The sequence below is a fragment of the Argopecten irradians genome, chromosome 4 (genome assembly GCF_041381155.1).
Source record: "Argopecten irradians isolate NY chromosome 4, Ai_NY, whole genome shotgun sequence".
In the NCBI taxonomy this organism is placed as follows: Eukaryota; Metazoa; Mollusca; class Bivalvia; order Pectinida; family Pectinidae; genus Argopecten; species Argopecten irradians.
In genome coordinates this window covers 14197772-14341150 of record NC_091137.1, presented here as the reverse complement: position 1 = coordinate 14341150, position 143379 = coordinate 14197772, and the positions used below count along the sequence as shown (strand labels likewise).

Sequence of the window (143379 nt, the reverse complement as noted above, 5' to 3'; positions counted from 1 at the left end):
TTCATGTAGAATATAATTATAGTGAAGATCTGTATTTTTATCAGATTGAATTTGCTTATATAACTGTATTATACTATGATTACAATATAATTCCATTAGTGTTTCTTTTAGCTCTGCCACTTGAAGTACATTATACAAAAACTTCAAGAAGAAAAGGGCTTCAGTAACAAAATGGCCACCATCTTTAAAGGTCCAGGTTGGTCTCCAGGGAAACCATGGACTGGGTTACGGGAGGATATCCCAGAGGTCTGTAGGCTTCATTAGCGTGAAGTACAATATTTGTTCATATTCATTTGTTACACAATTAAAACGATCATTTTATGATAGAATTTTTCTAAAAACAAAACAAAGCTTAAGATAATGTTAATTAATAACTGGATTGCTAAACTTTTCCTTACCAGGTATATATTGATAGCTGAGAATCTATCATTCTACCATTAATTCTATACTACAATAGCTGAGTAGTCCATCATTCTACCATCAGTTTTTACCACGAAAGCTGAGTTGTCCATCATTCTACCATCAGTTCTATACTTCAATAACTGATAGTCCATCATTCTACCATTAGTTCTGTACAACGATAGCTGACTAGTCCATCATTCTACCATTAGTTCTATAACACGATAGCTGAGTAGTCCATTCATTCTACCATTAGTTCTGTACCACGATAACTGAGTAGTCCATTCATTCTACCATTAGTTCTGTACCACGATAGCTGACTAGTCCATCATTATTCCATTAGTTTTGTACCACGATAGCTGAGTAGTTCATCATTCTACCATTAGTTCTGTACCACGATAGCTGAGTAGTCCATCCTTCTACCATTAGTTCTATACCACGATAACTGAGTAGTCATTCATTCTACCATTAGTTCTATACCACGATAGCTGAGTAGTCCATCCTTCTACCATTAGTTCTATAACACGATAGCTGAGTAGTCCATCATTCTACCATTAGTTCTGTACCACGATAACTGACTAGTCCATCATTCTACCATTAGTTCTGTACCACGATAGCTGAGCAGTCCATCATTCTACCATTAGTTCTATAACAAAATAGCCGAGTTGACCATCATTCTACCATTAGTTCTATACCACGATAGCTGAGTAGTCATTCATTCTACCATTAGTTCTGTACCACAATAACTGAGTAGTCCATCCTTCTACCATTAGTTCTGTACCACGATAGCTGAGATGTCCATCCTTCTACCATTAGTTCTGTACCACGATAGCTGAGATGTCCATCCTTCTACCATTAGTTCTATACCACGATAGCTGAGTAGTCCATCATTATTCCATTAGTTCTATACCACGATAGCTGAGTTGTCTTTCATTCTACCATTAGTTCTGTTCCACGATAGCTGAGTAGTCATTCATTCTACCATTAGTTCTGTACCACGATAGCTGAGTAGTCCATCATTCTACCATTAGTTCTATACCACAATAGCTGAGTAGTCCATCATTCTACCGTTAGTTCTATACCACGATAGCTGATCATGAGTAGTCATTCATTCTACCATTAGTTCTGTACCACAATAACTGACTAGTCCATCATTCTACCATTAGTTCTATACCACGATAGCTGAGTAGTCCATCCTTCTACCATTAGTTCTATACCACGATAGCTGAATAGTCCATCATTCTACCATTAGTTCTATACCACGATAGCTGATCATGAGTAGTCATTCATTCTACCATTAGTTCTGTACCACGATAGCTGAGTAATCCATCATTCTACCATTAGTTCTGTACCACAATAACTGACTAGTCCATCATTCTACCATTAGTTTTGTACCACGATAGCTGAGTAGTCATTCATTCTACCATTAGTTCTGTACCACGATAACTGACTAGTCCATCATTCTACCATTAGTTCTATACCACGATAGCTGAGTAGTCCATCATTCTACCATTAGTTCTGTACCACGATAGCTGAGCAGTCCATTATTCTACCATTAGTTCTATACCACGATAACTGAGTAGTCATTCATTCTACCATTAGTTCTATACCACGATAGCTGAGTAGTCCATCCTTCTACCATTAGTTCAATAACACGATAGCTGAGTAGTCCATCATTCTACCATTAGTTCTGTACCACGATAACTGACTAGTCCATCATTCTACCATTAGTTCTGTACCACGATAGCTGAGCAGTCCATCATTCTACCATTAGTTCTATAACACAATAGCCGAGTTGACCATCATTCTACCATTAGTTCTATACCACAATAACTGAGTAGTCCATCCTTCTACCATTAGTTCTGTACCACGATAGCTGAGATGTCCATCCTTCTACCATTAGTTCTATACCACGATAGCTGAGTAGTCCATCATTCTACCATTAGTTCTATACCACGATAGCTGAGTTGTCCATCCTTCTACCATTAGTTCTATACCACGATAGCTGAGTTGTCCATCCTTCTACCATTAGTTCTATACCACGATAGCTGAGTTGTCCATCCTTCTACCATTAGTTCTATACCACGATAGCTGAGTTGTCCATCATTCTACCATTAGTTCTATACCACGATAGCTGAATAATCCATCATTCTACCATTAGTTCTGTACCACGATAGCTGAGTTGTCCATCCTTCTACCATTAGTTCTATACCACGATAGCTGAGTTGACCATCATTCTACCATTAGTTCTGTACCATGATAGCTGACTAGTCCATCATTATTCCATTAGTTTTGTACCACGATTGCTGAGTAGTCCATCATTCTACCATTAGTTCTGTACCACGATAGCAGAGCAGTCCATCATTATTCCATTAGTTCTGTACCACGATAGCTGAGAAGTCATTCATTCTACCATTAGTTCTGTACCACGATAGCTGACTAGTCCATCATTCTACCATTAGTTCTATAACACGATAGCTGAGTAGTCCATCATTCTACCATTAGTTCTATACCACGATAGCTGAGTAGTCCATCATTCTACCATTAGTTCTATACCACGATAGCTGATCATGAGTAGTCATTCATTCTACCATTAGTTCTGTACCACAATAACTGACTAGTCCATCATTCTACCATTAGTTCTATACCACGATAGCTGAGTAGTCCACCCTTCTACCATTAGTTCTATACCACGATAGCTGAGTAGTCCATCATTCTACCATTAGTTCTATACCACGATAGCTGATCATGAGTAGTCATTCATTCTACAATTAGTTCTGTACCACGATAGCTGAGTTGTCCATCATTCTACCATAAGTTCTATACCACGATAGCTGAGTAGCCCATCATTCTACCATTAGTTCTATACCACGATAGCTGAGTAGTCCATCCTTCTACCATTAGTTCTGTACCACGATAGCTGAGTTGTCCATCCTTCTACCATTAGTTCTATACCACGATAGCTGAGTAATCCATCATTCTACCATTAGTTCTGTACCACAATAACTGACTAGTCCATCATTCTACCATTAGTTCTGTACCACGCTAACTGACTAGTCCATCATTCTACCATTAGTTCTGTACCACGATAGCTGAGTAGTCCATCATTCTACCATTAGTTCTGTACCACGATAGCTGAGTAGTCCATCATTCCACCATTAGTTCTATAACACGATAGCCAAGTTGACCATCATTCTACCATTAGTTCTATACCACGATAGCTGAGTAGTCATTCATTCTACCATTAGTTCTGTACCACGATAGCTGAGAAGTCCATCCTTCTACCATTAGTTCTATACCACGATAACTGAGTAGTCATTCATTCTACCATTAGTTCTATACCACGATAGCTGAGTAGTCCATCATTCTACCATTAGTTCTATACCACGATAACTGAGTAGTCCATCATTCTACCATTAGTTCTATACCACGATAGCTGAGTAGTCCATCCTTCTACCATTAGTTCTATAACACGATAGCTGAGTAGTCCATCATTCTACCATTAGTTCTGTACCACGATAACTGACTAGTCCATCATTCTACCATTAGTTCTGTACCACGATAGCTGAGCAGTCCATCATTCTACCATTATTTCTATAACACAATAGCCGAGTTGACCATCATTCTACCATTAGTTCTATACCATGATAGCTGAGTAGTCATTCATTCTACAATTAGTTCTGTACCAGGATAGTTGAGTAGTCCATCCTTCTACCATTAGTTCTGTACCACGATAGCTGAGTAGTCATTCATTCTACCCTTAGTTCTGTACCACGATAGCTGACTAGTCCATCATTCTACCATTAGTTCTATACCACGATAGCTGAGTAGTCATTCATTCTACAATTAGTTCTGTACCACAATAACTGACTAGTCCATCATTCTACCATTAGTTCTGCACCACGATAGCTGAGTTGTCCATCCTTCTACCATTAGTTCTATACCACGATAACTGAGTAGTCCATTGTTCTACCGTTAGTTCTATACCTTATTGCTGGCTGAATGGTAGTTATGTTTGGAATCTGCTGTAGGTAAAGGAGCCAGTCTACAAGTATGACAAAGATGTACCTCTGTGGAAGAATCTCTACATATTTCTTCACTTCTTCATTCTGGTCATTGCTTCAGGAGGTGTGGCCAAATTCAAAGAGGTGAGATATGTGCTCTTTACTTTCATTTAGAATGGCCGTTATTCTAAATAGGAATTAATCGCTACCTGTCATAGAGTTCTGCATGGATTGTAACCAAATTTGGCCACAAACATCCTTGGGGAAAGGGGAACAGAACTTGTATAAATCTTGGCTCTGACCCCCCTGGGGCAGGAGGGGTGGGGCCCAATAGGGGAATTTGAGGTAAATCCTATAAATCGCTACTTGTCCTAGAGTTCTTCATGGATTGTAACCAAATTTGGTCACAAACATCCTTGGGGAAAGGGGAACAGAACTTGTATAAATTTTGGCTCTGACCCCCCGGGGCAGCAGGAGTTGGGCCCAAGAGAGGAAATAGAGGTAAATCCTATAAATCGCTACTTGTCCTAGAGTTCTACATGGATTGTAACCAAATTTGGCCACAAACATCCTTGGGGTTAGGGGAACAGAACTTGTGAAAATTTTGGCTCTGACCCCACTGGGCAGGAGGGGCGTGGCCCAATAGGGAAAATAGAGGTAAATCCTATAAATCGCTACTTGTCTTAGAGTTCTGCATGGATTGTAACCAAATTTGGCCACAAACATCTTCGGGAGAAGGGGAAAAGAATTTTGGATCTGACCCCCCGGGGGTAGGAGGGGCGGGGCCCAATAGGGGTAATAGAGGTAAATCCTATAAATCACTACTTGTCCTAGAGTTCTACATGGATTGTAACCAAATTTGGCCACAAACATCCATTGGGGAAGGGGAACAGAACTTGTATAAACTTTGGCTCTGACCCCCCTGGGGCAGGAGGAGCGTGGCCCATAGGGGAAATAGAGGTAAATTCTATAAATCACTACTTGTCCTAGAGTTCTACATGGATTGTAATCAAATTTGGCCACAAACATCCTGGGGGAAGGGGAACAGAACTTTTATAAATTTTGGCTCTGACTCCCCGGGGGCAGGAGGGGTGGGGCCCAATAGGGGAAATAGAGGTAAATCCTATAAATCACTACTTGTCCTAGAGTTCTGCATGGATTGTAACCAAATTTGGCCACAAACATCCTTGGGGGAAGGGGAACAGAACTTGTATAAATTTTGGCTCTGACCCCCCGGGGGCAGGAGGGGCGGAGCCCAATAGGGGAAAAAGAGGTAAACCCTAAATCGCTACTTGTCCTAGAGTTCTGCATGGATTGTAACCAAATTTGGCCACAAACATCCTTGGGGGAAGGGGAACAGAATTTGTATAAATTTTGGCTCTGACCCCTCAGGGGCAGGAGTGGCGGAGCCCAATAGGGGAAATAGAGGTAAATCCTATAAATCGCTACTTGTCCTAGAGTTCTGCATGGATTGTAACCAAATTTGGCCACAAATATCCTTGGGGGAAGGGGAACAGAACTTTTATAAATTTTGGCTCTGACCCCCTGGGGGCAGGAGGGGCGGGGCCTAATAGGGAAATAAGAGGTAAATATTCAAATTCCTTCAGAAAAGAAACAATGAACCTGTCTTCAGAACATGACTTGACATTACAAACCAGGTGAGCAATACAGGCCCTCTGGGCCTCTTGTTCATTTAACGATTACACAGTCGGAAAATACTTCTTCATTTTGTGCACTTTGCTCATGAGATCAATTTTTCATTGGTAATCTTAGTAATAAAAGTAATAAATAAATTAATGGATGCAGGCAAGCATATGCCTCTGTATCCATATCTAATTTTGAAAGTTTTTTTAGGTCACCTGAGACGAAGCCTCAAGTGACCTATTCTAATCACCTTTTGTCCGTCATTGTACGTCGTGCGTTGTCCGTCGTGTGTCCGTAAACAATTTACATTTTCAACTTCTTCTCCAAAACCGCTGAAGCAATTGCAATGAAATTTTGCACAAACCTTTTAAGGCCTAAGGCCAATCAAAATTGTGAATATATGACCCCCCACCCCCAGGGGGCTGTGGGAGGGGCCAAAAGAGGTAAAATTGGCTAAAATTTCAAAAATCTTCTTCTCCACTCACAGATGTGGTAGAATCAAATACTCTTCAGAGATTGGAAGGTCTTAAGGCACTCTACAAAAACTGTGAATTATATGACCCTGGGGTCTCAGGTTTCCCCCTGGGGAGGTGGTTAGGTTTACTATGGTTTATGTAGGGAAAACATATTTTTGAGCATTATTTGGTCATTTATAATAGGAAATTAGTCAAATGTTGTCAGAATTATCCCTATGAAATGGCCATTGAATCCTATTAACAAATTTTCCATGACTGACTCCCATGGGCCTTAGGGGCGGGGTCAAAATGGGTCAAAAATTTCAAAAATCTTCTTCTTTAAGGCCCTCTACAAAAACTGTGAATTATATGACCCTGGGGTCTCAGGTTTCCGCCTGGGGAGGTGAAGTTTACAATGGTTTATGACCATTGTGAATTTCATGTCCTTGTGATCTCAGATTTTCCCCCTCGGGAGGGGGTCAAATTTGCTATAGTTTATATAGGAAAAACACATTTATGAACATTATTTGCTTAGTTTTCATGGGAAATTAGTCAATCTGGGTTAAAATTATTAGCCTGAGATAGCATTTTAATGTCATATCCATATTGGTCCTGGCCAACCCCCAGTAGCCAGAGGGCCGAGGCCAAAAGGGGTCAAAATCAATAACATTTCAAAAATCTTTCTTCTGAATTCACAGATTTGATGGAACCAAATACTCTTCATAGATGAAAAAGTCAGACTGACTTCAAGGGCCTGATGAGCCAATATATAGTGGTTACATGTCTTTGTTTCATTCTGTATATGTATTCAGGTGACCTTTAAGGGTCATGGGCCTCTTGTTTTAATTAGACTATTCTGATATTGTGTCCGAAAACAACATATGAAAAGTTCCTTATTCTTCACTAAGTTACTATTCTAGGATATTGTATGATTTCCTTGTTCCATGGCAGCCCCCGAACGTGATAGATAGTGTTATGTATGACACTAAATACATGTAGTTATGAGATAAGGGAGATAACTCCTATAGCTTTTTTTATCAATACATCCTATGAAGGTCATATCATTGATTTAGGTTATAGAACTTTCTAGAATATAATCATGTATAAACAAATATGTTTGTAAACATGTTGATTTTAAGTAGAGATCTAGAATGATCTATTTCCAGAAAGTGATGTGTGTGTTTACTTGTTTACTGTTTTTAGTTAGATATTTCTAGAAGTAGAAGGTTCTCCAATATTCTTGAATTACGGTTTAGCTATATATACTCCAGCTGTCCAAGGCTAATCAGAACTGTAATGAGACCTGTAATGAGACATATCAAGAATTGTACAGTGCCATATTAGATTCTATTGGGAGAGCTATTGTGACTTTATCTGTGGATTATTACAACACTGTGTGTGGATTTATTCATATTGCCTGGAACTTTACAAATCATCTGTGGACATTCAATTTCCTTGTGGATTTTTGATTATTGTTAATTTGAAACCTGGAAGGATCAAGGATTATACCAGGACATTCGCATACAGATAAGTAACACTTTAAATCATCGTACTACTCTTGTACCACCACCAATTACTTTAGACATTGTAAACCATCTCTGTATAGTATTGTATATATAATTAAATTGTGTTTTGAATTTAGCTGCTGGTTTCTCCTTTCTGTCATTCGTTAATGTAACAGAATTGGGGGCTCGTCCGAGGTCGATATTTTATTTGTGAAATCTAACTTTGAAAAATTAATTAAGAAATTGTCAAAATTTGTGTTTAAACTTGGAGTTTACATTTGAAACCAACAGCTAGATAAATATGACTACTATGCAGGTAGAACAGTTTGTTAAAGCGCCATCCCTGGATGTTCTTTTGCAAGTTAGTAAGAAGGATTTATTGTTATTGAGTAAACATTTAGGCCTAGCTATCAAAACTAATTTGAGGAAAGCTGAAATTAGGAATGTAATTATAAGATATTTTGTTGACAATGGCAAATTTGACTCTAGTGCATTAGATAGTATAGAGGAAACAGTCACTTCAGAAATTCAAATTAGACAAATGGAACTTGAACATGAAATGAAAATGAAGACAAATGAGAAAGAAATGAGAGAAAGAAAATGAAAAGGAGTTAAGAGAAAAAGAAATAGACAAAGAAAGAGAGTTAAGAGAAAAAGAAATAGACAAAGAAAGAGAGTTAAAGAAAAAGAAAAACAAGAGAGAGTTAAGAGAAAAAGAAATGAGATCAGATTAAAAGAAAAAGAGAGATCAGATGTTAGAGCTAGAGAAGCAAAAAATTCAAGCTGAAACAGAACTTAGAATTAAAGAATTAGAGCTAGCTTCTCAAGACAGTTCAAGTAATCTAACTTTTAGGGGTTTACAAGGAAAAAGAGGTTTTGATGTCAGTAGAAACATTAGGTTAGTTCATCCTTTTCAAGAGAAAGAAGTTGACAAGTATTTTCTGCATTTTGAGAAAATAGCTGATAGTATGAAATGGCCTGAAGATAAGCTTACAATGCTTCTTCAGAGTGTCTTGATTGGTAAAGCTAGAGACATTTATTCTTCTTTGTCTGTAGATGACATTTCAAATTACCAAGTAGTCAAGAAAGCTATTTTGAAAGCTTATGAGTTAGTTCCTGAGGCTTACCGCCAGAAATTTCGAAACTCGATAAAAGAGAGATGAACAAACTCATGTAGAATTTGCCAGAGAAAAAGAACAATTATTTAATAGGTGGTGTGATTCTAAAGAAATTGATGACGATTTCGGTAAATTGAGGCAATTATTGTTGATAGAGGAGTTTAAACGTTGTGTCCACACAAACATAAAAACTCATTTAGATGAGAGAAAAGTTGAAACACTTAGTGAAGCAGCTACAATGGCTGATGATTACGCTCTTACCCACAAAGGCTCATTTGTTAAAAACAGTTCTCAAGACAAAAACAGTACCACAGGTACTAGTAAATTTGGTCAGCCTAGGAACCCAACCTTTAGTGGCCCTTCCAACGACAAACCTAAATTAGGTGATAAAACTAAGTCTGCTTCTAAAACAGATGATAGGGTAGGTGTGGGGTCTCCTTCTGGTCCTGTTTGTAATTACTGCAAGAAAGTAGGGCACATTATGTCTGAATGTTATTCTCTCCAGCGTAAGGAGCAAAGGCGTAAACAGTCAGTTCCTTCTGTGTTAGCTATGTCAAAGCCTAGTCAGAAACTTAGTGATATTGTGGAAGATTCTAAAGTGTCTGTTGAGATTAAGAGCTCAGAGTCTGATAGTGTCTTGGAGAAGTACTCTCCCTTCATTTCTGAAGGTTTTGTTTCACTTACTAGTGATATTACCAACTTGAAACCTGTGAAGATTTTGCGAGATACTGGGGCTTCTCATTCTTTGATATTAGATGGCGTAGTGCCTTTGTCTGAGGAGACCTCATGTGGTAGTAGTGTTTTGCTTCAAGGTGTAGAGTTAGGTTTTGTTAATGTGCCTCTCCATTGTGTTTATTTAAAGTCAGACTTGGTTACTGGGCCGGTCACCATTGGTGTTAGACCGGAACTTCCCATAGAGGGCGTGTCGCTCATTTTAGGCAATGACTTGGCTGGAGAGAAAAGTTAGGGTAGATCCCTTAGTGTCCAGTATCCCTGATAAAACAGGTGATGCTGAGACTATTCAACAGGAATTTCCTGATATTTTCCCTTCTTGTGCTGTAACTCGTTCAATGAGTAAGAAGGTTTCTGATGTTGCAGTAGTTGAGGATCATTATAGTCCAGGGTTAGGTAACACTTTCTTGGCTCATGATATAGAGGATGTCGGGAGCAAGTGTGATCTTTTGAGCAATCATGTAGACTTTGATAGTGATAGAGTTGTTCCTAACAAGGGTACTTCTTTGTCTGACATGATGAGTAAATCGTCTTTGTCTAGAGAGGAGCTTATAGTAGAACAGGAGAAAAATCCTGAAATCTCCTTATTGTGTAATCGGGCTTTGAGTGAGGAAGAGGCTGAGAAAGTCCCGGTTTGTTACTTCCGTCAGTCAGGTGTGTTGATGCGCAAGTGGCGCCCCCCTGATGTGTCTCCCGAGGAAGACTGGAAGGTTGTCAATCAAATAGTTGTCCCACCGAGGTATAGGCAAGATATTCTAAGTTTGTCTCATGACGTACCTATGGCAGGGCATCTAGGTGTGACCAAGACTTATAACAGGATCTTAGATCACTTCTTTTGGCCCAAGTTGAAACAGGATGTGGCTGATTTTTGTAGGTCTTGTCATACTTATCAGGTGGTAGGGAAACCTAATCAGAAAATCCCTGTTGCACCTTTGCACCCCATTCCAGCATTGAAGAACCATTTAGTAGAGTCATTATAGACTGTGTAGGTCCTCTACCCAAAACTAAGTCTGGGAATGAGTATCTTTTAACTATTATGTGTGCTTCCACACGCTTTCCTGAAGCAATTCCACTAAGGAATATTAAGGCCCCTTCCACTCAGGAATATTAAGGCCCCTAACATTGTCAAGGCTTTGGTTAAATTCTTTACATTGGTTGGTCTTCCAAAAGCTGTCCAATCGGACCAAGGTTCGAATTTCATGTCTGGTATTTTTCAACAAGTCATGTACCAGCTCCAGATCAAGCAGTATAAGTCTAGTGCTTATCATCCAGAGTCTCAGGGTGCTTTAGAACGTTTTCATCAGACATTAAAGAATATGATGAGATCTTATTGTTTTGAAAACAAAAGAGATTGGGACGAAGGTATACACATGTTGTTGTTTGGCGTTAGAGAATCTGTACAAGAATCTCTAGGCTTCAGTCCTTTTGAACTTGTGTTTGGACAAACTGTACGTGGTCCTTTGAAAATTTTGAAAGACAAAATTTTGGACGAAGATTCTAAAGTGAATCTCTTAGAGTATGTGTCTAACTTTAAGCAAAGGTTGACAAGGGCATGTGAATTGGCATAAGAAAATTTGGCCGTTACTCAAACTAAAATGAAAACATGGTATGATAAAGATGCCCGTGCAAGAAGTTTTGATCCAGGTGACAAAATTTTGGCTCTATTACCAATACCGGGTCAGCCTTTGCAAGCTAGATATTTTGGACTTTATGTTGTTGAGAAAAAGGTCGATGATGTTAACTACATTGTACAAACTCCAGGGAGACGCAAGAAAACTCAATTATGTCATGTTAATATGCTTAAAAAATATGTAGATAGAGAAGAGACCAAGACCTCTCAACCTATTGCTACTTTGGCCTCTGTACCATCACAAAGTGAAAGTACAGCTGATATTTGTAAATTAGACTTAGATGGTGGTGTACAAGATGTAGGTTTAGACTGTGGTGTTAAGTTACGGAATTCAGATGTGCTCGCGAACTTGGACAAGAAACTGTGTCATCTATCAGAAAAGGAACGCAATGAACTGAAAGATTTGATACTTGAGTTTAAACATTTGTTTCCGGATACACCAGGTAAAACAGATGCTATCTATCATGACGTGGATGTAGGTGATGCGCCACCTGTCAAGCAACATCCTTACCGTGTCAACCCATTGAAAGAAGAACACTTAAAGAAATTCAATACATGTTGGACAATGATATTATTGAACCAAATAAAAGTGAATGGAGCTCTCCATGTGTTCTGGTGCCAAAGCCAGATAAGACATACCGGTTCTGTACTGACTTCAGAAAAGTTAACTCTGTCAGTAAAACAGACTCTTATCCAATTCCAAGGATTGATTCTTGCATTGACAAAGTTGGCAAAGCCAAGTATGTTAGCAAGTTTGACCTGTTGAAAGGATATTGGCAGGTGCCATTAACAGAAAGAGCTGTAGAAGTGTCGGCATTTGTAACCTCGCAAGGTTTGTGCCAGTACAAAATTATGCCATTTGGTATGAAGAATGCCCCGGCAACATTTCAACGTCTTCTTAACAGCGTGATATCAGACCTGGAAGGCTGCGATGGATACATTGATGACGTCATCAACTACCATGACACGGTGGAAGACCACCTACGCGTGATTCGCGAATTCGTTCGAGAGACTCACTACCATGAAATTGACCGTAAACTTATTGAAATGTGAATTTTGTCATGCAACTGTTGAATTTTTAGGCCATGTTGTAGGACAGGGGCAGGTTAAACCTGTTCAGGCCAAAGTAGAATCAACCACACCAGCTGTATAGCAGGAATCAACCACACCAGCTGTATAGCAGGAATCAACCACACCAGCTGTATAGCAGGAATCAACCACACCAGCTGTATAGCAGGAATCAACCACACCAGCTGTATAGCACCAGGTATTGCAGGAACAACCACCTCAGCGGATGAGCAGGTTCAACCACACCAGCTGGTATAGCATAAATCAACCACCCCATCTGTAAAGCAGGAAATCAACCACCCCAGCTGTATAGCAGGAATCAATCACCGAGCTGTATAGCAGAAATCAACCACCCCAGCTGTATAGCAGGAATCAACCACCCCAGCTGTATAGCATGAATCAACTGTATACACCACACCAGCTGTATAGCAGGAATCAACCACATTGGCCAGGCTGTATAGCAGGAATCAATCACCCCAGCTGTATAGCAGGAATCAACCACACCAGCTGGTATAGCAGGAATCCAGACCACCACCAGCTGTATAGCAGGAATCAACCACACCAGCTGTATAGCAGGAATCAACACCCCAGCAGTATAGCAGGTATCAACCACACCTGCTGTATAGCATGAATCAATCCACCCCAGCTGTATAGCAGGTATCAACAACCACCAGCTGTATAGCAGGAATCAACCACCCCAGCTGTATAGCAGGAATCAATCCACCCCAGCGTGTATAGCAGGAATCAATCACCCCAGCTGTATAGCAGGAATCAACCACCCCAGCTGTATAGCAGGAATCAACCACCACCGAGCTGTATAAGCAGGAATCAACCACACCAGCTGTATAGCAGGAATCAACCACCCCAGCTGTATAGCAGGAATCAACCACCCCAGCTGTATAGCAGGAATCAACCACCCAGCTGTATAGCAGGAATCAACCACACCAGCTGTATAGCAGGAATCAACCACACCCCTAGCTGTATAGCAGGAATCAACCACCCCAGCTGTATAGCAAATCGTATCAACCCACCCCAGCTGTATAGCAGGAAATACAACCACCTCCAGCTGTATAGCAGGAATCAACCACCCCAGCTGTATAGCAGGAAACAACCACCCCAGCTGTATAGCAGGAATCAACCACCCCAGCTGTATAGCAGGAATCAACCACCCCAGCTGTATAGCAGGAATCAACCACCCCAGCTGTATAGCAGGAATCAACCACCCCAGCTGTATAGCAGGAATCAACCACCCCAGCTGTATAGCAGGAATCAACCACCCCAGCTGTATAGCAGGTATCAACCACCCCAGCTGTATAGCAGGAATCAACCACACCAGCTGTATAGCAGGAATCAACCACCCCAGCTGTATAGCAGGAATCAACCACCCCAGCTGTATAGCAGGAATCAACCACCCCAGCTGTATAGCAGGAATCAACCACCCCAGCTGTATAGCAGGAATCAACCACCCCAGCTGTATAGCAGGAATACAACCACACCAGCTGTATAGCAGGTATCAACCACACCAGCTGTATAGCAGGAATCAACCAAGACCCAACCAGCTGTATAGCAGGATCAACCACCACCAGCTGTATAGCAAGGAATTCAACCACACCAGCTGTATAGCAGGAATCAACCACACCAGCTGTATAGCAGGAATCAACCACCCCAGCTGTATAGCAGGAATCAACCACCCCAGCTGTATAGCAGGAATCAACCACACCAGCTGTATAGCAGGAATCAACCACACCAGCTGTATAGCAGGAATCAACCACACCAGCTGTATAGCAGGAATCAACCACACCAGCTGTATAGCAGGAATCAACCACCCCAGCTGTATAGCAGGAATCAACCACACCAGCTGTATAGCAGGAATCAACCACCCCAGCTGTATAGCAGGAATCAACCACCCCAGCTGTATAGCAGGAATCAACCACCCCAGCTGTATAGCAGGAACCAACTACCCCAGCTGTATAGCAGGAATCAACCACCCCAGCTGTATAGCAGAGTTCAATCCAACCATCAAGCTGTATAGCAGGAATCAACCCCAGCTGCTGTATAGCAGGAATCAACCACCCAGCTGTATAGCAGGAATCAACCACCCCAGCTGTATAGCAGGAATCAACCATCAGCCACCAGCTGTATAGCAGGAATCAACCACCCCAGCTGTATAGCAGGAATCAATCCACCCAGCTGTATAGCAGGAATCAACCACACCAGCTGTATAGCAGGAATCAACAACACCCAGCTGTATAGCAGGTATCAATCAACCACCCCAGCTTACTTATAGCAGGAATCAACCACCCCAGCTGTATAGCAGGAACACCCACACCAGCTTGTATAGCAGGAATCAACCACCCCAGCTGTATAGCAGGTATCATCACACCCCAGCTGTATAGCAGGTATCAATCACCAGCTGTATAGCAGGAATCAACACCCCAGCTGTATAGCAGGAATCAACCAGGGATCCAGCCTGTATAGCTGTTTTATCAACCACCCCAGCTGTATAAATCAACCACACCAGCTGTATAGCAGGAATCAAATACCCCAGCTAAACCACAAGCAGGAATCAGTAATCAACCACCCCAGCTGTATAGCAGGAAAATATAGAACAACCAACCCAGCTGTATATGCAGGTATCAATCATATATATATCAGCAATGTCTAAGCAGGAACATAGCAGGAATCAACCCTCAGCTGTCGGCTGATTTTATAGTCAATCAAATTTGACTCAATTGAAAATATCACAAGTTATACCGGTGTTCATACCAGGGATAAACCACACCAGCTGGTATTGTATATAAATGAATACTATGCTTTAGCATTTAAACATGTAACTGATAACAACCCGTGATCGGCTCAACCCTTTAGCAAATTTAACCTCAACCATATAAAAAGAGCAGTGTACATACAAATAAAAAATATGGCTTTTTATTTAAAAACACATGCAACGCTCCCCTTGGCAAACCTAAAAGATTGCATTCTGGTAAGGAGTTTCAGCATCGAATTATACAGTATAAGAACTCAGTGAATCACAAAAATGGTTAGATAAACACATATATCACGCCCTGGTTGAATGGACAAAGTTTAATTATTGCCTACGCGTCTACTATAAGGAATATTATCCTATTATCATATGTAAAAATTAAATGTATAGTATAGAGTAAATGCTTATACAAACCCAGATTTTAGATAACTTGGCTGATTCCACATCAATTGTACATCAAAAGACCCATATCTGCCTGTCGTGTCGTGCGCAACACTAAGTGTTCAGTTTATATGACCATATCCAAGAGTTTTGATAGTTACCAACAGTAGATAGTAGCCCTTGGAGTGGTCGAGAATGTACGATATGATAACAGTTAAAAACTTGACACCGTGCTTTCCCCACTTCCTTTAATCTGACAGGAGCGGTTTGCCACAAAATATTGTCGTATTTAAAATGCGGAAAATTATGGGTTTTTTTTTTATAAAGTAAGAAATTGTAATGTTCATAATGAAGGAATTAAAAAGGATATGTGGAAAGTCCTTAACATGTTAAATGGCCCTCTACGGTACCGAAACGGCCTTTAAATTTTTAAAATTGGAATGTAAAACAATATCGGAAAATTTTGTATAGTCCTTAAGAATATATTAACTTACCGTGTAATACTGACTATTTATCATCACCTATTCAGAACGATTTGATTAAACTAAATAAAATTGTTTTAATTACATGAACGCGGGTCTTATTTATGTTTCCCTGCCGTCGTCCTAAATACCGGGCTGTAGTTGACTAACACAGCGCCAGACGGGCAAAACAAGCGAATTGGACTCTCCATTGTTTTCAACATAATAACGCAGGAAATCATGCATATGTGTTGGTGTTCGTAACCTTATTTTTAGGTCATCGGTAAGCATTTTCTGATGTTAATTAATTGGTTCTTTTAAAGAACACCTTTATATTTTGCACCGGAAAGGGTAATGGGCCTTTAAGGAATTTTAACAGGGCGGAACGATTTTTTTCATTAAAAATTAAGTCATTATTTCCTTATCTTTTAGAACCAGAGGAAGACAAATCAACCAGGTTGAACAAATACTTTTTATGTGATACCTGTAGCCAGGGTTTCCTAGAATTATGTATACTTAACAAAATAACCAAAATCCAGAATAAAAACTAAAAGGTACGGTTCAACCTCAATCCACATACAATCCCCCAACTCTAAATGTTTCGCATTACAAATCAGCCTTTCAGTATTTAATTCACAAGGAAATAATCCGACCCTCAATATAGTCTGTTATGAGAAAACTAATGTGGCATAAAATTGACAGGAAATAATAATGTGAGATGTATATATGCCAATTGACAGGAATAATAAGTGTTGATGTATTATATGCACATTGACAGGAATTATAGGTGAGAGTGTAAATATACATATTGACAGAAATACTAAATGTGAATGTCTATATACTCATTGACATGTAATAATACGGTGTCAGATAGTAAAATATTCCTTAATGATAGGGAATAATAAGAGTTGAGGTTATATATACTCATTGACAGGAATAGAATAATTGTGATGTTATATATACTCATTATGACAGGAAATCATAAGTGTGATGTAATACATACTAATTTGACAGAAATACTAAGAGATGTAATATATTCATATTTGACAGGAAATAATACTTGTTATGTTTAATGATACTCATTGACATGATAGAAAGTGTGATACATACAATCCTTATTGACATAGAATAGATAAGGTGAGATGTATATGTAAATTCATTTGACAGGAATAATAAATGTGATGTATATAGTCATTCTGATAAGTGTGAGGTATACATACTCGTGAATGGCACAATAGGAGTGGATTTAAATATACTCTATTGACAGGAATATATACGTGTGATGTATATATAATCATTGACAGAATAATAAGTGAGATTATACATTCTCTTTGAACAGGTAGATAATAAGTGTGAAGTAATATACACTCGATTAACAAGGAAAAATAAGTGTTGATGTATTATATAGCTCATTGTAAGGAAATAGATAAGTGTGTATGGTATAACATTACTCATTGACAGGAATAATAAGTGTGTATTGTATATATAGCTCATTGACAGAATAATAAGTGGTGATTGTTATTAATACTCATTAACAGGATATAAATAAGAATGGTTGATGTATACATATCTCATGGAACAGGAATAAATAAGTGTTGAAAGTATATATACTCCATTTGTAAAGGAATAATTAAGTGTGATGTATACATACTCATTTTGACAGGAATAATAAGTGTGATGTCTATATACTCATATGAAAAGAGTAATAATATAGTGGGGTATGATATGATAAACTCAATTGACAGGAATAATCAATGTTATGCATATAGTCATTGATAAGTGTTGAGTCTGTATACATACTCATTGACAGGAATAATAAGTTTGTGATTTTATACTTAACTCCATTGACAGGACATAATAACTGTGATGTATACATACACAATTGACAGGAATAATAAATTGTGAATGTATATATACCTCCATTTGACAGGAATAATAAGTGTGGAAGAATATCATACTCATTAACAGGAATAATAAGTGTGATGTATATATACTAGCATTGAACAGGAAAAATAAGTGTAGATGTATACATACTTAATTGAAAGGAATAATAAGGTGGTGATGTATACATACTCATTGACGAGGAATAATAAGTGTGGATGTATATATACTCATTTGACAGTGAATAATAAGTGTGATGTATATATACTCAATTGACAGGTATAATAAATGGTTTAATGCTATTTATCAATGATAATTGTGATGTATACATACTCAATTGACAGGAATAATAAGTGTGATGAATATATAACTCATTGTGACATTAATAATACTTGTGATGTATACAATACTCATTGACAGGAATAATAATTGTAATGTATACAGTACTCATAGACATTAATAATAAGTAAGAATGAAACCATACTTATGGGAAAGGACTAAAAAGTGTGATGTATACATACTCATTGACAGGAATAAATAAGTATGAAGACTACATACTCATAGACAGAAATAAATGAAGTATGATGTATAATACTCATAGACATGAATAATAATTGAGAATATACAAACTCAAATTGACAGGAATAATATAGTTGATTTAAATATACTCCTTGACAGGAATAATACTGTGATGTTATATATACTCATTGACGAGGAAATAATAAGTGTGATGTATACAAAAATCTTCTTCTCCACTCACAGATGTGGTAGAATCAAATACTCTTCATAGATTGGAAGGTCTTAAGGCACTCTACAAAATCTGTGAATTATATGACCCTGGGGTCTCAGGTTTCCCCCTGAGGAGTGGGTTAAGTTTACTATGGTTTACATAGGGAAAACACATTTTGAGCATTATTTGGTCATTTATAACAGGAAATAAGTCAAATGTTGTCAGAATTATCCCTATGAAATGGCCATTGAATCCTATTAACAAATTTTCCATGACTGACTCCCATGGGCGTTAGGGGCGGGGTCAAACAGGTTAAAATTTCAAAAATCTTCTTCTGAAATTCTGGAACTGGTAGAATCAAATACTCTTCAGAGATTGGAAGGTGTTAAGGCCCTTTACAAACATTGTGAATTTCATGGCCTTGGGATCTCATATTTTCCCCCTCGGGAGGGGGTCAAATTTGCTATAGTTTATTTAGGAAAAACACATATATGAACATTATTTGCTTAGTTTTCATGGGAAATTAGTCAATCTGGGTTAAAATTATTAGCCTGAGATAGCATTTTAATGTCATATCCATATTGGTCCTGGCCAACCCCCAGTAGCCAGAGGGCCGGGGGGTCAAAATTGATAACATTTCAAAAATCTTTCTTCTGAATTCACAGATTTGATGGAACCAAATACTCTTCATAGATGAAAAAGTCAGACTGACTTCAAGGGCCTGATGAGCCAATATTTAGTGGTTACATGTCTTTGTTTCATTCTGTATATGTATTCAGGTGACCGTTTAAGGGTCATGGGCCTCTTGTTTTAATTAGACTATTCTGATATTGTGTCCGAAAACAACATATTAAAAGTTCCTTATTCTTCACTTAGTTACTATTCTAGGATATTGTATGATTTTCATGTTCCATGGCAGCCCCCGAACGTGATAGATATATTCTTCTGTTTCCATCTTGAAGTGGAAATGATCACATTAATATTTGTGAATCTCCTGGCAAATTCACATAAAAAAGAAAGGATTTAAGTGATTCACAGTAAGGCCAAACAAAAATATGTTTGTTTAGGGTTACATTGGGAAATAAAATAGGGTTGGTCGATCGGGAGGATTTTTAAATTTTTTTTTTTTTTTTTTAGTGCTTTTCACTCTAAAATGATGGCTGGAACCGGAGTCTGAGATCAAAATCCCAACTATTCAATATTTTTTCGTAGAAAAGTGGAAAAAAATTATGGTCGAGGGTAAAAAATTAGGGTCGGTTGGGTAACCCTAAACGTCACCTTTTGAGTATAGAAGAGATTATCTTCATTTTATCTTTATTTATTTGCACTCTCATAATAAACCGCTTTCGCGGTTTATTTAGAGTACACTCAGATTGTTGTGTTATATCTCCATAACTATTCAAGTTAATTCTTAAATATAAATCGTTAAAGTAGTAATTAAAGTAAAATTTATAAATCAGAATATATACCAAAATTATCTAGTCCTTCTTTATTTGTTTCTTGTTTTTCATTCTGTTAATATCATAAAGCAAAGTTTTATCATAAGTTTCTGCAAAATTTTAAAAAGTATTTTTTTAAATGTGTCAAGCTAGGAGTAGATGTCTTTGTTGCTGTATTTTTGAATTTGATTTTTCATATTGTATACCTCAGTTTATTACCGTATAGCCACATGTATTTGCAGATCAAAACTTTTGTTTTATTGACTAAAAACATGGAAATAAATGTTTTAGGAAATCATAAGTTGCAAGTAACATTGTCTATCCTTTTGTATTTCACAGATAGAATTTTCGCCAAAACACAACAATGCTTCATGAAATCACTGGCTATAACACTTTATTTATGATGTTTTAATAGACACAGACAATGCAGAAAAAATTATATTACATGTATGTACATATGCTGGTTCAAGCTATTTATTGTTTGTATGCTTTTTTTAATGAAAAATGTTGTGGTTTTTTTCTGAAATGTTCTGTTTGCGAGAGACTACCATGTCTGTGGACGAAATATGATAAGGATATCAACAGTATTTCGTATCGCAAGGGAATTTGAAATGAACAAAAGATTGAAAAGACATATTATTAAAATTATTTGTATGTATAACGTATTTGACTTAATCATTGCTTTATCATTGTTAATCATAATGATTTATTATTTATAAATTGTATAAGGTGCTATTTTATTTACCTGTGATATTTTATTTATTTCGTTAATTCAGTTTGAAATAGTAAACCAATTACTTACTTAAAAACTTCTTATGTGTGTTATTTATGACAAGGACGTATATGAGCCTCACTTATAAATCCTTGTTTATGAGCAAGAAAGACCAAGTATTATTTTATGCAAGGATTTGTAAGTGAGAAGGATTTGTCACGGTCTCTTTACACTACTAAACACAATGTGAGACGCCTATGAACGGGGAATAAAAACCATTTTCCTCAACAAATGTTTGTCTTATCAAGTCAAAAGTAACACCACTGTAAAGCTTCATAAATTTCACGATATTTTATCCTTTCTTTATTAAAGTTTAAGGATGGAAGATTTAGAGGAAATGTCGTAAATTTTCATTTAAAAAAATACGACATCTCTTGAAATGACGACCGCTTCAGCGAGTAAGATGGAAACCCTCGCATCCGCAAGCTACGCTAGAGGTTGTGCTGGTGGATATCAAAGGAAAATCTGTGGTCGCCCAATGTCAAGGTCACTGCGCAAACATAAAAGCGCTCGTGACATAGTATGTATTCGTCGATGAACCGCACCAGTAGAACTTGAAGAGAAGTTTAAATTAAATTTTCAAGATGGCGGCTGTGTTGGCCATCTTGGATTTCGAAAAATAACGATATTTTGTCAGGACCATGCATGTCAGGATCATTTCAGCCATGTTTCAACCAAATCACACAAGTAGAACTTGAGAAGAAGTTCAAAATGTGTTTCCAGGATGGAGGCAGTGATGGCCATCTTGGATTTCAGATCGCAAAAAAATAATAATATCAAACTTGGTCGGGATTATGTCAAGATCATTTTATGCAAGTTTCAGCTAAATCGTAACGGTAGAACTTGACAAGAATTTCAAATTGTGTTTCCAAGATGGCGGTTGTGGCGGCCGTCTTGGATTTCGGATCAACCCAAAAAAATAATGCACTTTGTCAGTACCATATCAGGATCATTTCATGCAAGTTTCAGCTAAATCACATTGGTAGAACTTGATAAGAAGTTCAAAATGTTAAAAGTTTACGCAAGGCGCTCGACGACGGACGAAACATGATGGCTAAAGGTAGGCGGGTTAGAAATTTTGAGCTGTGAAGTTTCCACCCTTCTCGTATATACAGAAACATATATACATATATATACAGAAAAAAAAATAATAATCTTCACATCTTGGATTTCAGATATATATATGTATATATGTTTCTGGTATATAGTACCATGTAGAGTATGATTTTTATCGTTTTTAATCTAGACCTCTAAAACGTCTCACAATGGTCTTAGGGCACTCTGGTGGGTCCATGAATTATCAGATCCCTGTGATTCGTACAGTTCAATCCTCACTCTACAATAAATTATGGGCACAACTTTTGAGGGATTATCTCAGCGAGAATGCAGAGATCATCAAGGAGCTTGCGCTATGTTGTATGGATGTTTGTGTCACTTTTTTTTGTGATGCGTTCAATATACACAGCAAGTCTGGTGTCATATTGAAGTACTAGGACCTTGTAGGCCTACTGTGCACTAGGTATGTCGACATTATAGTTGATTTATGAATTATTCAGTATTCTGCAGGTTTCGTTTACAGTATATTTGCAGGTTTCGAAAAGAAATACATGAATAAATATGTAGGCCTTCGTCAATTATTTCAAAAGCTAGAACTTGCCTATTTAGACAAGTCTCGCGAAACCACCATATATATATTGTTAAGCATTGTTGTTACACAGCCAATGTTGTTGGGTCTGTAGTCTCCCGTGATGAATATTGCTGCACGGGGCTGTATACGCTCTATGATGTTGATGTCATTTTGGTAATATGGGTCCCATACTATTGTTCCGTACTCTGGTCTTGGTCTAACTAGTCCAGTATATGCACTAAGCCTACTGGATTGTGGACAGCTACGTAGGTTCCTTCTTAAAGAGCCAAGGGTGGATTTTGATTTTTTTGGATATGTCGATTATGTGTTGATGCCATTTCATGTCCTCAGAGATGGTAATACCTAAGTATGGATTTGATTGCACCTGTTGGAGGATGGTATTGTCCAAGTTGTAGAAGTGAGTGGTCTTCTGTCTAATATTTAGGATGTAATTTTTCGTCGTGTTAAACTTTATAACCCATGTGTAAGCACAGGTTTCCAGGTGTTTATGGCAAGCCGTTTTGATATTTAATACATAATAGCTTAAGTTAAAAAGTTATTTAGCTTAAGTCAAAAAGATTTTAGCTTAAGCTAAAAAGATTTCAACTTAAGTTAAAAGTTTTTTTGCATTACCACTTTTTTCACATAAGTAAAAAAAATCTTTTTGACTTAAGCTGAAAAAAGTGATAATACAAGTAAACCTTATTCAACTTAAGCTAAAAAAATCCAGTTGTAGATAAGTTAATCGTATTTCCAATATTCCACCTGCCATCCCCTTATATTTATAATGGGTTAGGCTAGTCCATTGTACGGGTTCCCGTCAAGCTTGAACAGCCATATTGCATAAAACAAAATGGCCTATGACGTGCTATCAGCAATTCGCATAAATATTTGAACGGTATCAAATGAACTACTTCAAGTTAACCCCAACAAGAAATGTTTTCTGCCTAGAAGACATTGTAAATATGATGCCTTCCATTATTTTTCAAGAAAGGCACCATGCTAGTAAGAAAATAAAGGTGCTGGATTTGAATAATGCCTTAGAAATAATTTTTTGTTAAAAAAACCTGGTATATATTAAATAATCTTTTCAGCTTAAGTAAAAAAAAAAACAATTTTTCATTTTAAGTTTAAAAACTTTTCTGCTTCAGTTTAAAAATCTTTTCAGCTTAAGTTAAAAAAAATTTTCTACTCAAGTTAAAAAAACTTTTCAGCTTAAGTTAAAAAAACCTTTTCAGTTTAAGTTAAAAAACTTTTCTACTTAAGTTAAAAAAACTTTTCAGCTTAATTAAAAAAAAACTTTTCTACTTAAGTTAAAAAAAACTTTTCAGCTTCAGTTCAAAAACTTTTCAGCTTGGTTGTGATTAATTGTAGCTAGTCTAATTTGACTTTGTAACAAATGCAATTTTTTAGATGAGCAACAGCAGAATGTGCTAAATGAACATTTGACATAACAATTAACAGAAAAATGCAACGTGCAATGGGAACTCGGCATATAAATATTGGGGACCGCCATCTTGTTTTGCAGTTGTCAACGCACACAAAGCGGTTTCGAAACGACGACTGTGATTGGCTGTTATGTATGGAGTGTTTTCATTGAATGAGAATATTGGACTAGTCCAAAGGCGATTTCACGGTTGAATTCATTATTTTTGCATGATCACAATTTCGACGGAAGTGCGATCGATATATTTTTAGTTAAAATAAGTGTTAATGCAAAAATGAAAAATCTAACTTAAGACAAATTCTTTTTGCATTATCATAGTGCAACTATCTTTTCAACTTAAGTTAGAAAAGAGTATTTTGCATTATTACGTTATTTAACATGGTCGTTGTGCGGTCTATTCTTCCTATAAAGGAGGCAGTCGTCTGCAAACAGGCGGGTTTGTGATTGGACACCATTAGGGAGGTCATTGATATGACATAGGAACAAGATCGGTCCTAGTACCGTACCCTGGGGGACCCCTGAGTCCACTGACACCGAGTTGGTTTTGAATCCTTTAAGGACTACTTGCATGGATCTTGCGGTTAGGAAGTGGGGTAGCCATGAGTGGATAGGCCCATCTATTCAGTAAGATGTTAATTTATGAAGCAGTTTCCTGTGTGGCACGGTTTGAACGCTTTGGAAAAATCAAGGATTTACTATCGTGCCAATAGATCTGCCATGGTGATTGTGAGTTATGATTCACATATGAGTACCCGCTCCTGCAGCCGTGATTGAGGTTGGTAAGTTTTTTGTTGTTTTCTAGGTGGTACATGCTGTGTTCAAGTATTTTGCATGCGACGCAGGATAAGGGATATAGGTGTGTAATTTTCAGCAAGGTAATTGGCCGGAGTCTACAGATAGCTTGAAAATTGCGCAGAGCCAGAGGGATTGGTTCTCTCAACAGGTTTTGAGTACTCTATTTAATAGGGAGTCAGGTCCACAGACTTTAGAAACGTTGATGTATGCAAGTAGTTTGCTGACTCCATCTGTGTCAATGGTGTGGTGATGTTAGTAAGTGAATGTTCGAGTGTTCGATGTTTCTTTCATCTGTTGTAGGTAGTGGCTCATCCTTATTTTCTTTGTTGAAGACAGATTGGAACTGGTTTAGTAGGATGGTGGCTTTGTGCAGGCTGTCGCTGGTAAGGATTCCCTTTTCTTTCATACCTACGGTTGTAATACCGGCTGGTCTACGGCAATACACTCATGCCGCCTGAGGCTGTATTGCATGACTACCCATGCAATAAAGCCTCGTGAAGTCACAGCGACAACAAAATTTCTATTTCTTCGGTAAAATTTTAACATTTTTTTTCTTCTCACAAACTTGATTAGTTTTATTATAATTGACTTTCGGCAGTGGATTTCTTCAAAATGGCGGGATATTATAGTTGTAAAATTGCAATAAAACGTCGAGGTATGAAAGAAAAATACTCTTTCATAAGTGGATATGAAGGATAGGGATATTCTATCCCGGGTTTTACTACATTTTGTGACGCTTGGGTAGAAAAGCCCTATCCTTCATATTCACATATGAAACAGTGGTGATACTCCAATGTTGTCCTGTTTTCTTGATTTTATGAAGCGCCAGAAGGGTATGGTGTTGTTAGATTTTAGGCCTTCTTCAATGATGTTGTTTATGCAGTTGTGCTATGCTTTCCTGAGTTGACACTTAACTTCACGCTGACGGGTCTTATAGTTTGTCCAGAAGTTGGTTTCTTTGCCAGTTTATACAGTCGTTGTTTGAGTCGGAGAAGTTTCTTGATGCTCGGTTCATCCATGGGAGTGAAGTGCGAGTACTGGACAGCTTAGTTGGTATGTTCTTAATCATACTGTTGGTGATACTCGTCTTGAGGTGTTCCCATGCTTCAGCTACTTTTACCTGGTCGTCTATCAGTAATTTGGTGATTTGGGAGATCATGTTGCAGTCAGATTTGAGGTGTTCCCAGTTGGCATATCTGTACTTGAAGATCTTCCTTCTCTGTCCGGTGTAATATGTTGGCCGTATATCCATGTCTGTAACAATGGGAGGTTGTATATCGATCTAGTCTGGGATGATGAGTGATAAGGTATTCGGAGTTTACTTTGCCTGGAGTTGAATAACATGGGACTCCTTGGACTACATGTTTTAAGTGGACGTGCACATATGCCATATGGATATATATGTTTCAATGTGGTACGGGGGCCGGGGTTCATCTGTATGTCGCCGCTCATCAGCAGGGTTATGGATAGTAATGTCATAGAGAAATTTGGGATGTTCTTTGTTGTTATATAATTGTATAGTTTACTTATAGATGTGTTGACAAGTTTAAAATCTACCCTAAGACATTGTGGTCTTATTTTTGTGGAGTGACCACCAATTACATATAGTATTCACATGTCAAAGTGTTTATAACCTTCCTTGAGGCAATGGTGTCATTGATAAGCTAAGTAGATATATTTCATATCAAACTGTCGATATATTGTCAAGTCGTTTAATTGTGATAATATCTTTATGCTATTAATCTTGATTACATCCGGGTTTACCTATTGGACAATGGTCATTTTATTATAATAACCCATGCCTGATTTATGAACATCAGTTGGAACCCCAACCTTCAAGGCGGTCACTACGGATATTTCTTGGATTACCAGATAGTGAACTGTGTGTGTGAACATTATTCAAATTCTGAACTTTTATAAGGTGGATCGCCATCTACGGACAACTAATTCAGTGTCTACGTTGGATTACCAATACGAGTGAACTTTCATTTTATTTCTATGTAATGTGCCACATATGTTTGATATATGAGAAAGAAATACAATACAAGAGAAAAGCAATTTCCACTTGAATTCTTCGTTTTGTGTCCTGCAATTTATACTCATTACCAACGAACCGAACCCTCAATAACACAAACATTTTCTTTATTAAAGTAACATGGTGTTTTTCGGTGGCAGGAAGTACGCATTTCGGTGGAAACGTGCGTTGCGTATCGTAATTTCGAGAACATAAAATTCACACATAATTGTTGGTAGTTCGGTACTTCGTATTGGTAGTACCTACATAGTAGCACTAGTGTGAATATGGCAGTCACCACTATAGATATTGACAAGTTCGATCTTAATGTTGAGTCAATGTGATGATTGTTTACAATGGTTCAAGATGGCGGCAATGGTAGTCTACACAGGGCCGGGTTGGACAGTACCAGCTATTAACGAGGGACTTATAACATGATGTATTTCGTATAAAAGCACAGATGTAAATACAGAAGCGTGGTATACAGTTACTTGGTGTTGGGGGTTTAAACTGTTCCTTGTTCTTTTTTTCAATTGGCTGTGGGGCTCCGTGAAAGACGTCCTTCTTAGAGCGAATGTGTTCTCTTCTCCAGTAAGTTAGTAGTCTTTCAGAAGATCGTTTTTCACAGTCTACGAACAATTTTCGTGCATGCATAATATTTAAATTACACAATAAACTTATTGTTAGATATTTTATCAATTTTGACGATTTTACTAGTATTTTCTCGATAACGACACAGCCGAAAACCGTAACAAAAATGGGCTGCGATTGTAAGCAACCACACTTTATTACGCCGATTTTCTGTTAATTAGGCATAATTCATTTTACGATTGAACATGCATCTGGTACGTAGTTATTTTGATTGCATTTCCAAAACATATTACAATGTATTTCTTTTAAACACTTTTGCACTGATTTATCTGATGTATAACTTTGCTAAACCGTCGAATAAAACGAAATTAAAATTTAGATTTTCACATGATGATAGGTAGATGTCTGGTTTAGGGCCAGAGCGTACTGCTATATCAAAAGGTGGAACCCATCGACATCGTTTGCTATCGGGCCAGGTCATTTCCTATTCAGACTGCTTACAAAATATTACCACTGAGAATCATCACTTACATAGTCCCACCAGCTTATTCATTCATTATCTAATAATACGTGTAAGGTTATTTTTGCGATTAAATGACATTTGCGTAAATCATAAAAACCTGTTAGTGTTGCCATCCATGAATCCTGTTTGAAGGATGATCTATAGTCATCATTTTTCGTCGGTCATCACCCGCCATTGTTTTTTTTTTAATATTTTGAACTTCATCTCCAGCTCTAACAGTGCACTTGATTAAGCTGCAACTTGCTTTAAATGATCATGCCATAGTCCTGACTAAGTGTTGTTATTTTTCGGGTCTATCACAAATCCAAGATGGCCGTCATAGCCACCATCTTGAAAACACATTTTGATGAACTTTTCCTCAAGTTCTAAATTTGCGATTTGCCAGAAATTATCCTGACATGGTCCTAACAAAGTATTTTTATTTTTCGAGTCGATCCACAATCTTAAGTTCGACCAGTGCGATTTGGCTGGAACTTGCCTAAATGAATTGTTATATTTCAGGTTGCTCCCAAATCAAAGATGGCCACCATGGTACCATATCCTATTAACTTTTTATTCAACTGTTGCCAAAGTACTCAGATGACCGTATACTACCACTAGACTTAAGTGCCCCGCCTTTGTGGCTTAGCGGTTAAGATGTCTGACATTCAACGACTAGTAGTCTAACTCATTTCTAGTCAATCTTCACAAGCTCGTTATAAGAATGTGTTGTTAACTAACTAATGATAAGGTCAAGTTTTTCTTATGAATTTTAAAAAATGTAAGTATTTAATGCCAATGTGTTATTGAGCATGAACACAAATTATCTGTATTAATTAAGATGTGATATCCTTTTTCTTGTAGCCCTCAGATATCCTATCAGGATTCAACCCTAGTCCAACCTGACCCCGCCCTACTCTGTACTCCGCCCATGAATGGGAACGCCATCAAAAGTTAGATTGTGATACATGTAGGTTAGTACTGTACGCTGTCCTTATCGCAAGTTATACCCAAAGTTTTGAAAAATAGTAATTTTTAAGCAATCCTTTAGTTTGGTGAACACTAGATTATGTTTTTTTTTACTTCTCATAGCAAGTCTTACAATCAGTATTTTCCCAGATTTCTTGTATTATCACAATGGTTATGAATAAATAAATATTGTATTTTTTAAAAATGTGTGAATTAACTACATGTATTTTAATACCCATCTAACCAAATTGCAAGATTTATTTTTCATGCTTTTTAGGCCATGGGCTAGGAGGATCCAACATGCAACCCCCCCCCCCCCCAAATCTCCGAACCAATAATTTTCTGAACCCTTATGACCCACTGATCACAAGTCAAAATGTTAAAGCGAATAGTCGGGCAAAGAAGGGCTAAAATCGGTAAAATGGTGTTAATATATCCAGTATAATTTCTTATGAAATAGAAAAATAAAATCTCCCATCAAAATCGCTCTGTATGCGAAGAATTTATATTTAATATGGAAATCCTAATGCGTCCTCCCGACCGGCTATCTGTGCAGTTCAATCTTAACGCATGCGCAACATCCACCACTCTCTGTAGTAAACAAAACATGGCTACCGTAGTTCTGAACCAAAAGGTTTCCGCCAAAACAACCAACTGACTCACCTAAAATGCGAAAGGAAAGGCAATGGAGCAGCGACAATCCCAACAAATGACTCGGTTAACATTACGACGCATGGAGAGTGTTAATACAACTTGTTATTGTTTCTTTACAACGGTACACATGACGTACGCCGCGATGTGCCATTCTGCAACAAACTACAATAAGTTTTGGATTCTGTAATCTACATTATTGACCTTCTAAAAAAGGCAGAAATTGGCATGTGTTTCGAATCATATGTGGAAGTGATGTATTGAAGTCTATCTGCTCACGTACATCATTTAACGGTACATATACCTGTATAGTGTGTACCCTGAATGACGCCGTATACGTAAGCGTGAGTTGATTTCACCAACAGTGTGTACGTGTAACAGCTATAGACTGATAGTGGACTGCAGCTATTCCGGTATCAGTGATAAGCAAGTCTGGACAGTTGGATATATTTTCTAATGAATTCTTCAAGGATCAACAAGTATCTTTTAAGAAATGTTATCAAAGATGACTTAACAAACCACTCAAGGAAACTTATATTCGTGTCTGACAGCAAAGGTGTTAGATTACGTGACAATGCAGACAATATCCTAAAGCGTGAGATCAAATGGTCATGTATCGGAGGAAGAAAAACATTGCAGGCAATCAACTACATATTGGAAAATGTGGAATTCTTTGTCAGGCAATATACTGATATTCTGCTTGTAATTTGGACAGGAACATGTGACCTTACAAGAAAACGCAGAAAAATTATAGAGATTAGCAACACAACACCAGAAAAACGTGCGTGATCAATATGAAAGACTAAACGTACTTGAGAGTAGGTACAAAGAACATATGAAGATTGTGATATTGGAGTGTCCATTCTATTCAATTGTCTAGTGGAACTCTGTCAAAGGGCACAACAATTCGGAAGTGTTTGAAAACGAACAAAGAGTACTCTTATCAAGGATAAAACATCTCAATGAGCTGATCTGTCAAATCAACGAAAGATGCTCAGTGAGTTCACCTAAATTCTGTATGGACCTGATAAAACACAGAACAAAGAAAGATAATGAGAATCCGGATGAAAGAATATGCCTAGGATATCTCGATGACGGTGTACATCCTGGAAAATACTTACATCATGGCGTCCAGAAAAAGGTCCAGAATGGGGACAGTGACGGAACAGCCATCTGTCCTGTTTGTGACATAAAACTCAAGAGAAATGATAAAGCAATCGAATGTGATGTTTGTAATTTGTTGTACTGTTTACCATGTAGTAAAGTTTCAACTCCACTGTACAACGCAATGATGGAAGACAATTCAGACATCATGTGGGTCTGCAAAGTATGTAAACAAAACTTCCCCAAACTGTCAGCAATCGAACAAGCTGTCAAAAAGATAGAATCCTGCACAGAGGAAAGATTGTCGAAGGTGGAAAACAAACTCGAACAATTGGAAATTGATATTCCAGAAAAAGTGAAAACAACTGTAGAGGGATTGAAAGGAGAAGTGATTGACAACCTAAGAAAAGATATTGGAGCAATAGTCAATGAACGGTTAAAAGAAGCAAATGATCAAAAGCGAAGAGAGCTCAATTTAATGGTGTTTATTTGCCGGAATCAAAAGCTTCAACCGGGGAAGCAAGACGGAAAGAGGACCTACATCTCCTTTGTTGTATAGCTAGAGAACTAGAGATAACGGAATTTAACGTTAAACAAATTATTAGGATAGGAACGTACACCAAGGAAAAAGCAAGACCAGTTAAACTTGTGTTTGAAAACAGCAGAATCAGGAAAGTTATACTTGACAAAATCATGAATATAAAAAACATCCGCAACGAATGTCTACGTAGGGTTGTTATCACTCGAGACCTAACACCTGAGCAACGAAATAACAACAGGAAATTACGTGACGAACTGAAACAACGTAGAGATGCGGGAGAGAATGTGAAGATTCGCGCTGGTCAGATTGTAAAAGTCATGGGTGACGGCAGGAAATTGGTAAAGGTGAAACAGGCTGATAAAACATCTCAAATCGGTCGCCAAACACGAACAGGAGTGAACGAGGAGAAAGTGACACCACTACTTACCCCTGACCCTTTTGCGAAGCGAGGAGATTGCTCCAGCTTAGCACTTGGGCCTGGGGCAGTGGGAAATCTTGCTCCTGCCACAAACACACAAAACAACATAAGCACCATTCACCGCCCAGGTTCGCAGCCTTTATTGAACACAACATCGCTGTCACACGGACGTTACAACAACTACGATGAGTCGACATTAGTGGATAGCATCAATTTTTCTGTTATTCACCCATTAACAGACGACATTGAGGTTGATGATTCTAGTGACGAAGAAATGTCCATCATCTATTCTAAATAGGGAACCAGTTTTAACGAGCACAGTGTCTATACGACAGTTAGGACGAACACGAACAGCGACATTAAAGTAATATATAGTAATGTTATGATAAACCTCATAGCCTCATGAATAAAAGGAACGAGCTTCAACTGATAATTCAACAGGAAGCACCGTCAATCATAGCCCTAACCGAAATTTTGCCAAAAAACAACGCTAGAGATATTGATAAAATTGAGCTTGAAATTCCTGGATATGATTTGTTTACAAACGATTTGGAGAAAGGACGAGGTGTGGTCTTGTACATCGACCAACAACTTAAAGCCGAAGTGAACGAAGAAATTATGGAATTGGATTTTTCGGAAATGATCTGGTGCAATATAAATTTGAAAGGCAATGACACCCTAGTTGTCGGTTGTATTTATAGGAGTCCAAATAGCCCCAGGGAAAACTCGGACAAACTCATCCTTCTTATCAATTCTCTTATGGACTATTCCAGCCATTTACTTATTCTTGGGGATTTTAATATCAAAAATATCAACTGGAAACTGGAAAGTACAACCGAAACAATTGGTTCTTTAGCTTATGATTTTTTAGAGTGCATTAAAGAAAACTTTTTATTAGACATGGACAGAATCCATCTACTCTAGATTTGGTATTTACAAATGAAGAACATATGATACAAGATCTCAATGTTGGAACTCCTCTAGGTAAAAGTGATCACGCTGTGATAGTATTTAGACTAAATGTTTATACAGTAACGTCAACACCGCAAACCGATTTAATAAGATATTGCTACTATAGAGGAAACTACGATACCATGAACGAAGAACTAAGTTCAATTCGATGGGAGCATGAACTTCAAGGTTTGAACACATGCAATGCTTGGGATTACTTTGTCGATAAACTCTTCAAGGCAATTGATCAACATATACCAGTGTGCAAAGTAAGACCGTCGGTTCGGAGGGTGAGGAAACCTTGGATGAAAGAGACCACCATCAATGCTTTAAAAATCAAACGAAAGACTTGGTATCAATATAAACACAATCAAACACTAGAAAACTACGAAACATATAGAATTGCCAGAAACGAAGCATCAAAACAGCAAAGAAGCTCAGTCGAGGAATATGAAAATAAAATAGTAACCGAATTTAAGGAAAATCCTAAAAGTTTCTGGAAATACATCCAAAGTAAAACAAAAACCAAATCAGTGATTCCAAATCTAGAAGATGAAAACGGCGATATTGTGACAACAGACGAAGAGAAAACAACAGTACTTAATCAGTTCTTTAGCAGTGTATTTACAATAGAGGACAACAACAATATACCGGAGTTCGAAGCAAGAACCAACATGGAACTCGGTAACCTGGAGATAACAATAGACCAGGTCGAAAAGAAACTCGGAGAATTAAATGTCGCTAAATCCCCTGGACCTGACAAGCTTCATCCTAAGATACTTTATGAGCTACGATCTGTAATCAGTGAACCACTGGCAATTATATTTGATAAATCTCTCAGAGAAAGCGTATTACCAAAGGTATGGAAAGAAGCAAACGTAACACCAATCTTCAAAAAAGGAAACAAACAGAAAGCCCAAAATTACAGACCCGTGAGTTTAACCAGTATTGTCGTAAAAATTTTGGAATAAATTTGCCGAAATCATATTATGGACTTTTTGGAAAATAATAAACTTCTATGTGAAGAACAGTTCGGTTTTCGATAAAAAAAATCTACATCATTGCAACTACTTGAAGTTCTAGATGACATCACAAGGGAACTAGATGAAGGCAACAATGTGGACATTGTATATTTAGACTTTCAAAAAGCATTTGACACTGTTCCACACAAACGTCTGCTGTCAAAAATTAAAGCTCTGGGGATTAATGGTAAAATGACCGCGTGAATAAAGGCGTTTCTATCAGATAGAAAACAACGGGTTGTTTTAAACGGAACAACATCATCCTGGATCCCGGTTATAAGCGGAGTACCCCAAGGTAGTGTGCTCGGACCTGTTTTATTTTTGATGTTTATTAATGACCTTCCAGAAACAACACATTCCATAACAAAACTTTTCGCGGATGATACCAAAGTGTATGGGACAGCCAATAACATCGACGATTCGGAAAAAATACAAAGAGACCTCAATAAATTGGACGACTGGTCACAGAAATGGCAATTGAAATTTAATGCTGACAAATGTAAAGTTATGCATTTTGGAAATAACAACATAGAAACCGAGTACAGTATGTTGGGGAACAACGGACAAAGTATATTAAGTATTACACGCGAAGAAAAGGATTTAGGTGTGATATTTGATCCAACTCTCAAATTCAGCATACACGTATCAACTTGTGTCAAGAAAGCAAATCGACTTCTGGGGATGATTAGGAGAACGTTTGGTCCACTCGAAAAAGACATGTTTCTGCCATTATATAAATCTCTCATTCGGCCACAGTTAGAATATGCTACTACAGTTTGGAGTCCACTGCTACTTAAGGATATTCAGCAACTAGAAAATGTGCAACGTCGGGCCACCAAACTAGTAAAAGGACTTTCCGACTTAACCTATTCAAACCGATTACGTCAACTTGGATTACCATCTCTAGAGTACAGACGTAAAAGAGCTGATGTTCTACAAGTATTCAGAATTATTAATGAAATTGACAAAACCAGTGATAGAGGCCGAAGCATGCTGACCAAACAAGACCATTACAGAACAAGGGGACACAACAAAAGATTACTGAAACCTCATACGAGACTTAACATTCGGAAACATTCATTTGCAATAAGAGTGATCAACGACTGGAACTCCCTACCTTCGGAAATTGTGAATGCCGAGTCGGTGAACAGATTCAAGACCCTCATAAACACGTATTGGAAGAACTGTGACATTAAGTTTTACCCTAGCTGTTATTGAAGACATTACTATAAGCAGGCTAAAACAATGGACATATAGTGTATATATTGTATATAAGGTATAGAACTGGATGTGCTCAATATTTCATTAGTTCAAGTTTTTGAGTTTTGCGCAAATATAATTATGATTATGTACAGACTATAGATTTAGGTGGTCAAGAAGCTTTGCTTAAAATAGACAGAAATCTGGTATATATAGTGAAGAGAACAGTTCAAACGAGCACGCGGCTCCGGACCGCTACTGTACGTACCTAGGCCTACTACCTGGTACTCCCTGCTCAGCTGATAGTGAGTGAGTCTTCGTATTTTGATCATTATGTAAATAGTCCCTAGCAGTATTTTTTCATGAATGAGTGGTCACACATGGTCACCTGTTTCTTACCTGTTCCCCAATCGCGTAAAACGTAACCCTGGGGTAAATAGCGGTTCTTTCGTGGGGCCTCTTTAGGGGTAATGCCCTGTATATTTATAAAATGTACCGTTGTGATGCATGTACAGTTTTAATGTAACCGCTAGTGCATTATCAAGCTAAGATTTGTTTCAATTAATCTATAATATTAAGCTACCGGTCAATTCATACAGTTCTGATGTATATATTTATAGATTTTTAATTTGAATTAACGATTTTTACATGTGAAACCGTTGTTTTATGCCTTGGACAGTTGTTTACGTCTGTAATCAATTCTAGGTTGTAAAACTACCTCATGCAAGTGATCTTAACAGCCACGCACAAGCGAGCTTAAGCAAAGGTCATTCAACCTAGTGATTTTTCAAGGGATTCTTTTTCAATACGCAACGCCAATGTCTCTATTGTGTCGTCACGATAACGTCGGGGTTTTGCGCCATTCTCCGATTTTTTAGCTCACCTGGCCCGAAGGGCCAGTGAGCTTATGTCATGGCGCGGCGTCCGTCGTCCGTCGAGCCGTCCGTCCCTCCGTCAACATTTCCTTTAAATCGCTACTAGTCATAGAGTTCTTCATGGATTGTAACCAAATTTGGCTACAAACATCCTTGGGGAAAGGGGAACAGAACTTGTATAAATTTTGGCTCTGACCCCCCGGGGGCAGCAGGAGTGGGGCCCAAGAGGGGAATTAGAGGTAAATCCTATAAATCGCTACTTGTCCTAGAGTTCTGCATGGGTTGTAACCAAATTTGGCCACAAACATCCTTGGGGAAGGGGAACAGCACTTGTACAAATTTTGGCTCTGACCCCCCGGGGGCAGGAGGGGCGGGGCCTTATAGGGGAAATAGAGGTTAATCCTATTAATCGCTACTTGTCCTAGAGTTCTTCATGGATTGTAACCAAATTTGGCTGCAAACATCCTTTGGAAAAGGGGAACAGAACTTGTATAAATTTTGGCTCTGACCCCCCGGGGCAGGAGGGGCGGGGCCCAATAGGGGAAATCGAGGTAAATCCTATAAATCGCTACTTGTCCTAGAGTTCTGCATGGGTTGTAACCAAATTTGGCCACAAACATCCTTGGGGGAAGGGGAACAGCACTTGTACAAATTTTGGCTCTGACCCCCCGGAGGCAGCAAGGGCAGGGCTCAAGAGGGGAATTAGAAGTAAATCTTATAAATCGCTACTTGTCCTAGAGTTCTGTATGGATTGTCACAAAATTTGACCACAAACATCCTTGGGGGAAGGGGAACAGAACTTGTATAAATTTTGGCTCTTCCCCCCTGGGGGCAGGATGGATGGGGCCCAATAGGAGAATTAGAGGTATATTTTCAAATTTCTTTAGAAAAGAAACAAAGAAGCTGTTTCCAGAACATTACTTGGCATTATAAACTAGGTGAGCGATACAGGCCCTCTGTGCCTCTTGTTTCATAGAGGTATGCAAAATAATATTGGCCTATCAGTAAGCCAGATTTAGAATGAAAACAAAGAATATTAATTATATGTATTTATGTTTTTTTTCTGGTAAAAATAAATTTATAGGTCTATGGCAAAAGTTAAGGAAGAGTTATTATAACTGATAAGATATTTAATGTGTTATATGGTATAAATATTGTGCTCAAAATGGCAATAAAAATCAGAGATGATCAAATCCAATATCGGTTTAAAATAAGGAGGAAAGTTTATGTCCTTTATGAAACTAGGAAAACAGAATTCAAACGGCTGAAGTGCGTTAAAGAAATTCTGGATAGTTCTTGTGTAAGTTGTTTACCTTATATTAAGTACCTAAAATCGATAATCACTTGGAAATTATGGTTTATCCAGGTTACCAGTTGTGTTTCCAAGATCTTAAAAACTCTAGCAGATGTTCTTCTTATTATATATTTAAAACCCACTTTGGATTGGAAAATTGCTTAGTGCGATTAAAAGAAAGAGACAAAAATATAACGTGCTAAATTAGAACCTCACATGTTAAACTTCCGGTTGAAACCCAAATATGGATAGCAGATCAAAAACAGATAGAACATGTATGCGTTACCAGTATTGGTGATGAATTTCGTTATTTGTTTCTATGTTATAATAAAATCCAGATATGTAGAGATTACATTTCTAATTATACAAGACATCAAAATTATATTAAAATTAAATGAATCTTCTTAATTTTTCATCAAATATTTATGCAAATTTATGTTTAAATTATGTGATTTTTTAAAGTATTAACTACAGTTCAAGATTGTATCAATTCTTGTTTTATGGCAAACATATCAAAATGTGTTATTATATATACACATAAAATGTATAGCCTCCAGTCCGTAGTCTCATGTTTAATATGTCAAAAATGAATCAATTACATGTAGTTGGACAGTGTTAACTGATATACACTATTTTGTAGCATGTCATTGTACAAATAATGTATTTAATTTTGCTTGTCATGCATTAAAATTAAATTATATATGTATGTCATCTTGTTATACACAATGTGTATCTGAGAGAAATAAAACAATTGTAAAATTCTTGATGACACCATTTCATCAATTGTGTCTTACCAGTTGAGTTGAAACTCGAGGGGTCCACTATGGCATGGAAATGATCTCTGATGATTTTTGTCTTATTCTTTACTTGAATAACTGCATTCTTCACTGAATATTGGGTTGAGTTGCCAGTTCTCCAGTTAAAGTAAGCTTTAAGAGCATCGAATGGGTTCCTTATCAGTATTATGGCCTTCTGAAATCGTGTGAGCTTGGCCTTTAACTTATGGTGACTTTTATACACTATACAGCCTTCCGATTGTTAGTTTGGTAGGATACATTCTCCTGGGAATCCGTTTCTGCTTAAAAACTTATCACAATAAACTGTCCCAGTACAGAAACCTGAATAATAGATAATATAAGGCACATTGTAGATCCCTATTTTTACCCATTTTATAGATAGTGTTGAGAAATGTATTTTAAGTTTATCAAACGGGTTCAGAAATCAAAACCATATATATGTTTCGTATTTTTTTTCAGGGATTTTCGTTATACACATCATTATAAATACGCCTGGTATATACTCCCGAGGAGTCTTATTGAGGCAAGATATGTGTCATCATCTTTGCAAATAAAACTTAAATTGACGTTTCATTTACTATATGTTAAAATTATTAAAAAAAAACCGCTTACATGTTTCAATGGATTACCCATCCATTTTTAGTGATTTTATTGTGTTAACGAGACAATGATAACGCTTAATAACAGAAACGTTCATAAGTTATTTTCAAATGAAGCGCCAATTAACCCTTAAAATGATGATATCGGTTTTGAACATGCTTCGTACCTGTCAGTTGTTGTATCATATGACGTGTCCAGGTATTTCCCGACCCAGGGTAGCTTAGAAGTCCCACATGTATGAATTTTGCGTTCTTTTTCATGATAGATACATTCCGCAATGGACAATACGTTTTTGGCAGAAACTCTGGAGTTTTGGTCATTTTTCCCGACTATACGAGTTACTAAATCCAATATGATGGAGGTAAAATTGGTCATTAGCATTTCGGATGAACAGAAATCCTAATCCAGATATGCATAGAATCACTCCAAAACAATAATATGGTTTGGTATTCATTACAGATACTCTACCAAGCTTTCCCATTTTATTAATGCACTGTTAGCGTATATATGAGTATCTATAATATATCACGTGATCACAATGACGTACCAGTGTGCCCGGTTTTTTTTTTAACACTGAACACAAGATTTGATTAACAGCTACTGAAAATGTTGGTCTAGGTGGGTAGCTATGAACAACACACACATAATCAGAAATGTTTCCACGTGAAATATTTTGTTCTTCTGAAAGCTATCAAAATATCGTTTTGATATCATACGACATCCCGAGCAGGACGTAATGGAAATCACACTCTATAGAAGATCTGGCCTAAAGCGACCAAATGGGCGATAGCAAAAGTGAATCAATATTACGCCAAGGATAAAATCTGTGTGAATACATAAATGTATTGAAGTGATGACTTTCTGTGTTGCTTTGACAAGAATACATGTCCAGAAGATGACGTCTTATTCGCCAATAATGAAGACCTTCAGTAAGATGGTGTTATAGTTTTCTTCACTTCCAAGTGTATGTTATATTTTAGGATCAATAAAATTTCAACAATGTTTGATTAGTTAACATCTAGAACTACTAGATGTAACTTACGTTGGTGGGTTCACAATTTTAAGGTCATCGTGTTGCGTCCGCTGTTCATAAACAATTCATTTAAACAACTTCTTATTAATAACCGATAGGCCAATGCTACTGATATTAGGTCTGTAGCTTTCTGGCTATCAAATCTGCTCAAATATATAGCCTTTACTGACATTCAAGGTCACAGGGGTCAAAATGCAAAAATATTTAAACGACATATTGTCAATGACTACGAGGCCTAGAGCTATGATATTAGGCATGTAGGCTGGAATGAAAGTCTAACAGGTTTGGTCAAAGGAATGGTTTTCGTTTGTGTGTGTTTGTTTGTTTGTTTGATTAATTAACGTCCTATTAACAGCTATGGTCATGTAAGGACGGCCCCCCATGTATGCGGTGTGTTGCGTGTGTGTTGTGCGAGGTGCTTGTTTTGGGAGACTGCGGTATATTCATGTTGTGTCTTCTTGTATAGTGGAAATATTGCCCTTTTTATAGTGCTATATCACTGAAGCATGCCGTCGAAGACACCAAGCAACACACCACACCCGGTCACATTATACTGACAACGGGCGAACCAGTCGTCCCACTCCCCGTTTGCTGAGCGCTAAGCAGGAGCAGAAACTACCACTTTTATAGACTTTGGTGTGTCTCGGCCAGGGGACAGAACCCAGAGCTTTCCTCACAGGGGCGAACGCTCAACCCAAGGCCAAAAGTGAGGCGGTGCCAAGGGAGGCATTAGGAAAGATAAAGTCAGTTAGGAAGAAAAGAAAAGATAAGATCCTAAATTTAGTCGCCTTTTACGATCATGCAATAGGGGCAGCAGGTACAATTCTAACGCAATGACCTCAGCCACCATTCAAGGTCACAGATGCCATTTAGGCTTAAATTCTTGTGAATAACTAAGAGGCCTAGACATGCAGCTTGCTAGAATAAAGGACTAATTAGCTTCTTAAAGACCTTGACTGTCATTTAGAGTATTATTTATGAAATGTTAGAACGGTCTCTGACAAACGTTTATGATAAATGTTGTTCATGACACAAGTATTTTTTCGGAAAGCCGGAGCGCAAGTTATTATTTATTAAGCCTATCGTTTAAAATAAAGGCAATTCTAAAGCTTAAGATAATTTCCAGACAAATACACTCGTTTTATGCCTCGATTTTTACCTGAATCCTAGGTTGTATAAATTATCGGATGAAATTGATATCATCAGTCGTCACGCCCAAGCGGGCTTCAGAAAAGTCATTCAACCGTGTATAAATTTTTTTTATTTAAAGTAATTATTTATTTGTATCTATCTTCAGGGAAAAACTTTACTATGCCTTTATGGATTTTAAAAAGTCTTTTGACTCGCTCTGGCGTATAGGTCTATGGCAAACTCTTATTAACTTGGTGAACACTAGTAAAACAAAAGTGATGATTTTTTTTCGAAAATAAAAACATAAGCAGTAAATAACTTTTTTCATTTTTGAAAATAGATCAGGTATCATAGATACTTTCTCATACATTTAAATAATAGGAGTAAATTTCAATTATAATGGTAGTTTTAACATTGCTAAAAACATTTATGTGACAAAGGTAAAAAGACAATTTTCACCTTGTTTCGCAGATAAAGGAATTTGAGCCTACTCATAGATATGTAATTATAAATTTTTTGACTCATTGTAATACTCATTTTAGTGTACGGGAGTGAAATATGGGGTTTCGAGAACACTAGTATATTGCAAAATTCAAATCCAATACTGCAAACAATGTTTTGGTGTGAAGCTTTATACCAGGCAAAATACCAGAAATTTCATGATATACGGAGAAACTGCCAGATTCCCTATTTCAGTCGATATTAAGTTACGTTTCATTATGTTTTGCTTTTCTGTTAAACCAAATGAAAAGAATGGTCTCGCTACATGTATAAATTTATGTATGCCGTTCATGTAAACAATGAAAACTAAATTCAAATGGCTGAAGTGCGTTAGGGAAATTCTGGATAGTTCTGGTTTAAGTTATGTCGGGATATATAAAACAAGTTGTTTACCTGATAAAAAGTACATAAGATCCATTATTACTCGGAAATTAAAAGCCCACTACCACCACCCACTATTATTAAGGTGGAACTGACTATAATTGATTTTCTATTATTCTCTTTCTTAATCTAACGTTTTTCTTTGTTATCTAAAATCGTATCAGAAAATGTAAAAAAAAAAAAAGAAAAAAAAAATCAAGTAAACATCAACCTATGAACAAAATGACAGTTTCAATATTTCCGAAACTTTGGCAGTAAATGCATAATAACATGGTTACTTAATGAAACAAATATAAAGAATATTGTATTACGGAAATGTTTGGAGTATGTGAGTCATTTGTTCGCTGTCGAATCTTACGGAAGTGTTAGGCGAAATCATATCGCACGATAAAGGTATTTCCCCATTTTTCACGTTTTTAGTAGTTTCGGCTTAGAATTATCAACTGTAATCATTAAATGTGATGGAATACCTTAAGTTTGAATACTCACAATCTCTTTTTGATAGCACTATTAGCTGATGTGTGGTAATTAATTTATAATGGGATTCAAAACATAAGTAAAAAGGATTTAGATTTGATCACAGATTTAGCTCATACCAGTTAGGTGTGCAGCACGGAACATTCTGATAGGATTATATATATATATACTGCACTCAAAAGTTCTGTTACACATGCGATTTTTCAATATACATTAGGAACAGAAAGATGTAAACCTTTTTAATACAGACAACAGAATATATTATTTAGCAACTTATTTTATCTTCTCTAACTCATTAATTGGCTTTTCGAGAGTTTTCTCAAATATAAATTGCCAGCAAAATTTAACATATTTAACAGAACTTTTGGAGGGCAGTGTATATATATACATCACAATTATTATTCCTGTCAATGAGTATGTATACATCACACTTATTATTCCTGTCAATGAGTATATATACATCACACTTATTATTCCTGTCAATGAGTATGTATACATCACACTTATTATTCCTGTCAATGAGTATGTATACATCACACTTATTATTCCTGTCAATGAGTATGTATACATCACACTTATTATTCCTTTCCATAAGTATGTATACATCATACTTATTATTCCTGTCAATGAGTATGTATGCATCACAATTATTATTCCTGTCAATGAGTATGTATACATCACACTTATTATTCCTTTCCATAAGTATGTATACATCACACTTATTATTCCTTTCCATAAGTATGTATACATCACACTTATTATTCCTGTCAATGAGTATGTATACATCACACTTATTATTCCTGTCAATGAGTATATATACATCACACTTATTATTCCTTTCCATAAGTATGTATACATCATACTTATTATTCCTGTCAATGAGTATGTATACATCACACTTATTATTCCTTTCCATAAGTATGTATACATCATACTTATTATTCCTGTCAATGAGTATATATACATCACACTTATTATTCCTTTCCATAAGTATATATACATCACACTTATTATTCCTGTCAATGAGTATGTATACATCATACTTATTATTCCTGTCAATGAGTATATATACATCACACTTATTATTCCTTTCCATAAGTATGTATACATCATACTTATTATTCCTGTCAATGAGTATGTATACATCACACTTATTATTCCTGTCAATGAGTATGTATACATCATACTTATTATTCCTGTCAATGAGTATGTATACATCACACTTATTATTCCTTTCCATAAGTATGTATACATCATACTTATTATTCCTGTCAATGAGTATATATACATCACACTTATTATTCCTGTCAATGAGTATGTATACATCACAATTATTATTCCTGTCAATGAGTATGTATACATCACACTTATTATTCCTGTCAATGAGTATATATACATCACACTTATTATTCCTGTCAATGAGTATGTATACATCACAATTATTATTCCTGTCAATGAGTATGTATACATCACACTTATTATTCCTGTCAATGAGTATGTATACATCACACTTATTATTCCTTTCCATAAGTATGTATACATCATACTTATTATTCCTGTCAATGAGTATATATACATCACACTTATTATTCCTGTCAATGAGTATGTATACATCACACTTATTATTCCTGTCAATGAGTATGTATACATCACACTTATTATTCCTGTCAATGAGTATGTATACATCACACTTATTATTCCTTTCCATAAGTATGTATACATCATACTTATTATTCCTGTCAATGAGTATATATACATCACACTTATTATTCCTGTCAATGAGTATGTATACATCACACTTATTATTCCTGTCAATGAGTATGTATACATCACACTTATTATTCCTTTCAATGAGTATATATACATCACACTTATTATTCCTGTCAATGAGTATGTATACATCACAATTATTATTCCTGTCAATGAGTATGTATACATCACACTTATTATTCCTTTCAATGAGTATGTATACATCACACTTATCAATGACTATATACATAACATTTATTATTCCTGTCAATGAGTATATATTTACACTTGCTAGGCTTGGTCACTATACGCTAATACTAGCCGATTTTGTTTACCATAACTGCATGGTTACATTGAACTTTGAACTTGCGTAAGGAAATGTTCTGTGCAACGTAAAAGGACTACTTTTTTTAAAAAAGAAACACATGGCTTTGTTTACATTTTGACACAACATTACGTGTATATTGTTGTTTTTCATATAAGGATTGGATTTCGTTTTTATGTTAACAATGCTTGTATGGAGCAATTCCTCTAAGAATATATTCTATGGAATTGCTCCATACAAGCATGGTTAACATAAAAACGAAATCCAATCCCTATATAAACGACTTCTTCTCTAAAACTATGCATTGCATAGCACCCACAATGCAATGGTAGCATCATTATAGGATGGGAATTCAAAATTGTACAAATGATGGTGCTGAACCCCCCGGGGGCCTGAGGGTTGGGTCAAAGGGGGTCAAATTGGCAATTTTCTAATAAACGACTTCTCTGAAACTATGCATTGGACAGCACTCATAATGCAAATTCAATGGTAGCATTCTTATAGGGCAGTAGGAATTCAAAATTGTACAAATGATATGGGGCTGACCCTCGTGCCCTGTTTGGCGGGCCCAAAAGGGGTCAAATTGGCTATTTCATAAAAACGACTTCTTCTCTGAAACTAAGCATTGCCGGACAGCACTCATAATGCAAATTCAGTGGTAGCATCCTTATAGGGTAGGGATTCAAAACTGTACAAATGATGTGGCTGACCCCCAGGGGCCTGTGGGGTGGGGCCATTAGGGGTCAAATTGGCTATTTCCTTTAAACGGCTTCTTCTCTGAAACTAAGCATTGGATAGCCCTCACAACGTTGTAGGGAAACTTACCATCTATATATATTTACACTTGCTAGGCTTGGTCACTATACGCTAATACTAGCCGATTTTGTTTACCATAACTGCATGGTAACATTGAACTTTGAACTTGCGTAAGGAAATGTTCTGTGCAACGTAAAAGGACTACTCTTTTTTTTTAAAGAAACACATGGCTTTGTTTACATTTTGACGCAACATTACGTGTATATTGTTGTTTTTCATAGAATTTTGGAAAAATGTAAACAATATATACATGTTTTATATTTATATATGATTCAAACAATTTTTAAATTAACAATTGTATAAAGAAACGGAAAAATATCCCGACCGGGGCGACGTGCTTTCATTTTTGTTAAAAATGATGGGTGTCAAATGTAAACATTACCTCTGTGCCTATGTTCGTCCTACGATCGAGCCTTTGGGGTGGACGGGTGTGAGACCCTCTGATAGAGGTCAGTTATAAACATATCCTCTTGTCTTTGTTCTTTGAGTATTTAATCATGTGTATTATAAAACATGCACCGCTAATAATCCACGTGTTGACAGTTCCGCGTCACCACAAATACATTGTATCCATCGAACACAAGTGAATTTGTTTCATCTATCGATGGCGATATGGATCTAAGCGTAGATTATATAATCACATGGCTCCCAAGGATGTAATACCGTCAAGTCAGACGACATCTCAAACACATTGAGCTACTTGAAAATCGGTGTTTTGCCAACTTCGGCAAACTAAAGTGTGTAAGCGTGCGTCAGCTTCGCCTCGCTGCACAATAACGGTCACCGAGTTCACACATGTGGCCGTGTACAAATTCTTTATGTTATTACGCTATATATTAACTTTTAGCAAAATTGAATATATATTTAAAGTTCTGATCTGATTAAATAAAATTATCTCTGAAATTTACTTTGTTTGTCATGTTTATTTTACACTAAAATATTGAACTTTTTTGTCGTCGCGGATGAATAATTCTACCTTAACGTGAAGCGTCATCATTCGCTGTTCAATTGAGTAAGCTCCTCCCACTTTTGACCGACTTTTATTGAATAATTACGTCACTTTCAAATGACGATTTTATTGCATAAAATATAAATAAAAAGTCGTGTGAGTGTAAATATAGGGATTGGATTTTGTTTTTATGTTAACCATGCTTGTATGGAGCAATTCCTCTAAGAATATATTCAATATGGGGCGCTAACGCGCCCCATAGAATATATTCTTAGAGGAATTGCTCCATACAAGCATGGTTAACATAAAAACGAAATCCAATCCCTATATATACATCACACTTATTATTCCTGTCAATGAGTATATATACATCACACTTATTATTCCTGTCAATGAGTATGTATACATCACACTTATTATTCCTTTCAATGAGTATATATACATCACACTTATTATTCCTGTCAATGAGTATGTATACATCACACTTATTATTCATGTCAATAAGAATATATGCATCACACTTTCTATTCCTGTCAATGAGTATATAAACATAACACGTATTATTCCTGTCAATGAGTATATATACATCACACTTATTATTCCTGTCAATGAGTATATAAACATCACACGTATTATTCCTGTCAATGAGTATATAAACATCACACGTATTATTCCTGTCAATGAGTATATAAACATCACACGTATTATTCCTGTCAATGAGTATATAAACATCACACGTATTATTCCTGTCAATGAGTATATAAACATAACACGTATTATTCCTGTCAATGAGTATATATACATCACATTTATTATTTCTGTCAATAAGTATATATACATCACACCTATTATTCCTGTCAATGAGCATATATACATCACACTTATTATTCCTGTCAATTTATGCCACATTAATTTCCATAACAGACTAAATGAGGTCGGATTAATTCCTTGTAAATTAAAACTGAAAGGTGATGTACCTGGAACATTTTGATTTGGGATTGTATTTGGATTGAGGTTGACCGTCCCTTTTAGTTTTATCTGTATTTTGTTTAATTTTGTAATATCATAATTCTAGGAAACCCTGGCTACAGAAATCACATAAAAAGTATATGTCACCAGGTTGATTTGTCTTCCACTGTTTCTAAAAGATAAGGACTAATGACTTAATTTTTAATGAAAAAAATAGTTCCGCCCTGTAAATTCCCTTAAAGGCCCATTACCTTTCCGGAGCAAAATATAAAGGTTTCTTAAAAAACCATTAATAACATCAGAAAATGCGTACCGATGACCTAAAATAAGGTTACGACACCAAACATATGCAAGATTTCCTGCGTAATATGTGAAAACAATGGAGAGTCAATTCGCTGTTTTGCCGTCTGGCGCAGTGATAGTCAACTACCGCCCGGTATTTAGGACGACGGCGGGAAACATAATACGACCCGCGTTATGAAAATAAACATTTTATTTATTTTAATCAAATCGTTCAGAAGGTGATGATAAATATAGTATTAACGGTAAGTTAATAATTCTTAAGACTCTACAAAATTATCGATCTTGTTTTACATTCCCATTTTAAAAATTTAAAGCCGTTTCGGTACGGTAGTGGGCCTTTAACATGTAAAGACATTCCCATATCATTTTCATACCTTCCTTATGAACAATACAATTCATAACTTTATAAAAAAAACCCATAATTTTCCGCATTTAAAACGAAATATTTTGTGCAACGTCCTGTCAGATTAAGGAAGTGGGGAAAGCCGGTGTCAGTTTTTAACTGTTATCATATCGTACATTCTCGACACTCCAAGGGCTACTATCACTGTTGTAATATCAAACACTTGGATATGTCATATAAACTGAACACTTAGTGTGCGACGACAGATGAGACAGGCAGATTGGTCTTTTGATGTACAATTGATGTGGACTCAGCCAAGTTATCTAAAATCTGGGTTTGTATAAGCATTTACTTATAATATAAATTAATTTTACATATGCTAATAGGATAATATTCCCAGATAGTAGACGCGTAGTCAATAATTAACTTTGTCCATTCAAACCAAGGGCGTAATATATGTGTATATCTAACCCTTTTTGTGAATTCACTGAGTTCTTATACTGTATAATTCGATGCCTTGAAACTCCTACAGAATGCAATCTTTTAGGTTTGCCAAGGAGCGTTGCACGTGTTTTTAAATAAAAGCCATATTTTTATTTGTATACCACTGATTTTTATATGGTTGAGGTAAATTTGATATAATTAAGTCAAAGGTTGAGCCGATCACGGGAATGGTATCAGCATACATGTCTCTATTTGAATGTTAAGTGACAATAGTAAGTCATTTATATACAAAATAAACAACAGAGGCCAAGATCCCTGAGGAACACCGGCTATAACTTGTCATATCTATATGATTCAATAGGTAAATATTGAGAACTTTAAATCAACCCCCAACAAGTTGTATCGGGTGTTCCTCAGAGACCAATACATATAATGATTCAACCCAAAATAAACTATGTTATACCGTTATACAGCTGGGGTGGTTGGTTCCTGCTATACAACTGGTGTGGTTGATACCTGCTATACAGCTGGGGTGATTGATTCCTGCTATACAGCTGGGGTGGTTGATTCCTGCTATACAGCTGGGGTGGTTGATTCCTGCTATACAGCTGGGGTGGTTGATTCCTGCTATACAGCTGGGGTGGTTGATTCCTGCTATACAGCTGGTGTGGTTGATTCCTGCTATACAGCTGGGGTGGTTGATTCCTGCTATACAGCTGGGGTGGTTGATTCCTGCTATACAGCTGGGGTGGTTGATACCTGCTATACAGCTGGGGTGATTGATACCTGCTATACAGCTGGGGTGGTTGATTCCTGCTATACAGCTGGGGTGGTTGATTCCTGCTATACAGCTGGGGTGGTTGATTCCTGCTATACAGCTGGGGTGGTTGATTCCTGCTATACAGCTGGGGTGGTTGATTCCTGCTATACAGCTGGGGTGATTGATTCCTGCTATACAGCTGGGGTGGTTGATTCCTGCTATACAGCTGGGGTGGTTGATTCCTGCTATACAGCTGGGGTGGTTGATACCTGCTATACAGCTGGGGTGGTTGATACCTGCTATACAGCTGGTGTGGTTGATTCCTGCTATACAGCTGGTGTGGTTGATACCTGCTATACAGCTGGTGTGGTTGATACCTGCTATACAGCTGGGGTGATTGATTCCTGCTATACAGCTGATGTGGTTGATACCTGCTATACAGCTGGGGTGATTGATTCCTGCTATACAGCTGGGGTGGTTGATACCTGCTATACAGCTGGGGTGATTGATTCCTGCTATACAGCTGGGGTGATTGATTCCTGCTATACAGCTGGGGTGGTTGATTCCTGCTATACAGCTGGTGTGGTTGATTCCTGCTATACAGCTGGTGTGGTTGATACCTGCTATACAGCTGGGGTGGTTGATTCCTGCTATACAGCTGGGGTAGTTGATTCCCGCTATACAGCTGGGGTGATTGATTCCTGCTATACAGCTGGGGTAGTTGGTTCCTGCTATACAACTGGGGTAGTTGATTCCTGCTATACAGCTGGGGTGGTTGATTCCTGCTATACAGCTGGGGTTGTCCTGCTTAACTGGTTGGTTTCTGCTATACATCTGGGGTGGTTGATACCTGCTATACAGCTGGTGTGGTTGATCTGCTATACAGCTGGGGTGGTTGATTCCTGCTATACAGTGGGGTGTTGGTTCCTGCATACTTGGGTGTTGTACTGCTATACAGCTGGTGTGGTTGATACCTGCTATACAGCTGGGGTGGTTGATTCCTGCTATACAGCTGGGGGTTGGTTCCTGCTATACAGCTGGGGTGTTTCCTGCTATGCTGGGTGTTGATTCCTGCTATACAGCTGGGGTGTTGTTCCTGCTATACAGCGGTGTGGTTGATACCTGCTATACAGCTGGGTGTTGATTCCTGCTATACAGCTGGGGTTTGATTCCTGCTATACAGCTGGGTGGTTGATTCCTGCTATACAGCTGTGTGGTTATACCTGCAATACAGCTGGTGGTGCCTGCTATAGCTGTGTTGATTCCTGCTATACAGCTGGTGTGGTTGATTCCTGCTATACAGCTGGTGTGGTTGATTCCTGCTATACAGCTGGTGTGGTTGATTCCTGCTATACAGCTGGTGTGGTTGATTCCTGCTATACGCTGGGTGTTGATTCCTGCTATACAGCTGGGGTGGTTGATTCCTGCTATACAGCTGGTGTGGTTGATACCTGCTATACAGCTGGTGTGGTTGATTCCTGCTATACAGCTGGGTGGTTGATCCTGCTATACAGCTGGTGTGATCCTGCTATACAGCTGGTGTGGTTGATTCCTGCTATAGTGGTTGATACCTGCTATACAGCTGGTGTGTTGATCGCCACTGGGTATCCTGCTATACAGCTGGTGTGGTTGATTCCTGCTATACAGCTGGGGTGTTGATTCCTGCTATACAGCTGGTGTGGTTGATTCCTGCTATACAGCTGGTGTGGTTGATACCTGCTATACAGCTGGTGTGTTGATTCCTGCTATACAGCTGGTGTGGTTGATTCCTGCTATACAGCTGGTGTGGTTGATTCCTGCTATACAGCTGGTGTGGTTGATACCTGCTATACAGCTGGTGTGGTTGATTCCTGCTATACAGCTGGTCCTGCTATACAGCTGGTGTGGTTGATACCTGCTATACAGCTGGTGTGGTTGATTCCTGCTATACAGCTGGTGTGGTTGATTCCTGCTATACAGCTGGTGTGGTTGATACCTGCTATACAGCTGGGGTGTTGATTCCTGCTATACAGCTGGTGTGGTTGATTCCTGCTATACAGCTGGTGTGGTTGATTCCTGCTATACAGCTGGTGTGGTTGATTCCTGCTATACAGCTGGTGTGGTTGATTCCTGCTATACAGCTGGTGTGGTTGATTCCTGCTATACAGCTGGTGTGGTTGATTCCTGCTATACAGCTGGTGTGGTTGATTCCTGCTATACAGCTGGTGTGGTTGATTCCTGCTATACAGCTGGTGTGGTTGATTCCTGCTATACAGCTGGTGTGGTTGATTCCTGCTATACAGCTGGTGTGGTTGATACCTGCTATACAGCTGGTGTGGTTGATTCCTGCTATACAGCTGGTGTGGTTGATTCCTGCTATACAGCTGGTGTGGTTGATTCCTGCTATACAGCTGGTGTGGTTGATACCTGCTATACAGCTGGTGTGGTTGATTCCTGCTATACAGCTGGTGTGGTTGATTCCTGCTATACAGCTGGTGTGGTTGATACCTGCTATACAGCTGGTGTGGTTGATTCCTGCTATACAGCTGGTGTGGTTGATTCCTGCTATACAGCTGGTGTGGTTGATTCCTGCTATACAGCTGGTGTGGTTGATTCCTGCTATACAGCTGGTGTGTTGATTCCTGCTATACAGCTGGTGTGGTTGATTCCTGCTATACAGCTGGGTGTGGTTGATTCCTGCTATACAGCTGGTGTGGTTGATTCCTGCTATACAGCTGGTGTGGTTGATTCCTGCTATACAGCTGGGTGGTTGATTCCTGCTATACAGCTGGTGTGGTTGATTCCTGCTATACAGCTGGTGTAGTTGATTCCTGCTATACAGCTGGTGTAGTTGATACCTGCTATACAGCTGGTGTGGTTGATTCCTGCTATACAGCTGGTGTGGTTGATTCCTGCTATACAGCTGGGTGTGGTTGATACCTGCTATACAGCTGGTGTGGTTGATCCTGCTATACAGCTGGGTGTGTTGATTCCTGCTATACAGCTGGGGTGTTGATTCCTGCTATACAGCTGGGTGGTTGATTCCTGCTATACAGCTGGGTGGTTGATTCCTGCTATACAGCTGGGGTGTTGATTCCTGCTATACAGCTGGGTGGTTGATTCCTGCTATACAGCTGGTGTGTGGTTGATTCCTGCTATACAGCTGGTGTGGTTGATTCCTGCTATACAGCTGGTGTGGTTGATACCTGCTATACAGCTGGTGTGGTTGATTCCTGCTATACAGCTGGTGTGGTTGATTCCTGCTATACAGCTGGTGTGGTTGATTCCTGCTATACAGCTGGTGTGGTTGATTCCTGCTATACAGCTGGTGTGGTTGATTCCTGCTATACAGCTGGTGTGGTTGATTCCTGCTATACAGCTGGGGTGGTTGATACCTGCTATACAGCTGGTGTGGTTGAATCCTGCTATACAGCTGGTGTGGTTGATTCCTGCTATACAGCTGGTGTGGTTGATACCTGCTATACAGCTGGTGTGGTTGATTCCTGCTATACAGCTGGTGTGGTTGATTCCTGCTATACAGCTGGTGTGTTGATTCCTGCTATACAGCTGGTGTGTTGATTCCTGCTATACAGCTGGGGTGTTGATCCTGCTATACAGCTGGGGTGATTGATTCCTGCTATACAGCTGGTGTGGTTGATTCCTGCTATACAGCTGGTGTGGTTGATTCCTGCTATACAGCTGGTGGTGGTTGATTCCTGCTATACAGCTGGGGGTGGTTGATTCCTGCTATACAGCTGGGGTGGTTGATTCCTGCTATACAGCTGGGGTGGTTGATTCCTGCTATACAGCTGGTGTGGTTGATTCCTGCTATACAGCTGGGGTGGTTGATTCCTGCTATACAGCTGGGGTGGTTGATTTCTGCTATACAGCTGGTGTGGTTGATCCTGCTATACAGCTGGGTGATTGATTCCTGCTATACAGCTGGTGTGTTGATTCCTGCTATACAGCTGGGTGGTTGATTCCTGCTATACAGCTGGGTGTGGTTGATTCCTGCTATACAGCTGGGTGGTTGATTCCTGCTATACAGCTGGGGTGGTTGATTCCTGCTATACAGCTGGTGTGGTTGATTCCTGCTATACAGCTGGGGTGGTTGATTCCTGCTATACAGCTGGTGTGGTTGATACCTGCTATACAGCTGGGTGTTGATTCCTGCTATACAGCTGGTGTGGTTGATTCCTGCTATACAGCTGGTGTGGTTGATTCCTGCTATACAGCTGGGTGTTGATCCTGCTATACAGCTGGGTGTGGTTGATTCCTGCTATACAGCTGGTGTGGTTGATTCCTGCTATACAGCTGGGGTGGTTGATTCCTGCTATACAGCTGGTGTGGTTGATTCCTGCTATACAGCTGGGGTGGTTGATTCCTGCTATACAGCTGGTGTGGTTGATTCCTGCTATACAGCTGGGGTGGTTGATTCCTGCTATACAGCTGGTGTAGTTGATTCCTGCTATACAGCTGGTGTGGTTGATTCCTGCTATACAGCTGGTGTGGTTGATTCCTGCTATACAGCTGGGGTGGTTGATTCCTGCTATACAGCTGGGGTGGTTGATTCCTGCTATACAGCTGGTGTGGTTGATACCTGCTATACAGCTGGGTGGTTGATCCTGCTATACAGCTGGGTGGTTGATTCCTGCTATACAGCTGGTGTGGTTGATTCCTGCTATACAGCTGGGTGTTGATTCTGCTATACAGCTGGTGTGGTTGATACCTGCTATACAGCTGGGTGGTTGATTCCTGCTATACAGCTGGGGTGGTTGATTCCTGCTATACAGCTGGGGTGATTGATTCCTGCTATACAGCTGGGGTGGTTGATTCCTGCTATACAGCTGGGGTGGTTGATTCCTGCTATACAGCTGGGGTGGTTGATTTCCTGCTATACAGCTGGGGTGGTTGATTCCTGCTATACAGCTGGTGTGTTTGATACCTGCTATACAGCTGGTGTGGTTGATTCCTGCTATACAGCTGGGTGGTTGATTCCTGCTATACAGCTGGGGTGGTTGATTTGCTATACAGCTGGGGTGGTTGATTCCTGCTATACAGCTGGTGTGGTTGATACCTGCTATACAGCTGGTGTGGTTGATACCTGCTATACAGCTGGGGTGGTTGATTCCTGCTATACAGCTGGGTGTGGTTGATTCCTGCTATACAGCTGGTGTGGTTGATTCCTGCTATACAGCTGGTGTGGTTGATACCTGCTATACAGCTGGGGTGGTTGATTCCTGCTATACAGCTGGTGTGGTTGATTCCTGCTATACAGCTGGTGTGATTGATTCCTGCTATACAGCTGGGTGTTGATTCCTCTATACAGCTGGGCTGCTATACAGCTGGTGGTTGATACCTGCTATACAGCTGGGGTGATTGATTCCTGCTATACAGCTGGTGTGGTTGATTCCTGCTATACAGCTGGTGTAGTTGATACCTGCTATACAGCTGGGGTAGTTGATTCCTGCTATACAGCTGGTGTGGTTGATACCTGCTATACAGCTGGGGTGGTTGATACCTGCTATACAGCTGGTGTGGTTGATTCCTGCTATACAGCTGGTGTGGTTGATACCTGCTATACAGCTGGTGTGGTTGATTCCTGCTATACAGCTGGGGTGATTGATACCTGCTATACAGCTGGTGTGGTTGATTCCTGCTATACAGCTGGTGTGGTTGATTCCTGCTATACAGCTGGTGTGGTTGATTCCTGCTATACAGCTGGTGTGGTTGATTCCTGCTATACAGCTGGGGTGATTGATTCCTGCTATACAGCTGGGGTAGTTGATACCTGCTATACATCTGGGGTGGTTGATTCCTGCTATACAGCTGGTGTGGTCGATTCCATTTTCTAATTGTGTGGTCGTCATATGTCTGTTGTCTTTCATTCCAAGTCGCTGGTTATAAGACACAACATCAGCATCTAGATGAAGGACACGTCCACAGATACAGATTTGGTGATAAGTAGTATCGAACAGCACATTGATTTGTCTAATAGAATCTTTTCCCTACCAAGAGAGTGTGACAATAAAATCACAACCCGAGGGGTAATGTATGAACGTTAAAGCCGAGGTTTTGACATTCCGGAATTCTCCCGGTAGTGGGGCGGCTAAGATCGATTTTTCAGCAAAATCGTTCAAGGTTTGAAGGAAGCATAAAACTTTGCATATAGCTTCTTAAGGACATAAGGTTTCAGGAAAAAAATGGACCTCAAAAAATTACGGCCCCTGGCAGCCGCCATATTTGTTTTCAAAATAGTCGCCAAAAACCACCTTCTGCTATCCATATCCTACGATCTTTATCAGCTAGACACAAACTTTAAACGTCTTCATCCATATTATTGATACTTCTACATTCTGGTAGTGTTCAACTTCATGAAGTAGGGCCGCCATTTTGTATTTTAAGATGGCGCCAAATTTGTGAGCTATATCTGTATATATATAATACATCTAATTAGCTAAACTGAGTTAATATGCAAATAAACAGGAAATAGAGCGAGAGTATTTATACTATTTAGTGTTTGTAACATAAATATTTTGATTCTTATTGTCGATTCAAAAGTGACGGCCATTTTGAAATTCAAGATGGCCGTTTAAATTTAAGTTGTTAAATATCTAGCATTGGCTATGCTAGAACACCCAATGTATGCTTCAAACCAATGCATGTCAAACAATAACAATATAACAATATGCATGGATAGTCAATGTTATAGCAATTATATTTCGACGCATATTGACTGGCGCAAAATGCACAATAATAATAATATCGCTATATGTCGTTTATATACCGAAGGTTTTCGCACACAAATATACAGGGTTTTCTCCGATCACTCCAGTTTCATCCCACTGCAAGACCCCTCGGGCGCTGTCATCAGGACCATCGAAAGAAATTTGTATAAATTATATATCTTGTTTCGCAATCGCTGTGAGATAAATTTTTTTTACTATATATATCTACAGATTCCTGCTGACACTAACATGGCGGAGGCGTGTCCCAGTCCGGAGTGTCTGTGGTGCCAGGGGCACTACACTAACCATAGAGAGCTACCGTGTGGTCACACATTCTACTGTCCGTGTCTGACCACCTACATACAGACTGAGCACGTTTGCACAGACGAGGACCGTCACTATTTCCCATGCCCTGTTTGTGAAACTCCCATTTTCCCGCCCGAACCAAGCTTACTGGTCAATAGTTGGGCGACTTCATTCCCTATTGATCAACTGCTCCTCTCTTCAACAAAACGTATATCTGATGACCAAGTATGTGAGGCATGTCGAAGGGACGGGGAATCCAGTATGGCCGACGTCTGGTGCACTGACTGTGCCGAGACACTATGTAAGCAATGTAGGACTGCACATAAACGGAACAAAGCATCGGCCAAACATCGACTAATTCCAATGAACGATGGAATTGGAGAGGTTCAAAACGTAATTGTCAACGAAATCTGTCCCAACCACGATGGTGAATGTCTAGCCTTCTATTGTATAGACCACAGGTCGATGTGTTGTAGGGACTGTGTGTCTTTGTCGCATAGGAATTGCAACACAATAAAACCATTGGGCGACGTTATACGGAAAACTGTGGCCACAGAACGATCTGGGGAAACGGAGTGGGGAGAAATAGCTTACGAAGCAAGGAAGATAATGGAAGATGACGGTGCCCAGATTGCAACATTAGATTCCAAAGAAACAGAAATGTCCGATGAAATTAACCAAGTGATAGAAAAGGCCAAAAACAGGCTTGATGACTTAAAATCTGATTTACAGTCAGATTTAAGAAGAAAAGTTAATATCTATAGACAGCAGCTTAACGTTCGCCTGTCATGTGTTAGTAAGTTCCATAGCAATGCTGACAACGCCCGCTTCTTGATGTCTCGCCTAGAGAAAGATGGATCCGATCGACAGCTGTTCATCACCAGAGAAAAGACCAAGATGCAGATGGCGGGGCACTACCGTCGTGTGGAACTAAGCCTCAGAAGACCTAATGCTTTTGATGTAACACTGAAGATGCAGTCTATTATAGACACGATAATGAAAGTAACAATCATCGGTGACGTAGATATCACCTCAACAGTATCTCTGACGTCACAGAATGCGAATAAGTGTATAGATACTTTGCTTGGTACATTGCAATCAACGCCATCATCTGCCTCATTCGCGGACTCTACGTCAGCATCTGACCTCACAGCTTCTCTAAAACATCTAACAGTTCAGCCGGCGGTAGATACAGTAGACGTGTGGGCCGGATCTGTCTCCCTTGTTACAACGGTAGACAGTAGTATCTTGGAAGGCAAAAAGATACCATATCTGCATAGCGGTACTTTTACTGAGGGTGGACAACTACTTGTTGCAGACAAAGTCAACAGAAGGCTCCTGTTGTTTGATGACAAGTATACCTTCCTCAGAGACTACAATATTGACGGCCATCCAACTGACGTAAAGCGTGGACCCAGACCTGATCAGATATTGGTAGCTATCGATGGAAACACAATACTGGAGTGTACTCTACAGATCCAAATACTTACAGTAATCAATAAGATCAATGTTCCAGATTACACACATGGGATAACAGTTCAACGGGACACCATTTTGGTCTGTACCATTAGCTACATATATGTTTTGTCTACTGAAGGAAGGATCACTGAATCAAAAAAGAAATTGTATGAAGCTGACATAATATTGGACATTTCTACATCCAAAACCTTACTGTACTACACAGACGGATATTCGGTTGTGTGTGGACGACTGGAAGGTGGCGGAGTAGTAAACAAGTACAAGGATGATGGCCTTGTTACACCAGCAGGTATGGGTGTAGACCGAGACAGCAATGTATATGTATGTGGTAATGGGTCTGGTAATGTCTACCTGGTGTCATCGGAGGGATCGCGTGGGAAGCCACTGACCCGCCTGACCGGTATCAACAGGCCATCGGCAATGATAATGCATCCCACCAAACAGGAGTTCGTAGTTACTTCAAGTGAGGAAGCTGTTTCATTCGAGGTGTACCGGTTCAACAAGACGGAGTAGTCACTTCCAGAATTGATGTCATCTTAGTGAACATAAATATTGTTGAAGCTTTAACACACAAAAATTTGGAATCTGATGAATTTGATGGATATGTTCGTTGAAACGTGGTTTCGCCAAAAGCCTTTCTGTTTTGTTCAAAAGTCTTAATAACTGATTTTCTTATTGGAAAGAGTAGCTTCCCCTGAAATAGAATACACACGTTTTATGATCATGGGAAGCAAAATTTCCACATTAAAAGTTATTATCATTTACGTTTGCTAATTTGACCTATATTATCAAGAGTTACTTCCCTTTGTGTATACTGTTGGTTGGAGACATAGGTAAAACGTAGCAAAGCGATCGTCTGTTCAATAAATTAACTAATATCATTTCCGTGTTGTGATCGTGGTCAAATCTAGTCTATGACATCGATCAAGAAACGTTACTTAATTGGTATTTCAGTATAACTACGCAAACTTGTAAATGGTCCCAATTTACTTTAATTGCTGACTTTTGGAAGAAAATTATTCGGTTTATCTCCGGGTCCATTTTCGACTATATCTAGATTTGACCTAGATGTGTTATACAGATGTCCTTTTACGTTTTCAAAATTTTCAATATATTTTATTTACTGAAATAATTATGTAAAATAGATTTCCCATTAATTTGGTACCCCTTATTTCATCTTTGCTAAGCTTGGTTGTCGTGCTGCTTAAATTTCAATTTAACCTCCATTACGACTTAAATGGTATTTCGGCAAGAAATGCTGTGTGTCTTTTTGAGGCATTTCAAATATCTATTTTCTTAGAGTAGTGTTTAGAAGGACAGAGCATAAAATCAAATCAGTATCATTGCAAACATGATATCTAAAAACATATTCAAGCTCTTTAAACGCAATTTATTTCACTTGACAGCGAAATCATTAAATCAAAATTGAATATTTTTACCAATAATTTACCGAACATAAAAATCAACATCATTTCCAACTATCACACTAATATAGCACACATGACTCCACTAGGTCTCTCATATTCTCATCAAACATCTCCCGCCGCGGTCACAAAATGTTCACGCGTACAAAATGTGTTACAAACGTAATAGTCTTGATACCGTATAACCGGTTATTACCGCGGTATGATATTTTCGCGATTTCGCGGCACATTGTTATATTCGCGAAAATGTTGAGAAAAGGTTGACCCATATAAGTATGTCTGTACAGCAAGTCGCTAAAAAAATGCTAAAATTTAATTTATTCTTTTCGTTCAAATCGCGAAACTTTTGACCAGCGTAAGTACGCAGCTACACAGTAGATACTTAGCAAGCTGTTTTTCGCTCATGTAATAGCAAGTAATCAGCTACACAGTAGACACTTAGCAAGCTGTTTTTTTGTAATCAGCTACACAGTAGACACTTAGCAAGCTGTTTTTCTCTAATGTAATAGTAAGTAATCAGCTACACAGTAGACACTTAGCAAGCTGTTTTTCTCTAATGTAATAGTAAGTAATCAGCTACACAGTAGACACTTAGCAAGCTGTTTTTCTCTGATGTAATAGTAAGTAATCAGCTACACAGTAGACACTTAGCAAGCTGTTTTTCTCTAATGTAATAGTAAGTAATCAGCTACACAATAGATACTTAGCAAGCTGTTTTTCTCTAATGTAATAGTAAGTAATCAGCTACACAGTAGACACTTAGCAAGCTGTTTTTCTCTAATGTAATAGTAAGTAATCAGCTACACAATAGATACTTAGCAAGCTGTTTTTCTCTAATGTAATAGTAAGTAATCAGCTACACAATAGATACTTAGCAAGCTGTTTTTCTCTAATGTAATAGTAAGTAATCAGCTACACAGTAGACACTTAGCAAGCTGTTTTTCTCTAATGTAATAGTAAGTAATCAGCTACACATAGATACTTAGCAAGCTGTTTTTCTCTAATTATAGTAAGTAATCAGCTAACACAATAGATACTTAGCAAGTGTTTTTCTCTAATGTAATAGTAAGTAACACTACACAATAGATACTTAGCAAGCTGTTTTTCTCTAATGTAATAGTAAGTAATCAGCTACACAGTAGACACTTAGCAAGCTGTTTTTCTCTAATGTAATAGTAAGTACGAAATATAAAAAAATATTTTTCAAAAATAGGATATTTTTTAATTAAAAGATACAAAAATACAAATGACATGATAAAACAGTTACTAATATTCCTCATTCAGTTCATAGTATATAAGTAGTGTATAATTGCATTGATTTTGTATAAACTAGCCATCACACATCGCATGACACAACCATGGTATCGATTTCGACATGTCATACATGCTTTTTTATTGGTACATTTGCTCATGGCCGATTTGTTATCGTATACATATTTCATTAGAACATTTGAATAGTACCTACATCGTTTATTACGATAAACATAAATGCTTATAAATACATTAATAAAAATGCTAATTTATCTTTAAGACAAATGAATAAGCATAACAATTGTACAAAATGTCGAGAGAAAGAGTTTCTCATTGTCGTCAATTTGTTGGCATACAAAATATTGAAAAATATCAATTGTCCAAATGATAAGTACAGCCATTATATCATGGTTCGACTCGGTGTGTAGTGCCCGGAACAGTCCCCTTAGCAGTACTGCATGTCTCGGATGTACATAGCACAACCTAGTGCATCATGTAGATACGTCTTATCTAATCACACCCATTCGTTATTTCTGTATTTCATACCTACAAAAGATAGTAGTTAAAGATATACAGGTATTATATTGCAATATTTTAAATACAATAAGATTTGATGACAAATCGATTCGAAAATGCCATGATATATATTTACAGTTAATATCATTGCTTTAAAAACAAAACACACACATTTTGTATATAAGTGATAACAAAATAGAACTCAAGGTACTGAAAGGGTAAACGTTCTCAGCTTTAATGAGTATACATCGATGATATAAATTACAGAACGAGTGGTTTTGTGTCACTTTCATACGAGTTAGTAAATTTCTCAAAAGTTACAATTTCAAGAGCTTCAATGGAACATGAAATGCACTCAAGGTACTGAAAGGGTAAACGTTCTCAGCTTTAATGAGTATACATCGATGATATAAATTACAGAACGAGTGGTTTTGTGTCACTTTCATACGAGTTAGTAAATTTCTCAAAAGTTACAATTTCAAGAGCTTCAATGGAACATGAAATGCAGCAATAACAAGTTTATGTGACCCGTTTCTACGAAATTCGCAGTTCGTTCGCAAGAATTTGACAGGGAGTGATATACATTGCCATCCAAAAGTTGTTACATATGTAAAAAAAATCCTAAGAATTTATTTCTTAGACTAACTAAATATCAAAAAACGTTTTATGAGTTAAAGGCGATAGATAAGTCGATACACATACTGATGTCTGTAAAAATGTATGTTTGTAAAAATCCACGTGTAACACAACTTTTGAGGGTAGTGCATAACTTCAAAGTAGTAATTAACCGGAGTATCGCGTGTGCTAGAAATGACGTACCTGTGAAAGTCTGACTGGGGTCCGGCCTTCCTGTGGGATGATTGTAATGACGAGAAGACGGCCCTCTGGTACCTGGCTCGTCCGACAGATTGGACATGTCTTCTTACTGGTGCTGAGGAACCATCGTAATACACATTCTCGGTGGAAAACTGAAACGCATAGATGTCAAGTTTAGTCGATGTGGTCTACACTGATATACGATCATTAAATGATTTATGTGTCCATATTAATACAAGAATGACTGAAAATACGATTTAACTTAAAAACTGCATCATACATATAACTTAGATCCCAAGTATCATAAAAAAAATGAAAAAAGGCAGACAGACACACTATACTTTTGTGATTGTTCAGACCTAAATCAGTGTTACCAACTGTCGTGTTTTACCAAGAGGACGTAACTCTATCTTGTCTGTATTCTTACCACAATTTCAGACGAGCTTACTGCTTAGTTAATTCAAAGGGACAAAACTCTACCTTAACTGCAGTTTCCCACTATTTTGTCTAAAGAGACATAACTCTATTTTTACTGTATCTTACCATGATTACAGGCGAGTCTCGTGACTTTATGATTGGTAGAATGCTCACTGTCGTTACAAATTGCACATTCGAAATCTGAAAAAAAAATATAACAGAATTTGTAAAAGATGAGAATCAAAGCCCAGAGATAGCTATATAGGTTCTAAACATAGCAAATGATAAAATCGTCGTATTTAGAAAGTTAAAAAACCTTTCCAAATATGTTTAAAGGGACCTCGTTAATGGTCTCATCTTCTACAAATATCCAACCCCAAAAACGTAACGGAATAAAAAATATCAGCAGAACTTCCACTCATTAATCCTCATTTGTATGTGGTCAACATCTCTCCCTGGAACATTGCTCTGATATAACTTGTTCCTGATACACTCTATCGTGGTATTGTGAATTATGGTTATAAACTACTCAGTATTCAGTGAATAGACTGGCTAGTTCGTCTGTCTATTCCGACCATTAGAGCATGTCTTTGTATGCTTCAATCTATGAAAAGCATTCATCACGAAGATAAATACCATAAGCATTTGGAACGACTTAAAAACTCAAAAAAAAAATCAAAGCTAACTGATCTTTGGTCCTGCCATTAGGTCACTGGGTATCTAGTGGTGACTTTGGTCCTACTTTCCGGATGATGTGGGTAGTTTTATTTTGCTAGTAACCTTAATACGGATCTCTTTAATTCTCATCTCAGTGACAGTCCAGCCTGCCTGTGCGGATTTCAAAACGAAGATCGTGAACACTATTTTCTATACTGTCCTTTATACGTCAACCCTAGACGGCTCCTTTTTAACTCTATCTTTTAACTTGACAATGATATACCACTGACAACACAAACATTTTTGCAAGGCTCTGAAAGACACGATATGAACATTAATAAAGCTATATTGGATAAAGTTCAGTGCTTTGTCAGAGATACCAATAGATTTCGCTGATTTTGTTGAATAGATTTCGTTGAATATCTTGTTAAATCATATTTTTTTTTATCTGTAATGATATGAACTAGGAGACATTTTGTATATGATGTTTAGCAATATCTAGCTTGATGTTTTAGGATATCATCATCATTAAAGAAATATAGCAATTCAGATTATTTATGTATATATCAATATTAATTTGTATCTACTGTTAATATGTAAGGAGAGGGCGTGTATAGGCATGTTGCCTGTTGCCCAATTCCGATTGTCTGTAACATCTGACAATAAAATATTCTGAAATGAAAAAAAGTTATGGGTAGATATAGGTAGATATGGGTAGATATAGGTATGGGTAGATATAGGTAGATATGGGTAGATATAGGTAGATATAGGTAGATATAGGTAGATATGGGTAGATAAAGGCCCAGTGGCATTGCACTAGATCACCAAACAACTAAATGTGATCAGGTATTACTGTCTGGGAATATATAATACTAGTGTCACTGCTAGTTGGTCACTGAACATCTGTTGGTGGGTATCGCCGGTCAGTCTCTAGGACTTACCTTCTGGGACGGTATCAACGGTCATTGTCTAGGACTTACCTTCTGGGACGGTATCGACGGTCAGTCTCTAGGACTTACATTACCTTCTGGGACGGTATCGCCGGTCAGTCTCTAGGACTTACCTTCTGGGACGGTATCGACGGTCAGTGTCTAGGACTTACCTTCTGGGACGGTATCGCCGGTCAGTGTCTAGGACTTACCTTCTGAGACGGTATCGCCGGTCAGTGTCTAAGACTTACCTTCTGGGACGGTATCGGCGGCCAGTCTCTAGGACTTACCTTCTGGGACGGTATCGACGGTCAATCTCTAGGACTTACCTTCTGGGACGGTATCGACGGTCAGTCTCTAGGACTTACCTTCTGGGACGGTATCGACGGTCAGTCTCTAGGACTTACCTTCTGGGACGGTATCGACGGTCAGTCTCTAGGACTTACCTTCTGGGACAGTATCGACGGTCAGTCTCTAGGACTTACCTTCTGGGACGGTATCGACGGTCAGTCTCTAGGACTTACCTTCTGGGACGATATCGACGGTCAGTCTCTAGGACTTACCTTCTGGGACGGTATCGACGGTCAGTCTCTAGGACTTATCTTCTGGGACGGTATCGACGGTCAGTCTCTAGGACTTACCTTCTGGGACGGTATCGACGGTCAGTCTCTAGGACTTACCTTCTGGGACGGTATCGACGGTCAGACTCTAGGACTTATCTTCTGGGACGGTATCAACGGTCAGTCTCTAGGACTTAGCTTCTGGGACGGTATCGACGGTCAGTCTCTAGGACTTACCTTCTGGGACGGTATCGACGGTCAAAGGCTTCAGCATATCGCTCTGAAGCATTTTTTCGGTCATGGATGGCTGACCATCAGGGACGGACATTGTCTCTGGTTCGGTACCATCTGCGAACAATGGCAGTGGATGGAGGTAGTATTCAAGGGATGTCCCATACCGCATCTGTAAGGAAAGGGGAAACAGAATAAACTTTAGGGATGGAAGTCATATTCAAGGGATGTCCCATATAGAATTTGTAAGGATAGAGGAATATTTGTGTGCAGAAAACCGTCTATTTCTTTGCAAGCTTGTCAAGTATTCAAAACGAATACATCCTCGATATTTCAGGGGTACTATCACTGTCGTAATATCCACCCATGAACTTTGTTATAACCAAAAATTAACGACAATCCTGTGATAGGTAGTTTGGTCCTTTACTGTCCATCAAAAGAATCGAATAACGATACACTGTGATTGACTGTATGGCTTTGAAGTTGGACGCTGCTTTCATCAAGCTCTTCGAAGAAAGACATTGTAAACATATAATTGGTCAGTGAAATGTCTTCAGTTTTACAACAACAATGTCAAGGGGTTGATATAACGATGGTGATAGTAACCCATCAAGTGAATAATGACTTAATGTTTTACTATTCGTTGCCGGTTTGCCATCTTTGCTACTATTTTACTTGGAGATTTATATTTTAATAATTCAATTTTGCTTGTTACTGATGATACCGTTTGTATACAGTATTTCCCAGTCCTATTGCTGTTTTATGTTTTCGTTGTACCTATATTTACTGTTTATTACTGGCCATGTTACCACTGTCTTAATTTTGGTTCACTTGCACTCTCCTGTGATTAATGGTTAACTTAGCTGATTGTCCATTGGTTATAACACACCAGTGTATATTGTACTAACAGTACAATACATCACATTAAATAAGTAAAGTTTTTCTCACCCATTGCTGTAAAAGATGTTTGTCCCTTTGAAAGCTGAATTGTTTGCACAACAAATTATGATAATACACAATAGCTATGTCACTTGTATTTGTAGTAAACATTTTGTTGCATGTATGGTAACTATCATCACTCAGCTTCTTACTTCAAACATTCACTTTTATTATATTTTAGGGATTTAGAGAGATCATAGCTTGCTAATGTTCCAAAACGTTCTGAAGCAAGATCGGATAAAAATCATAATAACGATAATGTTATGCATTATAGCTATTTACGTTTAACCTAAGCAAACTGGTCTTATCATTTATTCATATGCTTTGTATTCAAATTTTCATATTAATACTTTACTCGATAAGTAACAGGAACGCCAATTTTATAACACTTAAAATATTTTGCGAATTATAGTAGGAAAACGAAATAAAAAATAACCAAGAGTAAACTAAAAAAAACATGGAGGAAGTTAAACTAAATTCCGGGGTATTTCATATCTAAAATGAAAGAATGTAATATATGGAAAATTACTCACAGCGTTTGATGAGTTCGTATCATTTACGAGGTCAACTTATATTTGAAATAATTTGTATGAAACCATGATGATAGTTACTATTCATGCACGAAGGTCCTTGTTTTATATATTGGATGTTTTCTTCTATTCATAATGGTACCGGAGGATCTAACAAAGATTTTTTGGTATATTTATATTGGGTGTTTTGTTTAGACCCAACGAAGGCCCTTAGTATATATTGGATGTTTACCTTCTATTTGTAGTAGTACCAGAAGTACCTACAAAGACCTTTGGTTTATATTGGATGTTTACCTTCTGTTTGTAGCAGTACCAGAAGAACCCTCTAAGACCCTTGGTATATATTGGATGTTTACCTTCTGTTTGTAGCAGTACTAGAAGAATCCAAAAAGACCCTTGATATGTATTGGATGTTTACCTTCTGTTTGTCGCAGTACCAGAAGATCCCCCAAAGACCCTTGGTATATATATTGGATGTTTACCTTCTGTTTGTAACAGTACCAGAATATCCGACAAAGACTCTTAGTTTATATATTGGATGTTTACCTTCAGTTTGTAGTAGTACTTTTGTTTGTCGCAGTACCAGAAGATCCCCCAAAGACCCTTGGTATATATATTGGATGTTTACCTTCTGTTTGTAACAGTACCAGAATATCCCACAAAGACTCTTAGTTTATATATTGGATGTTTACCTTCAGTTTGTAGTAGTACTAGAATAATCCACAAAGACCCTTGGTATATATTGGATGTTTACCTTCTGTTTGTAGCAGTACCAGAGGACCCCACAAAGACCCTTGGTATATATTGGATGTTTACCTTCTGTTTGTAGCAGTACCAGAGGACCCCACAAAGACCTTGGTATGTATTGGATGTTTACCTTCTGTTTGTAGCAGTACCAGAGGACCCACAAAGACCCTTGGTATATATTGGATGTTTACCTTCTGTTTGTAGCAGAACCAGATGATCCCTCAAAGACCCTTGGTATATATTGGATGTTTACCTTCTGTTTGTAGCAGTACCAGAAGAATCCACAAAGACCCTTGGTATATATTGGATGTTTACCTTCTGTTTGTAGCAGTACCAGATGATCCCTCAAAGACCCTTGGTATATATTGGATGTTTACCTTCTGTTTGTAGCAGTACCAGAAGATCCCTCAAAGACCCTTGGTATATATTGGATGTTTACCTTCTGTTTGTAGCAGTACCAGATGATCCCTCAAAGACCCTTGGTATATATTGGATGTTTACCTTCTGTTTGTAGCAGTACCAGAAGATCCCTCAAAGACCCTTGGTATATATTGGATGTTTACCTTCTGTTTGTAGCAGTACCAGAAGATCCCACAAAGACCCTTGGTATATATTGGATGTTTACCTTCTGTTTGTAGCAGTACCAGAAGATCCCTCAAAGACCCTTGGTATATATTGGATGTTTACCTTCTGTTTGTAGCAGTACCAGAAGACCCCACAAAGACCCTTGGTATATATTGGATGTTTACCTTCTGTTTGTAGCAGTACCAGAAGAACCCTCAAAGACCCTTGGTATATATTGGATGTTTACCTTCTGTTTGTAGCAGTACCAGAAGACCCCACAAAGACCATTGGTATATATTGGATGTTTACCTTCTGTTTGTAGCAGTACTAGAAGAATCGACAAAGACCCTTGGTATGTATTGGATGTTTACCTTCTGTTTGTATTTGTACCAGAAGAACCCACAAAGACTCTTAGTTTATATATTGGATGTTTACCTTCAGTTTGTAGTAGTACTAGAATAATCAACAAAGACCCTTAGTATATACGTTAGATGTTTACCTTCTGTTTGTACCAGTACCAGACGAACCCACAAAGACCTTTGGTTTATATTGGATGTTTACCTTCTATTTGTAGCAGTACAGAAGGTCCCACAAAGACCCTTGGTATATATTGGATGTTTACCTTCTGTTTGTAGCAGTACCACAAGATCCCACAAAGATCTTGGTATAGTATGATTTTACCTTTGTTTGTAGCAGTATGAGAATCCACAAAGACCTTGGTATATATTGGATGTTTACCTTCTGTTTGTAGCAGTACCAGAAGAATCCACAAAGACCCTTGTATATATTGGATGTTTACCTTCTGTTTGTAGCAGTACCAGAGATCCTCAAAGACCCTTGTATATATATGGATGTTTACCTTCTGTTTGTAGCAGTACCAGAAGAATCCACAAAGACCCTTGGTATATATTGGATGTTTACCTTCTGTTTGTAGCAGTACCAGAAGATCCCACAAAGACCCTTGGTATATGTATTGGATGTTTACCTTCTGTTTGTAGCAGTACCAGAAGATCCCACAAAGACCCTTGTTATATATTGGATGTTTACCTTCTGTTTGTAGCAGAACCAGATGATCCCTCAAAGACCCTTGGTATATATTGGATGTTTACCTTCTGTTTGTAGCAGTACCAGAAGTACCTACAAAGACCTTTGGTTTATATTGGATGTTTACCTTCTGTTTGTAGCAGTACCAGAAGAACCCTCTAAGACCCTTGGTATATATTGGAGGTTAACCTTCTGTTTGTAGCAGTACCAGAAGACCCCACAAAGACCCTTGGTATATATTGGATGTTTACCTTCTGTTTGTAGCAGTACCAGAAGACCCCACAAAGACCCTTGATATATATTGGATGTTTACCTTCTGTTTGTAGCAGTACCAGAAGATCCCCAAAGACCCTTGGTATATATTGGATGTTTACCTTCTGTTTGTAGCAGTACCAGAAGAATCCCTCAAAGACCCTTGGTATATATTGGATGTTTACCTTCTGTTTGTAGCAGTACTAGAAGAATCCACAAAGACCCTTGGTATATATTGGATGTTTACCTTCTGTTTGTAGCAGTACCAGAAGATCCCTCAAAGACCCTTGGTATATATTGGATGTTTACCTTCTGTTTGTAGCAGTACCAGATGATCCCACAAAGACCCTTGGTATATATTGGATGTTTACCTTCAGTTTGTAGCAGTACCAGAAGAATCCAAGACCCTTGATATTATTGGATGTTTACCTTGTTTGTAGCAGACGATATCCCCAAAGACCCTTGGTATGTATTGGATGTTTACCTTCTGTTTGTAGCAGTACCAGAAGATCCTACAAAGACCCTTGGTATATATTGGATGTTTACCTTCTGTTTGTAGCAGTACCAGAAGATCCCACAAAGACCCTTGGTATATATTGGATGTTTACCTTCTGTTTGTAGCAGTACCAGAAGAATCCCTCACAAAGACCCTTGGTATATATTGGATGTTTACCTTCAGTTTGTAGCAGTACCAGAAGATCCTCAAAGACCCTTGGTATATATTGGATGTTTACCTTCTGTTTGTAGCAGTACTAGAAGAATCCACAAAGACCCTTGGTATATATATTGGATGTTTACCTTCTGTTTGTAGCAGTACCAGATGATCCCTCAAAGACCCTTGGTATATATATTGGATGTTTACCTTCTGTTTGTAGCAGTACCAGAAGATCCCTCAAAGACCCTTGGTATATATTGGATGTTTACCTTCTGTTTGTAGCAGTACTAGAAGAATCCACAAAGACCCTTGGTATATATATTGGATGTTTACCTTCTGTTTGTAGCAGTACCAGAAGATCCCAAAGACCCTTGGTATATATTGGATGTTTACCTTCTGTTTGTAGCAGTACTAGAAGAATCCACAAAGACCCTTGATATATATTGGATGTTTACCTTCTGTTTGTAGCAGTACCAGAAGATCCCTCAAAGACCCTTGGTATATATATTGATGTTTACCTTCTGTTTGTAGCAGTACCAGAAGATCCATTGGTATATATATTGGATGTTTACCTTCTGTTTGTAGCAGTACCAGAAGATCCCTCAAAGACCCTTGTTTGTTAGCAGTGAAGTATTGGTATATATTGGATGTTTACCTTCTGTTTGTAGCAGTACCAGAAGATCCCTCAAAGACCCTTGGTATATATATTGGATGTTTACCTTCTGTTTGTAGCAGTTACCAGAAGATCCCTCAAAGACCCTTGGTATATATTAGATTTTAACCTTCTGTTTGTATATGTACCAGAAGAACCCACAAAGACTATTAGTTTATATATTGGATGTTTACCTTCAGTTTGTAGTAGTACTAGAATAATCAACAAAGACCCTTAGTATATACGTTAGATGTTTACCTTCTGTTTGTACCAGTACCAGACGAACCCACAAAGACCTTTGGTTTATATTTGGATGTTTTACCTTCTATTGTATTGTAGTACAGAATAATCAGAAAGGATGTTTAACCCACATTTATTGGATGTTTACCTTTCTGTTTGTAGCAGTACCAGAAGATCCACAAAGACCTTTGGTATATATGTAATGAGATTTTTACCTTCTGTTTGTAGCAGTACCAGAAGATCCCACAAAGACCTTTGGTATATGTAATGGATTTTTACCTTCTGTTTGTAGCAGTACCAGAAGAATCCACAAAGACCATTGGTATATATTGGATGTTTACTTTCTGTTTGTAGCAGAACCAGATGATTCCTCAGAGACCCTTGGTATATATTGGATGTTTACCTTCTGTTTGTAGCAGTACTAAAAGAATCCACAAAGACCCTTGATATGTATTGGATGTTTACCTTCTGTTTGTAGCAGTACCAGAAGATCCTACAAAGACCCTTGGTATATGTATTGGATGTTTACCTTCTGTTTGTAGCAGTACCAGAAGATCCTACAAAGACTCTTGGTTATATATTGGATGTTTACCTTCAGTTTGTAGCAGAACCAGATGATCCCTCAAAGACCCTTGGTATATATTGGATGTTTACCTTCTGTTTGTAGCAGTACCAGAAGATCCCACAAAGACCCTTGATATATATTGGATGTTTACCTTCTGTTTGTAGCAGAACCAGATGATCCCTCAAAGACCCTTGGTATATATTGGATGTTTACCTTCTGTTTGTAGCAGTACTAGAAGAATCCACAAAGACCCTTGGTATATATTGGATGTTTACCTTCTGTTTGTAGCAGAACCAGATGATCCCTCAAAGACCCTTGGTATATATTGGATGTTTACCTTCTGTTTGTAGCAGTACTAGAAGAATCCACAAAGACCCTTGATATATATTGGATGTTTACCTTCTGTTTGTCCTCTTTTTTTGCAGTACCAGAAGATCCCCAAAGACTTCTTGGTATATGTAGGATGTTTACCTTTCTTTGTTTGTAGCAGTACCAGAAGATCCTACAAAGACCCTTGGTATATGTATTGGATGTTTACCTTCTGTTTGTAGCAGTACCAGAAAATCCCACAAAGACTCTTAGTTATATATTGGATGTTTACCTTCTGTTTGTAGCAGAACCAGATGATCCCTCAAAGACCCTTGGTATATATTGGATGTTTACCTTCTGTTTGTAGCAGTACTAGAAGAATCCACAAAGACCCTTGATATATATTGGATGTTTACCTTCTGTTTGTAGCAGAACCAGATGATCCCTCAAAGACCCTTGGTATATATTGGATGTTTACCTTCTGTTTGTAGCAGAACCAGATGAACCCTCAAAGACCCTTGGTATATATTGGATGTTTACCTTCTGTTTGTAGCAGTACTAGAAGATCCCTCAAAGACCCTTGGTATATATTGGATGTTTACCTTCTGTTTGTAGCAGTACCAGAAGATCCCTCAAAGACCCTTGGTATATATTGGATGTTTACCTTCTGTTTGTAGCAGAACCAGATGATCCCTCAAAGACCCTTGGTATATATTGGATGTTTACCTTCTGTTTGTAGCAGTACTAGAAGATCCCTCAAAGACCCTTGGTATATATTGGATGTTTACCTTCTGTTTGTAGCAGTACCAGATGATCCCTCAAAGACCCTTGGTATATATATTGGATGTTTACCTTCTGTTTGTAGCAGTACTAGAAGAATCCACAAAGACCCTTGGTATATATATTGGATGTTTACCTTCTGTTTGTAGCAGTACTAGAGGAATCCACAAAGACCCTTGGTATATATTGGATGTTTACCTTCTGTTTGTAGCAGTACCAGTTGATCCCTCAAAGACCCTTGGTATATATATTGGATGTTTACCTTCTGTTTGTAGCAGTACAAGAAGATCCTACAAAGTCCATTGGTATATATATTGGATGTTTACCTTCTGTTTGTAGCAGTACTAGAAGAATCCACAAAGACCCTTGATATATATTGGATGTTTACCTTCTGTTTGTAGCAGTACCAGAAGATCCCTCAAAGACCCTTGGTATATATATTGGATGTTTACCTTCTGTTTGTAGCAGTACCAGAAGATCCAACCAGATATATACCAGAAGATCCAACAAAGACCCTTGGTATATATATTGGATGTTTACCTTCTGTTTGTAGCAGTACCAGAAGATCCCTCAAAGACCCTTGGTATATATATTGGATGTTTACCTTCTGTTTGTAGCAGTACCAGAAGATCCCTCAAAGACCCCTGATATCAATATATATTGGAATGTTTACCTTCTGTTTGTAGCAGTAACAGAGATCCCTCAAAGACCCTTGGTATTATATTTGGATAGTTTACCTTCTGTTTGTAGCAGCAGTACTAGAAGAATCCACAAAGACCCTTGGTATATATATTGGATGTTTACCTTCTGTTTGTAGCAGTACCTGAAGATCCCACAAAGACCCTTGATATATATAGGATGTTTACCTTCTGTTTGTAGCAGAACCAGATGATCCACAAAGACCCTTGGTATATATTGGATGTTTACCTTCTGTTTGTAGCAGTACTAGAAGAATCCACAAAGACCCTTGATATATATTGGATGTTTACCTTCATGTTTGTAGCAGAACCAGATGATCCCTCAGAGACCCTTGGTATGATATTGGATGTTTACCTTCTGTTTGTAGCAGTACTAGAAGAATCCAAAAAGACCCTTGATATGTATTGGATGTTTACCTTCTGTTTGTAGCAGTACCAGAAGATCCCTACCAAAGACCCGTGGTATATATATTGGATGTTTACCTTCTGTTTGTAGCAGTACCAGAAGATCCCTCAAAGACCCTTGGTATATATTTGGATGTTTACCTTCTGTTTGTAGCAGTACCAGATGATCCCTCAAAGACCCACAAAGACTTGGTATATATATTGGCCCTCAAAGGATGTTTACCTTATGTTTGTAGCAGAACCAGATGATCCCTCAAAGACCCTTTGGTATATATTTGATTGTTTACCTTCTGTTTGTAGCAGTACCAGAAGATCCCTCAAAGACCCTTGGTATATATTGGATGTTTACCTTCTGTTTGTAGCAGAACCTATAGCAGAATCCACAGAAGACCCTTGGTATATATATTGGATGTTTTACCTTCAGTTTGTAGCAGTACTGAAGAATCCACAAAGACCCTTGGTATATATTGGATGTTTACCTTCTGTTTGTAGCAGTACTAGAAGAATCCACAAAGACCCTTGATATATATTGGATGTTTACCTTCTGTTTGTAGCAGTACCAGAAGATCCCTCAAAGACCCTTGGTATATATATTGGATGTTTACCTTCTGTTTGTAGCAGTACCAGAAGATCCCTCAAAGACCCTTGGTATATATATTGGATGTTTACCTTCTGTTTGTAGCAGTACCAGAAGAATCCACAAAGACCCTTGATATATATTGGATGTTTACCTTCTGTTTGTAGCAGTACCAGATGATCCCTCAAAGACCCTTGGTGTAAATCTGATGTTTACCTTCTGTTTGTAGCAGTACCAGAAGATCCAACAAAGACCATTGGTATATATATTGGATGTTTACCTTCTGTTTGTAGCAGTACCAGAAGATCCCTCAAAGACCCTTGGTATATATTGGATGTTTACCTTCTGTTTGTAGCAGTACCAGAAAGATCCCTCAAAGACCCTTGGTATATATATTGGATGTTTACCTTCTGTTTTGTAGCAGTACCAGAAGATCCCTCAAAGACCCTTGATATATATATTGGATGTTTACCTTCTGTTTGTAGCAGTACCAGAACATCCCTCAAAGACCCTTGGTATATATAATTGGATGTTTACCTTCTGTTTGTAGCAGTACCAGAAGATCCCACAAAGACCCTTGATATATATTGATGATTTTACCTTCTGTTTGTAGCAGTAACCAGAAGATCCCTCAAAGACCCTTGGTATATATAGCTGGATGTTTACCTTCTGTTTGTAGCAGTACCAGAAGATCCAAAGACGATATATATACATTCTTTGTCTTAATAATTTGTTTTCGATTTATTACGTCTCTAGATGTAAAGGCAAACTTAAAGAACGCTATTTAGAATATCGCAGTATTCTCTTTAAAAGAGTGAAAGAAAGATTAAAAGATATGTATTTATTTGTATCTTTGTTATATATGTATGAGGAAAAAGAAAATGAACATATTTCAAATAATACCACTATATTTGTAGGTACCAGAAGATCCGCTAATACTGTATGACTGTTAATCCCGTTAACTGTACTGTATGTAGGCGCATGGTTCTTGGCTGGATAATGAGCTGAAGTGAAATAGTAAGTTAGTTTAATATAATAAGACGACAAAATACACTTTTCTTAATAATTTGTTTCGATTTATTACGTCTCTAGATGTAAAGGCAAACTTAAAGAACGCTATTTAGAATATCGCAGTATTCTTCTCTTAAAAGAGTGAAAGAAAGATTAAAAGATATGTATTTATTTGTATCTTTGTTATATATGTATGAGGGGAAAAAGAAAATGAACATATTTCATAATAATACCACTATATTTGCATAGGTGTGCCACAATATATCACGACAACCCATATAGAATTAAAGGCAACTGAAGGGTAACATTATGACGAGAGTTTTTTTTTAGAGATTAATGTTACAGAAATGGACTTACACTTCTACTGTACACATTGATAAATAGATAGTCGTACAGACGAATGAACTCAGTGTCAATATCCAAAACAGACATGCTGATCTTCGCTGGGTACCGGGATCCATCTCATCTGAAAATAGAAAAATTGTTTATAAGATATAAGATATATATTTGATAAAAGTTTCACACATTTTAAATACATTCATATATCACATCACAAACATACATATAAAAAATACAAATTAAAAGGTCAAGCCAAAAAAACCTTATGAGGCACTAAGTTGCCAATAAGTATCAGTATCACTATAAAAGGAATGTTTTTGCTAAACCACAAACAGATTCAATTAGTAAAAATTGGCCACTTCTGTTCCAATTTTACCATTATGGCAATAAGACATCAGTATTGTCATAGACTTCAGGTAGGTCATATGTCTTTATTATCGTCTTACTATAACAAAAAAGGAGATCATGACTGTATGAATATGTCAACATGGTAATTACATAGGTAACATGCCATCATTATCGTCTTATTATTACAAAAAAAGGTGATCATGTCTGTATGAATAATGTCAACACAGTAATTACATAGGTAACATGCCATCATTATCGTCTTATTATTACAAAAAAAGGTGATCATGTCTGTATGAATAATGTCAACACAGTAATTACATAGGTAACATGCCATCATTATCGTCTTATTATTACCAAAAAGGTGATCATGGCTGTATGAATATGTCAACACAGTTATTGCATAGGTAACATGCCATCATTTTCGTCTTATTATAACAAATAAGGTGATCATGGCTGTATGAATATGTCAACGCAGTAATTACATAGGTCATATGTCTTCATTATCGTCTTACCATAACAAATAAGGGTATCTTGGCTGTATGAATATTTCATCACAACAAATCAAAATCCCCAGTCTATAAGACTTATGAGACATTTAGTATATAGATAGAAAAGTTACCCTTTCAGAGCATGACTAAGTGATAAATGATAATATAAATGTCGTACTCTGCTATAATAAAGATTATCATACATGTATTACTATCGCTTTTTGATATTTTGTTGTTTTATTCTTATCAAAGAAGAAGAGGAAAATCATTTACTTGAAACTTGTGTTTTGTTTAGCATTACGGCATATTGGATTTGGAAATAGACAAATCTGTCATAACAATTACAATTATGTATAAACTACAAAACAGTTTTCATAAAATACTCATTTTAATACACAAAACAATTCATTATATAAAGCACATGTAAGATTACTGAACAAACAACCATTTTACCAAGGATTTTGTCAATGAAGGTAAAATAGAAATTATTTGAATGTAGATTTTTTTGTGAAGAATTACGATTGATATACCCCAGAGCAAACAAGGAAGTGGTCTGTTGGTTTATGAAAACAAAACCTGAGAAACCCGATTGAAAAACAAAATATGCAATGCTAAGAAAGGACCATAGTTGAGAAGAAATCAACAAATATATATGGAAAGACATCACAAGGACTATATAATAAGGGAACACATTAAGGTCATCTCTGTTGGAAAGTTAGCTGAAATGTCAAATCAAATGGAAAATGTATAAGGACGTTGGAAGAATAATTCTGGAACTGGTATGGCTATTTACTACAGGTTCGGGGACAGACGGAGTGGCAATAAGGCTATCAACATGTTTATATCCGTGATCAGTGGTGTAAAACGGCCACGGGCGACTGATGATACCGTATAGACGTGTAATGGTTATACTTACAGCCCCGGGGCGAACATGGACTACATACTATATGTCTGTAGTAAAGTACAGGGATTTTTTCTAGTAATAGTTATTTAGTTTAATATTTTTTATCTATGATTAAAATAAGAAGCTTTAACTTTTCAATGGTGGTAAAGGTTTAAAGTAAGTGATTTTTATAACTGAAGAAAAAGACCAAATAGTCTCTTCCTTTCTGATAGAGAAAAAAATACCATTCGTCGGCGGCGGAGCATATTTAAAAAAATTAAACTTCACTTTACAATAAGAATATATATCATCTCTTTTTTTAAAGGTAACTTTACTATTTCTAATTCAGTTGTATTATCATAGCCTTATTAATTGTCTCTGTAGTCGTCACCCGATTATGAATTCATTTAAAGGTGATATCGACGGTGTGACATTCTATCAAGTCAAACAACTTCACAGTTAGTGCATCAAAAGTCATATATCTTTAACATTTGTTAGATAGTTACTACACTGAGGAAACGCAGAAAGAAATCTACATAATGAGGATTCATTTAAAGCGAAAAAATCTATATTGACGATGAATATTAGAATTATCTCAGAAATAGTAAGTAAATCATCATGGGTGACAATAGTAAGACATCATAGCGTGTGTATATTTTGTGTACAAGAAAAAAGGGAAAGGCAAAATATTAATAGCTGACAATTTAAAGTCGGCATAAGATTTGAACCTTCAAGGTTTTAAACTTTCATTGTCATCCCGGACATCTATTTTAACCGACATCAGATATAAGGTTTACACAATGTAACATTTGCTTCTATATGGGAGATGGGTTGAAACATACCATGACTGTTAAATTGTTTTACAATGAAAACATACCTCAGGTTTATATATCCAATAAGAAAATCTTATTTATGCTAGAAGTCCAGGTTATCCATTTTAACCGGTTTCCTGGAGCACTCCCAATACACGGTAGGTTCTCACGCTGTGTAGCTCGGACACAACAACGGTTTGACAATAAACAAGGTATACAGTCAGCTAATTGGCCCTATTTCCAGCTGACTGACCTCTGTCCAAAATAGGAGACCTACCTATAGGGTCATTGTTATGTCATGGCTTCTGTAACGTGTTGAGTGTGTTTAGATAGTTGACTTGTGTAATGATTAGTTACCTGTGACATAATAATGCGTGGACAGGTAATAGACACAGGTGATATCTACCACTATCTAAATACTGTCATTAGCCTACATCACAGGTGTTACATACTTATTGACAAGCATTACGACACTATTATCATCATACAATGTGACTATTTTACCCAAGTTTGACCTATATTTTGATATGGTTGTTACGGAAGCCGGAGAAGATAGTTATTATTATTCCATGTAGTATGTATAAGGGATAGAGTTAAATTAAAAGTCACCTTTTACTTTGGATCTACAAAATCACGTTTTGATGCTGAATTCCATGTATTTCTGATTAATCTGTTAAGAGTCTTGGTTTTAAACGCCAATGTATCTGTAAGCTTAAGCCCCTTACCTTAATCATATTTTGATTAGTAGATATTTTATTGTGAATATGCTTTATATAAACTCGTCATCATAACTATAAAACAGACGTTCGCAAACTTTTGTTTCTTTTATATGTTTAATAAGACAGGGGGTGAAATTATCTTCACTGACCTTTTAACATATGACTTAATGATTAATGATCACCCCGGGAACATATGAAAAGCCGATTTTACGAAAACATTTTAATGATTATGAATGAAGAAATGTTTTGTTACATTTGTCGATTTTTTAAGATGCTCCACCGCCAATAGAGCTTAAATAATATTCATCATTTGGACGAAAATTTATGCTTGATCGTGTATATTTATCTAATTTACACAGAAATACATATGAAATAATTTGTTTTGCTTTTGTTATCTGCGCATTCATGATCAGTACCTTATTCCATATAGGATATATTGTCATGTATCTTTTTCGGGATGCAATTAATTATTTTAAATACTTTTATATCCATTTATCAATTTTCAATGATGGTAAAAGTGTAAAGTAAATAACTTTTGTTACTGACAAAAACACTAATTCATCTGCTCCTGTGTTTAATAGGTACATTTGTAGGTGGTGTAGCATGTTTAAGCTACACGATTAGAATACAAATGTGAATTGTCTTTCTTTGCTCTTAACATGTGTAGTTTCAAGGTATTACCATTTTGATAAATGATATTGTTTGCTGACAAATAAATTAGAAATAAAAAGAGTGATATACAACATAGTTATTTGTGTTATTTGAATTTTGCTCCAACTATACACTCTACAGTAGAAAGGAGCTATTATGCTTACAAAAGATAAATGTGTTGTGAAATAAAGATATATGACCATGACAAATGCATTTGCCATGGTCAACATAAAAGGTGGTGTACAGCACGACCCCCATATATATGCTAGGTGCCGGATCCTGACAGTTTGTCGGTGATTTCCTCTCATGGTACTCCGGGTTTCCTCTACCTTCTATAAATAGCACGCACTTAAATGACCCTAACTATTAATAGGACAAAAATAAACACAAAAAAAAAATAAAAATAGATAAAGAGAAAAGGAAAGAAAAAATACAAAGTAAAACGACTACCTACCCTAAAGAAGCTATCATTTATATCCCTAGAACACAAGTCGTGTTGTAGTGTTAACTAAACCAGACATCCGGAAACATACTGGACAAACTAATATTGAAACAAAAGCTTTTCACATCCAAATCTCCAATAAAAAAAATGGCATATTAATAAAGTATGTAATGAATCTGTTCACCAGGTGCAGGTCTGAGGGATTAAAATTAATGGAGATTCAATAGACCATAGCTGGCCACTTCCTGGTGTGCTAGCCCGCCCTCTGAGAGCTCCATCGCGTAGACAGTCATATAGAGCGGCCAGCAAACAACTCTATAACATTATCTATCTTTTGTCTTTTTAAATAGCCACAGATAGAAACCATAGGAAATATCTATATCAATATAAAAAGAATTTTAGTTTAGTTTTACTGCTAGTGACATATATAATATAATATATTGGCGCTATGGAGGGAAGCACAATTCCTTGGGAAACCCCTCAACATACGGTTGGAACCTGGCAACAATACTTCTAGGTCAAAAACGTGTGACTCAAAATTTATTGGAGACTTTAATAAATCTGTTTATCACCACATTCAAAAGGTATTTTTTATCTAGCATATCACTATATCTAGGTTACTCCAATCGTAAGTTTATGTTATCTACGTATTTGCAAGCTAAATTTAGTGCATGCCAGCTGACTGAATAGTCGGAAGAAAACCTAAGTGAAATAAAACATGCATTAAAGAACCTTCTATCAATTAGATGTTCTGAGCTGTGATAAGCGAACCAAGATACAATAGCGTATGGTGCCTTTTCTTCTGATCTCATGACACTAATGTTGCGTTTAACGGTAAAAGTATGTATATGACTATATACTTGAAAAATCAGTTTAAATGCAATTATTGTAATTTGGTCGAGGTCTATAAGCTTTGTATTTCACAATTGCCAGTGTTGTGGCACACATAGATACACACGTGGACCACAGACAAGTGATATACCGTACAAAAACTGTAACAATAACGCCATACAATACAGACACGGTATATCACATACGTAGGTATGATGAATAAATCGACGTTATACCACAACCATGTACGTACTCAGCTTGCATGTCTTTGTAAACACTTTAAAAAGGTACATTACAATAGGATTAGGCCCATAATTTCATACTACCTTTGGCTATCAAGCCTCGATACCAATGGGCTTGACATCATCACAACATTACATAACCCAAAGTGCGACATGTGCTGAGTCTAATCTTGTGTGACATTAGGCTGTACCTGTAACTCTTACAAAAACATGGACTTATTCTGTCCGACAAGTTCCATAGATACCTGTGCAGCACCTATCTCTTACAAAAACATGGACTTAATCTGTCCGACAAGTCCCATAGATAACTGTACTGCACCTATCTCTTACAAAAACATGGACTTAATGTGTCTGACCAGCCCCATATATACCTGTACAGCACCTATCTCTTACAAAAACATGGACTTTATGTGTCTGACAAGTCCCATAGATAACTGTACAGCATCTATATCTAACAAAAAACAACATGGACTTAATCTGTGTGACAAGTCGCATAGATACCTGCACAGCACCTATCTCTTACAAAAACATGGACTAAATATGTCTGACAAGTCCCATAGATACCTGTACAACACCCATCTCTTACAAAAACATGGACTTAATGTGTCTGACAAGTTTCATATATACCTGTACCGCACCTATCTCTTACAAAAACAAGGACTAAATATGTCTGACAAGTCCCATAGATACCTGTACAACACCCACCTCTTACAAAAACATGGACTTAATGTGTCTGACAAGTTTCATATATACCTGTACAGCACCTATCTCTTACAAAAACAAGGACTTTATGTGTCTGATAAGTCCCATAGATAACTGTACAGCACCTATCTCTTACAAAAACATGGACTTAATGTGTCTGATAAGTCCCATAGATAACTGTACAGCACCTATCTCTTACAAAAACATGGAATTAATGTGTCTGACAAGTCCCATAGATAACTGTACTGCACCTATCTCTTACAAAAACATGGACTTAATGTGTCTGACCAGCCCCATAGATACCTGTGCAGCACATATCTCTTACAAAAACATGGACTTTATGTGTCTGACAAGTCCCATAGGTACCTGTACAGCTACTATCTCATACAAAAACAAGACTAAATCTGTGTGACAAGTTTCATATATACCTGTACCGCACCTATCTCTTACAAGGACTAAATATGTCTGACATGTCCCTTAGATACCTGTACAGCACCTATCTCTTACACAAACATGGACTTAATGTATCTGACAAGTCCCATAGGTACCTGTACAGCTACTATCTCTTACAAAAACAAGGACTAAATCTGTGTGACAAGTTTCATATATACATGTACCGCACCTATCTCTTACAAGGACCTAATATGTCTGACATGTCCCATAGATACCTGTACAGCTCCTATCTTCTACAAAACAAGGGCTAAATATGTCTGATAAGTCCCATAGATACCTGTACAGTACCTATCTCTTACAAAAATAAGGACTAAATCTGTCTAACAAGTTCCGTAGATACCTGTACAGCATCTATCTCTTACAAAAACAAGGACTAAATATGTCTGACAAGTCCCATCGATACCTGTACAACACCCACCTCTTACAAAAACATGGACTTAATGTGTCTGACAAGTTTCATATATACCTGTACCGCACCTATCTCTTACAAAAACAAGGACTAAATATGTCTGACATGTCCCATAGATACCTGTACAACACCTATCTCTTACAAAAACACGGACTTTATGTGTCTGACAAGTCCCATAGATAACTGTACAACACCTATCTCTTACACAAACATGGACTTAATGTATCTGACAAGTCCCATAGGTACCTGTACAGCTACTATCGCTTACAAAACAAGGACTAAATCTGTGTGACAAGTTTCATATATACATGTACCGCACCTATCTCTTACAAGGACTAAATATGTCTGACATGTCCCATAGATACCTGTACAGCACCTATCTCTTACACAAACATGGACTTAATGTATCTGACAAGTCCCATAGGTACCTGTACAGCTACTATCTCTTACATAAACAAGGACTAAATATGTCTGACATGTCCCATAGATACCTGTACAGCACCTATCTCTTACAAAAACACGGACTTTATGTGTCTGACAAGTCCCATAGATAACTGTACAGCACCTATCTCTTACAAAAACATGGAATTAATGTGTCTGACAAGTCCCATAGATAACTGTACTGCACCTATCTCTTACAAAAACATGGACTTAATGTGTCTGACCAGCCCCATAGATACCTGTGCAGCACCTATCTCTTACAAAAACATGGACTTTATGTGTCTGACAAGTCCCATAGGTACCTGTACTGCACCTATCTCTTACAAAAACACGGACTTAATGTGTCTGACAAGTCCCATAGATAACTGTACAGCACCTATCTCTTACAAAAACATGGAATTAATGTGTCTGACAAGTCCCATAGATAACTGTACTGCACCTATCTCTTACAAAAACACGGCCTTAATGTGTCTGACCAGCCCCATAGATACCTGTGCAGCACCTATCTCTTACAAAAACATGGACTTAATGTATCTGACAAGTCCCATAGGTACCTGTACAGCTACTATCTCTTACAAAAACAAGGACTAAATCTGTGTGACAAGTTTCATATATACCTGTACCGCACTTATCTCTTACAAGGACTAAATATGTCTGACATGTCCCATAGATACCTGTACAGCACCTATCTCTTACACAAACATGGACTTAATGTATCTGACAAGTCCCATAGGTACCTGTACAGCTACTATCTCTTACAAAAACAAGGACTAAATCTGTGTGACAAGTTTCATATATACCTGTACCGCACCTATCTCTTACAAGGACTAAATATGTCTGACATGCCCCATAGATACCTGTACAGCTCCTATCTTCTACAAAACAAGGGCTAAATATGTCTGACAAGTCCCATAGATACCTGTAGAGTACCTATCTCTTACAAAAATAAGGACTAAATCTGTCTGACAAGTTCCGTAGATACCTGTACAGCATCTATCTCTTACAAGGACTAAATATGTCTGACATGTCCCATAGATACCTGTACAGCTCCTATCTCTTACAAAACATACAAAACAAGGGCTAAATATGTCTGACAAGTTTCATAGATACCTGTACAGCTTCTGTCTCTTACAAAAACAAGGGCTAAACCTGTCTGACAAGTCCCATAAATAACTGTACAGTACCTATCTCTTACAAAAATAAGGACTAAATCTGTCTGACAAGTTCCGTAGATACCTGTACAGCATCCATCTCTTACAAAAACAAGGACTAAATATGTCTGACAAGTCCCATAGATACCTGTACAACACCCACCTCTTACAAAAACATGGACTTAATGTGTCTGACAAGTTTCATATCTACCTGTACCGCACCTATCTCTTACAAAAACATGGACTAAATCTGTCTGACAAGTTCCGTAGATACCTGTACAGCACATATCTTTTACAAAAACAAGGACTAAATCTGTCTGACAAGTTCCGTAGATACCTGTACAGCACATATCTTTTACAAAAACAAGGACTTAATCTGTCTGACAAGTCCCATAGATACCTTTTCAGCACATATCTTTTACAAAAACAAGGACTAAATCTGTCTGACAAGTCCCATAGATACCTGTACAGCACATATCTCTTACAAAAACAAGGACTAAATCTGTCTGACAAGTCCCATAGATACCTGTACAGCACCTATCTCTTACACAAACATGGACTTAATGTATCTGACAAGTCCCATAGGTACCTGTACAGCTACTATCTCTTAAATAAACAAGGACTAAATATGTCTGACAAGTCCCATAGATAACTGTACAGCACCTATCTCTTACAAAAACATGGAATTAATGTGTCTGACAAGTCCCATAGATAACTGTACTGCACCTATCTCTTACAAAAACATGGACTTAATGTGTCTGACCAGCCCCATAGATACATGTGCAGCACCTATCTCTTACAAAAACATGGACTTTATGTGTCTGACAAGTCCCATAGGTACCTGTACAGCACCTATCTCTTACAAAAACACGGACTTTATGTGTCTGACAAGTCCCATAGATAACTGTACAGCACCTATCTCTTACAAAAACATGGAATTAATGTGTCTGACAAGTCCCATAGATAACTGTACTGCACCTATCTCTTACAAAAACATGGACTTAATGTGTCTGACCAGCCCCATAGATACCTGTGCAGCACCTATCTCTTACAAAAACATGGACTTAATGTATCTGACAAGTCCCATAGGTACCTGTACAGCTTCTATCTCTTACAAAAACAAGGACTAAATCTGTGTGACAAGTTTCATATATACCTGTACCGCACCTATCTCTTACAAGGACTAAATATGTCTGACATGTCCCATAGATACCTGTACAGCACCTATCTTTTACACAAACATGGACTTAATGTATCTGACAAGTCCCATAGGTACCTGTACAGCTACTATCTCTTACAAAAACAAGGACTAAATCTGTGTGACAAGTTTCATATATACCTGTACCGCACCTATCTCTTACAAGGACTAAATATGTCTGACATGCCCCATAGATACCTGTACAGCTCCTATCTTCTACAAAACAAGGGCTAAATATGTCTGATAAGTCCCATAGATACCTGTACAGTACCTATCTCTTACAAAAATAAGGACTAAATCTGTCTGACAAGTTCCGTAGATACCTGTACAGCATCTATCTCTTACAAGGACTAAATATGTCTGACATGTCCCATAGATACCTGTACAGCTCCTATCTCTTACAAAACATACAAAACAAGGGCTAAATATGTCTGACAAGTTTCATAGATACCTGTACAGCTTCTGTCTCTTACAAAAACAAGGGCTAAACCTGTCTGACAAGTCCCATAAATAACTGTACAGTACCTATCTCTTACAAAAATAAGGACTAAATCTGTCTGACAAGTTCCGTAGATACCTGTACAGCATCCATCTCTTACAAAAACAAGGACTAAATATGTCTGACAAGTCCCATAGATACCTGTACAAACACCCACCTCTTACAAAAACATGGACTTAATGTGTCTGACAAGTTTCATATATACCTGTACCGCACCTATCTCTTACAAAAACAAGGACTTAATCTGTCTGACAAGTCCCATAGATACCTGTACAGCACATATCTCTTACAAAAACAAGGACTAAATCTGTCTGACAAGTTCCGTAGATACCTGTACAGCACATATCTTTTACAAAAACAAGGACTTAATCTGTCTGACAAGTCCCATAGATACCTTTTCAGCACATATCTTTTACAAAAACAAGAATTAAATCTGTCTGACAAGTCCCATAGATACCTGTACAGCACATATCTCTTACAAAAACAAGGACTAAATCTGTCTGACAAGTCCCATAGATACCTGTACAGCACATATCTCTTACAAAAACAAGGACTAAATCTGTCTGACAAGTTCCGTAGATACCTGTACAGCACATATCTTTTACAAAAACAAGGACTTAATCTGTCTGACAAGTCCCATAGATACCTGTACAGCACATATCTTTTACAAAAACAAGGACTAAATCTGTCTGACAAGTCCCATAGATACCTGTACAGCACATATCTCTTACAAAAACAAGGACTAAATCTGTCTGACAAGTCCCATAGATACCTGTACAGCACATATCTCTTACAAAAACAAGGACTTAATCTGTCTGACAAGTCCCATAGATACCTGTACAGCACATATCTTTTACAAAAACAAGGACTAAATCTGTCTGACAAGTCCCATAGATACCTGTACAGCACATATCTCTTACAAAAACAAGGACTAAATCTGTCTGACAAGTCCCATAGATACCTGTACAGCACATATCTCTTACAAAAACAAGGACTAAATCTACCTGTCAAGTCTATATACAGTATGTCATGTTTTTATCTTCATTCTTTGTTCTCATTCGATTCCATATATTCAGACCATTACATTGGCCAGCATTATTGTAAATCTATATATTAACATGTTTTACTGTATTTATATAATTATGCACTTAAAGTACATAGCTATATAAATACAGTAAAACATGTTTAAGGAAGTACAGTTATAATGTAAAGTTTAATGACGCAAATAATTAGCATTTCTTCAATTAATGTGAATTAAATTAATGAAATGTAAATACTGCAATCAATCTCTCTGAGAAAGTTAAACTAAATTCGATATAAGATGTAAGAAAAGGAATATTACATCAGATGATAAGTCATATCATTATCTGGGTTGTTTCCCCTTTCATTTTTTAAGAGTAAATTACTGTTTCCATTGAATGAAGAAAAAACTATTTTAACTAAGTACTTTACATTAAGGAGTATGTTTATTAAAAGTAAACACTATTAATACCTGTTCCGATATACACTCTGATAGCAGTGTTATGTTAGCCCTTGACCTTATTGTGTGCGACCTTTGACCTTCTTCTGTGACTGATGAAGCGTCAGACACATGTCTCGTTACCACCTGAAGGACGCCTTATATATACTGAGCATCTCGTGGACGTGTCAACAGTATGACTCAGCCAAATTTACTGCCGACAAAGTCTATATATCGTCATCTTCAATTATTTATTAATCCTTATCATTAGATTACTGGCTTGTTTGATGTAACTTGCAATAAAAGTTCTAAAACGACACCATTTAACTTCAACATTTGCAACACTAAACCTGCGTATTATTGAATTTCAATAAATAAGATATTTGAACTACAGAAGGTCACAGCGAATGCCTTGAAATGCCGTTGAAATTGTATAATATCACATTTTATGAAGATATTTTGCGAGAATTCACATAGACACGAATTAAAAGGTACCTGAGTTACATAATGCAGTGTTCTCCAGATATTTGTTGTTATCCAGCCCACTACTACAAAAACTTTATAAGCCTGACATTCACATTGAACGTATAATTACGAACCTCCCCACAGAAAGCCTGCATTATCAGAAAGCCTCCTTAAGTCAGACATTTAGCTGACCTAATATTTCGTAGTCATCGTTAAGCCGTGTTGAGGAGGAGTACAGTCTCGAGGAGACGTTGTAACTTAACTACCTAAACAGAAATAACTTTTAGAAAACCTTCCTTCATCAACTTATTACGTAAACAAACCCAACCTGAATATTTTGAATGTATGTACACCAGGGAAAAGTAGACATTAATCTTACTTATATCAAATCCATACCGTGATCATTGTCGTATTATTAACATCAAATACAGAATGTCAGCTCCATTCCATGTTTTAACACTGCACGTCTTTAATTAGCCTAGATGATTGATGGCAATATCTGGAGAATGTCATAACTGTCATAGAGTTACAATTACGGTATAATGTTGAAATGTTTATCAACATCCTCAGAAGAATTTCATTATGACAAGCCAATTTGGAAGTTGTTATTTTATTGATAGACCTGTGTTGACAAAACTTTCTACCAAGGTATCCATGATCGAATTATTCTTTTAAATATCCAGTAAGGTATGGAATACAGTATTCTATAGGGGTTGATAGCGAGCTCGACATAGCTCCATAAAAATGACTTTCCTGGTTGTTTCTGATTTGGCTGTAATAATGATTCAGTTATAACAATGAGCTAGATAATGTGATGCAGGCGTTCTGTAAAAGTTAATTATCAATAAAGTTGTCCATGCTTGATTAGGTTTTATTCAAACAATATGTGAATGTTCCCGTCTAACTAACCACACACACCATTAATTCTATCATTAAGATCCCTAAACAAAGTCTGTATATTGCTACAGCAAGTTATTCTTAGGGAAATACAAGTATATGTTCACGAATTTGTGTGACATGATAAGCACACGAAGTAAAATAAATCATTGAACACCAACGTAATTAATGTGATAAATCGACACAGAGCACTCTCTCAAACACACAGACAAAGTAAATAACACATATATACATTGTATAGGCACATAAGTTAACACTTCAGAAAACAAATATTGCTACAATGAAACTGCCCAACGCCGGCCAATTGGCATCCCAGTCCTGTAACTCCAACCGATACTCTTCGAATGTTATACCTGGCTTTAAGGTGGACACTAGATACCCATGGTTCTATATAATACAATTTAATGAAGGTCGTCCTGGGTTTCTTTCTATCGTTTTATTAACAACTTGACATTTACAAGCTGCAATAAATCTGCCGTTTTTACCTGAGTGTATTTCCAAGGAGGTACGTCATTTTCAGGTGTATGGTTTGTCTATAAACAATAGATGGCCATGGCTTAGCGGTTGAGTTTACAGTAGATGTGATAGTTCTGTCTTTATTGATAATAACTGAAATATAGGTCACATCCAGACGATCTCTGTGAGTCTCGGCGACAACCTAAGACATCCTTGATGCTGTAGTTACACTTAATAATTTCCTTCTGGGAGTATGGTTACAGTAGGTCTGTCACGTCACGGAAAGATGAAACTTACACCATTCATGGTATGACGTCAGTAGACAGGTTACCATGGTTATAACTAAATAATCTTATTCATTTTTAGGTATGATAGCCCAGTAAAAAATAAAGTTAAGCATGCCATGTATATTTGATTAGTAGGTATGTAGGTTTAATACTAAGTTTTGTTCGTGTTTAAACAATAAGGTATTAGACGAGTATCCATAGATGCTTTGGAATGGATAGCTGTTGAAGAGGTACAACGAATGATAAAAAAATCAAGGTTTTGCTGCTAAATACACTATGCTTTTTTAAAATCTAAGGGGAAAATGAGACTATGTTAGAAAGTCATAAAATTATTAATGATGCAATTACTTCATAATTGTCTTAAGTAAACGCAAAGTAATTGTTAAACAAGACTCTATCATAGATCCATGTTATATTACATCCAGCTTTAACGACATAGTAAAGCTTACCTTTATCTAACGCAGCGTAGGTAGGGCCTGATCCATTTGGAGGGTCTAGCACCTGTGTTTACTACAGGTGAAACTCTCGTGAATATACCTGTGATTAATAGTTGTGGAGCTATATAGACATCGGCGATGTCCATTTCGTCCTGACATACATATAATATATAGAGGGTCAGTCACGTAGGATACCGGATCGTGTTTATGAACTCAACGTGAACTCGATTACATGATTGACACAACCAGATTATATGCTATAGATCTATATCAATATGACGGTCACATCATTGCATTGGTTTTCATCGTAGCTTGAAAATAGGCGCGCACATACTGATATAAAAAGTTTGATTTTTATTGCTATGGCGAGAGAGAATGTACTGTGAGTATGAATAATAACTTAATCATCGTTTACGTGCACAAACTATTCTAAATTAATCACTCATTTATATATTTATGTACTTATACAGAGCAAAAATTCAAAAACACTGTAATGTGATATGAATTACTTGGCATAGAAACTCGCCTGAAAATATTTCGATATGCTATCACACTAGATAAGCACATGTCATAATTTTGCGTATAAAGTATATCGTAAAGGTCATCGTGCTAAAATGTATTTTATTTCCAGGCGCCCTGTGCATCTTGATAAGGACAAAAGTACAATGGTCATCGGTCAATTCTTTGTGTGTATTATACATTGTCCCAATGATGACTTTTATTCTATCTTTATTATCATATTTCATTCATCAAAATTTACGTTTATGCAATGTAACTGAAATTGCGGGAAAGAAAACGGATTCCTACATGAATTTGAAATTAATGTTTATCATCTAACATTAAACATAAGCGAGTACTCCCATGTTTGGTTTTCTAGTTATCAACTTATTTTGTATAGAGATCCTTTCGGAGTCAACCTACGAAACAATGGCAATTTTGTTAAATGTCAATCCTTATACTTTCATGTTTTTGCAACCAGGAAATTGATAGTATGTCCACAATAAATGGTTCATATTATAAAACGTAGTAAAATAAATCATACACACTATTTGTTAAATGTGTTCATCATGTATTCTAGGCTGACTTATAGACCCTCGACTACGGTCACATTGAACGCAGACCTGAAGGTTATGGTGTCACATTGTGGTACATTTGATGACACGAACATGGTGACATGGTAGTATTTTGTTATTGGGCACTAGATATGATAAGTTAACTGTTGTTTGGAGGTCACATTGATTCGTGTAAAACACAAAGAGTATATAACTGACGACTAATCACTCGTTTGACCTGTTGCAACACTTAACTATGGCTAATATGGACAAGTTTTAATATTGATTACTTTGAACGGTACGAAGACATTTCCGCCAATAACAATATACAAGAATAAAAAACTCACATCATCATATTCATTCAACTTTTGTTTTCACAGATTTTACTTATGTATTCCTAAAATACAATATTGTATTTTTCATTTTCTTCATAAAGGATTCCCAGGCTAATTTCCCACATCACAAGTACATACGAGGTGAGTTAATTGTTTTATATTTATAACACATCAAAGAGAAAACCAATTACATTTAAAGGGTTACAACTTGTTTCTATATCCTTTTTAATAAACAAATCCTCTCTTTTTGTACACATATTCCTAAAATAGCTTCCAAAACTTTCTATGTATGCATAAGTTCTGAACTTTTTAGCAACTTTAAACAACAATTAAGCTTTCGTTTCTTGATATGGGGAAATTTCTTAGGTGTTTTCTATGAAAACATGTCTCACTAGCCCTATTTATTATATAGACATGTTCGTAACAAATACGTTATACGTATAACTATCAATTCTTTATTTATTTTCTTGGCTTTTATCTTTATATTGCCACACAAATCCTTCTGTAGTACTCTGATGCCTCTATTGTCCCCGCTTCCTACTCACGAGCCGTCGTCTTTCTGTACTTTAGTAAGTACTATATACAAAAGAAGTGACAGTTCACTAAACCATTGACCTCTCTTTGTAATGTCGAGTGGAGTGATGGACGGCTATTTCAGGACAAACCATAGCTCCGGGATATTGTATTATCAAATAGCTGCTGAGGAGGAGAAGCCCGAACACATATGTCATTGTTCGTTTAGAATAAGTACATTTCAATGGCTATGAATGAACAAAAGCATGCAAGGCTGTGTCCTGTGTAATGCTTGGGAGACCGTTAGTGGTATATATACATGTATAGTAATAGTGGCTTGTCCAATGATCACGAAACAGATATGGATATATTCAGTGAAATTTTATTTGTTAAGCTGCTTTTAGTTATCCGTCCCATTAAAACAGAAATGTAGTTTGCTACGTTTTTAAAGATATTAAAACAGAAATAGAAAAAAAGCAAACGGGCTATACAAAGAAATGACATTCCCATTGCTAATATTTTAACCCAAACTGTAGATTCTAGACATTGAATTCTCCGTTGATGTGTTGTAGTATCCCTGATCTTGTTCTGATGGATTGGATTTGATAGTTCTCCTATCCCTTATTTCAACTAATCGAAGGTAATTTATCCCATCCACTTCCTGTATACTGACTAAGATGTTTCTCAAACAGTTGCCGACTTGAACGGAAAAAAACATGACTTGACACTAGGTAAGACTAGGTAAGAAGTCAGACTCAGTATGGCTAATCTGTAGGTTCCCGTTACTTTTAAAACAAAACGACTCTAACTTAATTTAAGTGATAGAGTGTGATCCTCAAATTGAAATTCTCATTTGAATTACAGTATTTGGCAAGTTCAAACTACTCCGTCAATTTTCTCTTGCATTAGTTAATAAGAGCTATGTATTGGTACTATTTCTTCTATGGATTGCTCCAAATTAATCAGAATTGTTTTAAAAGGTAGGCACAACACATTATACGATCATTTCCATTCACAACAACGAGTATTACATAACACAGACAACTTGAGTTTGGAATGTACTTTTTATTTATTAATATTCTATGACGGTCCACTTGTACAAGGCATGACTAGCTAGCAGATGTTATAAAACATAAACAAATATCATCGTGTTTTATCAGAAAAGTTGTTTTTATATTTCATAAAACGGACAAATAACATAAAACAACACAACTTATCATCTTATTACATAATCATGCAAAATAATATTTCATTGACTATCATTTTCATCTTTGAAAATGAAAAAAAAAAGTTTGTGCTTTCTCTTTTTTATATACTTATAAAAGGAATTCTGTTTACTCCAAAGGTATACTAAAACAAGTGAATTATTATTTTAACATTTAGTTAGATGCGATTCTTCCACCAATTAGAATTAGATCACGTAAATAGCTGGAAATAGTTTATATTTGATATACTATTTACAGGAAATTTGGGAGACAATAAGACGGGGAACAATAGCAATAGGCATTTCAATTACTTGACTCGGACAATATGGACGGCATGCGTATATCAACATATATCACAGATACATATATACAGGTAAGTAAATTGCAACTTACTGTAATTTACTTTTAACATTTAAATATGTTTTATTTTGATAACTAATTAAATGCTTCATAATGTAAAATAGCTAAAATTGTGCTAAATAAGATACCAAAGGTAAAATAGTAAAAAAATTGTATATTGTATAATTTGGGGAGAAATTGGTCCTATCTAAATATCACGACTAACAAAAAGGAAATGACTCCGCAGAGTGTATATCGTACACTACTATGTATAAGGATTTTCGTGATGATTCAAGAGAAAAAGAGCATTCCTTCGTTTGAAATATGTACTTTTCCTAGTAGTGAAAGTTATAACAATAACATAATTACATGTACATCGATACACTCCGGTGAATCTAATTTCTGAAATAAATTAATTGTTCTAAAAATTCATGAAATCGACCCGAACGAAGTAACTAATTATCACAAAAAAAAACCCCAAAAAACATCAAAATCCGATATTTGCTTATCCTTCATCCAAACCCGCACCGTTTGGTAATGAGATTCTAAAATTGATTGGCATTATAACATGGGCAATTAATTTGTTAGCATTAATTGCTATGAGATGAATGTCAATGTTTTTCTCATTCTTAAACAAAGAAATGCCGTTTTAGTGTTTTGCTTTATAAAATAATATACTGAGGGTGAATAAGTTTTATTTCGTTTTAAAACTTTCAACTAATTGGTATCAATATTAAAGTAAGAGTTATTGTTTAATATAGTACAACCACATGTACATGTATTTACTAAAATACATGATATTGTACTTTTACCACTAGGATTACAAAGCCAATTAATTTCTAGGTTAAAACATGTCCTTATTTGTAAGAAACGTGCGTTAAACTTATACACAGTTTATAAAATATAAATTCAATAACAAAAAACAGTTCAAATGTCACATATGAATAATGAATACTTACTAAAATTTACACATATTCTACAACATACATACTACAACAAGTGCTACTGTATGATAGACATATACAAGCTTTTGTGAAAGAATCATGCAGATTTTCTCGCAGGCAGTTATTGTTTTGAATATATTGATAATAAAATAATACATAGATGTGAACCAGAAGTAAAATGTGGGAATGAACGACTGTAAATATGTAAGATTCCATAAACATCACACGAACAATCAATTATTGTACAAAAACAACGAAAATCTAATTAAATCTAATACGTGGGTCCAAAAATCTCTGTACTCATAGCAAGTATGTATCGATTTGTAGTAAAATAAACATATATCAGAAAATACCTGACAGAATCTTTGGTGAAGTGGTCCATCTCTCATATACAAAATATTTACAACTCAATATTTAGAAAGAAACTTAAGACATCGTCAAGATCTCCAAAGATACGTCAGAGACAGTGGCAGTAACGGGTATATCTCTAAAGTACTACCAATAGCCAACATAATTAGCATTGGAAATTATCATTTTATCATTAGAGATATCAAATCATAATTAATTGATAACCACTTATCTTTCAAAAATATTTCTAACACATTTTTACAGCCAGCTTCCAAACGTTAGCAAAATAAATAAAATCTGATTTCAATATTGGTTTAGAAAAATATAATACCATCAAAATGAGTACAAGAAATATTCATTTTTAACCATTGAGAACTACAAAGAATTCTCAAAAGTAGGGCTGTCTGACTTTCTAAGGTTGTTTTGTTGATCTAGCCAACACGTTTTAAACTTGATTACTTGTTTTACTCCTAAGTGCAGTAAATATGTACAGTGCAAATTTAATATGATATTTACAATACACGAAATAATATATACTTGCTATTATAATTTCTACCTGTGAAAAGGAAAGTTAAAAAAATCTTCTTCATAGTTCCAGAAACTTTTCATTTTATCCCCTCATATAACCAAGTAACCAGTTAAAAATACAATTTTCCCGTGTATATGTATTGTCATTATGATCTATCAAGAGTTACATCCCCTTTATTCCACAGACATGGTCCTCTCAAGATTTGGCAAGTAATAAGAGATAGCACTTTGTGTCATTGCGTGGGGATGTAACTTATCACTGTCTTTGCATATAATTACATATGCTCGACACTTGATAAAACTACATGTATAACAAAAACATTTATATTATTTTGATTTGAATAGCTGTGGTCATGGATAAAGTCTTATTGCCTGGTAATAAAATTGATAATCAACAACAACTATGAGGTTAATTGATTACTATAAACGTACATATTACCAGTAATTTCATTGGTTTTTGACCAAAGAATTTGGCGCTAATGTATGACTACGAACATTGTATTTTCTGTATAAAATGTGAATAGCTATTAATACGAATGTGCGTATTCATCACATCGTTAAGCTGTTCAATTAAAATCTAAGCTGTTCAATTAAAATCAAGTTTACGCTAAAATCTGTTTTTGCCAAAAGAAGCACGTTTTTAGCACACATGTCTAAACCAGACAGTTTGATGTTTTATCAAGGTATGACCAACAGACCAAAGAATTAAATATGGAAGAAAATGATTTTACCCGTCAATATTTTTAGATTCTGTCCACCACATTGTCTTAGTTGACCTATCAAGTTGGTATAAGTACATCATTAATAATATAACATCAAATACAATGATTACCGGTGTCTACATTTTACACAATGTCTTTATGAAATATACTATTTCCTTATGATATCAGAATCAATTTCTATCTATTTCTTCTGATATTTCACTCTGACTAGATCTTTCTTGTATCAATAGCATTATATTATAAAAATACACCTAATCTGAACTGTTTTGATTTCCCATTCAGTAAAAGTATACATATCGGTTATTCATCTTCGAACTTGAATTCAATAACACAGAAATTTAACACCTAATTTGCAATTTGAGTATCAATATCTTAAAGAGCGACATTATGTATACGATACTCTTAAAGAGCGACATTATGTATACGATACTCTAAAAAGAATAAATATGAATCAACTTTGGTAAAAGAATAGTAATAGAAATTTTCTTATGCAATCAGTAGTGAATGGAAGAACTTTATCATTATCCAAGTCATTTCAACATAACTCCAAGCTACATATCCTAAAACATAACTAGTATGAAGGCAACAAATATATGTCTTAAGTGCTAAAAGTAGCTACCAGTTAAATAAGATATATACATGTATTTCTATTAGTGTTAACAGATTATTATGAGAATATAATTACATTAAACCAGACCTGCCTACCTAATTCTGTTGTGAAGTGTAGTTTTCCATAGTAAAAAAGTGTAGTTTTCCATATGTTAATGTGCCATCAACGTTTTAAGAAAAAATAACAACCACTTTGAGTGTTATAACACTATAATATTTAATTCATAAAGATGTTAAATTTGATTAATTATGTTTAAAGTTCTATTACCAGGCAATACCAGCCGGGGTCATTTAATGACGTTACCTCATCACGTGTGAGAATTTAGAAAGATTCTTCCATATAATATCGTTTTAAACAATAATAGAAAAAAATGTCAATCAATATATCCGTATTATGAGAAACATTTATTAAATTCTATACAAATATTGCATCTGAAGGAAATTAAAATCTTATTTCTCACAGCCATTTCTATCTATGCTTTCAATATCAGTACCTTGAGAGTACAAATTTATCTAGAAAATAACGACCCGATGTTTAATCTCAATATCATTTTGTTAATTGCCAATACAGTATATAAACAAACTGAAATGTTTAATGGTCTAGGCTTAATTCCACTCACCGTTGGTCCTTTTGCATTCACATAGAATAATTTCGTTGAGGTGTTTCAGTCAAAGAAGTATTGGTGCCTGATTACTCTTGCACTTCCCCAACGTGCAGACGTGCACAAGAGAAATTATAGAAGTGCCCATTACAAATGATTGCATACTGTGCAATATACGTAAACCTCCGAATATTTGGGAATAAGACAGATGTTTCCATGTTTCAGTAATATGTTTGATATCACAGGCTTGATTTAGTTCTTTTGCCTTCTTTTTATGCAGAATTTTACATTCGATCCAGTAACAGCCTTCCGACTGCCATTTGCATTGAAAACATGATGCTCTAATCATGGTCCTGAAAGTGTTTTGAATGCACGTATCAAAAAGGTTCAAGAAGCGTTTCAATGACATTGATGGGTGGGTGCGTTCGATAAGCATCTAGAGTTATGCCTTTCGATAGTGGCCAATATTTTTATTTACTTATTTCTCAACTTTCAAAAAACGTAGAAAAACAATTACAAAGCGTAAGGCGAAATTTACTGTGTGAAATCGTAGAAACTACGCCAAAAGCGTAGAAGTAGGCAGGTCTGCTATAGCTATTTCTAACATGTATGTAAATTGCTTCAAAGCTTGGTCAAAATTAGAAATGATCTTATCCAAACTGTTTAAAATCGGTTTTATAAGCTAATTAGGACATGAAGATATTTTACATAACCTAATAAAACCATTCCTTTTAAAATGCGCAGCTTTTTTCCGATATATTGCTAAATCTGTTAAAGAACACATCTTCATTTTCAATTTAAAACCATCCTACAAGAAAAGAAAATATGGCATTTAGCGTCAAATTTATAACAAACTTATAATAAAAACATGTCATTCCATTGCATACGTCATTATAATCCAAATTGCATAAAAGAGGTTTTAATGAAAATAATCCAGGTCTTACAGCTTTTCAACACCCTTTAATGCAACATAGGGTTTTTGTAACTGACCAAACTACATGTATTATAAAATACAAAACTTCACAGTCAAATATATATATATGTTCAGAAAATAATCATTAATCATAATATTTCTACTTTATATTAGGAATTAAAACAAATTAATTCCCATGAGAAAATTATTTAAATTCCGAGAATAGATATCAGTATTAAATTTTGTTACAATAATTACTTACCCTTTTTGCTTTTCTTTTCTGTTTTGTCTTTACCAGTGGTAGATCCTTCACCAATCAGGGCCAAACTGAGATCTTTGTAATCACCTGACACGTCGTCCTAAAAACAGGAAATTAACACTAATTTCATGGTCGTACATCTACATTTATCCCATACACATTGTATTCTATATCAAAAATTTTCTTCATGAAATAAAAAAATAACATTAAAGCAATCTACAGAGTAGTGGGAAACAAGTTGCAGATTTATTTGTTATGTAACATAAAGACATAAGGAATATGGTATTGTCAGACAACCTGCAATCACACGGAAATTATATTCAATTACTTTTCAATATATTTCATTTAGGGAATCGATATGTTTACGATATATCTAATTTTCTATTATAATTTTCACTGTACTTACAGCAATAAACATGCCCAGCGTCTGTTTGTACGCCTGTTGGAATGACTCCTTGATCTGGACCATGTCCACTTCACACCGCGACACGAGGATACGACAGAGACGGTCATCATCAGTACCTAGGCCCTTCATAGACTTGTACAGCTCGTCCGCAAAGTGAGATGGCTTGCTTCGTATACAGCGAACTGATAAAGGTAAACATGCAAATATCAACACATGGCTAAAACCTAGGCCTCTTCAAGTCTTCAAACATACATATCAAATGCTTTGCACAGTATTTTTTCTTAGGGTTGAAAATGCTGAAAAAAAATCTACTATCGGTATATTTTGCGCATTCAAAATTTTTTGGGAAAACGATGTCCGGGGAACCACAAATTCAATGTTATAAAGCTAGTTAAGGTGGTAATTTCATTGCAAAACATTCACAATAAATGCTTGACAACTTGCACAAAGAAGTGTTGTATTTAGAAGAAATAACATAATATACTATAATTGCACTGTGTTTGTTTTCTTTTATTGGCCACTGTAACGGAAACATTGGCAGTCGGCCGTACTCCGTACACATCATACATGTCAATGTCTGGAGATATTGCACATGAATAGTTATCAGAACTATTTGAAAATATCATAATCTAGTTACTTAAAATTGCGCAATTAGTTATAAGTGTGTTTGAGATCATAAACAAACTTTAAAGAGCAATCGGATAGCAGATACGTCATCCTCGATACTCCAGGGCTTCCGATCACTTACGATCTCTACACCCCTGAACTATCTCATAGTGAAATTGAAGGCAGCTCAGTGGAAAACATTTGACCAATCACAGGTTAGCAAATATTTCATTTGAAGACTACAGAGAGAGCGACGCCTAACATCAAAGCCAGAGTCAACCACAGTGTACCGTTCTACGGCTCTTTTGATGTACATCAAATGACTAAGTCACCTGTTCTATTGTCTCCAGTTTTACTATGAGATAGTCCAGGGGTGTAGAGATCGTAAGTGATCGGAACCCCTGGAATATCGAGGAAGCAGATACGTTGGCTTTCAATAATCACATCATGAGTAAACTCAACTACCTGTACGGCACCAGATCCAAGCTGATGGCTAATTATATATAACAGTACGGTTAAAAATGTCACTAACCTTGTAGCTTGTCAGTTTTGCTGTAATAATATTACAAACCACTTATTGAAAATCCTAAATATAAGGCCAGTTTAGGACTCATAAATCCCACGTGTGTTTTAACTTTTTGCACAAGACCTGCAGTCGGCACATGGTATGGCGGTTTCCTATGTAATGAGCATTGCTAGTCTATAAGGAGTTTCATATGCAATTTTACTAGAAATATGAAGATTTGTTAAAATATCTAAAATAACGAAATACTAGTCAAGTGAATGTTGATGCAATTTGAAGAATATTTGTTTTGTTTTTAAGTAGATACAGACGCATTGTTGATGATATATTGATCGGTGAAGCTAACTAGCCATTCACTTTCATGTGGATTTGGCGACAGTACTCGAGTCTATAAATAACACGACTACAGTACACTGGTAGAGCGGTAGGGGTTTATATACACGCATCGTTCTCAGTTGGGGTAGCACGGCTGTAAGGCATGGTGCAGTAGTTTTTGAAAACTTTTTAGAAAAATCATCTAATTTATGATATAATGTTTTATAATATAACTTTTCTTTATTCATTAAATTTTGATAAGTTCGTGAATTCATAAAAATGATTCAATATAAAAAAACCTCCAAACTATGAGAAAGAGAAGACATGGCGATTATTTGCCATTTCTAACTAATACTACAAAAGCCTTACCGACAGCCAGCATGCCTTTCAGTAAGTCCCCTGACATCTCACTCTTTAGAGTATCCTCAATATCTTTGTTGGCCAGTTTGGCATATTCCTGGAAGGTTGCGCGGAGCTGTGCATAAGAACGAGACACAAGAATCACATTGAAGCGAGATTCGTCTGTCCCCCATTTCTTCTCTCCTGCCTCGTGTAAAGCCTGGGCATCTTGTTTGGCCTTATTTCGGTCAAACTCTTTACTCTCATCACGGTTGGCTTGGAGACAGCTGATCAGCAAACGCTTGAAGTTACCAGATGTGTCGCCAGCGACATCAGTCTCAAGTTCTTTGCCATACTCTATGAAAAGAAACCACACAACCTTATGATTATTTCATATGATATGATATAAATATATTCTTTTTTAAACTTGTGGACATACAAAGAGTAAAAGACCTGTAATACTCACTGGTTTTATAGGACGCTTTGAAGGCTTGGATCTGGGCATTGGATCGGGTACAGATAATTTCCACTAGCACCTGCTCATCTGTACCAAGACCCTGTACAAATTGAGAATGTAGAGATGACAACAAATAGACAATTTTATACAGGCACTCAACAAATTACAGAGGATATTGGTAGTAATGTGCAGACAAAATTATAAACATTGCAGATGTTATTATGTTGTTGAGTGATGACAATATATTTGATAATAGTTCTCAATTCCATCACAAGCATGGGTATTCTTCATTGCCTTTTTCTTGATGTCACCCTCTCCCATTCTTTCTATTACACTCTGTCTATGTATAACTTAATGTAACATGATACAGATATCACTGATCTTACCTTAATGGCCTTGTTAAGGTTCATTGCATCAAAGTCTGGACTTGTCATACACAGACCACGACACAGCACCTTCAGACCTCCGCTTAGTTCACTCTCAAGTTCCTTAATCAGGTCCTGGATAAACAACAATGTGAGGATGTAATACAGTACAACTTAATTACTGATAATTTCTAGATAGTAATCTATGGTATACAATAATTATCTTTGACCTGGTGATCTTGACTTTTAATAAAATGATTTAGACTTTTTATCATTATACCCCTTAATTTTTGAATGACATTGCTTCAATAATGATACAAATATTTCATATAACCTTGGGTCCATTGTTTATCAATAGAGCAAAAAATCTAGAATCCGATAAGATGACGTTTTAATTTTCAACGATTTATCAGCAGTTAATGTATCTCTAAGTTTTTTTCCATAAAAAAGATTGACTTCTACATAAAGATAGCTTGACAACCTTTACAATTACAGAGCCCATACAGCTGTATCCAAGATAGCTTGACAACATTAACAATTACAGAGCCCATACAGCTGTATCCAAGATAGCTTGACAACATTTACAATTACAGAGCCCATACAGCTGTATCCAAGATAGCTTGACAACTTTTACAATTACAGAGCCCATACAGCTGTATCCAAGATAGCTTGACAACCTTTACAATTACAGAGCCCATACAGCTGTATCCAAGATAGCTTGACAACATTTACAATTACAGAGCCCATACAGCTGTATCCAAGATAGCTTGACAACATTTACAATTACAGAGCCCATACAGCTGTATCCAAGATAGCTTGACAACATTTACAATTACAGAGCCCATACAGCTGTATCCAAGATAGCTTGACAACATTTACAATTACAGAGCCCATACAGCTGTATCCAAGATAGCTTGACAACTTTTACAATTACAGAGCCCATACAGCTGTATCCAAGATAGCTTGACAACCTTTACAATTACAGAGCCCATACAGCTGTATCCAAGATAGCTTGACAACATTTACAATTACAGAGCCCATACAGCTGTATCCAAGATACAACATTTACAATTACAGCTTGACAACTGTATTTACACAATTACAGAGCCCATACAGCTGTATCCAAGATAGCTTGACAACCTTTACAATTACTACAGAGCCCATACAGCTGTATCCAAGATAGCTTGACAACATTTACAATTACAGAGCCCATACAGCTGTATCCAAGATAGCTTGACAACATTTACAATTACAGAGCCCATACAGCTGTATCCAAGATAGCTTGACAACCTTTACAAGTACAGAGCCCATAAAGCTGTTTCCACTAAGAACTGTAGTATAACTACACATACCTTTCCAAACATTGTTTTAAATGTTTTAACAACCTCCATCCTCTGCTCATTGGATCTGAAGCCCAGGACATTGATGATAGACTTTTCATCAGTGCCTATAAAATGCAAGCAATTACACATGTATCATCATTATTGAAAAATGTATACTTTTATATTTTTTTTACATCCATTTCTATGCACCAAAACTATACTAAACTAACATTAAAAATGTCAATTTATTTAACCATAATACCACTAGTATTATTTGTGTTGTAATGACATTGAAAAATAAGAAGAGTTATTGATAAATATAAAAAGAGTTCTTCATATGATATTCTTGTACAGGTCTTACCGTAATTACCTCCCCTTACTCCTAAAACATACTTACCAAAACCTTTCATAGCTTTCCTTAAGACTTCAGCGTCATTTTCTGCATTGAAGTTTTCTGCTGGCTTTAAGGTGGGGTCCTCCTGTAGCCAAGAGAAATGCAAAAACATTTAAATACATGTAAAGGAATTGCTTCCCTTCATTCGTTTACAGCCTAATCTCACAATTTTGATACATACATATGAATGTAGGTAAAGGACACCCTTACCTGAATATTTTCTGTCTCCATTCGTACTTGTTCATCTAATTCTTCCTCTGTCTTGTACTTAACAGCTTCAACAAAACCCTTGCCAGCTGTTGGGCGAAATCGTTTTTGTCATTTTTATGTTCTTTCTTAAAAAAGTACATCACAAGCATATTGAAATTAAAATTACCTTATATTCATTATGTTTAAATTGTTATCATGATACCTGTCAAACTTCACAAACAGACTTTGAGAGCAATTATTTAAAAACATTAATAAAAATGTCTTTTCAAAACTAAACTGATAAGCTGTTTGTGTAACTAATTAGTAATTACTCACATTTCGTGGCCCTTTCTGGGGGTGGTCCTCCCATAACTAGGGCCAAGATCACGTCACGGTAATCTGAACTGAGGTCGTCCTGGACAAAAAACATCACAGTTATTCAGATTAGTGTTTTATATCACAATAAAATCGTGTTATCTGTGTGTGGTAAAAGTGTTTACTTTGGTGAACTTCCTCATTTTGTTCATCACTAACGAAAGCTATACTACCATTACTGTATGTATACATATTTCAGTAAAATGTCTTTCAATGGTTACATCAAACAAGAAATATTTTGATTTTACCTTATAGTGACGGTTACTTACAGCTATATACTGTTGAAGTGTTTGACCGGTAAGACTTTCAAATGCTTCCTTGATCTGGACCATGTCAATTTCACATCGACTGACAACAACCCGCACCAAAGTATCATCATCGGTACCGATTCCTTTCATCGTCTTCTGTAGCTGGCGAGCAAAGTGACCAGCTTTGTTTCTAACACACCTCACTATTCATCAAATAATTAAAAATAATTAAATCAGTGTCAAAAGACAAACTAAAATCAAAATGATTTAATGATTGATTGTATGAAAATAACTTTGCACCATTCACATTGGGGGTAGCATGAATCATTTGTAGTATTTTCACGTGAAAATTAATTTATAGGCAATGTAAGTGTTTTCATGCAACTGTATTATGTTAGTCTCACAAAAAAAATATGTAACTATCAATGCCTTTCCACCTGGCCTGATAACTCCAAACACTTACTAATTAATGAGTAACTTTAAACTTAAGAAGTCTATGTATAATTAATTTTCTAGTGGAATTATCCAGTATTACATCTCCCCGACTCCTTTCCTTTACATACCTATTGTTTTCATACCACTGAGCAGGTCACCAGACATTTCACTCTTCAGCACCTCTTCAAAGTCCTTTTTAGACAGCTTGTCATATTCATCGAAGGTCGCTCGAAGCTGTGGATAACTGCGAGACACAAGAATCACATTGAAGCGAGATTCGTCTGTCCCCCACTTTTTCTCGCCTGCCTCATAGAGTGCCTTCGCATCCTGTTTTGCCTTGTTCCGGTCAACCTCCTTACTTTCGTCACGATTGGCCTGGACTTGGGACACAAGGAGGCGCTTCAGATTTCCTGACGTGTCACCGATAATGTCCTTTTCTAACTCCTTATTGTATTCTTAACAGACAAACATTCAACTTTTGTTAGAGAATAAGAAGAAAAGAAGCATCAAATCATTATATGAGTGTCCAGTTATATAACTTTAATGTTTAAAAAATCAATCTCTAAGAGTGAATTCATTGAAAATATTAGTGTTATCTTTTGGGTTAAAGAACAGTCAGACCTCTGAGTATTGAATTCAGTTGGTTAGAATCTCTTACTACTGGTTAGAATCTCTTACTACTAGGCTACTAGTGCTTTTCACATATTTGTTCTATCATGGTATTATAAAGTAATTTTATACATCAAATTGAATTAACACAGATATTTGTACATGATTTTATACCCCATATGAGAACTCAAAGAGTAAATCACTACATTCTAAAATTGGCACTGGACAAAAATCATGTTTAAGTAAGAGCTATTTTGAGTCGATACTCACCAAAAGTATCCGAATATCATTTGTATTATTTTGTAACACTCACTGGCTTTGTAGGTTTCTTTAATCATTTTGATTTGTGCGTTAGATCTTGTACACAGGATTTCTATAAGGACATCTTCATCAGTACCAAGTCCCTATGAAAGTAGAAAATTATCAAATTATATCCAAGTTAACTTTACCAAATGGTTTGGGGTTTCAAATTATTTTGTTGTATGAAATAATTAACCAGAGGTTTAACGAGTATAGCATTGATATATAAAATAAGATTTGTTGTTTTTACGTTTGATGTTCCACAGCAACAACAAAATTAACAAAAATTTCTACACAACTAAAATATAATACTGTAACAGTAATTTGATTTCCATCCTAGGAAAATTATGTTGAAATTACATGAGTTTGTGGACTTAATGAGTTAACATGAACACCAATGAATGAGAACACTAAATAAAACCTCTTTGTTAGAGTGTTACCTTGATGGCTTTGTGTAGTTGGTAAGCATCATACTCCGCAGGGGCCATCAGTAGGGACTTGCAGGTATCCAAGTAATGGCCACTTAATTCACTTTTTAATTCCTCAATTAAGTCCTGATAAAGATAGAGAAATAAAAAGGTAATAGCAATGTGTTAGAGTACATAAGGCATGTTCTAATATATAGCTTCTAAAATTTTTCACTAGTCAATGACTAAAATAGAATTGAATGCAAAAGATAATTTGTTTTTAATCTTTTTCTCTAAAACAAATATTTTCTGTTTCATACCATCAATCAAAGCAGTAAAATATGTAGATAACATATCCTAAATCAATTTTGGATTTGTCTGCCTTTGATTCATTCAGCTAAACTTGAAGAACTTTTCTTTCTAACTTTGTTATATATAAGACGTGTCTTGTAATTAGTAGACTGTTTACTTACCTTGCCAAACATTGTTTTAAAGGTCGACCTGACTTCCTGACGTTGTGGATTAGATCTGTATGCCAGCACGTTTGTTATAGCTTCTTCATCAGTTCCTGTACATAACACAAATTATAGGGTATCAGTCATGACTGAACAAATGTCAATAGATATAGAGAGTAAAAAAGTAATTTACATGTAATTATTGTAAAAACCTGATATAACTGTAACAAGAGGCCTAGAGGGCCTGTATCACTCAACTAGTTACTTAATAATTTGACATCCCCTGCTTAGTTTCAGAAACATATTCATTATTAACATGAATTGAACCAAACTGACCACTTTGATTACCACTAAATGGCCTGTACATACCTAGTCCTTTCATAGCCCCTCTCAGCACCTCTGCATCCTGTTCTGCATTGAACTTATCATAGGGCTTCACTGTACCTTCAGTCTGATAAAGGAAAGATTGGAATGAATACAAGATTTGGGATCATCAAATTATTGATATCTACCCAATCCAAAAATAATGATAATTAGATATACAGTACCATCAATTATGATGAATACATATTCATATTTAAAAATAACATACTTGTAGTAAAATATAATATACAAGACTGTATCAATACATACAACTATAAACTGTTACCTGTAAATCTTCAGTTTCCATGGCAAAGAAAGGATCTGATTTAGGTGGTGGTGGTTTTTCTTTTTCCTTTTTCTTTGGTTTGGGTTTCTCTGCTGGAGGGGGTTTCTTAAATGTTTCAATCTTTGGCTGTTTTCTCACTGAGCCTCCTATTATATGTCAATGGAGAAACATCAAATATATTACACTAGGTCCTATATCTGAACAAATAGTTATAGTGAAACATCAAATATATTACACTAGGTCCTATATCTGAACAAATAGTTATAATGGTGTCTTCATCTGCTATAGATACTACACTCTGTCCTTAACTTCATACACGATACATTTTTTGTAATGATCACATTTTTTTAATTTACTATTTGCATTAATGTTTAAATATGACTCATGACGTAAAGTATTTTAGAGCACACACAATACACAAAGTATACATATAATTACATGCACTTGCAATCTTCATATAGAATGATTTCAAAAATTCAGAAAAGTGTAGATTTATTAGGAATGATCAATGTTTACTGATAAACCCTTCATTACCCTGATATTTCCAATTATAAACAAATCATTTTCTTAGATACATGATATTGAACAAATCAACAACGTGATTAAATGGTCCCACTATTCAGTCACCACTAATCTGGTTGTCCCTCTACCAAGTCACCACTAATCTGATGGTCCCACTATCCACTCGCCACTCATCTGGTTGTCTCACTATTCAGCCACCGCTAATTTGGTTGTTCCACTATCAAGTCACAACTCATCTGGTTGTCCCACTACCCAGTCACCACTAATCTGGTGGTTCAAATATCCAGTCACCACTGATCTGGTTGTGTCACTATCCAGTCATTACTAATCTTGTGGTTCCACTATCTAGTCACCACTAATCTGGTGGTTCCACTTTTCATTCACCACTAATTTGATTGTCTTACTATCCAGTCACCACTAATCTGGTGGTCCCACAATCCAGTTACCACTAATCCAGTTGTCCCAAAAACCAGTCACCACTAATCCTATTGTCTAACTATCCAGTTACCACTAATCTGGTAGTTCCACTATCTAGTCACCACTAATCTGGTGGTGCCACTTTTCATTCACCACTAATTTGATTGTCTTACTATCCAGTCACCACTAATCTGGTTGTCCCATTATTCAGTCACCTGGCCCTGCAGGTAGGGCGTTAGAATTGTACCTGCTGCCCCTATTGCATGATCGTAAAAGGCGACTAAATTTAGGATCTTATCTTTTCTCTTCTTCCTAACTGACTTTATCTTTCCTAATGCCTCCCTTGGCACCACCTCACTTTTGGCCTTGAGTTGAGCGTTCACCCCTGTGAGGAAGGCTCTGGGTTCTGTCACCTGGCCGAGACACACCAAAGTCTATAAAAGTGGTAGTTTCTGCTCCTGCTTAGCGTTCAGCATACAGGGAGTGGGACGACTGGTTCGCCCGTTGTCAGTATAATGTGACCGGGTGGGGTGTGTTGCTTGGTGTCTTCGGCGGCATGCTTCAGTGATATAGCACTATAAAAAGGGCAACAGTTCCACTATACAAGAAGACACAACACGAACATACGCAGTCTCCCAGTACACTCACCTCGCACAACATACACGCAACACACCGCATACATGGGAGGCCGTCCTTACATGACCATAGCTGTTAATAGGACGTTAATAAATCAAACAAACAAATTATTCAGTCACCACTAATCTGGTGGTCCCACAATCCAGTTACCACTAATCCAGTTGTCCCAAAAACCAGTCACCACTAATCCTATTGTCTAACTATCCAGTTACCACTAATCTGGTAGTTCCACTATCCAGTCACCACTAATCTGGTTGTCCCATTATTCAGTCACCACTAATCTGGTTGTCTCACTACCCAGCTACCACTAATTTGGTTGTCCCACTATCCAGTCACCACTAATCTGGCTGTCCCACTATCCAGTCACCCCACATCTGGTTGCCCAACTATCCAGTCACCACTTATCTGGTGGTCCCACTATCCAGTCACCACTAATCTGATTGCTCATTATACAGTCACTACTAATCTGGTTGTCCCACTTTCCAGTCACCACTAATTTGGTTGTCATGCGATCAGAGAAAATTCTGATTAATGATAACTGCATATCAAGTTCGGTTAGAAATGATCCAGTAGTTAAAGAGGATCGAGATACATAGTATCAGTACAATATTTATTTCTTTGAAAGACACACAAGATTGATTTTCTAACTATCTTAATTAATGATTGATTGATTGATTAATAAAACTCCTCTCCAAAACAAAACAACATATTGTATTAAAACATAAATAATATTACATAGTGATACCACAATTTATGTGCCATGTACATGCATTACATATGCTATTTTAATGTGATCACCAATTGTTACATAACCAAACCTGTACTATGTTGGTAGGTATAACAGGTAGAGATACAGTAAGATGAGAAAATTAAGCTCAAATGGTTTTTAAAAATATTGGTTATTATCACTCTAAGGTCAGTGAGAAGTTTCTTTATTCCGGATTTAGTATTGATGTAGTTTTGTAACAAGAATATGAATGTAGGTTTGAATTATAGGAATGTTACTGAAGGGATATGAATGGAAAATGAAATTAAAATTTCCAATCAGTATTAATTTGATTTCAACTCGTAAGCAATCTACATAGATTCACATCACTCTATAGGAAGGTGCTCTATCAAACACAGCTCTAATCAAAAGTGAACACTCACTGTAAATGGGACATATTTTAGTGAATATTACATTGAAGCAATTACTCCATAATTATCAATTTAACAATATAGTAAAGAATGCTCTTTAACTCTGCAAGGCTAAGTTAACAGTTTCAGTCTATGTGTACAATGTATAAAATAAGTTAAATATCAATAGAAATATTAAACTTTTGTACCAACCTGATTCCATGTTTTTGACTTCCATGATGTTTTTACTCTGCATTAGACCATGTCTGATGATAAAGCCCTGCCCCCTTCCCCACTCTAACTCCCCAACCCCTCCACATATATAATAGGCAATACTTTCTACACTGCTGGGATATCCTTTTGTAAGAATGTTTTCCCAATTGTATGTTCCTTGGTATGAAATCATCAATAACCTAGCTTTACTCAACCCTTAGTTTACTGTAGTAATAAGGAACAGAGACATGCTTATACTTTGTATTTAGATGTTTATTAAATATCTGTTACCTGGAATCTGAACAATATGCATCATACATCTTGAAGTTCCTGATGTCAAATTCATCAAATTACTAAATAAATACATGTTGTCCATACAATGATCTGACACGCAGGGCATGGCAATACTAAAATGAAATTAATCTAGATAGCAGAACCATGTGAAAGTCCTAAATAGTGAAGTGTTGAATGGAGAAATTTTCTAAACAGTATAGATTAAATAGTGAAGTGTTATATGGGGATAAAAAGTTATTGGCTCTATGACATTGGTCCAGCATTTACTAATTTGTACAAAACATGTTTTTAGTAACATATATGATAATCTACACCAACATATATAATACATATAAATGGCACATAACACAAAAACGTCAGTGAACAATGTACAGAAACAAATTAAAAGGTTTCAAAAATAAAATATCAGTAACCTCACACAAAATCTCAATCATCCATACTTCTTGTCCTTGAAATCCTTAGAAAATTCTGTGACTGTAGTTGCTATATAAGAATATCACAGATTTATTTCCATCCTATCTGTATATACATTGCACATAATTTCTATAGTTGGTACCGTTACCATGTTTAAGAGATGGTCTCTCCATCTACAGGATCACAATTATATAAAACTAAGTCACAGCCTTTTCTTTTCCTGCATTAGAAAATTAGGTTTTTTAGCAGCATTAATAAATTCTGAACTGCCACAGCTAGATAAACCAGTCATGTTTCAAATGTACTGTGGAGAATCCAATTGGCAGTCAAAATGTTCTACAATATCTATTCATGCAAGAAAAAGCGCAGCAATAACATCAATTCTTACGTGGAATTCCAGGCTTTGCCATCACAACTGTAATTTTGTAGCCATCGCCTTCATCTTCAAATTTAGCCTCAAGCATCTGTATATGAATAAATAATACATATCCTAATGAGGAGATCATGATTATATCAGAGGTGCTTGATAGATATAATTGTACATGTACTATCTCTTTATTACACAGTATTGAATATCAATCATGGCAATTCTATAGTCATTTTGTAATTAAAGAGTTCCCACTATAATTTTGGACCAGATCTCTAGGCTTTTTCAAGGTAAAAGTTTTTTATATTGTTTTTTCACATTGTCACAAGGTATGTATGTGCTTATGGTAACAGAAGATAGCATTGTGCCAACAAGAGCTGTTGGAGAGCAGCAAAGCTCGCTTATTCAGTTAAACATTTATGATGACTTAAGCTTAAACAATTGAGGAAACAGAAACTTGCTCAAAAACTTTAACGTGAAATGGGACGCCAACGCTGACGCCGACGCCGGGGTGACAACATAAGCTCCCCCTATTCTTCGAATAGACGAGCTAAAATGATTTTTCCCCTATATATTCTATATATTTTTACCTTCTTTCTTTGAATTTTCCATATCTCACATTTATAAATGAATTGAAGCCAAATGTTGTTTGAAGATCATATATTTCAGTTCATAGTATTTGAGGAATTTTCCGAAGTTTCAATTTTCAAAATACCATTATTTTTGTGTACCATTAAATTTGTGTGATATCATTTCCTTATGATCTTACATGTAACAAAGAGTTTAACAAATAAGCTAGTTGCTGATCGGACACAGTTTAATATATTAAAGATTAAAGCAAGTAATACCAAACCACAATTCAAGGCTTTATCAAGGTATTTCAACAAATTTTCCTTATTTCTCAAGGTTTTCCCTATCCTGATTTTTTATTTCAATTTTCCTAACTTTTTCAAGTTTTCAAGGTTGCGTGGGAACCCTGTTATTATGATATACTGCTGAACAAAAGGTTTTTTCCCTCTCTGTTTTTTTAATGGAGTCAAAGCCTGATATGTTCTGGCTAGGTTTCAACATTTATTTGGTAATAAATCTTTCCAGCTTCATGTGAATTAGACATGTACATTATTTTAAATAAATACTATATTGGATTTGAAACTCAAAGATACAACACATTTTGAAATAAACTTAATCTTATATATAATTGATATTTTTATTCACCAAGTATACTGTTAAGCTCTACTATAAAATGCCACAGTTTAGAGAAACTTGGCTGTGTTGTGAAAAGTGGTATGGAATAGTGATTTCAAAATGGTAAGGGGTTCAAGTCATAGCAAATATAACAGTTTTGTTTTGCCGATTTCATGCAATGAGTTCACCTTAGTAGGGCAAATATGATAGCTGGTGCACCCTAGTTAAGAAAAATAACTTTTTAGAGAGAAAAGGCCTGGTTAGGGACAAACTGACTCAGCACAACTGTGAAACCATATTTTAAAAAGTGCTTGATTCAAAACTTCTTTTTTTTTCATGACAGTAAAATATATCAGACAAGCATTTGTCAAATTGGAAAAGTACAATGTGGGTATAAATGCAGAAGAAATTCTCAAATACCTTTCCCATTTGGGGTTCAGCAACTCGAAGTCTGAAGTCTTTTGTATTCTTTGCATATTCCAGCATGTGAGCGTATATGTGCATAATGTTGTCTTTGAAATCCCCTTCAACAGCAAACAATGCAAAATTAATACCACTGTCTTTACCATCAGTTGGACTTCATTGGAATATTTATGTGCATGTTATATTTTCAAAGATTGTGATAATTCAGTAAAATGTGAGTATTGGATCACCTGTACCTATATTATAAGTTAAAATAGATCTTTGCTACTGTACTTAATACCGGTACATTTAAAATCTGATACTAAAACGTTAAGTCATCATGACTGCATGACTTTCTACCTATCTATAGTTTCAATAATAACATGTAAAACATATTCTAAAATCATTTCAATAATATCACTATTCTATCTCAAGGTTTGACATATTAGGAGTCATTCTTTATCATCAACATGCTCCCCTGGTATATACTGTGCTGTATTATTGTTTGTTTATAATCATGTGATTTCAAAGATCAAATCCTTTAAACAGTATAATACACACTGACTGGGATCACATGGTCGTATGCTACTGAATATGTCACTTTCTTATATGGCTAGGAACGATTACCTCCTAGTTATGGTGAGGTTATGACTGTTAACGTTACCTTTGCCAGGGCTGACAGCATTGAGAGGAGGGTCCTGGTATATGGGGTACTCGATGGCTGGTTTAGTGGGCGGGGGCTCCACAGGCCTTGGGGGCTCAGGAGGGGGCTTCTTGTTACCAACCATTTTTTTAATATCTCCAACAGTGACATATCTACCGTCAGGGTTACATGTCTGTGGAATATACACATTACATAATTTAGTTATAATTGAGAAGGAAGATATATATCATTTATCTATAATAGTGCTTATAGTTTATTCTATACATATTCTATTTAATTCTTTTTCAATAGGATAGTGAAAAAATACAACTTCATATTACAAAACATATGTTAACATGGAAAAAAGAAACAATTAAGTATAAAACTAAGTTGAATTATCAACTTACATTAATCATGTTTTCTGTAAGGTACCCATACTGTGTTGGATATGGGGGTGGGGGAATACCTGGCCCCACCCCAGGGATATGGGGAGGAATAGCCCCTCCCCACACATTGATCTGAGTCCCAGAATAGTTTGTAGGGTTGAAGGGACCATCAGGGATTTGTTGTGCTGGAAGAAAAAATGATTCAATAAAAGTTTGTATCAGATACAGTTATAATACTGTACCATCATAAGATCAGGCACCACCATGGAAAATGAATTGAAAATTGAATGCTTATAAAAGTATGTTCTTCTCATTGTTCAAACATTTGACTGAATTTATATTGGTATCATCCAAATCCATTGTATTATGAGTTCTTGATCATATCAATTTGAAACTTTAATATGCAAATTTGACATTTCTTTTAAACCCAAGAAAACATTTTTATGATTTATGGTAATAAAATAATCCTCTATTGCTGTAGACTGATAACCTTAGTTATTACTGGTGTTCATTACTTACAAGGATATGGTCCATCAGATGCTGAGCCGAGCGTGTCAGACAACAGTGGTTCACTAGCCCAGGCCTCTCGCGGAGCCTTTGTCAGGGATTTACGTAGTGGAGACTTCCCACGAACTGGGGATTTGTTCTGTATTAAAAATCATATTCAAATTATTATGAATACATAACTTTTGGTTTGGCCAAAGTGTTTACAATAAAACATGGTTATAACAAACCTCTAGGGACAAATGATATTACTTTGTTCTAAGCATAGGTTGTTAGGGAATGAAAATGATTATATTATGAATTTATTGTAAGTGTATTAATTATTAATATAATTTACAGTTTACATGAAGTGACAAATAAGATGTGTTGAATATTAATTAACAAATCAAGATCACTGACAGTGATTCCCTGTCATGTTTGCTTTTCTCAGACACTTCAGACTTTATAATTCAAACTATTGCTGCAACAAGAATTTCAAACTAGAAGAAAATAATATCACTATACACATGTACATGTAAATACTATATATATATATGTATACCTTTCTGGTTATCTTTTTCTTCGATTTTAGTTTCAATGTAGACTCACTGTCCTGGTCTGAATCATCAAAAAATCCTCCGGAATAGTCGTCTGTGGTGGTGTCATCTGTGAGGTGCTGTGTCAGTCTACCGATGTCCTCCACGTTAAACTGCTTTGTCATCACATCGCTCTCTCGTAATCCATCTCTGAGAAATAGTTAGTTTTAATTATAGTTATATTTGTTTGCTTGTTAGATGGATTCACTAAATCGTTGATACCATAGATAGAGTTATCTAATTAAAATATCCCCATAGTACCTGGTGGGTAAACTCACAATGATTGGCTTCATAGAATACCTAAGTAATCCATTAAAAAATTCAGCAATGGGGGTTTTGTTATTGAATTTTAGTTTAGGTGGAAGAAAACAAAGATTTGAGAAAGTAACAAAATATGAAGATGTCTTCAAGATATAAATTTGAATCTATCGACACATACCTTGCCACAGCTATAGCCTTAATTGTCCTCTTGCCAGGCTTTAGGGTAAATGGTCCTATGTACTTAAAGGTTACTTCTCGTCCAGCAACTCTGCGCTGGAATGGGTTTGGTTTAGTTCCATCAGATGTGAAAAATATCTTGCATTCATTTGTCTCTGCAACATCAAAAATTACCATTTCATGCTTACAGATTTGTATAATATGAATGAATTACATTTTGTTTGTAACCAAGTACACTGTATAATGTATCTTCTTGTGTTTTTTTTCTACTTACATGGTTGTAGCCAGTATCAATTGTACCATGCATGTCTGAGGAATTAATTACAATCAATTCAAAAGCTTTTAATATGAGGATTCCATTAGGCCATTGAACAAATTGTTTTCAAAATATTTCAAGATATTTGTGTTAATTATTTTACTATGAATTTGTTGACAAATTGACATAACAAGATCAACTCTAAAGAAAGTTACTGACTTGTCATTTTAATGAATTTACATTAACTATTTACACAAAAAATTTTTGATATTTTTTCAGTGAGTTTAAGACTTATGACCTTATGACTGATTTAACAGATATTACTTCGTTTTACATATCTAAATTTAATGTTTAATATATAAAACTAAAAGCGATGCTAGCCACCGAAAACGACAACGTGGTTCTACTTTCTTAATATAGGATATTTATGATGTCACTGAAGTTCACCACTAGACAGCAAAATTATTGACTATTTTGTGAAGAATACAGAATTTCGGCAATACATTATCATGTTTTAAAATTTCAAATATACAGTATTTATAAAAACTCTGGGCAAAACATGTTCCGACGATTCAACTTACTGTTGAATTTGTATTTGTTTCCACACTTTATGCAGAAGACAAATTCCATGTCGAGTTTCGGAGGACAGCTGTACATGTCCTTTATTCTTTTGAATCCAAAAAAATTCCACACACGGGAACGTTTTGCCCCCGGATGATCATATAGTTCGTCTGTCGTATTTGTCGCCATGTTCATTCATCGTCTGTTGCTACTGGAAGCTGAAGCGCTTGCAGCGACAGCGGAAACGTATCCAGTAACCAATCAGAAACCGTGTTACATCATGTTACAGATACATTGTAAACACTATAATTGCTGCACACCAGAAAGCGGCGTGCCTCGAAGTATTTCTCATCTTTTATCTGTGCCTCGTTTTTTTTTCTGTCTCGTTTTAGTCATTTTGAAATCGACTATAGAAATCATTAATCGATTAATCGATTTTCCAGAGCAAACGAGGCGACGTCGACTAAATCGATTAATCGGAACACCACTAAATTACATGGTTGTAGCCAGTATCAATTGTACCATGCATGTCTGAGGAATTAATACAATCAATGCAAAAGCTTTTAATAGGAGGATTCCATTAGGCCGAATAAGTATAAATACATGTACTACCAGAGTTAAACATTATGTAACAAAGCGCAAAATTTTATATAAATTTAACCATTGCCTAAACTAGGGATAAAATTTAGGATCTCTAGCTACCTAGTCTTACACAACGAATCTGCTATAAAAAGTAGATCTCTCAAAGTTGATGGGTATAATGTGGCTGGTATACATCAAGGTTATAAATCTCCCTGGAAAAAAAATCATCTCGACTTCAGGACAGAAAAAAATCCTTTAAAAATACTGGTAGTACCATGTAATAGAATGTTAAAATGATGAATGAAATCATAATTGCAGGAAAACTTACCTGTGCACAATTCAATCAATGTTGATGTGTCAATTTTGTTTCCTGAAAGTCCAGGTATAGCTTTCCTGAGTGGTGTTATCACAGGAGGGCACACAGCCCCTGCACTTGGCATTTTCGCAATTTACTTCGATGTAGTCGTCTTCAGATATTTTTTCTAAAAATAATGATATGTAACATTAACACAAATCTAAATGGAATCTATTAAATTACTCTTCGACATCATACATCATTGAATAAAATTAAGTCCTCGTTAAATCACTGATAAGACAGAATCTATCGACAGAGACTCTAGTGATATTTTTCGAACAATCTGCATGTATTAACTTCTTGCCATATTTAAATAGAATATGTGTGCATAGGAAAGGAAATCTTAAACGGCATGGAGTCTGTGCTAGTCAGTCATAAACAATGATAACCTTGTTTCATTTCCAAAACAAATAGTTAATTGTATGGCTAACATATATGATATTGTTTACTGCTGTAATAAATGATAACTGCTAATATAATTACTCGATTAAGCATCTAAATTTGCTTCAGTGTTCTTAAAAGTCACATCGTCTCCCCAAAAATCTACACAGGTTACTGAAAAAGCAATCCTTATTTACATTCACAAAGGAATTAGATCACATAACAAGAAGCATTCCTGAATGAGTGATGGGAAATGTTTAGGAAACAAGTCTGAACTGCTTCTGTTACAGAGCAGGGGAATTATTTGAGTTATTCTGATTTATTCTTTGTCCTAATTATTCGTGTTATTACTCAATATAACAAACTTACCTGTACCTACCAAAATGAAAAGTAAAATATGACACTATCTCTCGTTATTATGATAATAGTCCTAAATGTTTATGGTTGTTTGTGTCGTCAAGTCGCCATGTTTTTGTACCTTACACACTAAAGAGCGCCGAACACTTGCCGGAAGTACTCCAACCGGAAATCCTTTTTACCATTCTGAAAGAATTTGGCTCAGACCTCAAGTAAGCATGGGTAACATCAATCGACGAACATCACTAAAGTGAATTGCCATCAGTGCTTGATTTATTGATGTTACACAAAACTCTGTTATTTTGTGTAGACTATGGGTTATTTCATAGATTTTTTAGTTGTAAAAATGTTTATTTACGGTGCTATCTTGCCTCTTCATGTTATTTCCTAATGCCGCCTTATATGTCGATTATGTTTTCTCCTGAGAAGCGATCATATTCGCGTTTTGATATGATGATGTTATGGCAGGTTTGATCTGTCTTGACTGTTCACTTGACTTAATGCAGCCTTAGCAAGCGTCTAGTCACTTGTTTATGTTTCTGATGTGCCAATATCAGAAACATATATACAAATTTGATATGTGTGCCTGCCATGACAAATCGCGATCGGATAGATGGATATATATTAAAAGTGGAGACTTAAGTGTATTTAAAACAGTTTTTGATTTCCCTTATGTATTTGTTCAATTTTAGTGAATGCTGGATGGAGGACATATGCATATAACCATCTCCCATCTCTCGCAGACCTTAAAAGTGTGTGCGTGTGTGGGAGGGGGGGGGTGGTATTTATGTATTGTATCAATCAAATCATATTTCCTGCCAAACTGCTTTTAGTAATGGCCATTAAATGTATATTTTCACCCAGAAATGCCAACTGAAGCCGTAGAGAGACCAATGGAAGACCTGAAGCCTGATGAGGGCTCAGCCTCCGGTACAGAATCTGACAGCAGTGATTCAATGCCAGAGCTTGAAGAAGGGGATGCCGCACAACAGAGCCAGGTATATATATATAGGAACATTGCTATTGGCTCCTAAAATAAAATAGGTCCATGGTAGCCAAGACTGGACTTATATATTTGAAGATTGCTACAAATGAACGTTGAAAAACAAACATTTTGGTATGTCATAGGAGAAAAAGCAGCAGCCAGATCAGAATATGCTCAACTGATTGAGCTACCTGGTTTTTACAGTCTTTTTTCCCCAATTGCAATGAAAAATTCCCAAATTAAATCGCTGAAAAACAAGTAAAACCCTGGAAATTGGAAATTTTCTTCTTTCCACATACAGATTAACCTAAAAACAAACTACAGTTCTGAAGTTCTGAACCTTTGATGAAATGAAATAGTTTACTGTTTTACAATATCTTATTTTCAGTAATGGGTAACTTTTTCGCAGTTAAAAATTCCCAATTTGTTACAATTTTCCCCCTAAAAATCACTGCTATGAAAATCGTAGATTGAACACTGAACATTTATTTTTTTGCTGCTAGTCATTAGACTGGTAAACCCCCAATTCTTTTTTTTAACTTTTCTGACAATTCAAATTAAAGCCAAATTCCCCAAAAATACAGTTTACCACCTAGACATTTCTTTTCCAAATAAGGTAAAAGGCCCATCCCAATTAAGTGGGGAAAAAAGCCTTATTACAATCAGCACTAGTCTGGTTGTAAAATTACAAGTCGTGGGTGTCAGACTAGTGCTTAAAGTCGCAGACTGTTGTTGATGTTCGATCCAGTCCAGTCCCACTTCACATCTGTTTCAAACTGAAACAAAAGCATTATAAAAAATAATATACCTGACCATTAAAATCTGATGTATAAGCCAACATTATTACAAGATAGTGAAAATGATACTGTTTAAGCATGATTTTTCCAAACTTCCAGTGATTAAGTAACTTTTGTTGTGTTCTTATGTCACAAGATCTTGCTTGAAACTTTTTTTTTGGATTTTTGAAAACATCTTTTTGTTCAGAATTGCGTAAAACATTACTGTGCATCCCTGTGTTGTTTGTAAAGCTGCTGTAAATCAATATTTAACCAATATAAAGATGTTTTATATAACGTTATATACTTTCTATGTTATAGCTTGCTGCAGCAGCAGGAATCACAGAAGAACTTACGAGCAAAGCGAAACAAAGTCGTAGTGAAAAGAAGGCTAGAAAGGCGATGTCTAAATTAGGTATAATTCTAATATTTTGTTACTTGATTGTATTTTGCCAGAAGTGATAGGCAACATAATATAATGGTTAAATAGTGTCATAAAAGATAATAATTGGAAAAAGTATTCTATTTTAAGCTGTTAAACATTAAGCCTGTTGATATTTTGAATCTTCAATTAATCATTTAATTGGTTCCTTTTGTCAGGCTGTGTGATATTCTACTGATCTGAAGTGCTTGTGATGATGAAAATCTTTCCCCAACTTATCGATAAATGCTGAGTCAAAAGCTGAATTTTGCCAGATTGATCTGATGCAAGCACACCAATTTCTATCTTATTCAATTGTGCATTATACTATGCAATGTCCTGACCAATTTCAATTGTTTTGTTGTAGGTTTGAAACAAGTACAAAGTGTAACCCGTGTAACAATAAGAAAGTCCAAAAACATTTTATTTGTGATCAACCGACCAGATGTGTACAAAAGCCCAGCATCAGATACCTACATTGTGTTCGGTGAAGCAAAGGTAAAACTAATGAGTGCTATAGAAGACTTTATATAGATTACCATACTTGATATTGTGATTTTTCCCAATTTGGTTTTAGCATCCTAATTTTGTTAAAATAGCTTATCTTGATTTCCAAAATGAGGGGATCAATTCAGCTTTATAAAAAAAAAAAAACCAATATGTATGCCGACTTCGAAGGTGAAAAAAATGGAATTGAGAATATTGTCTGTAATATGCCACACTACATTGAGAAAATCACCAGTAATCGATACTGATGCATTGTTGTTAACAGATTGAAGATCTGAGTCAACAAGCCCAGATGCAGGCTGCAGAAAAATTCAAGACCCCAGAAAACCCCATGAGCCTGGGTGGAGAAAGCCCAAGCACCATCGCCGAGCCTATTCAGGAGGAATCGGAAGAAGAGGGCGAGGTAAATTTTGTTTAAAAAAAAACAGATATATATAAGAATCGGTTGTATAAAGGATTTCCTACTGTGTAGTTATTGAGTGGACAAACTATTTTTATCCTAATTCTTTCTAATTTTATAATGGAATCCTTTGGTCTATGGGTGTAGTCTAAATATCAACAGATGGACTCAAACATTTTAATATCATGTGTACAAAAGCCCAGCATCAGATACCTTTTGCTGTTCAAAGGTAAAACTAATGAGTGCTATAGAAGACTTTATATAGATTACCATACTTGATATTGTGATTTTTCCCAATTTGACACATCAGGCATTGCTTTTCTTGATTTCCAAAATGAGGGGATCAATTCAGCTTTATAAAAAAAAAAAAAAAAAAACAATATGTATGCCGACTTCCGAAGGTGAAAAAAATGGAATTGAGAATATTGTCTGTAATATGCCACACTACATTGAGAAAATCACCAGTAATCGATACTGATGCATTGTTGTTAACAGATTGAAGATCTGAGTCAACAAGCCCAGATGCAGGCTGCAGAAAAATTCAAGACCCCAGAAAACCCCATGAGCCTGGGTGGAGAAAGCCCAAGCACCATCGCCGAGCCTATTCAGGAGGAATCGGAAGAAGAGGGCGAGGTAAATTTTGTTCCAAAAAAAACAGATATATATAAGAATCGGTTGTATAAAGGATTTCCTACTGTGTAGTTATTGAGTGGACAAACTATTTTTATCCTAATTCTTTCTAATTTTATAATGGAATCCTTTGGTCTATGGGTGTAGTCTAAATATCAACAGATGGACTGTTTTAATATCATTTTTGCTGTTCAGGTTTGACACATCAGGCATTGCTTTTCATGTTTATATTGAGGCAGACAATTTGTGAAATAGTTAATATTACTTTAACATACATTTGTAACCATATTCTATGAATTTTCAATATAAGTTGAATGTTATTCAACACCAAGGTCTCTTAGAACTCCTGACATTAAAGTGAATAGTCGGGCAAAGAAAACCAGTCTAAATGCGTTCATTGGCCTTCCAAAAGTTCTCGCATATTAATACGACGGTCAAGTTCTGCTTAGTTTCCCAGTTCTGACCATTAAAGTAAAGAAAAGTTGAAAGCATTGAAAGCGAGGCTGCGTGGAAATGTAACCACGGACATAGTGAGCCGAGAAAACGTTTTAGAATTCCCATACTTTAAATTAATTTCTTCGTTCGCAGACAGATTTTGACGAGAAATTATATTTTTCTATTTCATAAGAAATTATACTGGATACATTCATACCATTTTTACCAACTTTAGCCATCCTTGCCCGACTGTTCACTAGATAAGTAGATTTAAACTAGGGGAGATAATACATCCATCACTTGTCAGATGTAACTTTTCAATACTTCTACTTGAATCTCTTTGTTTTAGGTTGATGAGAGTGGCGTGGAAGCCAAGGATATTGAACTTGTTATGTCCCAAGCCAATGTATCAAGATCTAAAGCTGTCAAGGCACTTAAGAATAATAATAACGACATTGTCAATGCTATCATGGTACGTTTGAGTTCACAATATATCGTTATAGATTGATGTAAAAAAGGTTTCTATTTTGATGATGATTGTTGTGGCTGTATATTTTTACCTACTATTAACTGCTACAAGTACAATAACAGCAGAATTCGGATAGTAAATGTTTCTTTCTATATGTAACCCTGGTCAATACTAGCCGCAATATATCGCTCGGCTAGAGAGAACTTCTCTTTAGCTCGATCGGTTGAGCGTCAGACTAGTAATCAAGAGGTCTTTAGTTGGATCCCTGGCAAAGGCAGGTATTATTGTAAATCCTGCACCCTGTTACATTGGTGCCCATGTAGGGACGCGGGAATGATACTTCATGATACCTGCGAAGGAATCGTTGTGACCCCTGGAAACTCGAGGACGAGTTGATTCCTGGAGGGAAAGTATGTAACCCTGGTCAATACTATCCACAATATATTGCTCAGCTAGAGAGAACTTCTCTTTAGCTCGATGGTTGAGCATCGGACTAGTAATCAAGAGGCCCCGAGTTCGATCCCTTGCAGAGACGGGTATTAAATTAATAATAATGAATTTATTGTAAGTCCTGCACCCTGTTACATATATGAAGGATAGGTCTCTGCCAAAATTAAAACAATGAAGTAATTAGGATTCCTTCATATTTTATATTGATTAATTATGTTTATGCTGTACCTCTAATACCGTATACCCATATTTTGTCATTTCAGGAATTGACGATGTGATCCCTGCTGCCTCGATGTCCCCATGTGTATAGCTTCACACCCCATTGTGCTTGACTTGACTCTTTCATTGTGATATTTATATGTATACAGCCTAATAAAGGCATAAAACATTTTCTACCATACATCTTCTTTTTCTGGAGATTACTACAGCGCAATCCAGATTTATGTTTTAAGAACATTCCTTATAAAAGGAAATTAATAAATTTTAGTAGGAAATCTTAGAGCATTGAGAGGAAAAAATAATGGCGTGGAGGAATTTCTTAATTAAGGAATGTTGATGAAACAGGCCCTGGTCACTACAAAATAGATGTTTGTAGGATATGAAATGATATATCACTAATAACCAGACAAACAATGAAAAAAAGTTCTGAAATAACTGATATATTAGTGAATGGAAATCGATTTTCCTTTGTGGAGAACGCATTGTCAAACATTTTCAGCCATCATCTATTCAAATCACCTTTCGTCTGGTCCGTCGTCTATCTGTCTATTAACGATTCTCGCTATTTCTCGGAAAGTACTAAAGGCATCTTTTTCAAATTTGACATGTAGGTTCCCTAGGGACCTTTTTGTGCATATTTCATTTTGGGACAGATCGGTCAACAAGATGTTTGCCTGGCAGCCATCTGGAATTTTGATGGTTAAAGATTGTTAAGTTATTTCTCAGAATCAAGGATGTATATGAGAAGGATAAGTCACACTGGGTTTTTAGGGAAATACAAGGCAGGAGCTTTTGTGTTTGGGCACTGACCGTGACGTTGGGCGACGACTGATTTTCGTTTTGATATCCGCCGGCGCTGCCTTGATGTATCTTGCGGGTGCGAGGGTCACCGTCTTACTTTCTGAAGCGGGTCATCATTTCATGAGCTGTCGTACTTTTTTAACGCAATTTTTAGACATAGCCTCTATATATTCCCGTCTTAAAGCAAGTAATAAACGTTGTGAGATTTGATAAATTTTACATTGGTGTTTCGTTCGACTCGATCAGACACGTATTTGTTGAGAAAAATGTGTTTTTATTCCTGGTTCATAGGCGTCTCGCGTGGTGTTTAGTAATGTAAAGAGACGGTCACGAATCCTCCTCACTTTTAAATCCTTGTCAGAATGTACTGAAGGGATTGTTCTCAAATTTCATATCCAGGTTCCCCTAGTGCCTTAGTTTTGCATATTGCATTTTGGGACTGAACGGTGGCCGATAGGCCGCCATCTTGTATTTAGATAGTTGAAGATTGCTACCGCTATTTCTCAGAAAGTATTGAAGCGATCTCTCTCAAATTTTAAATGTAATATGTTTGAAAAGCAGAGAAAGTTACCGTTTTCCATTGTCAGACAGATCATTCTTTGGTGGGCGCCAAGATCCGTCTGTGATCTCTTGTTATAGCCGTACTACCCCAACTGAGAACGATGCCTGCATATAAACCCCTACCACTGTGCCGCTGTGTTGTATCGATGTATTGAATGAGTGTAGCTACACAGGTAAATGGTGCCAGCTCTGGCTACATTAGCTGTACCACCACTTCTACGTGTTGCACTTTAACATTTCTATAAACACAATCGTAATTGTTACAAATACCGTAAAAACTTATACGAGTGAATTCACTATATTCTGTAGGTAACCAGATCCAAGCTGATTGCTAATTATGTATAACGGTACGGTTAAAAGTTTTGCTGTAATAATATTACAAACCACATTAAAACTCGTTTTATAGGCTAAACCCCACGCGTGTTTTGACATTTTGCACACGGCCTGCAGCCGGGACATGGAATGGCCCTACGTAATGAGCATCGCTCTAGATCTATATAAGCAAGAAGCAAAGTACATATACCTACGGGTATAATACTGGCTGGTCCAGGGCAATACACTCATGTCGCCTGAGGCTGTATTGCATGGCTACTCATGCAATAAAGCCTCGTGACGTCACGGCGTCAACAAAATCTCTATTTCCTCTGTAAAATTTCAACCTTTTTTCACAAATATGACTGGTTTTACTATAAAAGATGCAAACAAGGGAATGTTTATGAAAATATCACGTTAATTTTCATGTATGGAAAATTGACTTCCAGTCGTCGATTTCTCCGAATTTATTTCAAAATGGCGGGATATTATAGCTGTAAAATTGCAATAAAACATCAAGGTATGAAAGAAAAATACTCTTTCATAAGTGGATATGAAGGATAGGGATATTCTACCCTCGGGATCACAAAATGTAGCAAAACCCTCGGCAAGCCTCGGGTTTTACTACATTTTGTGACCCTCGGGTAGAATATCCCTATCCTTCATATCCACATATGAAAGAGTCTTATAGTATTGTTCTACATTTCTTATGAAACATTTGACACAATGATCGATACGATTAAGCAGGTACAGTATGCACTCTGTACCCATACCCGAGCCAAAGTCACGCACATTAACAAATGAACTACATAACCACTGAGGAGGTAATAAAATGATTTTTAGGCAAGACAATTCACCTAAGGTAAACCACTACTGTCAGAGCGATTTGAGCACTTCAAGACAAAAGTTGCACTACTCCACGAGCAAGGGACAGGGTTCGGCATACAAGATGTTCGACTACAATGTGTAATGGCGGACAGCGAGAGAGTTTGAAAGTTTCACACGCATTTCACCACCATGGGCTTTTCTAGCATATGACAGTAAAACCGACTGATCTTATTTCCATTAGAACTGTTTTTCCCGATATATGTACAAATTTTAATGTTCTCTTAGATTAAATTGTCCCTTTCAACGAAACTTTGTCAGGTGAATGAAGGTCGTATTTATTCAACTGTATATATATTTTACATTCTTGTATATGGTTCTTAGAAACTTTATTTGAGAAAACATTGACCGTACTAACCATTTTATTCTTATGGCACCGTCTCAGGTTACATGTTAAATATGTCTTGGGTACTGTAGTAAAGTAGATCTAGAGCCGTTAGGTGTTCGTTGTTACACCCTGAACAACGAGCGTTTTGACTGATTGCACGTGTGTGAATGTGAAGAGTTTTACGTACCGTGACGCTATATATAACGTTTCGGGGGCACGAGTCACGTGTGTGTGGTTCACACGCGCTTGATATAAGGGTCGGTACCCCGGTGTTGTATCCAAGCAGAGTTAAAACAAAATGGCGACTGCCTGTCCTTAGAAAACGCACAAGGGGTACATAAATTCACATAAAATATGACCCTATTACACTCTCAGGTAGTGTTGTCTGTGTCAGGAATTACCTATTGTTTTGGAATACACTAAGATGTTGTTGTCACTTTTTTTTAATTTTCTTATTGGTAATTTCTTTCATTATTGTTTCTAAATACATAGTGTCTTAATTAATCAGTACGACAATGATAGGCATGATAATAGAAACGCATAAATCATATTTTTAATGACTGTTCTGCAACGAATCGTCACAAAAATGAAAAAAAACAAAAACAAAAACAAAAAAAACAAAAAACCCAAAAAACCGAGATTGTACATGTAATATAATACACAAAGAGGACATAGATCATATTAACAAAATAATTTGAGTTTATCCTCTGGTAAATGTCTACTTCGATCTGCTTGGACTTTAGAAAAGAAAAGCATTTCGTTTGTGTACTTTTGACTGACAGCTTTTTGTATATTTAAGCATTGATACCACATTTTTTTTTTTAATTTTATCGGGCTATGAAAGACATTTTGTTTGCAAACTGTGAATCCGCGTAGAGGATTCTCACAAAAACTCGCAAACATTTTTTTTATTTCATAATTTGATGAAGTTAAAATGAAATAGTGACATCAGAACCATCTTCACATGTCAAGTCAAGATAATGTTTCGACGTGGTATCGCTTTAATTGGTAGGCGAAGGTGCATCAAAGCTTATAAGGAAGGGAGGCCCATTCTTTTTAAGGAATGCACACTTACAAGGATATTCACCCGCTTAAAATACACCCCAATTGTGCCCCATTTTTACTTGTTATGACTGTCAAATCTGAGTTAAGGAATTTGAGAGTTTTTGTTTAAAATACACCCCAATTGTGCGCCATTTTTCCTGTATATGACTGTCAGACCTGATCGAGCTAAGGGAATGGAGAGTTTTTTGTTTAAAATACACCCCAATTGTGCGCCATTTTTACCTGTATATGACTGTCAGACCTGATCGAGCTAAGGAATGGAGAGTTTTTGTTATGCATATTAGGTCATGTCATGCACATGCAAAATGTGCTAACTATCGCAGGAGACATACCGAAGGCTCTATATATCTGTATGATAGTCCACTCCAGACCTATCATTTGAGAACATGTCTTCATCAAGTGAGGATAAAAGTATTTTTCTTACTCAGAGTAATTACTCTGCCAAACAACAGTCAGATTATGATACCGATAATGTGGTAGAAGACATTTCATCACTGGGAAACAAGTATACATATTGTTAAAAAGCAGCCAGTTTATGTTAGAAATGATGAGTTTTCTGACATCACGAGCGAAGAAAGAATTGTCTATGACATGGCAAAATATAGAAAAGGAGTTAAGTGGATGCAAAAAACAAAGCAGGCTGCACAGCACCATCGGTACATTGTTGTTTAACACAAAATAATAATGAGTTAATTGTTTTGCTTTAGTCATATAACAGATGAATCTTTTATAGAAACATTTTTTAAAATAGTACGTAGAACATCCCCTGATTGACATTTTAAGTCTAGTTCACGGAAATGTGCAGGAGGACCCTTTATTGCTTTCAAATTTTAGAACTTTTTAGTCTGGCGAAAATGGAGGGGGGGGGGGGGCAACCATGAAATGTTTGCCTCTCGTCATCTGGGAAACGGGGAGGCATTTGCCCCCCCCCCCGACCCCTCCTCCACCGAACCCCACCTCCACAACCGCTTCCTACGCCCCTGTATCTACATTGCCAAGTAAAACAGCATAGTCTCTGATGAAGCTTTAGAGTATTTGATGGAATATGACAAGAAGTGAGAGGTATTTTCACCCGTTAATTATGTGTATATTATACATGTATACAGGTGTAACATGTACATTATTAAGCAAACATATTTATGTTACATAGGTCTACAATGTATAATGTAACGGTATATTTTTGCTTTGAATACATAAAAGTACACATAAAATTTTTAGATATATAGTTAGGCTGATTTTTTTAAAGTAAATCAGATGTTAAAAAGTTATATTAACTAGTGACATATAGGGGAATGTCCATTAGACGGATAGTGACTTTAACTAGGTATATATAGGGAATGTATATATTATTAGTTTTTCGCCATTTTTTCCTTATTATAAAGTCTATTATATTAGGCCATTTTTTAAAAGCCTAATTATATTGGCAGGTTTAGCGGAATAGTACATAATATCATGACAATGAAAATAATATATTGGTAGAGAAAGCAAGTATAAAACCATATTATATAATGAAAACCCTTCTTTATGGCTATTACAAAAAAACCTGTACAGTATAGGATTATTTACACTTAGAAAACTCTTCACAAAACTTTTGCATACGTTTCAACGTTTGTTAGATTAACACAGTAATCAGGAACCTGTAGTCGATAAATTTGTGTTTTCAGTCGATAGTAGATATGTCCATTAGACAGATGAGATTTCCTTCGATCGGATGTTTGGAATGTTCACGCGTCGCGCATGCACATAGGGTTGTTTACACTCGCCGAAAGATAATAATATGAAATTAGTGACTAGGTCGGTCCTATTTATTTTCAGTTTTTCTCCATTTTGAACAAAATTGTTATACAAACTTTTAAATATTGTTATTAACACACAAAGTACACAACTTTTACAATTAATTTTAGTCCTATAATTCTTTTTATCTTTTATTACATGATTTTTTAGAGATTTAGTCCCTTTAAAGGAATGGACACTTACAATACACCCCAAAATACACCCCAATTGTGCCGCCATTTTTCCTGTATATGACTGTCAGACCTGATCGAGCTAAGGAACGGAGAGTTTTTGTTATGCATATTAGGTCATGTCATGCACATGCAAAATGTGCTAACTATCGCAGGAGACATACTGAAGGCTCTATATCTGTATGATAGTCCACTCCAGACCTATCATTTGAGAACATGTCTTCATCAAGTGAGGATAAAGTATTTTTCTTACTCAGAGTAATTACTCTGCCAAACAACAGTCAGATTATGATACCGATAATGTGGTAGAAGACATTTCATCACTGGGAAACAAGTATAAATATTGTTAAAAAGCAGCCTGTTTATGTTAGAAATGATGAGTTTTCTGACATCAGCGAAGAAGAATTGTCTATGACATGGCAAAATATAGAAAAGGAGTTAAGTGGATGCAAAAAACAAAGCAGATTTAAGATTCCAAAATCTGACATGGAAATGAGCAGTCTAAAATGTAAAAGGTAAGTAAATTAATTGCTTTTATTGATAATAAATCCAGTATGATGTTGTATACCTAATCTAACTAAAAATACACAAAAGTGGGTTCTGAATAAAACCTTGTCAGGGATCAATCTAGCTCTGATTCACTACCGTTTATGGGTAGATTCCGCTCAAGGAATGAATTCCCCTCACCTAAAATCCCCCTGAAGATTTAAAAATTCCCCTTTGTGAAGCTAAAACATGACCATTTTTGTGACACAATTTCACTTGTGACTTATTTTTCATTATTATTTTTAGACTTTTGTTTGCAAATTTCTTCATATTTATCATACAGCTACTGTATCTTTTGTGATCAACTCAAACTCTTTAAAACCTTGCTTTACTAAATCTCACAAAAAATCAGTTGTTTTACAGCACTATTTTGTCAAATGAATATAGTTTTGAACCAAAATAAGAAAAAGTAAAATTCCCCAATATTTCTTCAAATTTTCCCCTTTTTTGCAAAAGGGTAGCTTCCTCCAAATCCTAGATTGATCCTTGCTTGTGTAGTGGGATATATCCTTACACATTGTATACGGTTGGCAAGTTTGCTTAATAGGTTAATAATGGCGATATTTTTTTGTCTAGATTTCTATAATAACATTCTACATTTCAAGGTATAAATTTAATTTCATAGCAGTGAACGGAATCTAATAAGATTTTTTTTATATATCAGATTTGCAGCCAACACTATGAATAAAATCCAATGGGTTGTTAAAACTTTTAAAGAATGGCAAACTGACAGGAATGAAATGGCAAAGACTATGAACATCAGTCCAGTCCTAGTGGAACTAGAAAATATGACATGGGATGAGCTGAACTGTTCGATTTCGCGCTTTATTTGTGAACCAAAGAAAGTCGATGGATCCGACTACCCAGCTGATACTATTTACACAATCGTAATTTGTTTACAGCTGCACTTGGATACTTTGGATAAAAGTTATAAATTTCTAAGCGACACTTCGTTTAGTCAAATAAAAAAACACTCTGGATAATGTCACGAAAGAAAAGTCACAGCAACATTTTGGAGGACCAAACAATCAAGCACTGCCTATTTCTGACGTTGAAGAGGATATCATGTGGTCTCAGGGTGTGCTTGGCTTGGATACTCCAGAAAAGTTAGTCAGAACTTTAGTGTATTTAATGGGATTGAACTTTGCTTTGCGTGGTGGACAGGAACACCGGAATCTGCGTAGAGGGAATACAAACTAGCCAACCTTTAGACAGACACAAACTAGCTAATGTTGTCTGATCGCTGTGTTTTGGCATTGCATACAAAATATCGTGGTCTTTGTCCATCTAATGTCGCAAGTAAATCGGAAGCTTTTTATTTACGTCCCCTGCAAAAACCATCTGCATCAGTGTGGTATACTAACCAACCTTTAGGCAGACACAAACTAGCTAATGTTGTTTCTTGTTTGTGCAAAGAAGCTGGACTTTCAGGGCATCGCACAAACCATTCTCTTCGTGCGTCTGCAGCAACGCGCCTCTATTACGGCGGGGGTTGATGAACAATTAATTTCGGAGGTAACAGGACACTGCCATTAGGAGTTATAAGAGGACAACTGCCGCACAAAAACGGTCTGTGAGTACCATTATTCAAGGACAATCAGAAACTGCCAACAAAGTTTCAAAATTTGAAGAGTCTAGCACAAATGACACTAAAGGTAAACGTATTGAGGTGACAGTGAATGGCAATGTTAAATAAAATTCATAGAAAATTGTGAATGTTGATGTAAAATAACAACACTGGAAATATAATAAACAAAATTTGTTGGGATATTTTTGTTTTCTTGTATCTTTGTTCATTACAACGCTCCATTCCTGAAAAAGAAAAGAGAGTTAAGGATTATCTCATAGGTGTATTTTAATCATATTTTCAGACTACTTGATAAATATGTTTAAACGTACGATTCCACTGATTTTACAGCGGAAAAATCAATACGCAACGTCTATGTCTTTATTGCGACGTCACGATAACGTCGGATTTTTGGCGCCATTCATAGATGTTTTTTTCATAGAGGCATGAAGATAAATAATCGCCAATCAGAAAGTCGGATTAAGTGAAATAAAGAAAATATTTATAAATAATTATATAATCTTTTAAAAACGTGACCTGTGATATTAAGGAATAAGTGTTATATACGTGTAAACGGAGATTCTCCTCCCATCAGAACACAAGGACGGTTGCATTCCTTGTTATAGGTCAATTTGGTTTTGTCAAGATCATTTTTGCAAAAACAATATTTTCCGACCTACAATATAGTGTATACAATATATTTTTAGCTTTAAAGATAAATATAAATAGTTTTGATATAGCTTAATGATGCTACCGCTGACAAATGGTACGTTTTCACTATCAAAAACAGGAGTAGACGATTTAGTAATTTTCTTCAGTTACAAAAGTTACTTACTTTACACCATTACCACCATTAGAAGTTTGAGCTTCTAATTTTACTTCAAGTTAAAATCACAAAAACATAATTAATTGCATCCCGAAAAAAATTCCGTGGCAGTATATCCTATATGGAATGAAGTAATGATATCGTACGCATCAAAGGCAAAATGAATTATTCTATGTTATTTTTGTGTTAATTATATATTTATATTATACGATTAAACACTAATTGTTGTTCAAGTGATGGATATCATTTATGCTCTGTCGGCTTACATCCGGGCCATTTAGAGTGATTTGCATAAGTTTTATATCTTGTTTCGCAATCGCACCGTATGGTAATGATACCCGAACTAGGTATCCCCTGAAGCGAGAGTGAGAAAATCAGGATTTGTACAGAGTTTAGGTTGTTGCTTTTATCTGCATTTTGAGATGTTTTTGGATATCGACGTTAGGTACACGCGTTTCCGAATATATCAACCACACAATGATATATAAATGGTTTTCGAGAAATGTCGCAAAGAAACTTTACATATGTAAACATGCCACCATACCAAGGGAGGTACCGACGTAAATCGCCTGTCGTTAGAACAGGTGCTGGAAAAGAACTTTCCATCGCCATAAATACATAATGTAGAACTACATTACTCTATTATGATATATTAGGGTAAGAAAAAGAAAAATACTTTTCAGTCCCATCTATTTATGTTATGGGAGCAAAGTTAAATCTCGGTGGTGTTCGGCTCATAGCTGATATTTTGATTATATAGATAATGTTTTCTTGATGAATATTCATATATACTTTAATTAATATATAAAGCCTGATGACATATAACGTCAGCAAATTTCCAGACAATATGTATAATCTATATATAGATATGTCACCATTTGGAAGTAAAAAATAGAATGTTGAGAAAGACTTGATTGTTTTACTTAGTTTAGACATTATTTTGAGTTGTCGTAAAAACTTTAAAATACAAAACATGTTGTATAAGGTAGCAGTATACAGTAAGACCGAATGGCCCATGGGTGAGGAATTTCATTAAGCAGAAAGCCCTGTTTTATTACATGCATAACAAATTAAAAAATGTAAATGTCCTAAAATTGGTGAATTCAATCTAGAGAATTATATGCAGGCTTCACTCGTTTGCATAAAGAAATTCAACAAAATGGGTTCGAGATTAACGGTTTAGAGGGTATCCGAATATAAGCGTCTAAGATGGAAAAACTGAAAACTACTGTAGCAGCAGAAATTGATAGCCGCGGTACGAGGTAAGATTGCTCAAAAGTTTAATGCAATACCTATGTCGAAATAGGCTCAGTTCCGCTATCACGGCAGTGATGCTTGGTTTTAAACTGTGTTCAAGAAAAAAAAATCCTATAGAGGGGGTGTAATTTTGGGTTAAAAATCCCAATTTTTTGCATTAAAAAATGGGCTAACATGGTTTTTACAGGCTCACAAAATCATAATAAGCATACCTGTCCACAAATGAACTCTGCATAACAATTGCAAATGTTGTGTAGATTAAAAAAAAATATATACTTTCATTGCTAACATCCCAGGATGGTAGCTATTAGAATCGGTCGCTTTGCCTGCCATATTTTTGGGATTTCACATGGTTATAAATAGTCTGTTCACTTTGATTGGCTGGCCAAATCGATTTACGTGTGTTGATGGGTTACTTGTTGTTGAAGATTTCATGTGTGTAAGGGGTACCAGTGGGGAAATTAACCCAGAGAAGTCCGAATGTTTTTTTTGGTTATCGGACATTATTCTCAGAAATTCTCAGATACTTATCTTCTGTACCAATTGGCAATTGACAATAATTAATGATAAATTTAGTCAAAACGCATGCAATTGGAATTAATTGAAAATCTTTTGTATCATAGTTCAAAAATCTTTCATGGCGAAAGCAGTCCGTGTTATTGTGTGCTATCTATCCATGGAGTCAAAGGCACTTGTCCACTCCAGGTAAAGACATGTAACGCGACACACGTTCAATCTACCTCCTACCTGTTTATCATCCATCAGTATTGTACACCACTATCACAAATTACTTACCTAACTTGGGGTTCACAGCAAACTGAAATATCATTGCCTCTAAGTTCTGTTATATTTTGTTCTAAAATCAAAATTCCACACAAGTGAATAAAACGAAAAGAATAAACTCATTATTATTTATTCAATACTTAACCTTATTAACCTATTATCGAAAGCTATAAATCAAATTGTAAAATCAGAATGCTTTTAATATTTTTTATGTTTTATTTTCTGACATTGTATTTTGTTTCAAATACGAGAAACTGCAAAATTTGTAAGAATACGTAACTGATAAATATATCGCGTCAATGGAAATAAAAAAACAACAACTTCAAAAACGTTTTCTTGTCTTTACCAATTTTTGATAATTTGCCTTATTTTGCATTCACAAAAACGACGGTACTTTACTCCATGCAAATCGACACAGACGTTTAATGTATGGTAATACACGTACATTCGATCGCGAAATTGGATCCTCCTTTACACCATAGATGGAATTTGACATTTTATCAAGAAAATAACACCGTGTATGTAATAAGTGCCTATCCTAAACCGGAAGTATATATCTCTGTTAACTGTAAAGGCTCAGTGATTAACTGTGATCTTTATAGGTTTTACCTTAATTGGTATTATAGTCTATTATTCATAATTTGAATACCTCACTATTGATTTGATTTCAACTTAGGATATAATCATATTTTCTGCTATTTACAACACTAAAATAAAGCAGTATTACGATCGGATCAATTTCTCTTATCCGGTAAAAGCTCTTCCAAGAAAAAAGCGATACGTGTTCGGCTATAAATATTGAACAACAAGGGAATGTATTGATATAAATATGAAACGTATAGAAAATGTGAAAAGGGTTCTTTCTGTTGAATGTAAAATACATTTTATAAAATGATAAAGTATCGACATTATGATGGGGCTATGGAGTTTTGTAATATATTATTTAAGGTATATAAGATGTTTTTTGGTTTTGTTGTGTTTTTTTTAAATATTTTTTTTAATATTTTTTTTTATTTTACTTTTGTTTTTGATTGTTTTTTATATTTGTTTTGTTTTGCTTTTGTTTGATTTCCCGTAAATTTTGGTTATTATGAATTGCTAATAATTACGAAAAAACACCTTTGAAATATTCTTGAAATAGTTCACGATTTTTAGGGCCGTTTATGTGTTGTTGTGATGATATATAACAGACATAAGGTAGATTTATAGTACAGAATGGTACTGTGTAGTTATAATATTCGCAGGGGTTATACTTTTGCTACATTCGCGGATGCTTCCAAATTCGCGAAAGTTAATACCTCGCGAAATTGATCAAATTAATGGCTTAACATATTTTAGCTTGTCGTATGAATGATTGTTTTTCTTGTGTTATATCATTTAAATATGCATTCTTTAAAACTACTCTAGAAAATATTCCTTCGAAAATGATCACAGCGAATTGTGGCGTTCAACCATCGTGATTGACTTTTACGATAACTTGTAATTACCAATGTATTATAAATAAAATACTTTACAATATATACACGGTAAGTGTAATAGGTGAGTGATAAGTACTCTCATATATGTTTATATCAGTATCCGTAAGGACACTTGAGAAGAAGCACAGACAGGACAGAAAATATAAACATGCATCCAGCAAAATAGATGGTTGTCTAGCCTTCCACCGGATGTAATATCGGGCTTTAATAATGGATGACTCTAAAAATACTGATTAGTTTAAACATATTTTATTGACATAAAATGACAAAAGGATAAGTCATTAAGTTTTACCAACTTATATGCGACTTCTCCTGAAATATAGAAAATATAAACATACATAAATGAATAGTCACGTGATTACATGGAACAAAATAGTATGAATTCACATAAAACACCAAGAACATTAAACTAGTAAGAGAGAGGGAGAAAGATAGAGATTAGTCCCTACTATTAGTATTCGTGTGATACCATTATAATATATAAAACAAGCGATGAAAAATGGGAAAAAAAATCTTGACAACTTGTAATGATATAGGAAATAAGTAAGAGAGCGAAAGAGAGAGGGGGAGAGAGAGTGTGAAAGAGAGAGAGATAGAAAGAGAGAAAAAAGATAGATGAAGAGAGAGAGAGTCGATCAATCAAATCTACCCGTTCTTACCAGGAATTGCTGTACAGCTTTTGCAATTTTCATGTTATTAATGATTGAAATGTTAAGATCACCTTTGCATAGAATATCAATGTTAATGGCGCCTTCGTACCACGATAAATCAGTGTTGAGAAGTGCTCGATGATTGGCATACAAAGGGCAAACAATAAAGAAGTGATAGCTGTCCTCACAGGGATGTCCACACTGACAATATGCAGAATCGGTAAGATTTGCTCTAAAAAGGTCATATTTTAGGGAACTTGCTCGGTTTCTTAGACGACAATGGAGGATATTAAGTTTTCTTGGTCCATATGTTGCAAAAGGAAAATTAAAGTTTGAATTTGTTTTCAGGGATTTCATCATATTGAGTTTAAAAGAATTTATGGAAGGAGAATTTCTAATGTTATGGTCTAAAACATTCCAAAGATGTATAGTAGAGGGAAAAAATGAACTTTGAGATAATTGTAACCGATAGTAGTGTTCTCTTATTTGATATGCATTTCGTAAGTTATAAGGGGTTAAATTACCAACATCATCAGGCAATATATCTATGAGGAAACTTGGTGCCATACCATGGACTATTGAATATAACATCGAAAGTTTACGAGCTTCACGTCTCTTAGAAAGTGGCAGCCAACCGGTTTCGCGGTATAAAAAACTCAGTTTTAGTAAAAACTGGAAGCCCTGTAACAATCCTTGCCGCTTCTAACTGAATATTTTCAAGTTTTAAAGAATTATTTACTCCGCAGTTGTCCCATACTTCACACGCGCATACTCAAGCAAAGGTCTTATATAAGTGAGATACAGTTTTTCCAAGTTATTTCTTTTTAGAATTAGTTTAAGTTTGCGTAGGGTTGCTATGTATTTAGTTACTTTACTTGTGATATATTCTATATGGATATTCCACTTACAGTCGTTAGTTATAATAACACCGAGGTGTTTGTGATTATTAGTAAAATGAATGGGAGTGTCATCAAAAGTAAGGGACGGGTTATACGGTAACTGACGATTAGATATGACTAGAGCCTCTGTTTTAATGGGATTGAATTTCATCAACCAATCTTTCGACCAAATTTCTAGTTTCCTTAAGTCCGATTGTGCTTCGTTCTCGATTAGAAGTAAGTTCGAGGATGAGTAAGAGAGTGATGTATCGTCTGCAAAAAGCCTAGTTAGAGAAGCAAGATTACAACAGATATCATTTATGTATATCAGGAAAAACAAGGGTCCAAGTACAGAACCTTGAGGAACACCAGCAAGTATTGTTTTAAAAGAAGATAATGATTGTTTTACAAAAACCGCTTGTTTTCTGTTACTCAAGTAGTTACTTATCCATCGAAGAAGTTGACCTGATATACCGTAATTGTTCAGCTTATGTATGAGACCCTTATGCCATACCCTGTCGAAAGCCTTCGAAAAATCACAAAATATTAAAATGGAATGTTCATACTTTTCTAAGGAGGTAATTATTGAGTGGTAGATTTCAATAAGCTGATGTGAGGTAGAATGCATGGATAAAAATCCTGCCTGGTATTTATAGATTAAGTCATTATCAATCATGAAATTATAGATGTATTTATATACTACACGCTCAAATAATTTACCTATACAGCTTAGAAGAGATATTGGTCTGTAATTAGACACAATGCTGGGGTCATTAGATTTAAAAATAGGCATAACATGAGCAATTTTCCATGCGTCAGGATATACACCAGACGAAAGGGAAAAATTAAATATCATAGACAGAGGCACACAAACTTCATTTGAGGCCAACTTCAACATTTTATGACTTATACCGTCAGGGCCTGACGCTTTTTTAAACATTTAATATATCTAAGATGTCTAAGATTTCACTGGGAGCAATATTTATTTCGGATAAAACAGAGCCAGTACGACTATCAAATAATGGTAAATCTTTATCTAATTCATTTGCCGGTAAGTTGGAAACAGAGCTAAAATAATTATTTAAAAGTTCACATTTACTGTCGTTATCATATATCATTTCGTTAGTGGTACAGTCCAATAACGGGGATATCTCTGTGTTCTTCTGTCCTTTAAGTATATTTCTAAGAAGTTTCCAATATATCTTGGGATTGTTATTGTTATTATCTATCACTGTATCGATATTATCGTAGAAAATTTCTTTTGCCCTTTTTATCATGTTATTCACTTTATTTCTCATATGCTTATAATTACTCCTATTTCGATCTGTCCTATGGTTAAAAAATATTTTTTAAGTCTATCTCTTTTTCTCATATAGAGTCTGATGAGGCTATTCATCCACGGTTTGTCTGTATCTCTGACCAGAATTTCTCTGCAAGGAATACATTTACTTATAGCATCAAGAAATGTTTCAGTAAAAAAACTACACATTTGATTAACATTTGGCATATTGTTCAAAATATCAAACCACGGGATACTGCTTAATATGGTCTTTAGTTCCTCAACATTAGCATGCTCGTACTGCCACACCTTTCTTTTATAAAAGTGGTTAACTTTTACTGATTTTTTAATTATTACAAATGCTGCATCATGGTCACTAACTGCTCGCTCAATATTTACAACATCAGAAAAAATGACATCAACCAAATCACTAACTATAACAGGGTCAAGAAGTGTGGAAGACGTAGCAGACTGCCTGGTAGACTCGGTAATTACATTTAATAAATTATAATTTGTCAGAATATAACCTAAATCACCTCTGACATTTACAGAAAAATCAACATTTAAATCGCCTGTGATAATTACATATGAAGTTTCTTCAAATGCAGCATCAATCGAATATCGCAGATGCTGCCACAGGTCAGTACTATCATTACTAGGGGGTCTGTATAAGTTGCAAATTAGATAGAGAATATTTTTGCATTTTAACTGTAACCATATTAATTCAGTGTTATCAGATTCAAGGTCGAGTCTTCGCTTGGCGAAAAGGGATTCTGTAATATACATAGCGACACCACCACCAAACATATTTCTATCCTTTCGAAAAGGTTCAGAGAAACCATCTATTCGGATGTCAGAATTTGGAATAGAGTCATCAAGATGTGTTTCCGTAACACATAAAATATCAATATCGTCTACCAATGAATTCAAATAATTCACTTTATTCCGCAGACTGCGGATATTCAAATTTAGGATACTCAGAGCACTAACAGATAAACTGCTATCAGAGTCAGGACCTGGATTTGGATGAATATCCCCAGCTATTAGTAAAATAATTGCTAACGAATTATATGGATTAAGAATGAAGTGGGACAACTGCAGAAGCAAAACATATATTAAATGGACACAAATGAGTTTGGAAAGAAACATTTTGAAAATATTCGGAAGATTTTTCTTAAAAACAAAGGTGATTGATATGCAAGATATTTTACAATAGAAACATCCGATGGCAGCCCTCCATGCACATACATCGTTACCTGTCATGGGGGTTGAAAAATAAAGACGGTTAATGTGAATAGGAGGTCTACCAGCGGTAATATGATTGCGCATCTTGTAAGGTGGGTTGAATCGTAAAGACAGAAGAGAAAAGGAAGTAAAGTGAAACGAAAGGGAAACATTTGAAAAACAAGGCAGAGTACATAGCACGGACAGGTTACAAGAAGTAGAAGAAATGGAACTCTTGAGTGGTGAAACATGGATAATCTCTGATTGGATAGAAGCAAGGTGTGGTGGGTAAATATATAAATTATATGGACATATATTTGAATCCTTCATTCATGTTATAAACACAGATACATGCATATATGATATAAATATAAATAAATATATAACTATATTGAGTTGAAATTCACATACATGGACTAAGCATAGATACATGTATATAAGGTCGTGCGGTACAGTGGTACGATATATTTGGTTTACTTATAGATCAATAAAATAGAAAAGGATGATATAGATATAAAGCTAAGTTGAGTTGGAATCCAACTTCGTGTAGTGAACATAGATTCATGTATATATGCAGAGTACAGGTACGATTTATTCAGCTGACTTATTTATTTATGATTATAAAATATATACAAGTGAATATTATATTGTAATTCATCTACATATATACATGTACACCGTAATTGAACATACGGTACAGTGGTATGGTATATTTCAGTTTACTTATAATTAAATATCAAGGCACTAAATACTGATATACACTTAATGGGCTTTAAAGATCTTCTGTTGAAGGGTCTTTATTAAAGCGACACTGGGGCCAATTGCTACAGGGAACGTATTGGTTGTATTATAAGAATGGATATGTGGAACTGTAATTTAATCAAATATATCAGTCTGATGACGGTAGCATTAGTTATATATAGACAAATATCCTCATATACTATTAATTATTCTGGCGATACAAATGCATGTGTTGGAGAATCGATGGAACATGAATGTCTGCTTTATAATGAACAAAAAGAACAATCTTTTTCGTAAATCGGAACACATCAAATTAAAGTCAATAAGGTGCAGCTTATTAATAATTAGATAGTTGTGTTGCATGAAATCACGGTAGAAAATGGTGCATCTTGTGATGCATATGTTCGTAAGAATAGAAGCTTTGTTATTGCTGTTAATGTAGACAAAGTGACTATTATTTCACAATTATAACAAAAATTATTAGGATTCGTTGATGACAAGTAATGGTCAGGAAAAAAACCCGGAAAAATGTCAGTGTAAACAGTGTGCTACATAAATATTAATTTCACCAAAACTATACCAAATAGAACAATACAAATTGAAATGAAGGTGTGAATGAATATCTCACGTCTCTTAAGATAAGCTATCATCATCAAAATATTGTCAGCACTTCATTGATTCCTTTGTAAATGCTTTCACATAGACTGGAAGCCATAAAACGCACGAATATGACTATGTTGTTTCCATACATGTGTATAATAATAGAAATTAAAGGCGAGAAATGACAGGAACAATTTTTTTTGTCGTCCTTAACTAGACAGCAGTTTGAATTTACCTCCTAATCATTTCTTTTATATTTAAATCATAGTTAGGCAATTTAAACCTAAGCTTTTGTAACTGAAATGAAGTACTTCCCTCTTGGTATGATTTTACTGGTTTCATAACACCATCAATGTCATTGTATGATATCATAGTGCAGGGAAGGAGGAAAATAAAACGTGTAGACTACATAAATACTATCAACAGAATATCATTGACTTATATTCATTTGGTATGAATACGTCTGTCAAGTTGAGGCGCAAAATGATTGATAAATACTACTAAGTATCGACATTTGTTAGCGATGGAGACATCAAACCGATTTGTATGTTATCAACTTTGAATAATATTCAGCGCAATATATATAAGATCAAATAGCAACGATTGTCTCCATAATTTGAATTTTGAGGGAATGAAATTAAGTCTAGTTCCATTGAAGGTACATGTAGACTGTGAGATACTATGCGCAATGCTTCTATTTATTTCAACATTGAGATAGTGACAGGCTTTAGACATCTGTACGTCTGATGGAGATAAAACAGTGAACTGACTGAACACATGTACCTGCATTTTTCATTGGGATTATGTGGGAATTCACACGAAACATTAACTGGTCAATTGATTAATTTATCAAAATTTTGATAATTTTCAAGTAAATGCCTATATTGTTAATACGGTTTATATCGATTATCGATTAAAACAAATCTCTTGGTGTGTGTCATTTAATTTCGTGCATTAAAAGTGAAAATCGGTCATATAAAACAGCCTGTTAATGAAATAGAAATATCGACTTTATATGTACATAGTTGCATCTGGGAAAATGCAAACTAGCAAATTAAAGGTAGGTTTCACACATCCAAATAAATATGTTCTTGTAAAATCCGATAAACGGAAGAAAAAGTGAAAAGAAAACATATAAAAAATACCTCAATTTAATTTCTTAATGCGTAAGAGATTGAACAAATTTGTCTTGAATACAAAATTGAAGGAAAATTGTCAGGCTGACAGGGTTGTTAGCAAATGAAGCTACGATAGATTGTGTTGTACGCACTAAAAGTAAACAAAATGGCTGAACGAAAGTGTGTGAGAACCAAAAAATATATCAGAATCGGCATCGATGAGTAGGAAATTAGAATGGAATCGGTAGCACCATAGGATATCTCTAGGTAATGATACTCAGAGATGGCACGTAGCGATAGAAGAAACAGAAGCAACATCTCAAGCGGAACTCGCCCGGATTCTGTTGGGGTCGTGTTGCACGTGGCGAGTTAAATTTCAACACATATGTCAGCGCACATACAGCGGCAGACTAACTACATATATGTTTGATGTACTAAGCCAGCATTATAGATTATATGACATGTATAAACAATCCAGCGTACTTCGATTTGTTGTTGTTGGGTATTTTTACTAAACATGCTATGGCAAGGCTGTCACTGCTATCTGACATTTTGTTGCACGCTTCCGTTTGTTGATGCGGCCTCGTTTTGGAAAAAAATACGTCATGTTCTATGTAAAGCTTGACTTCGCTCTATTTTTAGAGGAGTATTTTCCTGGTCAAGCTAGGCAACTGACCACCCATATTGTTCGCTGTATACATCGAAAATTATCTGAAGATTATATCTATGTACAGGATAAATTTCAATTTCGTGAACTTTCTATTTCATTGGGCGAGACCTACCTTTAATATGGCATTAATATCCAAACATCAAAAGGATTCCGACAACTAAGTTAGATCTGCCATTAGAAACATGTATGAAGAATCAACTTAAGTAACCATGGTATGTTTATCTGAATAGAAGTAGACCGAGCAAATATCGAAATGAGTAGATGAACTTTTTTCAGGCGAACCCAAATTAATTTTTTAAGTAGAGAATGCTAAAATGGCTAAATCTGTATTACATGTCATACGTGTATCAGCCCTATATTTTACACGTAGCTTCAAACTTTGACCTTTTATAACCGCCACTGCATTAATTAAGTAACAAAACTTACCGATACGAATTTAACAATAGCATGGTGTTCTTTATGTAAAGGATATGAGAAATACCAGACTGCTCTCGACAAAATAGGGATTATCGCCTTTCTTTGAGAATTATAAGGCATAGAAAAAATGGTTGTTAATTGCAGTTGTTTTAGGTACTTAAGGATGTATTCTTCTGAAGTTACAAAGATCAAAGATGTTATGAGATTTTCAAATACAATTTATCAATATCTGCAGCAAATTGCCAGTTGCAAATTTTATCAAAAAAATACAGTTCTAACTTAAGCAGATTTTTTATACGGAGATTTTAAGAAATGGCCCATTTGGCGGCCATTTTGAAATTGTGTCTTTTTTCGCTTTGAGTAGAGTCAAAGTTTTACCTTTTTTACTGAAATTGTTCTTACTTAATCATCATTGCCCAAGCATTTTTAGCTGTATCGAGCTAATTTTTGCTGTAAATCTTTACTTGGTTCGTGGTAATTAAAATATTGAGCATTAATGTGTGAAATGATTCACTGTTTTCACTTTACTTTTTACATTTAATGGTAATTTGAGCACTTTTGTTTTTTACTCTAAATTACTGAAAAATAACTATCAAATGGGGCAATGTCACTCTAATGAGCTAATCTTCTTTGAGCTAATGTCACTCAAAGATACCTAGTTGACAAAATATTGGATTTTATAGGAATTTTACCGTTTTGACCATATACACAAGAGATTAAAGCCATAATTTCCTAATGAGGTGTTTGATATGTATGGATGTTTGTAGAATTTATTTTCCAGTATTCTTCTTTAAAAATATACCAGTTTTAATTAATAAGACTAATAATTTTTCTCAGAATAACAACATATGCTACCCCTACCCCCTTAATTTTTAGCTACAAAATGCACCATTTTCTGTCATTTTTGCCAAATTTAACCCATTATAGAAAAAGTTCTGGTATTAAACTTTTTTTAATATTTTGGATATCAACAGGAAAAGGGTTGTTCTTTCTAAATCAGGCAGAAAAATGGGGGGTCCGTGTGCTTAATTTTTTGCCTCATTTGAATATTTGTTATTTTTCAGTATTTTAGAGAAATGAATTAAAGTGCTCAAATTATCATTAAATATAAAATAAAGTGACAAATGTGTATCATTTCACAACATTAATGCTCAATATTTTAATTTACCCAGTAAAAATTTACAGCAAAACTTAGCTTGATACAGCTAAAAATACTTGCGCAGTGATGATTTAAGTTAAATCAATTTCAGTTAAAAATGGTAAAACTACTCAAAGTAAAAAATCACACAATTTCAAAATGGCCGCCAAATGGGTCATTCCTTAAAATCCCCGTATAAAAAAATCTACTCAAAACAGAAATGTAATTTTTTGACAAAATTTGAAACTGGTAACTTGTTACAGATATAGATAGATTGTATTTGAAAATCTCATAACTTCTTTGATCTATGTCGAAACGAGACTTCAACGGGACTGAAACCTCAGAAGAATACATCCTTAAAGTCAACGTAACTGTCAATAAAAAGTCAAATTAGGGTTGAACTCGATATTGTAAGCTTTTAGTTTAAACAATATTTTATTCAAATAAACAATGAAGATATACATACCCATACACCAATACATACAGCTAGGATGGGAAAACAAGCTAAAAGCTTATATCAACTCCTCTCATGAAACAAAAGCACGGCGTTTTGACATTGACATATATACAATAACAGGACAACCAGCGAGACAATAGATTTATACTTAAATAGAGATATTTCTCTCTATATACAAACAAGTATAGGTTATCTATATAAATATCTTCCGTAATATATTGAGTGAATATATAACATACTGTCAATGGACAATATCGGCATTTTTATAGTTTATCTGTAAAAGATGAACTTCTGTACCGGAACAAATAATTTCCTCTTTCATATTACATTTGTATTTTCAAGTGAAGGATCACCCCATAAAAGGTTATAAAAATAGTCAACGATATTGTATTTTGTGAATATACCAGAGAGAAATGGTTGTCTGATGTCAGCAAAGTTGATACAATTGAACAAATAAAAAGTATCTTCTATCATAAATCCAAATGCACAATGAGGCGAGTCTAAAAGATTTTTCCTGAAAAGATGTCGGTTTTGTGAACTACATTTGAGACGCAGCCGAGCAGGAAGTATTTAGTCTGATCAATTACCAGTTTTAAAATAGCTTAATGATGTTCTTGTGATTTCAGTTGCATGCAAAGTTTTTTTGAGAGCCTTAATAGAGGAATTTTCTCTTATATCTACTGGAAGTTCATTCCATGCACGAGTAGAAGAAGATAAAAGAGATTCATAATACAAATTTGTCC

At 36.1% G+C, this 143379-nt stretch overlaps 5 protein-coding genes, 1 non-coding gene and 1 pseudogene across 11 annotated transcripts in view; 5 read left to right on the top strand and 2 right to left on the bottom strand.

Moving 5' to 3' along the window:
- Nucleotides 1-5137, top strand: part of LOC138320692 (alkylglycerol monooxygenase-like) — a 15541-nt gene extending 10404 nt beyond the window's left edge. The window contains exons 8-9 of one of the 2 annotated variants that reach the window (XM_069263855.1): nucleotides 112-246; nucleotides 4431-5137. In XM_069263855.1, coding sequence (XP_069119956.1) covers nucleotides 112-246; nucleotides 4431-4577 — 282 coding nt within the window. In that variant the 3' untranslated portion in view covers nucleotides 4578-5137. Of the gene's footprint in view, nucleotides 1-99; nucleotides 247-4430 lie in introns of those variants that run through there. The other variant, XM_069263856.1, reaches the window with a different exon arrangement.
- A 27468-nt stretch (nucleotides 5138-32605) lies between these two features.
- On the top strand, nucleotides 32606-121262 carry LOC138320691 (nascent polypeptide-associated complex subunit alpha-like). Of its 2 annotated transcripts, XM_069263854.1 has the most exons (7): nucleotides 115882-116011; nucleotides 116664-116797; nucleotides 117882-117975; nucleotides 118349-118479; nucleotides 118754-118891; nucleotides 120303-120425; nucleotides 121136-121262. In XM_069263854.1, the coding sequence occupies exons 2-7, from the start codon at nucleotides 116666-116668 to the stop codon at nucleotides 121148-121150; spliced, it is 633 nt and encodes a 210-aa protein (XP_069119955.1). In that variant the 5' UTR covers nucleotides 115882-116011; nucleotides 116664-116665; the 3' UTR covers nucleotides 121151-121262. The 2 variants fall into 2 exon arrangements, with proteins under 2 accessions (XP_069119954.1, XP_069119955.1); XM_069263853.1 differs by lacking the exons at nucleotides 115882-116011; nucleotides 120303-120425; nucleotides 121136-121262 and adding an exon at nucleotides 32606-32609 and having other exon boundaries at nucleotides 118754-118921.
- On the top strand, nucleotides 32737-34833 carry LOC138322111 (uncharacterized). The gene is made up of 2 exons (XM_069266170.1): nucleotides 32737-33538; nucleotides 33962-34833. The coding sequence occupies exons 1-2, from the start codon at nucleotides 32737-32739 to the stop codon at nucleotides 34831-34833; spliced, it is 1674 nt and encodes a 557-aa protein (XP_069122271.1).
- LOC138320688 (uncharacterized) lies at nucleotides 47493-57962 on the top strand. Its single transcript, XM_069263847.1, has 2 exons — nucleotides 47493-47692; nucleotides 55501-57962. Exon 2 carries the CDS (start codon nucleotides 55519-55521, stop codon nucleotides 57565-57567), a length of 2049 nt encoding a protein of 682 aa, XP_069119948.1. The 5' UTR covers nucleotides 47493-47692; nucleotides 55501-55518; the 3' UTR covers nucleotides 57568-57962.
- Nucleotides 59678-88529, bottom strand: LOC138320687 (uncharacterized; annotated as a pseudogene).
- LOC138320690 (annexin A6-like) lies at nucleotides 94825-115965 on the bottom strand. Of its 4 annotated transcripts, none has more exons than XM_069263849.1 (26): nucleotides 115822-115965; nucleotides 115035-115188; nucleotides 113309-113462; nucleotides 112836-113019; nucleotides 112310-112436; nucleotides 111812-111975; nucleotides 111426-111597; nucleotides 110780-110883; nucleotides 109196-109271; nucleotides 105196-105341; nucleotides 104916-104997; nucleotides 104565-104659; nucleotides 104125-104238; nucleotides 103698-103788; nucleotides 102904-103230; nucleotides 102362-102543; nucleotides 102054-102132; nucleotides 101739-101824; nucleotides 101532-101613; nucleotides 101165-101259; nucleotides 99834-99947; nucleotides 99457-99547; nucleotides 99021-99347; nucleotides 97208-97389; nucleotides 96805-96901; nucleotides 94825-96437 (listed from the first exon to the last, which is right to left on the bottom strand). In XM_069263849.1, exons 2-26 carry the CDS (start codon nucleotides 115144-115146, stop codon nucleotides 96427-96429), a joined length of 3294 nt encoding a protein of 1097 aa, XP_069119950.1. In that variant the 5' UTR covers nucleotides 115147-115188; nucleotides 115822-115965; the 3' UTR covers nucleotides 94825-96426. The 4 variants fall into 4 exon arrangements, with proteins under 4 accessions (XP_069119950.1, XP_069119949.1, XP_069119951.1 ...); XM_069263848.1 differs by having other exon boundaries at nucleotides 115812-115950; XM_069263850.1 differs by lacking the exon at nucleotides 115822-115965 and adding an exon at nucleotides 115545-115568.
- LOC138322564 (small nucleolar SNORD12/SNORD106) lies at nucleotides 118187-118275 on the top strand. Its single transcript, XR_011208436.1, has one exon. It is a non-coding gene; the product is annotated as a small nucleolar SNORD12/SNORD106 (small nucleolar RNA).
- Nucleotides 121263-143379: the final 22117 nt, after the last annotated feature.

Excerpts from the sequence above, each read along its gene's own strand:
- LOC138322111 (XM_069266170.1), top strand. The coding sequence starts at position 32,737 with ATGAACGAAGAACTAAGTTCAATTCGATGGGAGCATGAACTTCAAGGT. Across the intron at positions 33,539-33,961 it reads CAGACCCGTGAGTTTAACCA|AAACAACACATTCCATAACA; the intron begins GTATTGTCGTAA and ends ATGACCTTCCAG.
- LOC138320688 (XM_069263847.1), top strand. The coding sequence starts at position 55,519 with ATGGCGGAGGCGTGTCCCAGTCCGGAGTGTCTGTGGTGCCAGGGGCAC.
- LOC138320691 (XM_069263854.1), top strand. The coding sequence starts at position 116,666 with ATGCCAACTGAAGCCGTAGAGAGACCAATGGAAGACCTGAAGCCTGAT. Across the intron at positions 117,976-118,348 it reads AAAGGCGATGTCTAAATTAG|GTTTGAAACAAGTACAAAGT; the intron begins GTATAATTCTAA and ends GTTTTGTTGTAG. Across the intron at positions 118,480-118,753 it reads TTGTGTTCGGTGAAGCAAAG|ATTGAAGATCTGAGTCAACA; the intron begins GTAAAACTAATG and ends TGTTGTTAACAG.
- LOC138320690 (XM_069263849.1), bottom strand. The coding sequence starts at position 115,146 with ATGCCAAGTGCAGGGGCTGTGTGCCCTCCTGTGATAACACCACTCAGG. Across the intron at positions 111,598-111,811 it reads TTACAGAAAACATGATTAAT|ACATGTAACCCTGACGGTAG; the intron begins GTAAGTTGATAA and ends TATATTCCACAG. Across the intron at positions 99,548-99,833 it reads ACCTTAACAAGGCCATTAAG|GGTCTTGGTACAGATGAGCA; the intron begins GTAAGATCAGTG and ends CAATTTGTACAG.